Raw genomic sequence first — 143,637 nt, 5'->3', positions numbered from 1 at the left:
CCATCTTTGCCCCCCTAAACCCAGTACCTCACATAATCTCCAGCAATCCACCCCCCTTAGTTCCTGTCCGTGGGTCATGCCCATATAAGTTCTTTGGCTTCTCCATTTCCATACTGTTCTTAACATCCCCCTGTCTATTTTGTACCTACCAACATGTACTTCTTATCCCTGCATCTTTTGCCCCATTCTCCCTATTTCCACTCCCAAACTGATAACCCTCCAAATCATCTGCATATTTATAATTCTGTTTCTGTTCTGCTTGTTTGCTTAGCTGTTTTTTTTTTATTCAATTGTTTATAGTTGTGAATTTATTGCCATTTTAATGTTCATAGTATTCTCTTTTTCTTAAATAAGTCCCTTGAACATTTCATATAATAATGGCTTGGTGATGATGAACTTCTTTAGCTTTACCTTGTCTGGGAAGCACTTTATCTGCCTTTCATTTCTAAATGATAGCTTTTCTGGATAGAGTAATCGAGGTTATAGGTCTTTGCTTTTCATCACTTTGAATACTTCTTGCCAGCCCCTTCTAGCCTGCAAACCTTCTTCTGAGAAATCAGCTGACAGTCTTATGGGAACTCCTTTGTAGATAACTATCTGCTTTTCTCCTGCTGCTTTTACAATTCTTTCTTTATCTTTGAACTCTGGCGTTTTAATTATAATGTGTATTGATGTGGTCCTCCTTGTGTCCATTTTGTTTGGGATTCTCTGTGCTTCCTGGGCTTGTATATCTATTTCCTTCACCTAATTAGGGATGTTTTCTTTCATTTATTTTTCCAATAAATTTTCAGTTTCTTGCTCTTCCTCTTCTCCTTCTTGCACCCCTAGGTTTCGATCATTGGTATGTTTGAAGTTGTCCCAGAGTTTCCTTACCTTATCCTCAGTTTTTTGGGATTATTTTTTCTTCTTTTTGTTCTGATTGAGTTTTTTCTTTCTTATGTTCCAAATCACTGATTTGATTCTCAGCTTCACCCATTCCACTGTTGATTGCCTGTAAATATTTCTTTATTTCACTTAGTGTAACCTTCACTTCTGACTGGGTTTTTTAATGCTGTTGAAGTACCCAATCAGTTCTCCGAGCATCCTAATAACCAGTGTTTTGAACTCTGCATCTGACAGATTACTTATATCCATTTTGTTTAGCTCTTTTTCTGGAGTTTTGTTCTGTTCTTTCATTTGGGCCACATTTTTTTGTTTCTTCATTTTGGCAGCTTCCCTGTGTTTGTCTCTATGTATTAGGTAGAGCTGCTTTGACTCCCTGTCTTAGCAGCATGGCCTATTGTAGAAAAGTGTACCCGTAAGTTGGATGGGGCAGAGCCTTAGGTAATCACCAGGGTGGGACAACCCACGTGAACCAGGTTTATGAGGTCTCAGATATGGTGTCACCTCTTTGTGGCTCTATGTGAGGGAGGACTCAGAAAAGGGTCAATGGCCACTGTCTGGCCTCGGGAGTTTTGTCTGGGAGAAAGCTGTCCCCCAGCACTCATCCTGATGCCAGGCATTTCAATTTCACCCTGCATGCCACTGGTGCTCATCCAGCTGCTGCCCCAATGCTGGAGCCCAGAGGGAGTGAGTCTGCATAAGTCCTAAGTTTGTTGTGTGTCGTTTAAGAGGGGATGACTGAGAATCCCACGGCTTCTTCCATTGCCCCAATCTCCACTGGTCTTTGCAGCCAGAAGTTATGGGATCTTATCTGCTTGGCATTGGAACCCTGGGCTAGGTGGTCTGAGGCAGGCCTGGGATTTTTTATCCACCACACATGGGTGTGGGAATGCCTGTTCCATGTCTCCATGTCTCTGCCCCTCCTATCCATCTGGATGAATGTGACACTTTTAATTCCTTGATTGTCAAACTTCCATACAGCTCAATTTCCTGACGATTCTGGGTGATAGTTGTTTTGTAATTTTGTTGTACTTTTTGTTATAGCTACAGAGGCAAGCCGTGTTTACCTATGCCTCCATCTTAACCAGAAGTCTAAATCAGTTGTAGTGCACGAAGAACAAAAAAGATCAAACTATGACAAAAGTGTGTAATAAATACAAGACAAGAGGCCTAACATAATGTCATGATCATCAAGCGGATGATGGGCCTCGACCCCACCTTGGCTGGGAATCACTGCCTATCCATGCGGCACACTATGTCTTGTGCTTGGGCATGAGTCACCACCCCTTAAAGATAGTTTAGAACATAATAACTACAATATAGATGTGGTTTTGTTTTATTACACATTTTTAAATGCATTTAAGAAAAAATATTATCTAAATTATTTTCAGAGTTTGGCTTTGGTTGGGTTTAGGATTTTTAAGATCACCTAACAAAACAGCAATTTAGAAACATTAATTTAACCTCATTTTCACCTAGGAAAATTGAGTCCAAGAAGAGGAAAGACCTACCCAAGATGGTAGGTTCTATTTCTTTCAGTTCTCAGAAGTAAAAAATATTTGGACAAGATTCACAAGCATGCTAAGGACCTCCTGATCTCAATTCTGAGGGGGCTCACAAGACACTGGTGGGCTTCTGGGAGTCATGGGGAGAATGAGAAGAACCAGAACTATTGCTAGAATTTTCAAGATGTTAAGTATTTAAGATACAAATCTGACCCTGGAGACTTACATTCTTTTTTTTCTTTATTTTTTTTCTTTATTTTTTTTCTTGCCACCAACAGCACTGTGCAGTTTTATTAGCCATTCAAGTACAGAAGCATCTGGTAAGATAGGGACAGAATTGGGGTTTAGAGGTAAACAGATATTCATGATCTAACAATTTGAAAGAAGCCACTGAATACTGTTTTTACATACATGTTTTCGCAGAGCCAATACAGTACTAACCACTGACCCAGTACACCAAGTGTACTGAAGTACAAAAGAGGCAACAAGAAAAATAGCTACATTAGAAAGACTTCAACACTTTAGAGAAAGGGTAAAACACTTTCAGTTTCTCCCCTTTATCCCCCCAAAACAACATCATACAGTCTGGCTCTACCTATGGTCCAACATTAGCTTCTAGCATATTTGTCAGGAGGACAAAAAATAAAATGACACTGTCCAGTACAGTCTTTGGATATTTAGAAAGGGGTAGGGAGGAAAGTCAGTCCTCAGAACAATTAGTCAGCTTCAGTCTCATCAGCAGGGTCTTTGGATTCTATGTTCTTCTGCATTTCTTCAATGTGCTTGTCCTTCTCTCGCAAATGCTCCAGCCTGGCGGCCATCCGTGCCTCTCGGTTCTCTTTGTTGGCTTCTAGTTTGTGGGTCAATTTCTCTTCTGCCATTTTACTAAAGTTGTTATTCTCTTCTATTGCTTTTTGAAGCACTTCTTTCTCATGATCTCGTTTCTCAGCAAGCTGCTTCAAAACCTCAGTTTCATGGGACTTGTGCTTTTCATCTGCAGCTTCTAATTTCTTCAGAATTTCCTCCAGGGAAAGATCCTTCTTCTTTGAAGGGGAAAGGTGGAATTGTAGGAGGAATTCTTTTGATTGAGGTCTGATAATAGCTCAAAAGCCTGGCCTGAGGCACACTTCTCCAGTTCTTCCACCTGGATGTCAAAAGAAACCTGGTGAACTGAAGACAAGAGACTGGTCTGGCCACACTCTCTTATTTTCTTAATATACATAACCATCTAGAGAATTTATAAATAACTTAAGATCTAATTGGATGGGTCCAATTTATCTGTTCTTAGTCCCAGCAAGACTCCAGGAGAGGACACATTCCCACTCACTGTGACAATAATGGCAGAACCCACAATGAAATTAGATCCATTCAGCTCTGCTATGCACATTGGCATAGTTATACAGACCTCATGGGATGAACAGCTGGCTCCAAATTGCCCTGATTTCCCTTGCATTCACACCTGGAAGCTGATGAAAAGGTGCCACCTGGTTATAACCTTTCATGCATAGTCTATTTGCTCACTTCTGTTAATCTACTTGGTGTTCTTTTATTGAATGTCTTTCTGTTTAATCTGCTCCATCCTAACTTGCTCCCAGGCCATTCAGCTCCTAACTTCATGGTTCAAATCCAATTTATAGCCTGTCTTTGCACCTACCACACAGTGTCTCCAGCCACGACCTCCATTTCTCTCTTCCACTTAATGGTTGTCTCCGTCCTGCCATTCTGCTTCAGCTGTGAACAGTCCTCCCTACTCCCACTCAGCCTGACCCCAAAATAGCTATCTCTACATAGCCCTGGAAGAACCTAAAGAATTCATCCTGCCCTTAGACTCAGGCATGTCCAATGACATCAAGCTTAAGCCACAAGGTTCCAGAGGCCCCTCTTGGGCTGCCAGGAGAAGCAGGCAACACCTTTATGCTGGTGCCTGAACATTAGAATTCAGAGGAGGGCCTCACTCCGAGCCTCACAAACCGAGTGCTTGAGGCCAAGGCAGGGCCTGCCACTAAGACCCACTCTGCAGAATCTTGGAAAACTAAGGCCTTACTTGAGATGTTCTCTAGTTGCCTAGCTCACCACTCCAACCTTCTTATGATCTTATGAAGATTCATAGGCAGAGGCCAACTATCTGAGATAAGGCAAAGTATAATCAATCTGTTATTTACACAGTTATGTTCTATAAATTTGCCACTACACTGAATTAGCAATACTGAACTGTTGTTCCTAGAGGAAAACATGGAGTTAGGTTCCTGTGACCCTCTGGTCACAACATTTTTGTCAAATGATCAACACAAACTTTGGTGAATAAATAGTTTATTTACTGACCAATGAATATGTTGTGCCAGTCCCAGTAACACAGTTGTTTCATTTATTCCTCAGAACAACCCAGAAAGGCACCATTTTTGGAGAAATGAAACAAGTGACCCAAAGTTTTTTAACTTGTTCATTGGGAACTAACATGGTTATTAAGTCTTTGGACACGTTCATTTGGAACTACTTTGGTTATTAGGATGCCTGGCACATACCAGGTGCTCAGTAAATGTCACCTCTCTCCTCCATGTGTCAATGGTCTCTAAGGAATAAAGAATACAGAATCTGCCCCCATTGAGAAGCTTAAGCTCTGGTCACAAATTTCTCCTTCAGAGGAAAAGCTATTTCAATGTCTATCCTTGATCTTTTCAGTTTCCACATCAATGATGGCTCAGAAGAATCAAATTGAAAAGTCTGCCAAAAGCATCCCTAATAATAAAATAACTAACAATTGTAGAGCATCTTATAGTTCTTAACATACTGGGGAGTGTGCCCATAGTATAGAGAAGTTAACAGCAAATCTCTTCTAATAGCAGTACCTTGTGTACTCTGGCAATCCCAAAGTCAAAGTTCTAGTGTGTCCCCATCTGCCCTGTGTACTCCAGCCAGCTCACTCGCTTTCCCAAAGTTACAGAGGAAAATAATTCTGTTAAATCTTAGTGATTTACATGGACAGTCCAGCAAGAGAGGTGAGTAGGAGGGTGATTTCTTCAAGCTGAAGGAGGTAAGAAAAAAATCCATTTTAGCAATCAGATTGTCGGTCCCAAAGATACAGTGACTCAGGGCAGAGCTTTGGTAAGCAGGCATTGAGCTAGCACAGGCCCACCCTCTGGAGAATCAGAATGGCATTCTGTGACCCAAGTGGGAAGGAATGCATCCACTCAGGAAGCCAGGTGAGGCAAGGCTGTCATTATGGCAATCTGGGCAGAGCCATGATTACAGATGGACCAACCTGCCAGGATGAAAACCAAAATCCACACAGCCAGCTCCCTGACGTGTGGCCAAGCCTTTCCCATGCTGCCTGTGCTACTCCAACTAGTATATCTGGGCGGTGGCATGGCCTTAAGGCTTCATGGAAAAAGCACCTGACAGCAAAAATAATAATAATTTAAAAGTGTTGTTGTTGAGTGAGCTACAGTATTACATGAGCTGGTCTATCACTCTCTTGCTCATCAATTATAATAGAATGTTCTGATGTGAGAGGACATTTATATAACCAAGGGAAACATCTATTGGAGAAAACTTAGAAATTCCATGTAAACATTCTGAAGAAAATCATAATCATGTATAATCCCATCACCCATATGTAACAAACCGTAACATTTCATTGTGTAACTCTCCAAACTTTTTTCTATGCATTTATGCTTTTGTTTCTTAAAAAATAAAAATAAAAAACCTTGAGGTATAGAACTCTTGTTACTTGACTTCTTCACTCATTCAACTGTAACATACATTTTTCCATGTCAATAAAAAAATACTCCTGCCCTAGCTGGTGTGGCTCAGTTGGTTGGAGTGGCATCCCATAACCAAAAGGTTGTAGGTTCAATTCCTGATCAGGACACATACCTAGGTTGTTGCAGATTTGATCCCCAGTCCAGCCATGTATGGAAGGCAGCCAATAGTGTTTCTCTCTCTCTCTCTCTCTCTCTCTCTCTCTCTCTCTCCCATTGTCCCCCACCCACTTCCTCTTTCTCTAAAAGCAATGAAAAAATATCCCCAGGTGAGGATTTTAAAAAAAATTTAAATAAAAATAAAAAATACTCCTATAGCATCACTCTTTATGCCTGCAGGGTACACTATTAATATGTATGGTGCTTGTAGTAGTTATTTAATTAGTTTGCTATTGTTACACATTTAGTTGTGTCTAAATATGGACTATTACAAATGCTCTCCTAAACATCCTTGTTCATGTACTTTGCCAAACATGTCTGATTACCCCCCTAGGATCCTCCCTTAAAAGAAATTGTTGGGCTAAAGAGTTTTCATGTATTTATGGCTTTTAATACATATTGCCAAATGGCCTTGCCCTACTGATAAGTGATACCCTTAGAGCTCTACCACTATTGTATACATGTTCCTTTCTTCTCTCATTTCCATCTGCAATGGGTTTTTATCTTACTATCTAAGAACTTGAACAGTGATACAAGGAACAATGATTTTATTTTTTATATCTTAAATTTTTAGTGAAGCTAAATATTATTTCACATGTCTTAGTTTCTTAGAGCTGCTCCAAAAAAGTGCAACAAACCGGGCAGCTCAAAACAACAGAAATGTATTGTCTCACAATTCTGGAGGCCAGAAGTCCACAGTCAAGGTTTCAGTAGGACCATGGGCCATGCATGCTCCCTCTGAACGTTCTAGGGAATGTATTAGCTCCTCTGGCCATCTATCTTCTCTGGTATTTTCATTACCACACCACTCAAGATTTTCACACCCTGACTCAGCTTCTTTCTGTTCCTCTTTCCCACACTTTTCCTCTGTGCCCACCAGAATTTGTTCTGTGTATAATAAATCCCCCCATACTGTCAACCTCTCTACTAAATGTTTCCTTAATTTTCTTGTCTTAACTGAAGTCTAGATTTCTCCCCTTGGGTCTTCTCTTCTAAAATATTTTAAAATTCTACAACCCCCATTTCATTTCAGAGCATTTTTCCTCAGTTCTTCTGTTTTCCTTTTTATTTATGTACTCATCAGTCAGCTTCATTTTTGTCTCATCTTATTTTTCCATTTCCTATAAAGCACCTTTTCTTGAATTTATCTAAAGAACAATGCAGATCTTCTGAAATCTTTTGTTTCCTGCCACAAATCTCTTTTGGGGGTATTTTTTCCTCTACTTATTCTGTGTTATAGTCTCTTTCTTGCAGGGCACTGAATTTCTTATAGATCTCCTGGGGTGGGGGGAAGTTCATCAGTTTACTCATTACTAAACTGTAAGGGTTTTATCCAAGTTTGATATTTTTCCTAGAAACTGGGTGCATGGGTTCTTTGTAGCTCCCCCACTCTCCACTGGTAAGCATGATCTCTTGCACCTCAGGTTGAAGGATGCAGTGACCATTCATTGATCCAGATGTCCAAGGGAACCAAGGCCATGGGGAATCTTGATAGAGGAACTCTTTTTTCACAACTGTTTTCTACAGTTTTAGTGAGGTTGCTGTATTATGTGACACCTGGTAGCTCTCAACCCTACTCACCATCTATAACCAATCTTGCAAACACCACTGCGGCTGCTGCCGTGGCCAGACTATAGACAGACAGCTCCCTGACAGCCATCAGGTCTTTCCTTCCCCTTCTCCTCTCACATTCAGCCCTATTTTACCAGGTCAATACTTCTTGTACCCATGAAGAACTTTGCTGACGTTCTAAATGGCTCACTCCTCAAAAACCACTAAAGGCTTGCTGCCTTGTTACAGCCTCCTGAGTCTCCATGTCCCACTGCAACCACTGCCTTGAATCGCACTGGTCCACAGGGACTATAGGAACCCCTCTCCAGAAGCAGCAAGGCCTGATGGTTAAGTTTTGTGACCTTCAGAGCCAGTTAACCTGTATGTAAATCCTGGCTTTGCTATTTGCAAACACATGACCTTGCACAAGGTATTTAACTTCCCTGTTTCCTCATCTGTAAAATGGAAATAAAAATAATACTTACCCCATAGGAATAAGGATTAAATAAACAGATATTTGCAAAGTACCTAAATGATGTCTGGCATGTAGTAGGTGTTTGTGAATAAGTAAACTAAACTTTCCCCAACACCAGGCCTATTTCCTCTATGCCCCAGGTTGATCATGGAGCCCATAGTCTTCTCCATTTATTTTGCTTTTAGTTTTTTTACTTGTACTATTATAAGCACACAGGAAAAGGCTGGAAGAAACAGGAGCCAAATCTCACAGAAGGTGGGATGTCCTACCTCTCCAGAGAAGACAGGAATGGTTGAAAACTTATGAACTACATTCTCCTGTGTTCGAGTTCAAGTTGTTTGCTGCAATGTGATGCAGAACAACTTCTCCTGTGGCTTCAGACTTTTGGTCAACAAGTGACACTCATACATGCTCCGCTGTGTCCATGGTACTGAGAGGGAGTACAGGAATCGGGGCAGATTCTAGTGCAAGATGACAGGGTTCAGAAGTGGGGTAGCACACACAGGAGATGAGATGTGACACAAGGAGAGAATGCCACAGAGCAGGGAATTCCAACCAGGATTAAATGAAAGCAGTGGAAGCCCCTTACAATTCTCAGAGAAACTGTTCAATCTCCCAGCAGAAGTGGATGAGGGTTCGAGACAATTTTATTTAAATCTTAAAGGACAGATAGCCCCAGCAAGGAGGGTTTTGCAGACATTCGGCAGCCAACAGGGACATTACACACGTCTGTGTTCCTGTGCCAAAGTGGTAAGAAATTACACCATTGCCCCAATGCAGAGTCCTTCATTAGACAATGAAAGACACATTTATGGTTCCTCCTCAGTCTCTTCCCAGTGAATCTGATCATCTCAGTTTGGGCAACAGAGTCTGGCAACTGCTAGTGCGATACATTTATTACGCTCTGAATCCTTCGTACACTAACTAAACCATCTTTTTCTTACCATAAGACTACTGCTTCTCTCATGTAGTTAGACACACCTACTATGGACAGGACATGCCTTAGCTGTAAAGGAATTTAGAGCAAAAAAAAGATGTGACTTCTGCTCCCCAGATTCACAATCGGTTGGCTGTGTAAAGCTGAGTGGGATGAAGAGCAGGAAAAAACTCATTTGCACATGTGTTACAGAAATTCAAAGAAGTGGGATAGGTCTTCATGAGTGGGAGTATTCCAGGAATGCCTCCTCCGGAGAGTTGGGTCTGGGCCTGGACCTTAGAGGACAGGTGGGCTTGAGTAGGAAGAAAGGTGCTCCATGTTGACTGGTGCCACTGCCCCCTTGGCACAGCCATGCATTTGCCCAAGAGCCTCACTTCCAGTAGCAAGAGTTCAGGAATCTCATCTGAGGTCGCCAAATGTTTACAGAACAAGAACATCTTACCAATGTTGATCATGAAAGCATCGATAACACTCCTCGTCCTCTAAAAAGTTCGAATAGGGCCAGTTGGGCTTTATTTCACCATGCTCTCCTGTTCCAAGCAACCCTCCCAGGCTCCTTCTTTACACCACACAAGCTGATAACAGGAGAATGTTGCCACAGTCCCAGAAAATTCAACCACTCTGTTCTCCAAAGGGAAAGACCGACTAGGGGAAGGAGGCTGGCCCTACTTCTATCAGAATAGTTCTGAGAGACTGCACATACAAATGGACAATGGCCAGACCATACATAAAAACAGAGCTTTGACCCACAACTGTCCAGCAAACCAACCCACTTATCTACAATAAACCCAGGAAGCCAGCCTGCTTCAAGTCAGACTTGCAGGAAGCCAAATTGCTCTCTAATTGTCTCTAATGACAGTCCGGGAGGCTAAACAATAACTTCTGTAAATATCAGCCCAAAATGTCCAAGATTTGATTAACAACTTACAGCTTCTCTAATTCTTGTCCCTATTTCAAATTTAGGACCAACCAATTTAGGTCCAAATTAGGACCCCAAATTTAGGGGTGCAAGTATGCACCCCTAATCAATCATGGGATGACCAGCTTTTAGTTAGCTCTCCTACAGCTTCCCCATGCCAACAGCCTCCAAACAGGACAGACCTGAAGCCTTCCTTTTCTGCTACTATAAATCTTCCCCACTCCTCCCCCTGCCTTTGAGTCTCTGCCCAAACGCAAGTGATGGTGCCTGACTGCCTTACTATATCAAGTTCAGAATAAATAGCCTTTGCTTTCTCATCCAGTTGGTCTTCATTTATTTCCACAGTCCTAAGGGATGACCGCTCCATATGATGTCCATGCCCCCCAGGTTATAGGGAACCCAAAGTGCCATTAGGGTATGGCAGTTCCAGTGGAATAGTGAGGGGGGACAAAAAGGCATGGGAAATCCAGTGCTGAAATACACTTAAGACTCATGTACACACAGCAGGTCTGTACTCCAGGCAACTCCTTGTATACCTACTGGCTAGTTCCTTCCTTTTCTCTTGCCCATCTCACATCTCCCATACACAGCCCACCCTGTCTGTGTGTCAAAAACATCTTAGCTTTATTATTCCTGTATACAAACGATGGAAAATTTTAGCCTTGGCCACACCCCATACCTCAATCCTTTGAGGGATGCACAGTTCTGTTCTGAGTAGCCTGAGGTCCTTTTAGGCAAGCACAGGTGAGCTAAAGGTATTTGCTTTCCATTTCTTCCCCTTCATTAAGAATGTGCTCACCTGGCCCCTGCTAAGTAACTCTCCATGCTTCTATCAGGGAGGAGAGAAAGTCATGCTGATTATCTTTCCCATTATTACCAATGTTGCTTCAAGTCAGAAGAAATGCATCCCACCCCTGTGGTATTCGGATGGAGCCACCCTGCAAGTCTGCTAAGAGCTTAATTGGAACCTGATGGTCCTGCCCCCTGCCCTTGGGTTCTTGACCAGAGGGCCCTGAAGTCCAGTGGGGCCGCTGGTAGGATGACAGCCCCTCACTCCCTTCCTTCAGCACTGATCTCCTAAATGGCAACTCTCCCTTCCCTCCCCTTCCTACCAACTAAATTTGGTTGATTTCACGACAGGAGTAAACATACAAATCTTATTTTTGAAAGTTGAAGGCAACCTTTTCCTTTCTCTAGGATTAAATGACTCACGGTAATGATGGTCAGATGAGAAATGAACTGCTTGTACTTGCCTGTCAGGTCTGAGATGCCTAGACTTTATGTGAGGTTCCCCTGATATCCTAATATTACCAAGAGAAACCACATCAAGCCTGCTGGCATCACTCTGCTTGTTGAACTCAGGTATATTTTTAATACTTGTCCTGCACAGTGTTCACAATAGATAAAGTACTCAGTGTTTACAGTAGATGAAGTCAGAGTTTGTGACTCCCTTCGTGACTCTTAAGACTTCTCCCCAATTTCTGGTTTTCTCAGGAGCCCAGTGTCCTCATCCAGTCCTCTAATTGCCCACTATTTCCCCAACTCATCCTCTCAACCCCTACCACCTCTACCCAGTCTCCAAAAAAAACCTTCAGAATGGATCTCCCCTCCAAGCTAATCCTTCAAAATTTGGTGGTCAGGTATATTTTTTAATTACCAAAAGACTCTCAGTCTCCTTGGTAAAGGGTAAGATACAGAATAAAGTTGATGAGACCATAGAGATGGTCTAATCAATCCTGCTAATTTTACAGATATAGAAACTGAGTCCTAGAGAAAAAAAGGCCTAAGATGAGCACAAAGACTTCAACCAAAATTCCCCAATTGGGTCGTCACTGTGTGAGAAACAGAGCCTTCTGGGTGAAGAACATGTATGATAGGCCTCTCTTCCTCTAGGCTGAACCGAACACTACCTGACCAAAAGTCTTCTTTATGGGGGTTCCTCAGTACTGCTCCCAAAGCCTAACCCATAGCAGGCTCCACAGATTATTATTATTATCATTATCACTGTTGTTTTCAGTATAACAACCAGAGTAACAAGAGTGAGAGAGAGGGAAATACAGGATTCCCAACAACAATAATAACTATTTACCTCATACCTCAGAGACACCAACTCAGGGCCTGTCACCACACCCCTGAGAGTTAAGAGTATTTATATAAGGGAAAGGGGAACTGTCTCTGTCGGTGAATTAGCCCAAAGATAGATTGCCAGAGGTAGGTGGAGAACAAAGGGCTTGATGCTCAGACTACGATTGAATCTGTAGACCTGTGTTTATCAGAACCTAGGTCTGTTGCCTATATAATACTTCAGCACAGGACTTTCTAAACTCTTGACCATTACCAACCAACAGTAAGAAATATGATTTTACATATATCCACATAGAGAGAATGGGAAAAAAGCGTTCACAAAACAGTCCTTACCCATTACCATGCACCATGCATTCTGATATTGATATTTTCTCTTTCATTTTAGCCTATTCTATTTTGTTCTTTAAAGTGCTAGTTGCAATCCCTTAAATGTATTTCACTGCACACTAATGAGCTGTGACCCTTCTGACCCACACTTGGAAAAATATATCTTCGGAGGGAGGATGAAAGAGCAGTCCTAAAGGAGAAGGGCTGCCTGAGATTCTTCACCAAAAAAGCAGGAAGAAATTCCATTACAGGTAAAGGTAGAAGAAAATTCAAGAGATCAAGATATAATAGCCACCCTGGCTGGTGAGGCTTGGTGGTTTGAGCACCGGCCTAACCAAAAGGTTGCCAGTTCGGTTCCCAGTCAGGGCACATGCCTGGGTTTCGGGCCAGTTCCCCAGATGGGGGTGTGCAAGAGCCAACTGTTCAATGTTTCTCTTGCACATCGATACTTCTCTTCCTCCCTTCTACTCTCTCTAAAAATAAATAAACAAAATCTAATATACATATTATATATAATTTATATATTCTCTAACATATAAAATCTAATATGTATATATTTGTATATTATATATACGTGTATGTATGTATACATATATTTACATACATATATACAATAGCAGAAATATACCTGCAATAGCATCTCACCTATATAGAATTTATGCCCAAAATGTCTAACCCTAACCTAAGCATGCGGGCACAATCGACAAACCCAATTGTGGAACATTCTATAAGACATGGAAGTTTTCAAACATTTATTGTCATAAAAGAAAAGATGAGTAATTTTTCTAGATTAGGGATATGAGATATGATAACTATATATAACATGTGATCCTTAATTGCATTCTGGCTGAAGAAAGAAAAAGAAAGAACCACGGAGTACAGTGAAGGACAATGATGGAGATTTGAATATGACCTCATGTTGATGATACTACTGGGCCCTGTTACCAATACGTGCCCTGAGTGTGACCATGGTGTTACATTACGTAAAAGAAGGCCCTCGTTCTAGGAGATGCACAGTGAAGTACTTAGCGGGGAAGAGTCACGATGTTTGCAACTTATTTCAAATGGTTCAGAAAAGAGAATATGTGTCTAGAAAGAGAAAGATACTGTCAAGGAAAATTAAAATTTAGTAAATCTAGGAGAAAATTATATAGGTAGATGTTCATTGCTCTATTCTTTCAACTTATTTGTAAATTTGAAATTTTTCAAAATAAATGTTAGGGGGCAGTGAAAAAATAATATATTTTAATATAAGAATTTACTGTATTTAAATTCTAATGTTGCAGTAAACATTAAAATGGCATTTTGTAAACGTTTCTTAGAAAATATAATAGCAGTGAGCCCTGACCAGTGTGGCTCAGTTGGTTGGGCATCTTTCTGCAAAGCAAAATGTTGCTGGTTTGGTTCTCTCTCAGTCAGGGTACATGCCTGGGTTTCAGATTTGGTCCCTAGTCTGGCTGCTTATAAGAAGCAACTGATCAATGTTTCTCTCTCACATTGATGTTTCTTTCCCTCTCTTTCTCCCTCCTTTACCCTCTCTCTAGGAATGAATAAGTAAATCTTTTAAAAAAAATTTTAAAGATATAATTACAGTGAATCCACCCACTTAACCCCTACCCCCACACACAACCCTGGTAAAATGGGACAATTCAATTCAATAAGTATTTACCAGGTACACCTGCCCAGTGCACCGCTAGGTGCTGTGAGAAATGCTCCCATTGACAAAAGCCATTTATACAATTTCAGACTCGTGTCACCAGTAAAAGTGTGGGTTTGGGAGTCTATCAGATCTCATTTGAGTACCATTTCCACTGCACTCTAACTGTATCACCTTCGACAATTTATTTGATTTCTAAAACCGCTTCCTGGACAAGTACCACTTCCAAGTACAATGTTTAACCTGAGCCCAGAGATCCTAACAACAGTGAAGAGTAAGAAAGTCCCCCAGCGCTTTGTGTTCCAGAAGGCCCACGACGAGGAACCACCCTTCCCCAAGACTTTTATAAGATTCATAGACGCCTTCCTTATTTACTTACAACAAAGCCAGATATGGAGGCTCCAAATTCCCATTCTTTGCCGTATAAACGATTAGCTAAACTGTTTCTCCCTCTTGATCAATCAGTGGAACAACATGTTTGTTAACCAAACTTTTTGTGAAGATTTTCTCCTTTCTCCAGGTCCCTGAGCCAGCACACAGCAACCCCCCGCCCCCCAACAAAAGCAGCCCTCCCAAAAATAGGTTGGTCTAGGGGTAAAACAATCTCAGATCTACACCTGATTCACCATCTTTTCATCCCACTTCCACACACCTGGTTTTTACTAGCTGTGTTTACTGCTCTAAAAAAAAAAAAACAACTTCCTGCCTAACTCTCCAGAGGTCTGCTGATCTTTTGGTTGTGGCAGTTTCCTCCCCCTTTAAATTAGTCCTCGTCCCCCTATTGCAATAATCATTTTCGATTAAAGTTTCTCCTTACTAAGTCTGAATTTGTTTTCTCTTTGATGCTTTTATGTTGAAGGAGGATTACAATAAGACCCTCAATGTTATGGAGAGGATTAAAGGTCCTATCCTTAAAGCACCTGGTGTGTCTGACACACAGTACATGCTCCATAAACAGAGGCTACCGTGTTATCATTGAAAGTAACATCCCAGATGAGAAAGGTGAAGCCCCATTTGGCTCCCAACTGGGTCCAGTGCTAGGCCCTGCCCTTCTCACCACAAGGCTTCAGGGAGAGCACGGCCTAGAGGATGGGAGGGAGGGGCATTTGGACCATGTCATTTCAGAGGTGTATGGAAACACTGGGCTAAAAATCAGGAATATCTATTTCTACCCTCTTTTCTGACATTCACCTACTGTATGACCATATGAAACCCTTTTATCTTTTTAGGTCCCAGTTTCATGAAAAGGTTGACTTGGTTCAGGAGTTTTCTTTCTTTTTTTTTTTAATCTCACCCAGAGATATGTTTTTATTGATTTTAGAGAGAGGAAAGGAGGTAAGGTGCGAGGGGGAAAGAGAGAGAGAGAGAAATATCAATGTGAGAAAGAGACATCAATTGGTTACCTCCCATACACACCCCAACTGAGGATCGAACCTGCAACCTAGGTACGTGCCCTGACTGGAGATGGAATCCACAACCTTTTGGTGTATAGGACAATGCTCCAACCAACTGAGCCACTCAGCCAGGGTGGTTCAAGAGATTTCAAATTGTGCCCCACAGCACCCTAGGGCTCCACGGAGATGACTTCTGGGTTCCACAAGATGTCTAAGAATTCTAATTTATAAGATATTTTTATAAGATATTTTTAAATAATTTCTCAGCTGTCCTTCAAAAAAATACCTGCTCAAGTATTGTATATTACAGGCATAGCATTTTTTCACAGTTAAAGGCAAGATCCTATACCAGCAAAAAGATTACAGCTCACTTTATTGCAATACTCACTTAATTGTGCTGGTTTGGAACCAAACCTGCAATATCTCTGAGGTGTGCCTGGATACACCCTGGATACACCTTAGCCCACAAGACATCACTAGGGCATTATCTTTTACTGCCAGGTTAATTTGCTTTAGTCCAGGCTGAAACTAGAGCTTCTCCTGCCACTTCTGCTTAATGCAAGAATATCCTGAGATAAAAAAGGGCTGCCATGTGTAACTACTCATCTAGTAGAATTGAGGTTGTCTTATTTCTGTGTAACTAAAGCAAAACCAAGATGTACATTGGAAGTTGAGATTGCCATAGTGTTGGAATGTTCAAAACAGCCTCGTTGTTCCAGAGCAGTGCCAACCAATAGAACTTCCTGCAAAGAGGAAACATTCTATATCTCATACAGTAGCCGTGAGCCACACTTGACTAGTGAGCACCTGAAATGTGGTTGGTGTGACTAAGGAGCTGGACTTTTTATTTTATTTACTTTTAATTTAAAATCAAATAATCGCATGTGGCTATCTAATAGTCTACTAACAATTAGGAATTCTTTGAAATTTTTACTTGGAAAATTAATTAGACTTAAAGTATCTTCTTCATCTGTTCTTTAGATTGGAGTTTTCCCCAGTTTTTGTTTGAAAACATGCAAAGAATGATTCTTCTAAAAATTTTGTAAAAATAAACTAATTCTCCAGGGACCTTTTAAATTCTGATTTTTTTAAAATACATTTTATTGACTATGCTATTACAGTTGTCCCATTTCCCCCCCTTAATTCCCCTCAGCCCTGCACACCCCTTCCCACCCACATTCTGCACCCCCCACCTTAGTTCATGTCCATGGGTCGTACATATAAGTTCTTTGGCTTCTCCATTTCCTATACTATTCTTTACCTCCCCCTGTCTATTTTCTAGCTACCATTTATGCTACTTATTCCCTGTACCTTTTTCTCCATTCTCCTCCCGCCCCCTCTACACTGGTAACTCTCCATGTGATCTCCATTTCTGTGATTCTGTTCCTGTTCTAGTTGTTTGCTTAGTTTGTTTTTGTTTTTGTTTTCTTTTAGGTTCAGTTTTTAATAGTTGTGAGTTTGTTGTCATTTTACTGTTCATAACTTTGATCATCTTCTTCTTCTTAGATAAGTCCCTTTACCATTTCATGTAATAAGGGCTTGGTGATGATGAACTCCTTTAACTTGACCTTATCTGGGAAGCACTTTATCGGCCCTTCCATTCTAAATGATAGCTTTGCTGGATAGAGTAATCTTGGGTGTAGGTCCTTGCCTTTCATGACTTTGAATACTTCTTTCCAGCCCCTTCTTGCCTGTAAGGTCTCTTTGGAGAAATCAGCTGACAGTCTCATGGAAACTCCTTTGCAGGTAACTGTCTCCTTTTCTCTTTCTGCTTTTAAGATTCTATCCTGGGAATAGGAAGATGGCAGCAAGGTAGACTGGAACAGAGCCCAGTTCTCCCTGTGCCAAGCTGGAACACCTAGCAGATCTTCTGAGGAACAGAAGTGAACAGCCAACAGAATCCCAGCTTATATGAAGTTTAAATATGCAGGCCAAAAATTGTAGAGGATATTGAAAAACAGATGGTGAGGAGATTGCATTGGGATGCTAAGGTCCCTGGGATCTGCGCGGGAACCTAGGCTGCTGTGGCCCCTGGCCCAGCACCTGCCGCAGGATACTTGGGAGAGTTAGATCACCAGCTCCCTCCCCTCCTAGAGCAGGGACGGCAGCCCAGCACCAGGAGAGACCTGGATGCTTGAAGTTGCTGAGGGGAATAGAGATGAAGTGGGAGACACACAGAGGTGGTATACATCCACTGGGACTGTGGACATCAGCTAGGTCATTACCAGAGAAATTGGGGAACTGGGTGACACCTGGAGAAGGGAGAAGAGTTGGGCCATGTCAGACCCTGATCCAGATAGTCCCCAGTGTAGTTGGGCTGTGTGAAAAGCGGAGAGCTTGTTAAGAACAGTGGGCTTAAACAAGAGGCTTTTACTCAAAAAAAAAAAAAAAAGCTCTCAGCCACTTTTTAAGGAACTCTTGAGCAGCAACATGCCCTACAGCTGTATCAAGCCGCTCACCCAGAGGCTGATTCCAGCCACTAGCCCAGCAGCTGACTCTTGCTGCTAGACCAGAGGCTGACGGGCGCCACATGCCCTGTGGCTGACAGGTGCTGCTTGTCCAGTGGTGGGCTCTGGCCATGGTCGGCTTGCAAAGAGCAAGGTGAAGGCACACCGCACAGACCTCCACACAACGGGGGGGATTGAAGGCACAGGCTTGGCACAGATGGACAGTGGGGACCCAGCAACTAATGGAGGACCTGGGCTGGGGGCTGGGCAACTGTGAATATTGCTGCCCAGACCTGGTTCCCATCCTCGCAAAACCATAGGAAGGGAGAAAAGCAAAGCCCAGCCCCACTCTTCCTGTGGCATCCAGGAAGACCAGCAGGACTTGCTCAGCAGGTTTAAAGTCATTCCGAGGCTTATTTTTTTTTTCTCTCTCTTTTTTTTTTCTCTTCCCCCAAGTGAGACAATCAGACCTGGAGTTGTGAAAGGTCCAGAGACAGATCCAAAGAGAGAGCACAAGGCTAATCCCAACAACTGAAAAACTGAGACAAATTTCACTTTGCTATCCCATAGAATTTGCATTTTATTGTTTATTTGTATTATTATTGTTTTTTCATTATTTTTACTTCTTTTATTTCATTAGTATTTTTTTTCTCTTCTTTCTGTTTAGTTTTCTTCATTTTATTTCTCTGTTTAATTGCATTGTTTGACTGGTTTTCCTTATCCTCTCTTTCACATTGTATTTTAACTTTCCTTTCAGTTCACTCATGTTCCAATAACACACTACTCTTGATCGTGTACTTTCTATTCTTGTTATCCAAACCATATTTCTTGTCATATGATTGTTGCTCCATTACTATTATAAATAATTGTTGTACCATACAATTCTAAATACTGCACAGCACCCCTCCCTGATCCTAGCCCATTTCACTACATTCCTGAGCTTTATTATTGTTGTGGTTACTCTATTCTCTCACACACTATGCCTATTTTCTGTCCTTTACTCTCACTATATCTCATCATCTGACTTTGCACAAACGCTCTGTTTTCTGGATTCAGCTCACAATCATCCTCCCCTCTAACAAAAGTCTTATCCATTTTTCACCTTTTATAAAAAGTGGCTAGTTGGGAAAAATATCACTATTAACACTATACTTATCCAAAGAATCTCCTATCTCTTTTCTAGTTGTTGGTACTTTAAATCCCATAGAATACTCTCCTGCTGCCTTAATCCACTTTGCCTACTCCCTGCCACTGATCACATACAAGATTAGGTGGGAGCTGTGGACATCAGTATACCCACTGGATGAGAGAACCCACCAACAAAGGAACCACCAACAGGTAAAAACCCAAGTACAACAAGAGAGCCCACACAAACAAAAGAAACAGCAACCCTAGAGCATCCAGACAAGGAGATCAAAGAGACCACACCACTGAATCCCACAGAATTCCTACCACAGAAGTTCCCTACAAAGACAGCTAGCAAAGCAAAATATCAGGAAGCACAGAAACAAACAAAAAGAGTCACCTAAAATAGGGAGACAAAAAAAGAACCTGCAATCAAAAGGAATGGGTGACTCCCCATTAAAAGAGCTAAATGAAATGGAGGTAAGCAAACCATCAGATATAGACTTCAAACTAATGTTTATAAGGATGCTCAAGGAAATCACAGACAACTACAAGGAACTGAGTGAGAACTGCAACAGTATGAAAAAGGGAATAGAAACTATAAACCAAAACCAGGAAAAATGAACAATAAAATTTCAGAAATAAAAAAAAAAAAACCCACACTAGAAGGAATTACAAGCAGGCTGGATGAAGCAGGGGACCAAATTAGTGAGCTGGAAGACAAGGTGGAAAGAAACACCCAGGTAGAGCAGATGCATGAAAAAAGACTGAAAAAACATGAGGATAGCTTAAGGGAACTCCACGATAACATGAAACACAACATTCGAATCATAGGAATACCAGGAGAAGAAAAGGAACAAGGTATAGAAACCCTGTTTGAAAAAATAATGACAGAAAACTTTCCAACCCTGGAGAGGGAAAAAAACATGCAAATTCAGGAAGCACAGAGAGTCCAAATCAAGATGAACCCAAAGAGGCCAACTCCAAGATATATCATAATTAAAATGCCAAATATTAAAGACAAAGAGAGAATCTTAAAAGCAACAAGGGAGAAACGAGAAGTTACATACAAAGGGGCTCCGATAAGGCTAGCAGCTGACTTCTCAAAAGAAACACTCCAATCTAGGAGAGAATGGCAAGAGATAGTCCAAGTAATGAAAGCAAAGGCCTGCAACCAAGATTACTCTAGCCAGCGAGACTCTTGATTAAAATGGAAGGTGAAATAAGGATTTTCCCAGACAAAAGAAGGCTGAAAGAATACATTTCCACCAAACCAGCAGTACAAGATTTACTAAAGGGATTACTGTAAGAGGAGAAAGGAAAAGAGTGAAAGACAGAGGAACACAGGTACAAAGTGGGGGGGGGGGGGCGATGAACAAATACCTATCAATAATAACCTTAAGTGTTAATGGATTAAATGCTCCAATCAAAAAACATAGAGTAGCTGAATGGATAAGAAAACATGACCCACACATATGCTGCCCTATAAGAGACCCACCTCAGAACAAAAGACCTACAAAGACTGAAAGTGAAGGGTTGGAAAAAAATATTCTAAATAGACAGGAAAGAAAAGCCAGGGTAGCAATACTCATATCAGACAAAATAGACTTCAAAATGAGGGCCATAAAAAGAGACCCATAAAGACACTTCATAATACTCAAGGGAAGAATTCATCAAGAAGACATAAACATTATAAACATATATGCACCAACATAGGAGCACCCAAATACATAAGGAAAATCTTGGAGGACTGCAAGAAAGCTATAGACAGCAACACTAGTATAGTAGGGGATTTTAACACCCCACTGTCAAAAATGGATAGATCTTCAAAATAAAATATCAACAAAGATATTGCATCATTGAACAATGTCCTAGAACAAATGGACTTAACTGAGATATATAGAACCCTTCATCCCAAAAAAGCAAAATATACATTCTTTTCAAATGCACATGGAACATTTTCAAAGGTAGACCACATGATAGGACACAAAACAAGCCTCAAAAAATTCAAGAAAATGTAAATCATATCAAGCATTTTCACTGACCACAAGGGACTGAGACTAGAAAGCATCCTCAAGGAAAAAACTCAAAAACATTCAAATTCATATTGAATAGCATGCTATTAAACAATGAATGGGTGAAGAATGGGATCAAGGGAGAAATCAAAAACTTTCTGGAAACAAATGAAAATGAACTCACAACAGTCCAAAACTTATGCAACACAACAAAGGCAGTCCTGGGAGGGAAGTTCATAGCAATACAGGCCTACCTAAAAAAGATAGAAACATTTCAAATAAACAACCTAACCCTACGCCTACAAGAACTCGAGGAACAACAACAAAGACAGCCCAGAGCAAGCAGAAGGAAGGAAATAACCAAGATCAGAGCAGAGTTAAACAACATAGAGACTAAAAGCGCAAGCCTAAGGATCAATGAATCCAGGAGCTGGTTCTTTGAGAAGAAAAACAAAATTGACAAGCCTTTAAGCAGACTCATCAAGAAAAAAAGAGAGAGGACCCAAATAAACACAATCAGAAATGAAAGAGGAGAGATTACAACTGATACCAGAGAAATACAAAGGATTTTAAGAAATTACCATGAAGAACTACATGCCGAGAAATTTGAAAACCTAGGTGAAAAGGACAAATTTCTAGAAAAATGTAATATTCCAAAACTGAGTGAAGAAGAAGTAGAAAGCCTGAACAGGCCAATAACAGCTGACAAAATCAAAGCAATAATCAAAAAAGTCCTAGTGCACAAAATCTCTGGACTGGAATGGTTTCACTGGAGAATTTTACAAAACATTTAAGGAAGAGCTAACCCCTATCCTTCACAGATTATTCCAAAAAAAAATCCAAAAAGACAGATGACTCCCAAACTCTTTTTATGAAGTCAGCATCATCCTAATCCCAACAGGGTGTATATGGGAGGTGAATGATCGATGTTTCTCACGTTGATGTCTTTCTTTCTCTCTGAAGCCCCCTTTCTCTCCCTGAAATCAATGAAAACATATCCTTGGGTAAGGATTATTTTTTTACTGTTCATATTTTTTATCTTCTTTTTCTTAGATAAGTCCCTTTAACATTTCATATAATAAGGGCTCCTTTAACTTGACCTTATCTGAAAAGCACTTTATCTGCCCTTCCATTCTAAATGGCAGCTTTGCTGGATAGAGCAATCTTGGATGTAGGTCCTTGCCTTTCATGACTTGGAATACTTCTTGCCAGTCCCTTCTTGCCTGTAAGGTCTCTTTGGAGAAATCAGCTGACAGTCTTATGGGAGCTCCTTTGTAGGTAACTGTGTCCTTTTCTCTTGCTGCTTCTAAGATTCTCTCCTTATTTTTAATCTTGGGTAATGTAATTATGATGTGCCTTGGTGTGTTCCTCCTTGGGTCTAGCTTCTTTGGGACTCTCTGAGCTTCCTGGACTTCCTGGAAGTCTATTTCTTTTGCCAGAATAGGGAAGTTATTATTTTTCATTATTCCTTCATTATTTTTTCACATAAGTTTTCAATTTTTTGCTCTTCCTATTCTCCTTCTGTTACCCCTATGATTCGGATGTTGGAACGTTTAACATTGTCCCAGAGGTTCCTAAGCCTCTCCTCATTTTTGAATTCTTGTTTCTTCATTCTGTTCTGAATGAACATGTATTTCTTCCTTCTGCTCCAAACCGTTGATTTGAGTCCTGGTTTCTTTCCTATCACTGTTGGTTCTCTGTGCATTTTCCTTTATTTCACTTTTCACAGCCTTCACTTTTTCCTCTATTTTGTGACCATACTCAACCATTTCTGTGAGCACCCTGATTACCAGTATTTTGAACTGTGCATCTGATAGGTTGGCTATCTCTTCATTGCTTAGTTGTATTTTTTTCTGGAGCTTTGATTTGTTCTGTCATATGGCCCATTTTTTTTTTGCCTCAGCACACCTGTTACGTAGTAAGGGGCGGAGCCTTAAGTATTTGCCAGGGCGGGGCAACCCACGTTGCTGCATTGTGGTGCTGTATGTGAGAGAGGAGTCAGAGGGACGAATGCTGCTTGCTCAGCTCCCCGCTGACTTTCAGTCCCCCGCTACCCACAAGCAAATTGGGCCCTTCTGGTGCTGATTCCTGGGTGGGTGGTTTTGTGTACATTCTAGGACCCTGTGGGTCTCTCCAAGGAGCTCTCCTGTGAGACTGGGAGTTTCTCCCACTACCCCAATACCCACAGGTTTTTACAGCCAGAGGTTTTGAGGCTTTATTTCCCCACCATGAAACCCTGGGTTTTTCAATCTGTCTCACTTCCCAGTTGTTCCTCCTGGTTTATCTGCACACAACTGTGGGGCCACTGGCTTCACCAGCAGCCACACACCCTGGTGCTCCAGCCACCACTTTGCCACGAGTCCTCTCCTCCCTGGCTGCGCATTTCCGCCCCTCCTATCGGTCTGGATGAATGTTTCTTCTTTAACTCCTTGGTTGTCGGACTTCCATACAGTTCGATTTTCTGGAAGTTCTGGTTGGTTGTGTTTTTAAATTTGTTGTTGTCCTTCTTTGGGTTGTGTGAGGAGGTTCAGTGTGTCTATCTACCCCACCATCTTGGCCGGAAGTCCTAAATTCTATGATTCTTGATCAAAGATACAGTTGACAATTTATCTGGAGAAGAAAATCATCCCAGGAGACATTACTCTTCAAACATCAAGAAGTCTATTGCATGAAAAAGGACTAGACCTGTTCTGCATGGACACAGCCATCATCCAAGGGTAAAAGTCACAGAACAGCCATGCTCTAAGGTAGGCACTTTAATAACCAAACTTTACAGACATAGATTATTAAAAACTTGTCTAACGTGACATCACTGGTAAGCAGCAAAGCAGAACTCAAATCCATATCTGCCCCAAGTTCTCTAACCATTATGCTGAATTTACACTGACTTCCTCACTCACAGGTATGTTGTATAACAGATGAAAATATATGAGGGGATGTTTCAAAAAGTCACACGCTTGCCTACCTGTATTATCTCCTTGGAACTGGGCTCCAAGCCACTCCAAGAAAAATGTGCCCTCAGACCCACCAAGGTTGCTGGCAGGTGAGAACTAGGAAAGGAATTGCTTTCAGGTGAAAACTCCTAAGTCTTCCTGGCTTATCATAAGATTTCCCACATCTTACCTCATGTTCCCTCCAATGAGCAGTGGCTCATATACTCAATGATTTGATCAATAATAATTCTTTTTAATGAAAAGTAATTTTCCTCTGAGAACCTAAAAGTACTCTGTCCTGCTTACATCCCTGAAACTAGCTAATGACTATAGACTTGCCTCCGTTATTTTTTTTCCAGATTGTAAAACTGAGGACCAGAGAAAGGAAGGGCCTCAGGCAGCCTCTAGCCAGGTTGGGAACAACTTCAGCTACATCCCAACCAACCACCCACCCCTGCCAGTCTTGTCACCCTCTGTAATTCTAATTAAAGTTATTTCTCCACAACGGCCTTGATTCTGCTCCACCTTTTCCAAAAGCCCTTCCCCCAATTTACCCAAGACTATCCAGAGCAAGTGGGGGAGGCCAGAGGCCACATCACTCACAAAGTAAATTTGGAATGGGAGGACATTTACAGAAAGTTAATACATCACCTTCCTTCTCATTAATTTCTTCAGCAAGCATCTCCTGATTGTGTGTGTGTGGGGGGGGGGGGCGGGTGTCTTGTACTGTAATTAATGCTTAGGAAGCTGCAAAGAACAATAGAAACTGCATACCATCTGGGCAGTGGGGTGGGTAGTGACAAAAAAGGAAACAAATTAAGAGTCAAAGAGCCAAGTTTACCATATTTTGTCTAGGCCCGTGGTATTTAAGGGGCAAAAATGAGAAATGTTGTTCTTCAGTGGAACGCAGGAGGTTGAGCCCAGGGATCTCTCTGCTCATTAGGATAAGCTGGAAAAGCCACAAAGAGGACTGGATGGAGCAGACATAGCCTTTATTACTCGCATTACAGGGAGCACCAATGGCAGCAGGTCAGCAAAGCAGGACCACACCTCTCTGAGTCCAAGACTTGTTTTAAGGGGTCCCAGACAAAGGGGGCACGAGCGTTGCTCATGACTCTAAACTACATTACCTCAGTGTGTACATGCAGAGAGAAAAAGTCAAGAAGCAGTCACATGACAGGAAGCCACTCCCAAAAGGAGATAAGGAGGGAATTACAATCCATTTCCAAAGCAGTACACATTCCTTGTGGCCAGGGCCCCTCCAGCCAGCCTTCTGTTATGGGGGTTGGAAGAGCCATGTCCAGCAGAAGCCCACATTTAGCGCACCAGAGTTCCTGTCACTCTGCATACATAGGTACAGTACCATTTTTAAAGTGAAAAGGCAAGTCACCTCGTAGGAGAAAATATTTGTAACAGCTATAACTGGCATAGAGCTCACTACAAGGCTATAAAACATATTCTAAAAACCAATTTAAAAAAGACCACTAATAGGGAGATTTGCAAAAGGTTTAAACGGTCAATTACAATAGCCCAGACAAATAATAATAATTATTATTATAATGGTGGTCTTATCTAGGTTAATAATAGTAGGCTGGAGAGATGTGAATAGATTCAAGAGATATTTACATAATAGTAGGATGTTTATAATCATAAAGTATTTGCTTTATTTCACATTTAATAATATAAATACAATAATCAACCAAAGCTTCAAGTGTATTTTTTATGCATTGATTTGAGAGACAGAGGAAGAGAGAGAGAAAAGAACAAACAAGATCTCAGACCCTGAAACTTCATTTCCTATCCAAAGCACCAGGACACAAGTATGCAAACAGGTATCCTAACTTCCTAAAATGATATTAAAATCCGATTCTACCATAATTCCCATTTGGTTTCCAAAGTCAACTGCAGTTGGAATCATTTACCATTAATACTAAGGAATCATTCACTCCATGTACACCAATTAGCAAGGTTGCATCACTCAAAGAAATTTAAATTCATTTTAACTGGGGTCCTGCAAGTAGGACTTGTTGAAGAGATTCAGTCTGACATTAGGAATAAGGGGGGAAATGAAGAGGTTCCGATTGTGCTACAAAGAAGAAAGAAAGAAATCTCAGTGGAACATGGAGACATAAGTATAAACATTAAGTAAGTCATGATAGAGTTTTCCACCTCTAAAGTCTGGAGTCAGCTTACTCAGGTTGGAAGTCTAGCCACCCCAACTCACACTTCTAAATGTGCAATGTTTGGCAGGTGGCTCCGCCTCCCTAGGCTTCGTTTTCTTCCTAAGGGGGAGAGATGTGGATAACAAAGTACCTACTTACCTCATAGGATTATTGTGGGAATTAAGTGAGATAGTCCATGTAAAGCTCTTAAGACAATGCCTGACACATTGTAATTACAGCTAGTGTCACCCTGATTCCAGTGGCTGCTGGAGCCACCTCTGGTCTGGCTTGAAGCGGAAAGGATGTCTCAAACTCTGAACAGTGGTATCCAGGGAATTTTACCAGGACTTGGGCTAGACAGAGCCTGGTGCTTGAAGAAAGCAGCTTTCTTTTTCTTTTTTAGTTTTTATTTTCTTCAATTACAGTTGATATTCAATACTTTGTATTAGTTTCAGGTGTACTGCATAGTGGTTAAACAGAGTGTTCCCCTGATATTTCTAGTACTCACCTGGCACCATACATAGTTATTACAATAATGTTGAGTACATTTCCTATGCTGTACTTTGTTTTCTGTACCTATGAGTCTGTTTCTGTTTTGTTTGTTCATTTATATTGTTCATTAGATTCCACAGATAAGTGAAATCATACAGTATTTGTCTTTCTCTGACTGCCTTATTTCACTCAGCATAATACCCTCTAGGTCCATCCAGAAAGCAGCTTTCTTCAAAGGACTGTATGTTGAGTCAAACTTCCCTCTGCCCTCCAACCAGAGTTCTCCTTCCATCTAGTGCCCAATGTCAGCAAACACCTAATTTCCAATGTCAGGGCCCCTGTCCTTGTGTCCCCCGACTCCTTTGCTACTCCAGGATCCAAGTCAGCAGAATCACTTGGCTTCCCCAAAGCTTCAAGCTTTTTCACACTCTTTAATTCACAGCAGTGCCCTGTGCTTGGCATGGCATTCTCTTTCCCTCTTGTGTGCTAGGCAAACACCTACTCATCTCCTCTAAGAAAGCTTTCTTGAGGCACCTAAACCTCTCACCTCCTTGCTTGCCCTGGACCACCCCCTACAGCACATCTCTTCCAACATTGCCTGTGTCTGCCCCCTTCAAGTTCACTGATGCTCCCCTGTGGACCCTTACTACTACCTAGTTCATGTCTCACAACAACCCAATGTGTGGGGGTTTTTTTCAATTTATTGATTTTTTTAAAGAGATAAAGAGAAACATCAATGTTGTTGTCCCAAGTATTTATTCATTATTTGGCTGCTTCTTGTATGTGCCCTGACCAAGGATCAAATGTGCAACCTTGGTGTATGGGACCATGCTCTAACCACCTGAGCTACCCAGCCAAGGCCCAGTGTGCGTTTAATATGTGAACGCGCTACATAGTAAATTTGAGGGTGGAAGGTAAGACATTCCAGATAGAACTGATCCAGGAGCTCAGAAACAGCGCTCTGTTGCTGGCACATAAATGTTCTATGGTCAGTTGAATATCTGTAGCTTCTGCATTGCCTTTGATGCTAATAATATTTTATTAGAAATAAATGCATAAACATACTTCTACCAACGAGCCAACAATTCAACTATGGAAATTACTGTTAGGTAAATTTATGTCTACAGAAGATTTGCTAAAGAATGCTCATAGTCACCATTTTATCCATAATAGCTAATAACTGGAAAGGACCCAAAGGTCACCAGGGGAATGTAAAAACCAATTGTGCTATGTCCGTTTGAGGGACTACCATTGGACAACAAACAGCGATCAACAACACGGCTGGCTCTCAATAGCTTACGCTAGGTGATGAAGTCGGTCACAAAAGGGGTATATACTGAATTACATATACGGGTGAACAAAAGATATACATATGTAAATATGTGAAACAGAGTTTACTCTTTATTATTATTTATTAATTATTGTATTACTTTCCATACAAATGTAAACCTACTTTTGCCCACCCTGTATATAAAATTCTAGAAAGGGAAAATGTAACCTTAGTGACAGAAAGCAGAAAATCTGGGGTAAGGGGTGAGGGCATAGGCAGAGACAGGACAGAGAGACTGGGAAAGAGTAGGTTTGTTAAAATTCATCAAGCTGTACACCTGAGGTCTGAGCATTTTTCTATAGGTTAATGTATTAAAAATACGTGTTAAAAGTTAGAAGGAAGAGAAGGCAGGTAGGAAAGAAGGGAGGGGAGGAAGAGAGGATGTGGCATTGCGCGTGGTAGCTGTCCGGAGATCAGGTGAAGAAACCCTCCCCTGCCGCTAAGGTGGGTTACAAGGCCCACACCGGAAGGCGGGAGGGGACTCCAGTGGGCGGAGGGAGCGAGCGGAAGGCTGGACAACGGCGCCCGCCTGCAGTTGCTCCTCTCTGACGCCAGGCGGCGGTGGTGTGGGCAAGGGAAGAACTGGCCACGGTGACCCGGGAAGTTGCGGCGAGGGGGCGGGTCCCGGCGCAGAGTACATGTGGGCTCCGTTTCGGCGCGGTGCACCGAGGGCTCACCATGGCGGACTTGCAGCAGCTTCGGGTACAGGAGGCGGTGGACTCCATGGTGAAGACTCTGGAGAAAGAGAATATCCGGAAGATGCAGGTAGTCAGGCGGGAGCCGATTTTGCGGGACCGGCGGCCCAACATTCTCGGTCGCTTGCCACGACTCCCAACCCCTTCCTGCAGCAGCCAAGCAATGTCCTGCGCAGCCGCCCCCCTCCCCGCAGAACCTGACCCGGGCGTCCCTGGGGTAGCTGCAGCACCCTTGAAAGCAGGCCTTGCCCTCAGACAGAAACTCTGGAACTTTGACTGAGCGGATGAAGACTGTGCGTCCTCGAAATGCTCAAGGCCGTTATCACCCAGACCATCACTGGGGTGAGGGGAATCCCCGGGCCAGGGTTAGAGAGCCCCTAGTGTGAGGCTTTGGTCTCCCCCACCTTCCCTTTTTGCCCGGCCCCTTCTGCAGGTGGGCAGCCCGAGGCTGAAAGAGCACAGCCAAGCTGAAGGACCGGAAAGGTGAAAGTGCTCTGCCTCCTCAATGGCCAGGTCATTCGTGCCCAGTTCTTCGCGGTACAGAGCGTTGCTTTATATACAGTTCTGCTTTGATACCCTAAATGTTTTGTGTCTTTTAGTCTTGTCTCCCTGAAAGGATTGTGGGTTCTCCTTGTCACTGATGGGCTACCCCCTTGTGGAATATATAGATTACTAGATTGCTGAACTGTGAACCCTGTGGTATAGGCAGGCGCCTGGTTTTAAGATTTTGGCTTCATCTGACCCACCGCCACCTTCCCCGTGCACATAGCCCTGTAGGCAACAATCGCAACAGAGCTAGAAGCAAGAAAGTCATGAAACGCTCTGCGAGGCACTGAGGATAATTTTCCCATTCGTGGTCTTAAGGTCCTGATGTCTAGTCTAAGGAGAGGTGCAAACATCTAGATGCTCTTCCCAACCCCTGTAGCACTCCATGGTCATCTCTCGCTGGGGCTCTCCCTGCCTGACCTCCCTCTGCCCCCTCCCCAGGCCTTCATGTTCCGGTGCAGCGCTAGCTGTTGTGAGGACAGCAAGGCGTCCATGCAGCAGGTGCACCAGTGCATCGAGCGCTGCCACGCACCTCTGGCTCAAGCCCAGGCCCTGGTCACCAGGGAGTTGGAGAACTTCCAGGTGAGGAATATCTCAGACAGAGCACTCTGGTCCTTGATGTTGCTCTTTTGTACGTAACAAACATTTGTTACAAAATTCTGGGCTTTAATATCTTGATTCTGTTAACATTGGTGACAATGCTATAGTCAACCAGGCTTCAGAGTTTGAAATTTTGGAAAAGTCTTGGAGATTGAGTATTGCAAGTATTTCCCATAAAAACAATGAGTTACCCAGGGAGTTTATGACCAAGAGCCTTAGGCTTTTTTTTCTGTAGTTAACAGATAGAATATATATATATATATATATATATACATATATATATATATATATATATACACACACACACACACACACACACACTATATAATACAAAGCTTTGTAAAACACATATTCATTCTTACAATAGCAGAATCCCCAAAAAAGTGGAATAGATAGGTCTTAAAAAGGTACAGAGTAGAGCAAGATCCTTTCATCATTTTGTGAACTTACCCACCAGGACTGCCCCTACTTGCTATACCCGGAGGGCAGCCCCCATGTCACTAAAGAGCAGTCATTTATATGCAGCATTGTTATTGTTGACTCCCTGATGCCTGCCTCTCTAGCCCTCCTGAGGTCACTAAGAGCCCCCATGTCCACCCCCATCCCTGTCTGGAGCAAAGAGTAGCCACAACTTCATTTTACTCTCTTCCTGTGAGTAACTTTTCTGGAACTTGGAGGAAGCAGGGCCTACTTCTAAAGCAGGTTTTCATAGCCTGGGATACTGTTCACATGGAAAAATAGTACCTAATGTGATACATTTTTACATCCTGCTACACAAAATTCTTTAAAACTACTGACAGGAATAACTTCTCCAAAATCATGGAACTCCAAAAGGTTTCTTTGTATTTATTTTGACACCTGATTTTATAAATAGGGCCTTTGAAGTTTTGATTCTTGAATTGCTATAAAACTTTTCTCCTTCCATTCACTTTTCAGTCCTCTCCAATCAGACTTACTCTTATACCAGAACTGCTCTTGCCATTCCCCTCCATAGGGCTAAATCCAGCGGTCATTTCTCATTCCTCATCTTACTCAACCTGTCTGCATTATTCACGGAGTGGATCACTCTCTCCCTCCTTGAAACACTCTATTCACTTGGCTACCAGGAACTGCACTTTCCTGGTTTCCCACCTCTCTCCCTAGCCATCCTTTTATGACTTCCTTTGCTGGCTTTTCCCTTTCCAACCTCTGAACATTGGAGTGCCCAGGACTCTCCTTGAAACTGTTCTCTTTTCTGTCTAGTTCTCTAGTCTCAGTCATCATTATCATGTATATGCTGACAACTCCTACATTCATAGCTCTAGACCAACCTCACTCCTTCACTCCGAATTCATATATCCAGCTGTTTCCTCAACATCTCCACTTACTCTGCTGGTCTCTCTTCCCTTACTGGAATATAAGTTCTACGAAGGAAGAACTTTCTCTACTTCACTCATTGCTATATCCCGCATTAGAAGAGTACCTGGCACATAACCCTCCCCTGTGTAGCTCAGTTGGTTGGGCACTGTACCACAAAGTGAAAGGTCACAGGTTTAACTCCCGATCAGGGCACATGCCTAGAATGGGGGTTCGGTCCCTGGCCACAGTGCCTACAAAGGGCAACCAATCAATGTTTCGCTTATTGGTGTTTCTCTCACTCTCTTTCTCCCTCCCCCTCTCTCTAAAAATAAATAAATAAAATCTTTAAAAGAAGCCAAAGAAGAGTACCTGGCACATAGTAGATAGTCAAGTAATTAAGTTGAGTGTTTTTCTATAGCTAGGACAGACGTTAAATAATAATCAAGACATTTGTAAGTCTTCCTGTAATTGAGTCACTGGCCTTTAGTTACTTCTCACTTCCTGGAAGGGGCTTGTGTACAATTCTGTCATTCACCTGCTTTCCAGTTATGCTTTGTCTGGGCCCTCCTGGTGCCACCCTCTGTTTCAATCAGGGTAATCTTGGTTAACTTTACTAGTGGCTCTTTAATTCATCAAGATAATACATGTCAAGCCAAAACACAGCAGATCCTCATTTAACAAAATAACATCATTTTGTTACAACATTGACAAGATACCATAGGAACTTTTTTATATCAATTAGCTTATGGAAAGTTTGGTTTCATAATACATCATTTTGCCGCAGTTCCTTGACAACATTGAGACTTAACTGTATGTGGTACAGGACCTGATACATGATAGGCACTTGGTAAATAAGGGCCAGCTTCTCAGCCTTCTCTACCCTCTTCCTTCTTGCCACAGGACCGCCTGGCCCGATGCACCATGCATTGCAACGACAAAGCCAAAGATTCAATAGATGCCGGGAGTAAAGAGCTTCAGGTGAAGCAGCAGCTGGAGGGTTGTGTGACCAAGTGTGTGGATGACCATATGAACCTCATTCCATCCATGACTAAGAAGATGAAGGAATCTCTCTCATCCATTCAGAAATAGAAGCCTTTGCCATTGGCCATTGTGGCTGAGGGCAGGAATCTATGTAAAATGAAGAATGAGAATTTTGGTCTTTTAAGCAAAGTTTGTGAATGAAGAAATTAAGGGTGGCTGCAAGGTTAAGGCATGTGTCACTTGCCTCTGGACACTGATTCTTTTATATTTTAAACCTAGAAAGTGCAATGGCAAAAACTGGTGCTAAAATTTGGGTCAGAGAGTTTCTGAGAGCCTAAATTTTATGTGGCAAATGCTTACTCTGGCAGCAGGTATTTCCCTCAAACCAAGACAGAGCCCTCTGAGGTACCAACGAGCTGACAGGCTCCTCTCCCCTGCCAGTGATCTGGTGGAATGTGAAGAGGTGTTTCTCTTTGTTGCCGACGTCCTGTTTACCGCACCGTTTTTGATAAGGTATAAAACAAAATCCATGAGGTCACTAACTTAGAAGGGGAAAAACAGTTTATGGGTATTTGTTTTCCTTGGTTTTGTTGTATATACAAGGGCATGAAGTTGAGATGTGGAGTTGGAAGAGGTATTTTGGATAAGATCTTTGAAAGCTTCCTTTGGATAGCTGTTTCTGTCCATCAAGATGTAGATGTGCACTTCTTAAATTCTCATGTTCACACGTGACATCTTTCAGCTTGGAGATCCTCCAGAAACGTAAGAGGCAATGTCACGCTGAGTATGGGAAGCAGACCTTCCTTCTCATTGGCTGCCGTGATGGGCCCTACGCCTGTCTGCAGCAGAGTGACAGGACAATCTTGCAGTGGTACTCTACCTTGAAGGGAGAGGGGGTTTTGATTGTGCTCTATACCAATATCCAGGAATGAACAATGAAAGAGGAACTGTTGACTGCTGAATTAAGAGAATTATGAAGTACTGGGTTTGGAAAAAACCTGGTTTTCAGGAATGAAACCTAAACCCAGTATTGCTTACTTAGCACCCTAAAATAACAGAGCCCTACTGAGACAATCCTTTGGCAACAGGAAGGTCAAGTTAGAAAAACTAAGCAACTCAGGTGAGCTGTGGCTCCTTTAGAGCAAAAGAGGAGCTGCCCCTCCCCCCCACCCCTCCACTACCAAATACCGCTTTTGCCTAGGGGCTTTGCAGTGTGTGGTGTTCCAACCCCAGCTCTGGCACCTTACCATTTTGATAGGGATCTTGTTGTCTTTTTACCAACTTATTACTTGAAATAGTAATATAGCCTTTCTGTTTGCTGTTTCAGGACTATGATACATTTTCCTAGTGGTCTGGTTTTAAAAAATAAATAAAGTTTAATTTTCTTCCACTATTGTATTTCTTATATTTGGGCAATGAATACATAACTCTCTAAGGATACTTTTCTTTGTAATGTGAAGTCAGTTTCTTAAGAGGTCCAAAAGAATGAAAGGTAGTTATACAAGATGGTTTGGATGCAGGACCTGTTCATTGTAAATTTCGAAGAGAAATTTCGGGAGAAATTTCGAGGGCAAACTGGAGCACAATTACTTGAAGTCCATTAATGTAAAAAGATGAAAACTGTCTATGTCAAAAAATAAATTCAATATCTATGTCAGGTTTCTAGCTTCAGCTAAACACAAACAGCAAGAGGTAGAAAAGATACAACTATGACCCCTCTAGAGCATGTGCAATGTCTAGGATTTTGAGTACCACGAAAATACAAAATATATTAAAATAAGTCTTAACTATCATTGGTATTTCAATACAGGGGTGAGCCAAAGTAGTTCACAGTTGTTCGTCAGGAAAATAATAATAATAATAATACAAAAATAAAATCTATTTTGCGTACTCAAAACTGTAAATCTAATTTTGCCCACCCCTGTGGAGCCATTCCTGAACATCAGGAATGAATTCAATTTGGAGAACCATCCAGTACTTAAAAGTCACCAAGGCTTTTCTATTTGGGCCCAAACCTCCTGTAATCCCTATTGTATTTTATTTGTAAATGTGGATTCCCCTGTTTTGGGTAACTTAACTGGGAACAAGTCAGAAAGCACTTTTTACACTTAACGCTCTTGACTTCAAAATCAGTACCTCGTATTACGGAGTGCGTGTGCTGCACATAATTTTTTTGTATGGGATCAAAGTACCTTTTACATTTAAGTGGGGATCTGGAGGCAATGTTAACAATAGCAAGACCGTCAGCTGGAAATGTACTTTCGGGCTCTGGATTCAAAATCTTGTAAACTGAGGCCCTGTCACCCCGCTCTTGGTGCAGCAGTCAGTAACTGAATTGTTATTGAAACCCTATGTTTTGCATGACAATATGCTATGGAAACATTCCAAAGAACTACTGGAGTCCCACTTCTCCAGGGCTTATTTTAATTTACTATATATGAATAAGACACGAGTCGATCCACTGAGGTTAGGGGTTGACCGGTGTCGTTAAGAAACTGGAGTCTGGACATTTACCGGTATCTCAACGTTATAGAAAAGAAAATGGACTTAGGAACGCCAAAAAACCCAACCCTTCCATCCGGGCCAATCGCTGGCGACGCAACCGGAAGTTCCGGACTCACGGCACGCTCAGCTTCCGTAAGTATCGCGAGTTGAAATGTGAAAGCTGCTGACAATCGATTGGCTAACGAGACCGGTGACGTCAGACGCAAAACCCCGGGCCTACCACGGAGCGTTAGAGGAGAAGAACGCGTTTTGGAGGTATCTTTGAGCTGGCTGAAGAGACACCATGAGCAAAGCTCACCCCCCCGAGCTAAAAAAGTAAGTGTGTGGGAAGGCCGTGGGAGCTTCTTCGTAAGTGTTGCCAGGTTGTTTGTATGCTTAAAGTTCCTTAGATTCTCCTCCATGTCCAGTCAGTGCGCCTGGCGTGCGTATTCGGGTACGAGGCCGCGGAGCACCCAGCTTGGGTTCCGCGCTTTCGGGCCTGAAACCCGCGCAGACGTAGCTGTCCTACTTGGTTGGCATGGTTACCCGAGGCCGCGGTGGCTCGGGTATTGAGCCCAGTTAATCTAGCTGAAGCCGCCGGCTGCACGTCTCTCCCGTTACTTGAAGATCTCGAGTGCCCCTCTTTGTTGACCATCTTACATAGCATCCTGTTCTACATCAGGCAGCTGGAGACTATCTCCGTAAGGAACTAATGGGGGTGAAATGGAAGTGTTTGATAATATATGAGATAGAAATCAAAAGCCACCTTAATCTTTTAAGAGTGTGTTTTTAGCTGTTTCTTTGAACTTTAACTTGGAAATTCCATTCCGTTTTCTTGCTTTCTTGAATTATACCTGAATGTCGTGTGATGTCTTGCTCTGTTAACAGTGCTGTGTGAGAACTTCTTTCCCTCATCAACGCAAAGTAAGACATGCCTACTTTAGATAGGGCCCACTATTTCCATGCCTCTTAAGTACGTACTCCTCCATCTTGTTTGTACCGTGCCGTGCCAGAATTCTGCGTGCAGCAGTCGGATAGAACAAAGGATGCAAAATCCATCCAGGGACCAACTTGTGAGGCAGCCATCTGGTCTACTTTGCCTATAGTTAATTTATTACCACCCCATAAAGAAGTTGGACTTAAGGAAAAGTTCACATTTAATAACTTTGTACTAAAGTGCACATTAGTGTGAAAGCCACCGTTTGTGCAAAAACTGTATATTTTAGTTGGATCTGTTAAAGACTTAATTATTAAATCATAAGCGTTACATTAAAAAGAATAGAAATTATTATCATGAAAATGTTTATCTGGAAGTTATTCTTTTATTGGTGAGCCAGTAAAATCTTGTAAATATCCTCTGGAGTCCTCAGAAACTGATGAAATGACAATAAATCTAACAAAAGGACCACCATTCATTACTTGTAATCTTAGATTTTCTTTTGAATTCTTAACAGATATTATTTGAGAATTTCAAAAGATGAAACTAGTTTTAACACCTTTCTCTTTTCATCTTTAGAATTCATGAATTTTGAAATCGTTTCATTTCTGCCGCCAAAATGACTTTCAAATTTTTTTATTCCTTTACTTTCTCACAAATTTCATCCTTTTTTACACGTTTATACCCACCTCCTGGTTTAGCATAACTCAGTGGTTCTTACCTGAGGGGTAGGGAGTCTGGCTCTACCAGCGTCTAGTGGGTAGAAGCCAGGGATGCTGCTAAATATTCTCCAGTGCCCTGGACATCCCTTAACAACAAAGAATTCTCTAGCCCCAAATGTCAGTATGCTGAGGTTGATATTCCCTGGCCTAACCAAATTCTCCCTCCCAGCATTTAAAAATTGTTGCTATGGTAGTCTTGCCAATAACTGACTTCTTTAATAACTTATTACTGTCTGCTTAATATAGTCTGGACTTGGCCCAGCATTCAAGCTCATCCGTATCAACTCCAAGCACCAAATATTACACACACTAATATTTGAGTGCTCTCCTCTCCGGCCAGATGGGACCATTTGTGTTTGCTAAAACCTTCTCACCTGCCGTGTAACTTTGGACAAGTTACTTGACTTTTCTAAGCCTCAGTTCCCCGTCTATAAAATGGTGGTAACACTAGTAGTAACTTACAAAGGTGTCATAAGGATTAAATAAGCTCATGTGTGTTACATTTGCAGTTTTCTGTAATACATCGTACTAAAATAGCTTATTTCATACTTTCTACATATTTTATTTCTAAATGTATCTTGCCATACCTTCTGTCAGGCCCCAAGTCTTAATAATCTCTGAATTCTCCCATGCTATCTTACACATTAAAATTGATGAAGTTTCTTATTTTCCAGCCTGTAACCGGAAGTGGTAAAAACTTGATTTGACTACACAGCTTAATATTTTCATAGTGCTCTGCTGAGATAGGACTGACTTGTTTAAAGCTTCAAAAATATGCACTTATTTTGCTAAAATACACTTATGTGTTGAAGAATAAAGCTTAATATTAAAACAATATTGTCTCAAATATAAAACAAAACACCTGTTGAATTGGATGTGGTTTGGTTACAACTTCTGATTTCTTCACAATTTTGTTTGGTTTAGAAATAACCAAAATATAATCAAATCTTTGTTTTTCTGTTAAAATCCAACCACTGAAAATTAGGTCAGTATTGAACAAGAATGCTTTTGTCATTTACCTGGGAAAACACTCAATTTAATATTGTTCATTAATATATTATAAACCCATTCCACTTTTACCGATTATCTTGCCCCTTCCCAAAATACATTGCTTTGTATAAGTACAAACTGAGGTGGCATACCACTCCCTCTTCCTTTATAGCAGTACGAGGTTTTTACTATTTTAAATTTCATTATTCCTATTGTGTAAATACAATTTTAGTAAATTATATTGGCTAGTGAATTACTATATAATTGAGTATATACCTAGTTTTGTGCATATTTATGCTTAAATTTGTTGTCAGTTATATATAATCTTTATCCCTTTGCTTTTTCAGATTTATGGACAAGAAGTTATCATGTAAGTTTTATTTAATTCAGTTCCTTTTTACATTTATAGTGTTTGTATACAGTGTTTTGAGCAACTCTATAAAGATTCAAAGCATACAGAGCCTCTAATTCACATTCATTCATTAAGCAGATTTAGCAAAATCCTAACTAGACAGTTTTATTTACATAATGTTTGAAATTTAATAAATTTCACAGTACTTCAGATACTTCATAATTCCATATAAGCCTACCTTCATTGTCACAAAATTAACAGAATTTTCCTATTTTGTGATGTTTGAAAATTTGTCCTTTTTTAAAAACAAAGGACATAGACAAGACTAAAAGTCTGACCCACACAGTTCTTGAAGTTTGTATGGGTTAAGATCATGGCTTCAGAGATAGGTAAGTAACCTTCAGTTTTGAATCCCTGCCCTGCCACACAGTAGCTGTATAACCTTGAACCAGTTACTCAAAAGCCTTTTGTACATTCCAGTTCCCTCATAAAAAGGATAATTCTGCTTTATAGGATTCTTGTAAGCTTAAATGTGGAAGTAAATATAAAGTAACCCCAGTGCTTGGCATATAGTAAGGATAGTGGATTATACATCTCATATACCTGGGTTTTACTCCACGTAATTTTTAGTGAATACTTGATAGTTAGTGGCCAGTTTTATTAAAACTTATTTTTCCCTTTTCCGTAGTGAAATTAAATGGTGGCAGACATGTCCAAGGAATCTTGCGGGGATTTGACCCCTTTATGAATCTTGTGATAGATGAATGTGTGGAGATGGCAACTAGTGGACAGCAGAACAATATTGGAATGGTGGTAAGTGAAGATGTGAGATTTCCTTTTTCATTTGGAATAGGCATTAACTTCCGTTCTGTCAAAGTCTTGAATTAAACTGAAGTTAGGCAAATTACAGGCAAGATTAGACTTTCCATTTTCGAGTTTAACATCGACAGTCACTTTATGGTGATATCCCAGTTACCTTTAAGTTAGATCTGAATCTCATATAGAATTCTCTGAGGTCATTGGGCTTGGAATAACTGTTGGAAATCATTTTTTAGCTTTATTCTATAATAGAATCTCATAGGCTTTATTAGAGCACTAGTTCTCCATCTTAATTGCATCTTAGAATCAAATTAGTTTGGGATGTAGCATAAAGGTTTTTTCAAGTTCCCCAGAGGATTCTAGTGGAAGGCAAAGATTAACCACTGGTATAGAGCATTTACAATCATCTGTTTACCCAAAAAACGAAAACTAGATTCTACCCCAAGCAATTGAATCTCTCTAGTGGTGTTTTGTTGTTGTTGTTAAATTAGTAATGTGTATGAAGATTCAGCATATGCTTATGAATTCTCCTCAGATGACCTTGTAAAAATGCAGGTCCTAATTGAGTAGGAATGGGGTGCAACCTGATATTTCTGCATTTCTAACAAGTGTCCATTGATGCAGATCTGCCCATCCACAGATCACACTTTTATTTTTAATTGTGTATATAATTAAATAGGGTTCTGGTATATCGCACCCAAATTTAAATTGGTGAAGAAAAGCCCTAGCGGATAGCTCAGTTGGTTAGAGTATTGTCCTGATACACCAAGGTTGTGGGTTTGATCCCTGGTCAGGTCAGAGCGCGTGAAAGAATCAATCAATGAATGCATAACTAAAAGTAGTCCAGGTAACAGTTACCAGGACGGTCATGATAATAGCCATTCATGTTGGAAGAAAACAGAAATACGGAGTTCTTAGTTATAGGAGCAAGCATTTCTACATTCATTCGTCCATAGTGGAATGACTGCTGAAGAATTTTTGATGTTTGCCAGCAAGACCCAGACATTAAATCCCTCTCTTTGCCCAGCACAGGACAATATACCCATACCCAGTAAGTACTAAGGCCAGGTTTCTTGGAAAAGGTGGATCAAAAAGGACAACTTAGCTCTGATTGGTGTGGCTCAGTAGTTTGGGGATCATCCTATCCTACAAACTGAAAGGTTGCTGTTTTGATTCCCGGTCATGGCACATACCTGGTTTGAGGGCCAGGTCCCCAGTTGGAGGCATGTGAGAGGCAGCAGATGGATGTTTCTCACACAGTGTTGATGTTTCTCTCCCTTCCCCTCTCTCTCAAAGTAAATGAATAAAATCTTGGTTTTTTTAAAGGACAGCTTAACTTTGGCAAATCATAGAGCATAAAGACTTCTCCAAGGTTATGAAAGTCCTAATTGTTAAATTTGATTTTTTGCCTTACTACTTTTTTTAAGTTTGAGCAGTAGAGGGGTGCGATTTTATTTTTAATGATTAGTTCCAATACTTGTGTTACTGTTTATTTCAAATATATTTTTATTAACTGCATTTTGAAAAGTAAGTCCATGGTCAGGACTGGAAAGAGCTTAGAGTATCTAGATATAAGACTTTCCTCCAAGTTTCATGTAAATCAACTTTCTTTCAAAGTACATTCTCCTTGAGCTTCTATTTGGCCTGGTCTGTGATTACATTATGATCTGTAGTACACCGGGGGCTTTTTATACAGGGTGGGGCAAATGTGGGTTTACAGTTCATATGGAAAGTAATATAATTAATAATAATACAAAGATAAATTCTGTGTTTTGTGTACTCACAACTGTAAACATACTTTTGCCAAACCCTGTATTCACAGACCCCTGGTCTTCCAGTTTGACTTAATGTTTCTGTCCCTCTTCACCTCAATTACCAGCCATATCGGCTGTGCTCTCAAGTATCCTGGCTTATCTTCATTTGTAGAATGGCTGTGTCAGACACTGTGCTAGTCCTGGGGCCTGTAAGCTCTCTACCAGTCTCTTTTCTTGAACAACATGGGCTTAAACTGTGCAGGTCCACCTACATGGGGTTTACTTCAATAAATACCCGGTATCCCTGGGTTTCACATCCACTTGTTCGACCATGGGTGGAAAACTATTTTCTGTCTGTGGTTGGGAATCCTTGGGTGTGGAGGGCCCGCTGTATGCATTATTACATGAGGGACTTGAGCATCCATGGATTTTGATACCTGAAGGGGGTCCTGGAACCAGTGCCCCTCAAGGAATGACTGGGAAGTCAAAAGCGTGGTGAAGGTGGGGGGGCCAGCGCCCTTAAGTCCTGTTTTGTTCAAAGGTTGACTACACTGGTGCCAGAACAGTGGTCATTCCCACTCTGAAACTTTCACTGGCTCATTGTTGGTTCCATGATCCCCTCCACTTTTACGGTTTGTGTTGAAGGTCTTCTAAGATTGGGTGCAAACTATCTTTGTTTCTTCTTCCCTTCATAACCTTTTACTGCAAATTAGATTCTTTTTTATTCCCCAGATAATTTCCCTGTCAATATTCTACCCAATTTTCAAACCCATCTAAATGCCGTCTTCATAGAGCCTACTTTTTGGAACTTCCATTCTGGTTTGTTCCCTAAATAAGCTTACCCCCATAAACTAATGTGCATATTCTGTTGTACCTATTTTTCCCATTAATTTATGGATCCCTTAGGGGCAGTAATGGTCATGTTATTTGAGTCCTGCAGTTACGGCAGTGAAATGAGTCATTGGAGACTTGGTATGTCAAAAGGGTAGTTGTCAGCCTTTGAGACTTCTTATTTGGCTTGAACTGACATGTTTTGTTTTGTTTTTTAAGATTATATCTATCTAAGAGGGGAAGAGGGGAGCAAAGAGAGGGAGAGAAACATCAGTCAGTTGCCTCTCACCCCCCTATCCCCACCCCCAACCAGGGACCTGGCTGGCAACCCAGGTGTGTATCCTGGGAATGGAACTAGCAACCTTTAGGTTTTCAGGACAATGCCCAACCCACTAAGTGGTAGTTTAGGGGGGGGTGAAAATTCTTAATCATAATTTATAAGTGTGTTAAGTGATGTGTGGTCTTTTTAAGTTACTTTTCTCTTTCTTAGGTAATACGAGGCAATAGTATCATCATGTTAGAAGCCTTGGAACGAGTATAAAGAATGGCCGTGTTCACCAGAGAAACCAACTGCTTCCACGCCCCCTCTCCACATTTCTTGTTTTACAGCAATATAAAAATTGAGTCTTGTACATTTTCATGTTGAACTTTTGTTAAATAAATTTTTGTATTGGTCAAAAAATGCTCTCTCAGATGTGCTGAACTTAAAAAATAGGATATTAGCTCTAATTTTTTTCTTATGTGAGCTATTCCTGGTTAGGACTGATTTTTTATAAAGGTTTTTATGCATTAGTATAGAAAAATCTATTAAATGTAAAACATTTGAACAGAGATAAAGAATCTGCAGACCTGAGCGGGTTTCTTTTGTAACATCAACTCTGATTTTCAAAACTCTTATAGTAATTTTGATACCTGGCTTTTCCAAGTACATCTGCATTCCAAATAGAGTACAGCAGAAAACAGGAAGCAGGGACGTTGCTGTTTGTTTTGAACGTAAGTGGGAAAATATTTTGAATACAAGAGTAGAAATAAAATCCAGAGAAAATATTCCAGTGTATTGTTCCTTTGAGCTGGAGAGTAGTAATAATGCTGCCCCTCACACTTAAATCTAGTTCATAAGTTTTAGGGTACAAAAACTGATGAAATACACTTTACATATGCTTATCATAAACCTAACCTTAAGAAACCTACCAAGCAAATGCTTAGGCCTGCAGTTTTTGTAATCATAGTGAAAAGCCTACAAATCCTACAAAGTGATTTGAATTGCTTTAAAACTAGAGAATGGGGCACACACGAGTGTGTAAGGCAGTTAAAAAACACGGTGGCTTGTATGTATCTAAAATGTGTACGGCAAAAAAACAGAGCGATCAAACCAACTTAAACATAAGAGTGTGAAATCCAGTACATTTTTATTATCCCAACTTTCATTTTTTCCATTTTTATTACTCCAATACATTTTAAATCCAGTGAACTTGATAGGCTTGATTTTTTGCAACCACGTAGAGCCGAGTTGTAGAAATGGTCTCCAGTGTGGTTCCTAGACCAGCAATATCACCTAGGACCTTAACAGAAATGCAGGCTTTGATACACCATTCCACACTTACTGAGAGTTCGGGGATGAGGCCCAGCAATGTTTTAGGCCCTCCAGGTGAGTCCGAAGCATACGCAAGTTATAGAACTGCGGCCTTGCATTCTGCCCCTGCATCATTTTTACCACTCTTGTGTAAAAAGATGAATAAGCAAGCTCTGACAGTATTTCTTCATCCAATTTTTTAAAAACTTTAGTGCTGTTAATTGTATTGAAACTAACATGCTTCATATATTGATAACCTGTTTTGCTCTCTGAGGAAGCAATTTCAGATGCCCTGTTGGAAAACAGTAGGTTTGATACAATGACAACACTTTAAATTGGTGTTCTTACAAGTAAAAATATATCCCATTGCAAACTTAAGTTTACAGGTGATAGAAATTAAACTATTTCATTAGTATTTACCAGTCTAGCACATACATCGTCTACATGTTGTCTTCATTAAAACCACAAAAGGAGAGCATTTTTAAAAATAAAATTAGAAAAAAGCTGACCATTTGACAAACTAGTTTTTAACAATACATGTTAACTTGGTTGCAGTTACATTCACAAGCTCTTGTTCTGTCTTGTGGACATTCATGATTTTCATACAGTAGATGTAGAACTGGTTTTCAAGTTTGGCTGCATATTAGAATCATTTGGGTAGCTTTGAAGGCCTACAGGTGACTTCAAAGTCCAGCCAAGGTGGACAACTACCATCTTAAGATTTCAGCAGTTTCTCACTCGAAATGGTACAGTAGTAGCTTAAGTATTTAACGGTTTGTGTATATGCTGGGTTTGATGAAGTACCGTGTCATTCTGAGTACCTTATGTCAACTACTCTGGAATCTAGGTTGCCTCTGCTGTTCACACTATCAGTGCTTCTTACTATCAAGGTTACTACTAGAGTTCTCATTGAGAAGTGATTCTTCACAAAATGAATCTTGGATAATGGGTTGGATTTCTTGGGGCCTTTAAGGCACTAAAAACCCTTGGGAGACATTTTAGACACCCAAATCAGTGATTCTCAATGTAGGTTACACATTAGGAATTTAAAAAATCTGATGGTGAGGCCCTATCCTCAATCCACTAAATCAGAATCTCTGATGGGGATTTGGGGGGAGTCCATCCATATTTTTAAAAGCTTCATACATGAGAATTTGATAACAATGCCAATTTCTTGATCAATAGCCTATACTTGCTTTTCATTTTACTGGTGATTGTTGTATGACATCTTAAGGTTGTACTACTCAGCCTTATGAATTTCACCCCTAAAAAACAGCAATCAAAAGAACATTCTAAAAGTCAAGGCTTCAGTCATGGGCACATTTACTTTGAAAGTGCTATGAGTTACTAAGGCCAGGCATAAGATACCAGCTCCCACAGTAGATCTCACTATGTGACTAAAGATCAAATCCAGCTGTGAAGCACAAATGAGCTCTTCCCCAACTAAAAGGTATGTCTTTTAAGTTCAAGTGTTCCGCTTAAAAAAGTTTTGTTCAAAATCCAGGGCCTATAACCTCTAGACCTACTGAATCAAAATCTCCAGAGGAGCTAGGGAATTTTGTTTTACAAATTCCAGGTGATTCTTACAATCAGACAGGTTTGGGAAATACTGTTGATTATTTAGAGTTAAAATTTGGAGCAGGCTTTCTGGAGCATGCCAATGCCTTTTCCCTCTCAGGCGTGCATCTTTACTTTTCTCTCCTAAAGTCTAAAGGTCCCCAAGAAACTTGCAGCCAAGGGAGCAGTGGGCAGCAGCAGCTGATCCCAGGCTAACCCACTGAACCCATTTCCAAGGACCCTTGTCTCTGACTTTTTCATGAGCTAAGAGCCGCCCCACTTTGGCTCACTCCTGTCATTGTCAGTTATTTCTCGGTGAGCTAACAGCAGCTCTGCTGGGGCTCACTTCTTTCCTATAACATTTCCAGGGGCCAAAACAGAGCACCTCCTCTTTTATACTTCTACTCTAAGCCCTTTGTTTCACTGTCCCCAATTTTAATAAACATACTCTCAAAGACAAAAATAATTTTTGTACGTGGCATAAATGCAATAGTTACACCTTCACACTTAATTAGACCTTGTATTTTCTCATGACTCAATGGGGTTGCTCTCATTAAACAATGATAATGGCAAAATATTTGATTCAAAATGTCTCTGCTCAGATTGTGTTTTTTTGCCAGTGATATTCCATCTGGAACTAGGAGGGAGGTTGGGGGAGAATGGAAGTGTTATCTCATAGTTCGGTTTTCAGTTTCTCATATAAGTCCTCTTGGTCAATCATGTCTGTGTGCCCGTTCCAGCGGTGATAGGCAAGGAGAGCAGCATTGTGGGCTGCAATGGCACTCATTTCCATGGCACTTGCTGCGCGCTCTATGCCATTCAGGTAGTAAAGTCGATCATGGAGTATGATGGGGGGGCTTTTCTCTGGAGGCTTATAGTAGGGATATGCAAGCCATTGCTGCTTTACAGTGTACTCATGGGACAAAAAGAGCTTTAAAATTTGCTCTTTGGTAAGAGTTTTCTGGGAAAAGGTCTTCCACACGTATGCTCCATCTGTTGATGGTTGAGGATCATTATCTTTTACAGAGGACACAATTCTAATGCTGTTAATAAACAAATCTGAACTACCAGTGATTAAGACCGTACGGAGATTAAATTTGTCTAAGGCTCTAGAGCTAAAAGCAGTTGAATTCAATTTTCCCTTAATAAAAGTTGTCACTATATGTTGGTAGTATTGATGGAATTCCTCAATTGGAGGATCAAAGTTGAGAAAACTTATATTGGATATTTTTTGACTCAATGGAGTGGCCACCATGATGATGTCATAGAAGTCTGAATGGGTCTCGGATCCACTTTGGTAGACAATTTCATACATCTTTGTGGGGTTTCCTAGAGGAAATAAGGAAGCATACACTTCTTTAGTGTTTCTAACATACTATATTTTATACCTCCTAAAAATAACTCTATACTTTTTTAATAATTTATAACCCTAAGGAATTAAAGACTTTAAGCTCTGACTGGGTAGCTCAGTTGGTCAGAGCATCAGCCTGATGCACCAAGGTTGTGAGTTTGATCCCCAGTCAGGGTACATACTAGAAGCAAACAATAAATATATAAATAAGTGGAACAATCGACATTTCTCTCTCTCTTAAAAACAAAAAAAAAAAGACGTGATTTACCTTTTAAGATAACTGTCCCAAATTGAGGCCAATTTCCTACTTAAAAATAATACCTTGTTAATAAGTACAAAATAAGGAAAATTTTTACTTTTGAGAATGAGATTTTTTAAATCCAAGTAGTCATGTCACTGTACTTGAGTACATTTCAGAGTATTTCTACATGGCACAAAACATACAATTTAAAATTCCATCAGTTGGAGTGAGAAATGGCAGAAGAGAGGTTTTTCTCTGTGAGCAATTATTTCCAACAGGGAAAATCAGGAACAATAAAATAGAAATTCAAGCTCACCTGTCTGCTTGGTCCTTGTTTTCTCCTCTATGGACATTACTGAGCCAGATATAAGGTTGCTTTTGGAAGCCTGAAGGAGGCCTGAGCAAACAAGTTTATTGCCACCTTCTACTGCCCAAAGGCCAGAATCGGTACAAGCTAGTGACACTGCCCCTGTAAGCAGCAGGAAAAAAAAATGTGTTTTAATTCTAATTCTGTAAGAGACCCTCCAACCACTCTCCCTCCCCAACTGGGTGAGTTCTGCTCCAAATGTCTCCACACACTTGAGAACCATTCAACCAATGAAAGCTAAGGGCTCTCTCCCCATAAAAAGGCGCATTTACATTTACATTTACACAATTTTACCAAAAATGCCTGAGGTTTCACAGAGAAAGGTAGTCTTCTCCAACCCATGGCTGAAGTCAGGAGTCACCATAACATCAGGTAAGCCCCTCTGTGAACCAATTCTAAAGCTGTTCCAAGCCTCAGCTTACCTACAAAGCCATTGAGGTCTGTGCCTTGGCCATAATTGAGCCTATTGATGGGAGCGACCATTTCATTGAGGAATTTCTCAGAGAAGCCTGCTTTCTGCAAGGTTTCAAGAAGTGTTTGGTTAAACATTCCAAGGAAGTCGTCCCCTCCTAGAGAGTGTAGTAAGTTTTCTACACTACTGAAGGCATAGTCATGAGACTGGTAGCGGTAGATCCTTTTGAAAAAAAGAAATGGCCATTAAAAACCAAACAGGATAGGGGTAAGGGGATGCATAAAGAAGGGAAATAGCATCCTATGACTCAAACTGACTTTCATGTGTCTTTCTGATGAGTTCTTACTTATCTTGGGACACACCTCAGCCACCATCTTCCCCAGGTACCCCAAAAGCTCTTGGCCCTCACTCTCCCTCCGCACATAAACTTCCACTGGAAGTTTACTGTCTTTTGTATACACTCTTCTGTATTAATATGGTCATGACGAAACCTTTAAAGACTTGGGTACATCTTGTTCACATTCACCTTTTCATCTACCAGTAACACAGACATGTCTAAAATTGTAACTGTTTAAAAAAGATTTTATTTATTTTTTAAAGAGAAGGGAAGGGACGGAAAAAGAGAGGGGGAGAAACATCAATGTGTGAGACAAACATCGATCGCTTGCCTCTTAGAGGCACCCCGATCAGGGACCAAACCTGCAATCCAGGTATGCGCCCTGACCAGGAATTACCAGCAACTTTTTGGTTCACAGGCCAGCACTCAACCCACTGAACCATACCAGCCAGGACTAAAATTATAACTTTATCTTTTCATCAGGCTTGACCCTCTCCACCCACTCTCTATCCCAAATGAAAATAACAAGTCACACCTAACATCCTATACATCATCCTCAGTTCATTCAAACAAATATTTTCACTTCTCCTTTCTGTTTCTCCCACCCAAGAAGGAAACCTTAGCAATCTTTCTAATGTGTCTCTGGTTACTTCATTCTCATTTTCCTGATCTTGAGTCAGGATTTATACTCAAACTACTAAAATGAGTAACTGATCTACCAGCTTCTAGTTCCTTTTAATCAATCCCCCAGAAACCTTATCTCTTTTATTCAAAAAACATCTTGCTTACTGCTGCTTACTAAATAAAGTCCTGAAATTTTTTTCTGACATTTTTTTAAAATCACACATTTTAGCCCCAGCCAGTGTGGCTCAGTTGGTTGGAGCATTGTCCCGTATACCAAAAGGTTGTAGGTTCAATACCCTGTAAGGGCACATATAAGAATCAACCAACAAACAACCAATGAAGGCATAAAATAAGTGGAAAAACAAAAATCAATCTCTCTCTCCCCCCTTTCCTCTCTCTCTTCAAATCAATAATTTTTAAAAATTTAAAAATTGTTACTATAGACAAAACAGGACGTTTTATAATAAGGATTAGTCCACCAGGAAGACATACATTTGGGAATTGTTTTTTAAAATAAAAATAGTATAATATAGCCCTGAGCAGTGTGGCTCAGATGGTTGGGCATCGTCCAGCAAATCGAAAGATCGCTTGTTCAATTCCTGGTCAAGGTACATGCCTGGGTTGCACGTTCAGTCCCTGGACGGGACATGGCCAAGAGGCAAGCGATCGATGTTTCTCCCTCACATCAATGTTTCTGTCCCTCTCTTTCTCCCTTTCTTCCCCTCTCTCTAAAAATATATAAATAAAATAATTTTTTAAATAGTATAATCTATATGTCCCCTCACTGGGTCTTTTTGACAGTTCTGCAATACCCTAAATTCACTTCAAAAGTGATTTTTTAATTTTTCAAAGGGCAATTCTCTACATGGCAAACAAGACACAGATAAGAAAATGAGACATGGCCCCAGCCAGGTAGCAAAAAAAAATGATGCATACAGATGGCACTGCGTCTGATGCCACTGGAACTGGATTTTCCTGCTGAGTGGGCAGCAACATGCCACCTACCTTCCTTAAAAACTGACTGATCATCTCTATACAAATTCTATATATTCTTTTCTTTTTTAATCCTCACCTAAGGATATGTTTATTGATTTTAGAGAGGAAGGTGGGGAGAGGGAGACAGAAGGAGAGGGAGAGAGAGACAGCAAAACAGAGAGAGGGACAGACACATCAATGGGTTGCTTCCCACTCTTACCTCAACCAGAGATCAAACCCAGGGATCAAAGCCACAACCTAGGTATGTGCCCCGACCAGAAATCAAACCCACAACCTTGTGGTGTACAAGGATAACACTCCAACCAACTGAGCTACCCAGCCAGGGATCTTCTTCTTCTTTTTTTTTTTTTCCCCCTTTCCTTTAAATGTTAGAAGTTTTGCTGTGGGCAGGTAGCTCAGTTGGTTTAGAGGACTGTCAGGATACGCCAGTGCTGCTGTTCGATCCAGGTCAGAGCACATACAAGAAGCAACCGATGAAGCATAAATGCATGGAACAACAAATCAATGTCTGTCTGTCTCTCTAATATCAAGAAATAAAAAATGTGTTAGAAATTTTACTGGAGTTAACATTTCACAAAGTTATATTCATACAAACAAAAAAATTTCAGGCATACAGACTCTCATCTGTTAACATGCCATCTTTCATCTCCAAATGTCAAAAATACTTCTTTTAATGATACACAAGGTCTTTAGAAAGTCACTTTTACTGTCCATTTGTTAGGTAAGAAACCTATTGTCTTCATTCATTTCATAAAATCCATGTTAAAAGAACTCTGTCTTGCCCTGATCGGTATAGCACAGTTGGTTGCGCCTCAACTGAAAGGTTCAGGGTTTGATTCCTGTTCAGGGACCATGCCCAAGTTCCAGGTTCAGTCCTGGTGAGGTCATGTAGGAGAAGCAACTGATGGATGTTTCTCCCCGTCTCTTTCTCCTTCCCTTGCCCTCTCTCTCAAAATAAATAAATAAAACCTTTTTAAAAAATATGTTATTGATTATGCTATTACAGTTGTCCCAATTTTCCCCCTTTGCTCCCTCCACTCAGTACCTCCAGCTATACCCTGCTTAGTTCATGCCCATGGGTCATTCATGTAAGTTCTTTGGCTACTTCATTTCCTATACTGTTCTTAACACCCCCGTCCATCTTATACCTACTAATTTGTACTTCTTATTCCCTGCACCTTTTCCCCATTTCCCCCCCAACCAATAATCCTCCAAATGATCTCCTTATCTATGATTCTGTTTCTGTTCTGCTTTTGTCCTTAGTTTGTTTTTTTAGATTCAATTGTTGATAGTTGTGAGTTTATTGCCATTTTAATTGTTCATAGTTTTGATCTTCTTCTTTTTCTTAGATAAGTCCCTTTGACATTTCATAGAATAATGGCTTGGTGATGATGAATTTCTTTAACTTGACTTTATCTGGGAAGCACTTTATCTGCCCTTCAATTCTAAATGATAGCTTTGCAGGATACAGTAATCTAGGTTGTAGGTCCCTGCTTTTCATCACTTTAAATACTTCTTGTCAGCCCTTCTAGCCTGCAAACCTTCTTTTGAGAAATCAGCTGAGAGTCTTATGGGAACTCCTCAGTAGGTAACTATCTGCATCTCCCTTGCTGCTTTTTAAGATTCTCACTTTATCTTTAAGCTTTGGCATTTTAATCATGATGTGTCTTAAGTGGGCCTCTTTGTGTCCACCTTGGTTGGGACTCTCTGTGCTTCCTGGACTTGTATGTCTATTTCCTTCATCAAATTAAGGATGTTTTCTTTCATTATTTTTTCAAATAAATTTCAATTTCTTGCTCTTCCTCTTTTCCCTCTGGCACCCCTAAGATTCAAATGTTCGTAAGTTTGAAGATGTCCCAGAGGCTCCTTATTCTGTCCTCATTTTTTAAATTCTTTTTTCTTCTTGCCGTTCTGATTGAATGCTTTTTTCTTCCTTACGTTTCAAATCATTGATTTGAGTCTCAGCTTCATCTATTCACTGTTGGTTTCCTGTAGATTTTTCTTTTAATTTCACTTAGTGTAACCTTCATTTCTGACTGGGTTTTTTTTTAATGCTGTTAAAGTACCCAATTAGTTCTTTGAGCATCCTGATAACCAATGTTTTGAACTCTGCATGTGATAGGTTGCTCGTCTCCATTTTGTTTAGCTCTTTTTCTGGAGTTTTGTTCTGTTCTTTCATTTGGACCATATTTCTTTGTCTCTTCATTTTGGCAGCCTCCCTGTGTTTATTTCTGTGTATTAGGTACAGCTGCTTTGACTCCTTGTCTTAGTAGTGTGGCCTATTGTAGAAAAGCGCACCTGTAAGTTGGATGGAGCAGAGCCTTAGGTAATCATCAGGGCAGGGTAACCCATGTTCCTGCTCTGTTACTCTGATTGGGGGAGGGCTCAGAAAGGGTACAATGCCACTGCTTAACCTCTGGACTTTTTCCCAGGAGGAAGCTGTCTCCCAGCACTCGCCCTGATGCCTCTCACTTCAATTTCTCCCCATGTGCCACTGGTGCCCTTCCAGCTGTTGTCCTGGTGCTGAATCCCCGAGGGACTGAAAGTCCTAAAGGCACCAGTGGCATAAGATAAGTTCTTTAAGAGGAGTCTCCTAAGAATCCCACACAGTTTCTTCCACCATCCCAACCCCCACTGGTTTTTATAGCCAGAAGTTATGGGGACTTATCTTCCTGGCACTGGAACCCTGGACTAGGTGGTCTGGCCTGGGGTTGGGATCCCTCACTCTCGAGGTATCCTTCCTGATTTTTATCCACCACATGTGGATGGAAAGGACCACCCTTTCTGCATCCCCTTGTCTCTCCACCTCTTTGTGCCTCTCTGCACATCTCTGCACATCTCTGCATCTCCACCCCTCCTACCCATCTGGATGAATGTGGCTTCTTTAAATCCTTGGTTGTCGGATTTCCATACAGCTTGATTTTCTGATTATTTTGGATGAAGTTTGTTTTGTAGTCATAATTTTTCCTGTAGTTGTTCAAGGAGGCAAGGTGTGTTTACCTATGCCTCCATCTTAACTAGAAGTCAAATAAATAAAATCTTTAAAAAAAAAAAAAAAGAACCCTGTCTTGGTTGTACTTTATCACAGCACTCTGGTATTAGTCCATTTTCCTCCATTCCTCCTGGTGCACTGCCATCTTGATTTGTCAGAGGTAGGGTCCATGTGAGACTCTTTAAGCTGACTGGGTGTAAATGCTTCCACCAACATCCATTACCTTACACAGGCCCTTTAGAAATTCAGTCTAAGGATTCACATTTTTGCTATATAAAATACAGACTCTCGCAAAGATTTTCTTTATCCTCAAATATAGAACTCCAGAGTCTCAGTCTTCAAAATGGTTTATCTCAAATAAAAGGCTGTATTTGTTCGGAAACATCATCAATCAAATTTAATTTTAAGCTTGTAAGTTACCGGGTCCAAACTCGGCTGCCAGAGCCTCGAGGTCACCCTGACACAATTCCATGCCACTTGCAAGCATGCATGGGGTCAGGTCGAGCAGCGAGGGTCCGCTTCAGGAGCTTCTAACACAGGATCCCACCCCAGCAAGCCAGCTGATCTTGCTCAGCTGTAGCAGCTTTGCCCCCACGGGCCTATGGGCTTGTGGACCACCCAGGCACAGCTCCCACCAGCCAGTGGGCCCCGTCATATCTGTAGAATGCCTGACAGCTCGGGGTGCTACTGCCTCTCTGGGCATCTTGTCCCATGCATGCGCGCCCATGTGATATCTCTCTCTCTCTCCTCCTCCTCCCCCTGCCCCACACACTGTGGCATTCCTGCCCCATCCCGTCCTCCACCCTCCCACCTCCCCTCTGCAGCCCCAGGTCTCTGCATCTCTATATATTTTCTTAGTTATTGGTTTATTGTTCTAGGTTACACATCCTCAGGACCTAGAATAGTGCCTAGCACATAACAGGCACATATGACATGTAATTTTACCTTTATGTTCGAACAATCATAGTAACAAAATAATAGCATTTACAAGTTGAATTATCTGCAGCATCTAAAATAATAAACCAGTCCTGGCCAGGTAGCTGTTAGAACATCATCCCCATATGCCAAGGTTGCAGTTCCATCCCTAGTCAGAGCACATACAAGAAGCAACTGATGAATGCATAAATAAGTGGAACAAATCGATGTCTGTTCGTCTGTCTCCCTCTCGCCCCCTCCAAAATCAGTAAGTAAAAATTAAAAATAAATAAAAAACAGGTGTGGCTCAGTGGATTAGGTGGAAGTCTGTGAACCGAAAGGTCACTGGTTCAATCCCCAGTCAGGGCACACGCCTAGATTGCAGGCCAGGTCCCTCAGGTCCCTCTCGGGGGCGTGTGAGAGGCAACCAACTGATGTTTCTCTCACACATCGATGTTTCTCTCCCTCTCTTTGGAAATAAATAAAATCTTTTTTAAAAGCAGGTTGCATTTTTCAAATTAAGATGGGTTATTTTATGTGATTGTTCCTAATTACCAAAGCAATGCACATTCATACACATAGTCAATTTTGAAAAACATAAAGAAAAAGAGGTACCTGTATTGTCACTGCCCAGGACAACGCCGGAGTTTACTATCTTAATTTAAATTCTTAGGGCATAGCCCTCTGGCTGGTATAGCTCAGTGGATTGAGCGCGGGCTTGCGAACCAAGGGGTCGCCTGTTTGATTCCCAGTCAGGGCACATGCCTGTGTTGTGGTCCAGGTCCCCAGTAGGGGACGTGTGAGAGGCAACCACAAATTGATGTTTCTCTCCCCTTCTTTCTCCTTCCCTTCCTTTCTCTAAAAATAAATAAAATCCTTAAAAAATATTCTTAGGGCATAGAACTAATACTGTACCTCAGGTTACTGGCTCACTGAAACATAATGTCACAATTAAAGCTCATTTTTCTTATCCTGTCTGCAAGCTCTTGTGCACATGACCTCACTCCTCTGATACACAATACCAGCACAGTGCAGAGATTAACAGTAAGGACTCTAGACTCAGCCTGCCTGGGTAGGAACTCTGGCTATGCCACTTAATAGGTGAGTATACTTGCACACTTGAAACTTCTCCATGCCTCCACCTTACACATCTGCAAAAAGAAGCTAATAAATAGTACCTACCTAGAGAGCCATCATGAGAATTCAAGAAGTTAATATTTGTAAGTCATTTAAGAGTAGCTAGCAACACTAAACAAGCATTTGCAAAATACATTTTCAGAAGCAAAATATAAACTACTTTTTCAGTTTCCAACGGGCTAAATGGTCTGCATATTTTATACAGGACGTTTTGCCTAACAAATACACCTTGTAGTTAGGTAGAGAATTGTTCCAAGAAACTATAAGTCTTAAAGATCATCTACCTAAAAGGTCTTAGGTTAAATAGAAGGAGAAAAAAATTACCTCATAAACTTGTCAAATATATCCTCTACCCACATGTGCAATCGAAGGGGCTGAAATCCATACTGCCAAATTAGTTTAATTATGTTCATTATAAGCCAGCTGCTCTCCTCAAATACCAGAGTCTCTCCATTAGAGACCCCCACTAGGCCTCCAGAACTCTGAACAGTAGATAGACCTACAAAAACAGAGAAAGGTAGCTAAGTCAGTGATTCCTGCGCTGACCAAATGAAAGAAAGTAACCTAAAGCTATCGGGGACACTCTAAAGTGAGTGAACTCCAGGCTTCCCCCAGTTCTCAGGAGACATATTAAAGAAGCTCTATTTTTAGGATAGTGATACAATACACTAGACACTCACTACATTGTACAAAAGCAGATTCTCTAAAAGATGGGTCAGATGATCATGCAGATATATCAAAATTAGACAAGCTATGTTTAGTCTGAAGTGACTAAAAAGTCAAAGGCAAAAGCAGAGTAGGTACTAAATTCAACTTAAAAGGAGAAATGTCAGAGATGATTCTTTGCAGCATAAACCACTCCTGACATACACTTGCCCTCGTGGGGAAAACAGAGGCTCAGGAAGCATCCACAGGAAGTATGGAAGGCAGCTAAGGGAAAGGAGACACCCTACTCCTGTGCAAATACTGTTTTACATAACTGGATATTTCAGATAACTGGAAGGAGGCCTATATTACCCAATATTCCTTGAGAAAAGGGCCTGCACAGGCCTGCCAGATTTCCCTCACAAGCTGCCCAGCTCCTATGCTGGTAGGGAAGTAGTCAGATGTCCCAGCTTCTAAACACATGCTGTACCCATAGTGGTGTAAGTAACTTTAAGCCAAATACTTCAAGCCTCTGGGCCTTATTTCCCCAGCTAAAAAATGAGCACACGAGGTTTCTGCTAATTCAAACCATTCTTTGGTTCAACAGAAACCCACAGGCTGAAGAACCGAGGACAGCAGTCATCCCCACCCCACCCCACCCCACCCCCATGGCTGAAATTCCAGATAACTGAAGATACTGATAACTAGTGTCCCATTACAGGACAGTGCCTCCTAACGAAGACAGTACCAACTTCTAGAAGGAAAGTAAGGAAACTAGTTTTACCAACTTGTCTTTAAAAGACAATTAAGAGTTCCAAATAAGGAAGTTTCAGTTCCTTATATGATGAAAATATTTATGGATGGTCACACAGAAAGCTGCATAGCTCTAAGACCAAATTACATACCCAGGTCCTTCACAAAACGCTTCATGTGCAGATTTAAAGGATGGATGACAGAACCTCCTGCTTCATATTCTTGCCCCTGCACAGTCAAGGTGGCCAGACGGCCCCCCACCTCTCCTCTTTCGTAAACGTCAATCTTGACATCTTTCCCAAACTTCTGCCGCAGATAATAGGCTGCTGAAGTGCCACCAATTCCAGCTCCAATTATCGCTATGGAGGGGGGAAAAAGGAACAGTTTCTGTCCGTCTTACCAGCTTTGTGGGTTTTACTGTTTTTGAAAAGCCATTAAGCAATAGCAAATGTTACTTAAGGCTATTATCCACAATTCAGGGACACCTCCATGGGGTAGGCCAGTGACAGTAGCTGTGAAGACAGAACTCTGAATCTGGACACAAACATTGCCCCCAGACAAAAAGTGGCAGTCAATTAACTGACAAATTGACATTAATTAGGGTTTTTTGGGGGTTTTGCCAGATGCCCAAAGATCCTCACAGTTCTTTGTGGAGGCATCAATGAGCCTGCACAACCTTCTTTGTGCCCAACTCCTGGGAACAGAGGAGGTGAGTCTTTCCAGCAGCATTTTAAATGAAGTGGCCGCCATTTTTGCCAAGATTTGTTGTTTCATTCATGTAGACAGGTTAATGATCCCAAAGAACAGTTTTAAAGGGAATAAGAAACAAAGCAAAACAAAACAAACAGGAAGGGGGGGGAGCCTGAAACTAGGAAGAGAGTGGATTATTTCAGCTGTGTAGTAATCTTAGGCAGGCAAACTGCAAGCCAGGGGCCTCTGAGGGCAGGCCAACCGCAGCAAAGCGGAGAGGGGAAGGTGGGTTCCACCCCATCGAAGGAAGCAAATGGGGTCAGCTTGTTCTCAACTGCTGGATGTGCAGAGCCCGCGTGCGTCTGTCATCTGCAGGGAGTAAGCGGCCCGTCGCTTCAGGACAAACCAGAAGACTGGTCTCCCAAAGGTGCAGCAAAGGAAGGCGGCGAGAGGGGCTCGGTCTCCCCCTACCACCAGCCTTCCGAGACCGGGGCTGCAGGGACGCTTGGAAGCCGCCGCCTGGGTCCCCCTTCCACGGCCCATTCCTCAAGTGGGCACATCTCCACGCCCAGGAAGGCACGGTCTCTGGAGCACCGAAAGCTGCACTGAGACGCAAACCGGGAAGATCGAAACCTGCGCAAAGGGCTCGGCCCGCGCGGCTTGTCCCCCGTCGAGGCTGCAGGGCCTGATGCCCTACGCAGCGGCAGCCAGGAGCGGGGCGCGCTCCTGCACCTCCCTCCGCGCTGCTCCACCGTTCACCTACCGATTTTATCCGGCGGGGCCCGCAGTTCCGTGCTCCCGGGGCACACCCAGCCACACAGCAGCAGCCACAGGACCAGAAGCGAAGAGACGAGCTCCCCGACAGCGCGACTCATAGCTCCTAGAACGCAGCACACGGGAGACCTGGCGTGCCCCACGGCCCCTCACGCCCGCTACCGCGCGACTGCGTGCTCCGCCCGCCCCGCCCCCTACCGGCCAAGCCCCCTGCCGGCCTCGCCACCTCTGGGCGCCGCCCAGGACCGCCCCCTGCCAGCTCCCGCTTCTGACACCCTAGGTCCACGCACCCCTCCAGAAGCGCAGAACTTTGACCCACTTGATACGCCAAGCCTGCCTGCCCTCTCCAAACTTACCCTGCTTCAGGGAGACACCAAAGGCACCAAAGGAAGCTCACCCAGCTCTCTTCTTTCCTATCTGTTCGATGAAACCCCTTACTTCTTCACTAGGATTCTGTTGTGTCCCTTTGTTTCCTCTCAAAGAATGCACCCAGCTAATCGCTGTCTAAAACAGTGGAGCTCCAAATACCTATTGAGTGATCATTATGTTCTGGGGATTGTTGGGTACGAGATGAATGGGTAAATGACGCTACGTGAAAGGAAAAATTAGGGCGACGTAGAATGGTCTGGTCTAAGGTGAAGGGATTGAAAAAGTAGTGTAACCGTACAGACGGTGGAACATTATTCAAGCATTAAAGAGAATGTAGGACCTGTAACTATTGTCCTAGTACTGTTAGGTGAGAAAATGGTTGGCTGAGTAGGGGTATTATATGATCCCATTTCCAGAATTAAAATACCCTACCCACCCAGCCAAAAAGAAAATAAAAATTAGTATATGGCCCTGACCGGTGGGGCTCAGTTGGTTGGGCATTTTACCACAAAGTGAAAGGTCACTGGTTCCCCTCCAGGTCAGGGAACATGCCTGGGCTGCAGGTTTCATCCCCAGTCAGGGCCTGTGCAAGAGGCAACCCCTCGATGTTTCTCTCTCACATTGATGTTTCTCTCCCTCTCTTATTTCCTCCTTTCCCCTCTCTCTAAAAATAAATAATATATTTTTTAAAAATCAGTATATGCCCTGGCTGGTGTGACTCAGTGGATTGAGTGCTGGCCTGTGAACCAAAAGGTCGCTGGTTCAATTCCCAGTCAGGGCGCATGCCTGGGTTGCGGTCCATGTCCCCAGTTGAGGGTGTGAGAGAGGCAACCAATCAATGTATCTCTTGCACATTGATGTTTCTCTCCCTCTCTTTCTCTCTCCCTCCCCCTCTCTCTAGAGACAAATAAAATGTTTTTTAAAAATTAGTATATGAACATGATGAACAGTATAGGTGGAAGGACAATAAGTTGGATAAAAGAAATGTTGAAACCTTTTTGCAACAGGTTTGCCACCAGAACATAGGTGTGGTGAAAACCACCGCTAAATCAAAGCCAAAATGGGAAAGGAAAAGATTCACATCAACATAGTCATCATTGGGCACATCGATTCCAGCAAATCTACCACTACTGGCCATCTGATCTACAAATGGGGTGGGATTGACAAAAGAATCATCAAAAAATTTGAGGAGGCTGCTAAGATAGGGAAGGGCTCCTTCTTTATCCTTGACACTCTTGGATAAACTGAAAGCTAAACATGAGCTCCAGGGGTATCACCATTCATATCTCCCTGTGGAAAATTAAGACCAGCAAGTATTATGTGGCCATCATTGATGCCCCAGGACACAGAGACTATCAAAAACATGACTACAAGCACATCTCAGGCTCTGTGCTGTCCTGATTGTTGCTGCTAGTGTTAGCAAATTTGAAGCACGGATCTCCAAGAATGGGCAGACCCATGAGCATGCCCTTCCGGCTTACACACTGGGTGTGAAACGTTAATTATTGGTGTTAACAAAATGGATCCCACTGAACTGCTCTACAGCCAGAAGAGATCTGAGGAGATTGTTAAAGAAGTCAGCACCTGCTTTAAGAAAATTGGCTACCAGCCTGACTTCAGCAGCAGCTGTGCCAATTTATGGCTTGAATGGTAACAACATGCTGGAGCCGAGGGATGGAAAGTCACCCATAAAAATGACAATACCAGTGGAACCCCACTGCTTGACACTCTGGATTGCATCCTACCACCAACTTGTCCAACTGGCAAGCCCCCGTGTCTACCCCTCCAGGCTGTCTACAAAATTGGTGGTATGAGCACTGTCCCTGTGAGCTGAGTGGAGACTGGTGTTCTCAGACCAGACATGGTGGTGACCTTTGCTCTAGTCAACATTACAGCTGAAACAAAGTCTATTGAAATGCACCACAAAGCTTAGAGTGAAGCTCTTCCTGGGGACAATGCAGTGTCAGTGTCAAGAACATGTCTGACAAACGTGTTTGTCCTGGCAGTGTGGCTACTGACAGCAAAAATTACCCACCAATGGAAGCAGCAAGCTTCACAGCTCAGGTGATTTTCCTGATCCATCAGTGCTGGATGTGCACCTGTACTGGACTGTCACACAGCTCATATTGCTTCCAAATTTGCTGAACTGAAGGAGAAGGTTGATCATCATTCTGGGAAAAAGCTAGGAGATGACTCAAAGTTTTTGAAATCTGGTGATGCTACCATCGTTGATATGGTTCCTGGCAAGCCCGTGTGTGTTGCTGTTTTGCTGTTCATGATGTGAGACAGACAGTTACTGTGGGTTCCATCAAAGCAGTGGACAAGAAGGCAGCTGGAGCTGGCAAAGTCATCAGGTCTGCCCAGAAACCTCAAAAGGCTAAATGAATATTATCCCCAATACAGGCGGCCCCAGTCTTAGTGGGTGAGAACTGTTTGTCAAAACTGTTTGTCTCAATAGTAAAAGACTGGATAATTATTACAAAGCATCATAAAACCTTCATAAGGAAAAGAGAATATTTTGTGGACCATTCGTTTTTGTATGTGTGTGTGTGTGACAGTTTTTAAGTTACTAGTTTTTAAAATCAGTACTTTTTAATGGAAACAACTGGACTGAAAATCTGTCACAGAATTTTGAGACCCATTAAAACAAAGTTTAATAAGAAACCTGTGTGTTTTTTTAAATTTATTGATTGTAGAAAGAGAGAGGAAGGAAAAGAGAGAAACATCGATTTGTCTTTCCACTTACTTATCCATTCATTTGTTGACCCTTGTATGTGCCCTGACCAGTGACTGAACCCACAACCCTGAACCTGTGTGTTCTCTCCATTAACACTGTAACTTTCTATTGTACTTAGGTAAAAGTAACCCATTTCTGGTGTTATATCTGCTAATACTTTAGAACTGGATAATTATGTTAACATTTTTTTTCTGGGGGAGAATTTTGTGGGTCTTTTTCACCTCAGGGGAGGAAACTGTTTACATGGTAAAAACTACGAGAGGGGATCTATTGTGTAACACTGAATAGGTTAGGACAGAGAAGCAACTTTGTTTATGTGTAAGCTAGTTTATAAAGGCCAAATTCTGTTAAAGTCCACATGTTACATATAAAATTCTATAGTTACATTAATACTGGGTAAATTTGTTGGTATGTCAAATTTTAGTCTTCCAGTTGCACTGGAATGTGAGTTCATGTTTACAAATACCGAGGTGATTTAAAGAACCTAAAATGAGGCTTAAATAGTGTTAAGCACCATATTGTTACAGTTAATTGTATCCAGATTCTAGGAAAAATAAATTATACAAAACAAAAAGAAGAAAGCTGGTTAAACTTGGAGAAAGGAAGTAGAAAATTCAGTGCAAAAAGCATTCATTCATTGGACAAATATTTATTGAGTTCCTTCTAAGTGGCAGGCAATGTTCTATGTGAATGAGAAAAATCAGTGAACAGAACAGATTTTTAAAAATATTTACTCTAATAAAGCTGACATTGTAGTAAAGGCAGACAGATAATAATTAGAATAAATAAGTAAATTATGTAATATATAGAGTAGGGTATGAGGAATGGGAATGGGTTGCAATTTTATTTTATTTCATTTTATTTTTATCCTCAGCAGAGGATTGCTTTTAGAGAGAGAAAAAAAGGTAGAGAGGTAGGAAGAGAAACATGGATGGGAAGAGTAGCATCAACTGCTTGCTTTCCATACATGCCCACAACCCAGCTATGTGTCCTGCCCAGGAATCAAACCTGCAATCTTTTGGTTATAGGACAACGCTCCAACCAATTGAGCCACACCAGCCAGAGCTGGGTTTCAGTTTTAAATATGATGGTCAAGGTAGGCCTCATTGAGTAGGATGGCATTTGAACAAAGCTTGGAGGAAGTGAGGGGAGTCGACCAGGCAAAAATATCTTGGGAAAGAGCTTTCCAGGCAAAAAGATGCTTTGTGTATTTAAGGAAAAGCAAGGAGGTCAGAGGAACAGAGTAAGAAAAGGGAACTGGGAGTGTTAATTGAATAAGATGCAAATTGTACAAGAAATAAACACTTCTACTTAAGAATATAAAAATATGGAGATTAACTCCCTTTTTTTTTATCCTCACCCAAGGACGTATTTTTTTTTCATTGCTTTTAGAGGGAGAGGAAGGGAGAGAGGAAGAGTGAAACAGAGACACCTGAACTGGGGGTCACATGCCCACCAACCTAGGTATGTGCCCTGACTGGGAATTGAACCTATAACCTTTCAGTTATGGGATGATGCTCCAACCAACTGAGCCACACTGGCCAGATAAGATTAAATCCCCTTTTCCATTACATCTAGAAATTACAAAGAAAGAACTAAACTATATGTGTCTTTTACTTTCCTATTTCCAAATCACATTATGCCCACAATAGCTCAGTGCATTAAGCTCCTAGGCCCTCAGTAAATTTCTGTTGTTATTTTAGAATTGATCATGTAAATCACCTTACCACAAATGTTGTATTTGGAAATTTTCATTTCTTCTACTGAAACCTTGGGAGAGAGTTCACTGAAAGGACACAGTGAAGGGACAGTGTAAAATAGTTGCAAAGTGGAAGAAGTGGGAAGTGGATCAAAGACAGTCTTAATTCCACACTCTTGCCCTTTTAAAGTAATACTGCCAAGAAACTCAAAAAGGTTTTTTAAAAATCATAGGGAAAAAAATATCACCTCATATTCTAAGGGTAATAATGAGATAATATAACAAACATTTATTCAAGAGTGTTGTTCAAAAGCAGTCTCCCTAGGAAGCAAAACACTAAGATTCTCTCCTTGCCCAAACTCTAGCCAGGCTCTTCTGAGCCCTCTTCTTGACTAGGCCTCAGCTTTGGACTTTAAAGACTTGAACGAAACACTAACATAGTTTGTAACTGCTCCAAGACACCTCCTTGGGATAATCCTAGCTCCCCTTAAAGTGCCCATCTGAGATAACTCAAGGTTCCCACAATAATTTTGTTTGTTCCATTCAACGCATAAAGATGGAGCCCTGTGTCCCAGCATTGTGGGATGGTAGGAGCCTACCTGATAAGCACAAATCCCGACCCCCCGCCATTCCCTTTTTAATGTTTCACTTCACTGACTTTACTGGGCCCCTGCTCATCCCCTTTCTGATTTCTTCATTCTCCCTTTAAAAGGCCCAGTCACCTCTATACAAATTGAAGTTCAGTTCAGGCTCCACTCTTTCCCCCACTGGAATAGTATATTATGATTAAAATGTAAACTTTAGTATCTGGTTTTGTTTATCTTTGACAACACTCAAATCTGTAGTTCTATCACTGTTTCATGTCTTTTTTCTTCTTTGAAACTACTTTGAGGAAATTCATTTTATACCATCTTACTTCCTCACATCTCATTCCTTTCTTATTCTAAATAGGGTAAATGATATTATGTTTACATTAGACAAGACAGAAAATTCAGAAGTGATATAAGAAAATATAAATATTTGACTACATAAAACAAACTTTTCAGATTGCTAAAGAGAATTTAAAAAGTTTTTTAACAAGTTTTTAAAAATAATGCACATGAAAAATATTTGCCACTAATATAACAGATAAGATTGTGGTGTATGCCACAATCATGCAAAGAACTCCACAAATTCATAAAAACAAGTGAACAACTCAATATAAATCTGGACCAAGTCCATGAATATGCAATTCATAAAAGAGAAAGCAATTACCAATGGCCAAAAAGTACACATGAATAAATGCTCAACTATAGTAGTAGTTTAGACAAACTATCTTCGAGTGTATTGGCAAAAATTAAAAAGATTAATAACATCTTACTACAGGAGAAAACGAGGTAGAGTGGATTGAGATCTCAGGAATGACTTTCAAATATTGTTGGTGGGGGTATGCATGACTAAAACCTTTTAACAACAATTATTTAAGTCAGAAATCCTAGCTTTGGGAATCTATTCTACAGAAAGAATCAGTTCCAAGGATACACCTATGTACGTAACCTGAATGTCCATCAATACCACTTATGGTTATTTATATAATTTACTATTTAATAAATTGTAGCACATTCATTCTATGGACTATTTTGCAATTATTAAAAAATTAATTAGCTCTGTTATAAGTTGAACTGGAGAACATCTAAAATGTAAGTTTAAGTTAGAAAAGAAACTTGCAAAGTAATATCCATAGCATAACCACATTCTTTTAAGTAACAAAAAACCCCAAGTACTTATATACATGTGCATCTGTATGCATATAAAGTAAGATGGGGAAGTTTATAGACCGGTCTGTTAACATTAATTACCTCATAAGGGAATTATTAATCTTTTCCTTATGTACCTATATTGTTTCATTTGCCACAGTATGTATTAACTGTTAGAACTTTAAAACTTTAACAAGTTTTCAACAAAACTTTATTAATATAGTATATAATAAATATAATAATAAAGATGTAATAAAGTTTTTAAAGCTTAAAAAATACTTCTGCTATATCCATACAATGGAATTTTATATGGTTTAAAAAGGAGTGAAGTATTGATACACGCTATGACATGTATGAATCAAAAAAGCATAATGCTACATTAAAGAAGCCAGTAACAAATGACCATTTACATTATTATTGTATGATTCCATTTATTTGAATTGTCTAAAATATGCAAATCTATAGAAATAAAAGATTAGTGGGCTGGAGATTGGGCTGGGATGGGGAATAGGGAATAACTGCTCATTGGTAAGGGTTTCCTTTTAGGGGTGATGAAAATGTTCTAAAATTGATTATAATGAGGGCTGCATATCTCCGTGAATACACTAAAACCACTGAAGTGTACTCTAAATGAACAAATTGTAAGTTATGTGAATTATACAAAAAAGCTGTTAGAAAATACAATGTTATTCACCACTAACATGTCTTATTCATCCTCAAAAGACTAATATTATATTTTTAAATAAAATCCAAAGAATGTGCCACAGATTCCAAAGACAATTCCAAAAATGAAAATCCAAAAGCATCATAGTCTAAACTACTTTGAAGAGGACATCTCATTTTTTAACGCGCACATTCTCCTATGTTTAAAAAATATTTCACATAACTTATGAAATGCTATAGTGCATAACGACATTTCAGAGCCCTAATTATTCTGCTTCCCCTCAGAGTACTGAAATTTATAAATCTTCTGACTCATTTGGTTTTAAAATTCTTGTGATCGATTTGCATTAAATAATTATACAAATTTTTTTCCAATGTACATTGAGTATACCAAAAAATGCAGATAAAAATAAAAATTCGGCAAAGATGTAGAAATATTCTCTTGGCTCTCAAAAATTTGCTTAACACAAACAAGATAAACTCTTAATGAAGCTCTTACTTTTTAAAGTAGTTACATAATACTTAAAAAAAATTAAATTTATTGGGGTGACTTTGGTTAATAAAATTATATAGGTTTCCAGTGTACAATTCTGATACATCATCTGTATATTGCACTGTGTGCCCACCACTCAAAGTCAAGTCTTCTTGGGTCACCATATGTATTTCACCCCCTTTTCCCTTCAACTTCCCCCTTCCTTCTGGTAACCACCACACTGTTGTCTATGAGTTTTTGTTTGTTTGGAAGTCTTTTTTTAAAGGATTTTTTCTTCTTTTTTTTATGGGTTAGAGAGAGGAAGGGAGAGAAAAAAAGTGAATGCATAAATCAAATTCATGCATTCATTTGACTGATTTCTATATGTGCCCTCACCTATATAAGATCAAGCCGACAACCTTGGTGCATCCCGACACTGCTCTAACAAACTGAGCTACCAGGCCAGGACTAGAAACTTACTTTTATAAATAAAAAAAATGTAATTGAAATTTCTCTGTACAGAAAAAATAGGAACATCCATTCAATTATATTTGGATGAGAGAAGATAAATTATCTCTTACACCAGTGAGAAACAGATTATAAACTGATACTTTTAATTTTTAAACGAACAAATCATTCTCTTATGAACGCGAACATTCACTCGTAGCACCCTTACAAGCCAACAGCGCCGCTGGTGTAGTGGTATCATGCAAGATTCCCATTCTTGCGACCCGGGTTCGATTCCCGGGCGGCGCACGCTCCGCTTTCTTATTCCCTCCCATTTTAAGGGAGGGTTTAACAAATCCTTTACCTCTAGAAACATTTACAACTTTTAACTTTTATGAAGATTTCTATTTCATAATTCATTGTGAAAATATTCGAATCTGGAGAGGGAAGACAATTTCAAAAGACAAAAAAGCAAGCCCTGAAATAGTTAACCCTTACGTCTGCCCAGTCGGAGACATTCCTGACGTTGGTGGAAGAGCGCCTGCGCATCTAATCAACCTATAGATTGAGGTGCAGCTTGGCGCCGGAAGGTTGAAAGTGCACGATTATTCTGCGCCTGCGCGGTCCTGGGCACTTCGCTGGCTGCTCGTAGGCCCCCGGCTCGCCGCCATCTTGTATTGGGGCTTCATTGTTCGCGCTGGGCCGGGCGCTTTAGTATAATTGCCGCGCAAGAAGGAGGTGGAGTAACCTCCAGTTAGCCGAGAAACCCCGCTATTCTGCAGCCAGAGCCGCTCAGGCGTTTTGGGAGGTAGTAAAGAGTAGGGAGCTGGACCCAGAGGCGCCGCCGCGACAGCAGCAGCCATGGAGGACGAGATGCCCAAGACTCTGTGAGTCTGAGGCAACGATATGGGGGCGGGATGGTGGTCGTCCAGGAGGGAGGTCTCGTCCATTCGCCGCTCCCCAGCCTATTGTCCTCAGTAGACGCCACGATATCATGATTCTTCTCCTTAGCGCACACCTGGATGCTTAGGGACCGAGACTCTGGCTGTGAGAGGACTCGATGGAGCGAGTAGGGGCTCAGCCCTCGGAATCAGTCCCTTCGCTTTACACCACATTATGGCCTTTGGCCTCGCCACCAGCCCTCTGGGGCCTCAGGCCTGGAGAAAAGACTTTTTCATTCAAACCTGTTTTGGAACTCTGCGATCCTTCTTTTTGTCCCATGCTTTCCTTCTCTTTTCCCTTCCCCCGTTCTTGATTAACCTCTTTTGATCTATACAGTCGACTTTAATTTTACTTTTACTTCTTGCTGAAATTTTTCCTTTATTTTTTTCCTCGTCAAGAGGAATTTTTCTTTTGAAGCTGCTTGTACTTATTTCCAGTGAGGTGAACTTTATTGTCGCGGTTGCTCACTGGAAAAAAAGCCAAGTATTTTGCTGTAAGCTCTCTTTGGCTTTCGTTCTGCAGCACTCTCCCCCACCAAAAAGTCTAAAACTGCACATCCGAAGGATTTTGAAACTGCTTTTGAAAAATGGGAATCTCACCCGGAGGTATATATCAACTGAGAGGAAGGAGATAAATGCAGTTTTATCACCGCTTGCTACTGCCGTGGTTGACATGTTGCTGACCGGGCGAGCGGGCAGCTTTTAGGAAGCAACAGTTGATAAATGCCTTAACATATTTAGTCACCTCTGAGAAGCCTTACGGTTAGCGTTAAATGATGTCAGCTCGGGGTATCTTCTTTGTTGCCTAGTTTCTCCCACAGCGTCCTCTCTTTTTCAGAGCATCATCGGATGAGTTGATTCTCTCATTGTTGCTTTTCTGGAAAAGAAAGAACAAAAAGCTTGATGAGTTGCAACTCTCCAGATATTACAGTTGTTATGAAGTACAATGTAATCCAATATTTTTTTACCACCAAAAAGTTTCCATTTTGTAATCTACATGAGAAATAGTCGCGCTTGTATTCTTAATAGATTAAACTTTTTGCTAGTTTATCTGATAGCGTTAGTTAACTTCAGTATCTTTTTAATAGGATGCAGCAATTAGGACATGACTTTTGTTTTTTGAACGATTATATCTGTAGGTGAATACTCCCTAGAAAACTGTTAGCCCCATAAAGCTTATGGAAATCTTTTTTTTACTCTTGCCTCTTTGCTAGAAGAATGATAGCAGCATATTTGGTTTAAAAATGCACATCTTTTATAATGTCTTCAGACTTAAGATTCTTATATTACTTTGTACTTTTTAATTTTAGAAACTCCCAGGAATGTCTGGAGTCTTAACCTTTTTAGCATGTTGATAATGAAGACAACTTCAGCTTTCTTGGGCCAGTGTACAAAACCACTTAAATAGCTTCAGGGCAGGAGACCAACCATTGCAGGAGAAATAATGGAGTTTTGTTCAACAAATACGTCAGCGTGTTTGTGATTTGTCAGGTTCTGTGTGAAGTGCTGTACGTGCTTGTTTAGTCCGCATCAGAACTCTGCAGTAAATGGGTCCATTTTGCTCCTGAGGAAAAGCTTAGAGTTAAGTCACCCAACACTTTTTTTGTTCAGCTTCCTGCAACTTTTCTGCCCTCAGCTCTGAGCTCTTAGGACTAATTTTGCCGTGTGTACTTCACTGGAAGACCCCATCCAAGAATCTTTTTCCCAAAGTAGTCCAAGCTCTAACATGTCTATCTCCTCCATTGTTTCTACAGCCTTCAACCAAAGCTACCATTTTCCAGTCAGACCAGTCTTGATTAAATGAGTAGGTGTGGCTCAGCGGGTTGGGTGTCAGTCCACAAAGCGAAAGGTGGTTGGTTCGATTCCCCATCAGGGCACATGTCTGGGGTTGCGGGTTTGGTGCCCCGTTGGGCAACCAATAGGCAACCCATAATTGCTTCTCTCCCTCTCTTTCCTCCCTCCCTTCCCCTCTCTCTAAAAATAAGTAAATAAAATCTTTTAAAAAATAAATGAATAGGTGTTGATCCCTAAGTTTTCCTAGCAGTATTTTTATTTGTACTATAAAATGTATGTTTTAATGACCCTGGAAGTCAGGCGCTTTTAATATGTTCTTAGCACAGTATCTGGTTTGTGGTAAGTGATCAATAAATTTGTTTTAAAAACTGGTACAATTCCAAGCAGTGAATTCAGATTCTACTCTTTCTTGATGGTAAGATATAGTTTGAGTCACAGTATCACCTATGGTACCTAAAATGGCTCAGAGAGAATGCCATCATCTGCCACAAATGAGTGTTCAGCATCACCTTTTTAAGTTACAGGTTGCCAATATTCAGTTTCTTGTCAGCAGTACTTTGGAAATATATTGTGAGAAGTGGTTTGATTCTGGAAATATTTTGAAAGTAGAGCAACAGCAATTACCAGTGGATTAGATGTGGGATGTGAGAATTAAGTCCATAAGTAGGTTTATTTATGAATGTGTAATTTCAGTCATTTAAAATGATAGCATGTTGCTAAGTTGATAAATAAAAATGGAAACTGGCTTAAGAGCATGAGTGTCTTCAGTCTAAGTGTTAGATTCATTCATTCAGGTTGGTTTATATATTGTGTGTGGTCTAGTCTCCAAGTGAAGGTGGTGCTAGCTAATAACATAAGAGGGTTTCAGCTATCATGCAACAGACTGTCCTTTGTTAAGAATAGACAGTTGTTCAATAGTAAAGTTATGATACTGGTGTATATAGTGTGTATATATAAGTGTATATATATGTGTTTGTATAGTATGCATATGGGTGGTCAAAAGGAGGCTTACAGTTCATATGGAAATAAGTACTCAAAACTGCAAACCTACTTTTGCCTATATATGCTTATATGCATATATAAGCATTTACTGTTCTACATAATTTTGTAATTAGTAGAAGTAAGTCAGGCAGAATGGGATAATTTCCCAGCAATGTGAAATACTCAAAAGTAATTCTGTGAGTACAGTTATCTCCTAAGTAGATATTTATAGAACATTTACAGTGTTCCAGGCAGTGTTCCAATAGATATATAGTATTAATAAAAATCTCTTTCTCAGCCTGGCTGGGTAGTTCAGTTGGTTGGAGCAGTGTCTGGATATGCCAAGGTTTCAGGTTTGATCCTGGGTCAGGGTACATACAAGAAATAACCACTGCATAAATTAGTGGAACAGTAGAATGTTGTTTCTCTCTCTCTCTCTCTCTTTCTCACTCTCCTCCCTCCCTTCTTGTTCCTCCCTTCTTCTCTCTAAAATCAATCAATTAAAAAAATCTCTTCATCAGATTTATCATTACCCAAAAAACCTATTTTATTCATGATGTTCATTCAGAGTTTCGCAGAGGCCTCATATCAAATTCTGCATTTTTATACAATGATTGTGGCTCAAAACAATCTAGTACAGCATTCTGCTTTGTAAATGTTTTTAGGTTAAATTTTCTAGAACTGTACTAATATGAATTAATATTTTAAATGTTTTAAATTATAATTTTACAACTATCTGAACTTAGTTATCAGCTTCAAAAATATGTGCTAAATTGATATAAAATCCTATCCCTGGCAGAATGTCATGTTTTCATTGTAACATTGGTGACTTCTTCGTTGAATCTTCACAGGTAGCTTTTTACTTTGAAAAAATTAAAAACCTACAGAAAAGTAACAAAAATAGTACATTGAAGAGTCAGGTAACTTTCATGTGGATTTACCAGTTGCTAATGGTTAGCCAAATAGTCAAAAGTAATTCTGTGAGAATATAGTTATCTTTTTTTTCCTGAACCATTTGAAAAGACATTGTAATATGTTAGGCCTAACTACTTTACTATGTATTTTCTAAGAACAAGGGCATTCTCTTATATAACCAATATACAATTTCCATATTAAGGAGACTGTACCAATACAATACCTTTAATTAATATACAGTTCATATTCATTTATCCAGTTGTCCAGGGAAGACACTTTTTAGTTCACTGAAGTCTATTTGCCTTAACAGTTAATTCTCTTCTACTCTTTATTTCCCATTCTATGTAAGATTGGTACATGATCTCATAGGTGTTATAACATGGGATACTTAAGTCCATGCTGTTAACAAGAAGTCCATTGGACAATTAAAAATATACTGCAGCCCTGGCTGGTGTGGCTCAGTGGATTGAGCGCTGGCCTTTGAACCTTGAGGTCACCAGTGTAATTCCTGTCAGGGCACATGCCTGGGTTGCAGGCCGGGTCCCCAGTGGGGGATGTGCAAGAAGCAACCAGTTCATGTGTCTCTTGCACATCCATGTTTCTCTTCCTCTCTTTCTCCCTCCCTCCCCCTGTCTCTGAAAATAAATAAATAAAATCTGTTTTAAATATGGATATTTCAATGTTATTCCCCCAAAAAAAACATTTTTAAAAAACAAAAACTAATGTAAGAAAATTACAGTTTTGTTTAGGAGTCCAATAGACATCATGATGGGGACCTTGGCTTGCCACTGCCCTGAGTGTCAATTTTTATATCAGTCAGGATTTTCTTAAATGCAAGCAGCAAAAATAATTAACCATAAAAGGAATTGATTAAAAAGATATTGGACACTACCAAAATGTCAGGAGGGTTATGGAACCTAGCTTAGAAAATGTTCAGGAAAGAGAGGGAACTGTCAGGCCACAATCCCTACTCAAGCTACAGACCATCCTAGAAAAGGTAATAGTACCAAATCTATTGAGGACCAAATTTGTTGGGCATGGGACTTCATTGCTATTTGACACCAAAATGGAGTCTCTTCAGTCTCTGCTATATGCCCTATCTTCGGGACTGGTATCTCTAATTGACTTTGCCTAGATTGAATGCAAAATAGACTACAAAACCATATCTAGGGGTTTCAGCTTCTATAGAGGAGTCAGGCTTTGCCTTAAGATGAGGAATTTTCTAAAAATAAGAGAGAAGGTGGTGGCCAAAAAGAAAAAATTCTCTGAGTTCATACTGTTAATATGAAATCCTTTGGCTTCAGAAACAGAATAATATGTGACAGGGAATGAAACAACTAAAGAAACATATAAAAATGAGAATTAACTTTGTAAAGTATAGAGCATTCTACAAACTAAAAAGCTTATTTTCCATTGGAAGTATTTTGAATATAACAAGGATCTGTAGATTTCAAATTTCAAACTTCTATGTATTTAGCAAATAGAGTTGGAAAGTAATAACATCATCAAGTTGTTTCTAAAAATTTGAGATCGGTATCAGTGATTAACTTATTGGTAAAAAGAAAAGACTAGCCCTGGACAGGTAGCTCAGTTGGTTAGAGCTCTGTCCACAATATGCCAAGATTGCAGGTTCAGTCCCCAGTCAGGGCATATACAAGAATCAACCAATGAATGCATCAATAAGTAGAACAGCAAATCAGTGTTTTTCTCTTCTCTCTCTTCTCTCTGTTCCCTCTCTCCCTCCCTCTTCCTCCCTCCTTTCCTCTCTTTCTCTAAAATCAATTTAAAAATTTAAACAACAAAAATGTATTGTGAAAAATAATTTGTAGCCCTGGCTGGTGTATCCCAGTGTATTGAGCGCAAGCTGTGAACCAAAAGGTTGCCGGTTGATTCCCAGTCGGGGCACATGCCTGGGTTGCAGGCCAGGTCCCCAGTGGGGGCCATGTGAGAGGCAACCACACATTGATGTTTCTCTCTTTCTCTCCCCCATCCCCTCTCTCTGAAAATAAATAAATAAAATCTTTTAAAAAGACCTAATTTGTAATGGGTTATTTTTATTAGCACAAGGAAGAGAAAGAGATGTCTGTCCTTTGATTAATGTGAAAATGTTATATATGTTACTTATAGTTTATAGTAATGGTGTCTAAGGCTGGGAGCATGTTGTTTCTGTAACTTCCTCTGAATTGATAGAGCTTACATCAAATAAACAAATGTAAAGGCAGTACAAACCATAGTGCCTTTTTTTTTAATCCTCAATGGAGAACATACTCACTGATTTTAGAGGGAGGGGAAGGAGGAGAGGGAGAGAAACATCCATGGGCTGCCCGTACCTCAACCCGAGCTGCTACCCAGTCATGTGCAATACTCTCCCTGTCCTGCTCTCCATCTACGGAGATGACACTCCCAACCAATCAAACCATACCTGCTACGGCACCCGTAGTACTCTTTAAATTAGCTTATTTTTTTTTAATCACATGTATTCAAACTCAGAAAATATTTCTCAGAAAATCTTAGACAGTTTTGCAAAGAGTAAATAATAGAATTCGGGTTCTCTAAATACTGTGCACTTGTCACTAGGTTATCTTTAAAGTACACAGATACTGGAATTAAATTTTCAGAAGAACCATTTTTTTCATTGACATTGCAATCCTGAGAATTTCTTATAGGGACAAGAGTCAAGTGAGAATATACACATAAGAGTTATAGAGAAGATACAGTTCTCACATAACCTTCATCCAGCTTCCCTCAAAGTTAACAACTTACATAATTGAGGTATCCTTATCAAAACTAAGACATTAGCATGATACAGTACAAACTTTATTCCAGTTTCCCAAGTCTTTCCACTCATGTCTTTTTTGTATTCCAGGAGCCATTTAAAGATACCACTGTATTTACCTATTTGTTTTTATTGATTTGAGAGAAACAAAACATCATTTTGTCATTCTACTTATTTACGCATTCATTGGTTGATTTTTGTATGTGCCCTGACCTGGGGTGGAACCTACAATCTTGGTGTATGGGGACAATGCTCCAACCAACTGTGCTACCCTACCAGGGCCAAGACACCACTCTATTTAGTCATGTCTCTGTACTCTCCTTTAATATGAGAGGATATCTTTTATGACCCTGGCATTTTTGAAGGGTACTGTTTCTCCACTATACAGTGACTACTTTTTCTCAACATATTCTGTTAATTAGAATTGAGTCACTAAGACTAACCCACACTAAAGGAGAGAGAAATTAAGCTCCACTTCATAGAGTCTGCATATCAGAGAATTTGTGGGCATATGTAAAAACAACAAATTCATTGGTTGAAATGAGTAATTAATACATATTTTATAGGTGATACCTGAGGCTTTACACATACCCTATTTCTCCTTAAAGTTATATCATCTATAAAACATCCATGGGTGGATTTTGCCCATTGCAATTATTACTGTGGTATTTTTATGGTGATTTCCCTCATTTCTTCTACATTTATTTGAGTTCTGCAAGAAAAAGCTATCCTCTCCCTCCTCCCAATCCAGGATCCAGTCAAGTATTATTTATTATATTTGGTTGTCAGTGTCTTTTAAGTCCTTTTAAATCAAGGACAGTCCTCCCTTTTTTTTTTTTTAACTTTTTTTAGGACAATATTATTTTGAAGAGATCATATAAGTTACCTTATACAAAATTCCGTATCTGGATATGTATAATTGTTTTATTATGTGTCCAATATTTTGTAAACTTGTATCTAAATTTAAGCTTGACTAGATTTAAGTTAGACCTTTTTGATTTGACTACTTCATAGGTGATGCTGTATAATTTATACTGTTCACACAATGACTCATTGTTCACCTACAAAATTATTTGATCACTGGGTCTGAGTGGTAAAACAGCCAAAGCTCTCACTTTTAAGGTAAGGTTTTTCCCTTTGGAGTTGTTAAATGATCTATGTGATAACTTTGACACCCTTCAAATAATCATAGTGTAATACCCATAAGTCTTACACATAGTTAATTTAATGTGGTCTGTCTAAATTTATTGGCTAGCATTTTTCTGTAAAGAAGAGCTTTTCCTTCATCCACTAGAGCTGTTAGATTACACTATACTGGAGTTTCTACTGCAAAGGCAAGAAAAATGCTTAATTCTATCCATTTAATTACTGATTTTCAGAACAAGAGCTTGGTATAATAATAACCTCCAATATTGGAAAAATTGCTGTTGGGTAGATGTTGCTTTTATGCTTTCTTATCATTATTTCACTGATCTTTGAATGCTATTCATTGTTTTTTAAGATTCAGCACTTCTCCCTTTACCATTTTAACCTATTCTAGTGCCTTTATAGTAATCATTCAATATATGTTTATTGAATGAGTAAATGGAAGGAAGGAATTGACATGTATCGATGTTTATTTTTCTGGGGGAAAGAGTCCATATCTTTCATCACATGTTTTCTGAAGGATTCTTTGAAGAAGAATGAAAAACTATGGTTGTTGGGAGACAGAATTATCTGATTTTAGAAGCGATAAACTTCTAATATGTTTAGAGGTAATCTTTCAAAATCCCATTTTGAAAATTTATTTATAAAACCTTTAAAGATTATCCCACTCATGTGGTCTTATAACACTGCATTATTTAACTTTGCTAGTCAGCAATTCATATTATCTGTTAAAGGTCTCTCCTGTAATCTTTCTACTCCCTCTTCCCATCCACTAATCAGTGATACTCATTTATAAGTTTTCCATCCCTTGCCCCAGCCACTGTGGCTCAGTCAGATGGTCATTGCCTTGTAAACCGAAAAGTCACGGGTTCGATTCCCAGTCAGGGCACATGCCTGGGTTGAGAGCCAGGTCCTGGGTTGGGGGAGTGCAAGAGGAAGTCAATTGATGTTTTTCTCCCTCTCTCTCGCCTTTCCCCTCTCTAAAAGTAAGTGGGTAAAATCTTTCTTTTTTATAAAGCATATCTGCCTGAGGTAAACCTAGGAACTTAGAAATACACAACAGGTTTAATTTACAATACCTAGACTAAAGACACACACTAGGTGCCCCTCCACTAGCAGTGTCTAATGTACTTGCAAGTTACATTATAGTACATCTTTTCTTCAGAGAGATTTCAAAGTTTTGGCAAACTATTATAAGCTATTTCCAAGTAGTGTAGTTTCAGGTAAAGATCTACCTTTTCCTAAATTCATTTTTCAGTAAGCAACTTTAGAAACTGGTCCAAAGAAGCAAATTTAAAATGGTAAGTTGATTTTCTTTGTGTTTCAGATACGTTGGTAACCTTTCCAGAGATGTGACAGAAGCTCTAATTCTCCAGCTCTTTAGCCAGATTGGACCTTGTAAAAACTGCAAAATGATTATGGATGTAAGGGTATTTTAACTTAACTTTCTTTTTCATGTGCATTACTTAAATCCATTACTTACAAATCTCTTAAAGTGGTTTATATAGTCTGAATTCATAGGGATTTTAGTGAATTTGTATTGAATCTGTTTTGGCCACTGAGTTTAATGTGTTTTATTAAATAAATGAAGAAGAATAGAATGAATCATTTCTAGAGCAGATGAGAACTATATGTAGGCTCTTTTGCATTGAAGCATCAGAATTGTTTATATATATATCAGTTGATAAGCTAATCTAGAGATTCAGTTATTAAAATTAGATTGGGAAATTGAGTCAAAAATAAGACATTTGATACTGGGATATATTTTTAACTTTACTTTCAAAGGACATGATTCAAGTTTTTCTTGCATATGACAGTCGCCATTCATCAGATCTTAATGTATAGAAAAAACCTTGAATTAATTCCTCTAATTGGTATTAATCCTGAATCATAATATGTATAAAAAGACATCTAAAAAATGTTTTTGATAGGGAAGATAGCTAAAGAGAAATCCTTTTATCCCATGGACTCTTTTTGGTTTTCTTTGCCCCAGGAAAGAAAATCATGTGTGTATATGTGTATCTGCTACTTTCTTTTCTGTTTTTTTCCAGCTTATCTCTTTTTTACTTGGTAATTAAAAAAGTAATTGTTTAGCCAGTTGGCTTTTGTTTGTTGTCTAAGATTTTAAAATGTCAGACCTTTCTCCTAAAGTGTCAGAGTCACCTGCATGTAATAAAGATGGATACAACTAATGTTTTTGATCTTTATACTCTTCTTAAGTGTTTTTGTGTCACATTCAATATTTACATGCCCTTGGATAAAGCAGAAAAGATCCCTCTGTACCCATAGAGAAAGATAAGAAGGAGAAATTGGAAAATGATGGAAATTTTTAAATCTTTAATTGATGTGGACCTCCTTCCTTATCCCAGTAATAGCATTTATGGAATGCTTGCCTTTTATTTAATGCTGATGCATTATTATAAGTGTTCAACAGAAATAGTGTAAAGCACATGTTATTCCCATTTAATATATGCAGAAACGAGGCAAAGCAAGAATGTAAACCCAGATTGAACTATCTAAATACAAATCTTCTCTGTTGGTTTGTAGGCTGCCAGTCTCTCCCTTAGTCATTCTAGATAATTGACTCTAAAGATCACTAGGCAAAATGTTACTGACTGCCCTGGCAGGGTGGCTCAGTTGGTTGGAGTGTTATGCCATACGCTAAAAGATGGCAGATTCAATCCCTGGTCAGGGCGAGTATGGGAGGCAACCAATAGATGTTTCTTTCTCATATCTGTCTATCTCTATCTTTCTCCCCCCCACCTTTTCTCTCTATGAATCAATTTTAAAAACATGTCCTCAGGTGAGAGTTTAAAAAAAAAAGGTTAGCCCTGGCTGGTGTGGTTCAGTGGATTGAGCACCAGCCTGCCAACCAACGGGTTGCTGGTTTGATTCCCAGTCAGGGCATGTGCCTAGGTTGTGGGCCAGGTCCCCAGTAGGGGGCGCACAAGGGGCAACCACCCATTGATGTTTCTCTCCCTCTCTTCCTCCCCCTCTTCCCCTCTGTCTAAAAATAAAATAAATAAAATCTTTAAAAAATAAAAATAAAATGTTAATGACTGCCTGACTTACTGAAAAGACTAGCTAGGTTAGCCTTTGCCACTTTATATAAATTTTGGGTTTTTATCACTCAGAGGTGTAGATTAACATTCTGTTTTTATTATTAAAGTCTAAATTCCAGTCTCTTCATATGATGTCCATATTTATGAACTTTCCACATCGTGGAATATTAAGGTTGATAGTGTCTATGCTTAGATTCTTTTTGTCTTAAAAAGTGCAGTTTTTTCTGGGTACAGATCAACTAATTGAAGTGAACATTCTTTTATAATTTGCTACTCTTAAGTATAAGCTACTTTTTCTAACCACCTTTTGGTTCCTGTCAACATTGATTTGTATACTAAAATTCTCATTTATCAAGTGTAGTATTTGAATTAGATAACTTGAAAAACATGTTTATATTCCCTAATGTTTTTAAAATAAAGTAACGGGTAGTCTTAATATCAACTTGTGGTCACTTCTTTGCTCTAAAATACTTAAGAATCATTGTCAGTGACTTTTAAACTATTAATTGTGCTTTAAACAAAATGATATTTTTATTCTAGCATTCCAGTCTTTTAGTTTCTTATTTTAACAAGAGATTATAGGAGACTATAGCAAGAATTTTAAAATGGTCTATGATATCATTTGGTATTTTGCATTGATAGGTATAAAATAGTGGATGTTTTTTCTGCTTTAATTTACACTAAAACAACCAAGCTTCACATATCATCAAATGTCAACTTCTTGGGACACCAGCAGAAAAGAGGAGGGAATTTTTTAAAAGACTACAAAGCAGCTAAAAAATGATGTCGGAAAGTCCAAATTCTAAAGCCTATTCTAAAACTTTCCTTACCAGAATACCTCTTCTATTTATTTACATTGTAGAAACAAGTTTAAGATGGTTGGATAAGATTTTCTGCTACTCAGTAAGTTAGAGGCAGCAAGAATATATGTACATTTATAGCAGTAGAAAAGGAACATATCACAGGGAAGAGACAGAAAAGTTATTAAAAGCCAGTACCACCCTGACTGGTGTGGCTGAGTGGGCTGAGCGTCATCCTGCTAACCAAAAGCTCTCCAGTTCCATTTCCCAGTCGGGGCACATGCCTGAGTTGCAGGCCAGGCTCCTGACTGGAGGTGTGCTAAAGGCAACCAATTGATGCTTCTCTCTCACATCGATGTCTCCCTTTCTTCCTCCCTCTCTTCCCCTCTGAAAAATAAATAAAAATTTAAAAAATAAAAGCCAATACCAACACTTGATAATAGGATTCTAGTCAAACATAACCTCTGTAGCTTAAAGAAAAGGTTGTATTTTATGATAATGGTGAGAATGTAGCTATATATTAATTTATCCATAATTAGGATACTTAGTCATTAATATTAAATTATACATAATAGTATAATACAACCTGATGAAGATAGCTTTCTATAAAAATAGCTCATTTTTTTTGCCCTGGCTGGGTGACTGGGTTGGAGCATTGTCCAGTGCACCAAAGGGTTGCAGGTTCAATCCCTGGTTGAGGCACATACAGGAGGTAACCAAAAGATGTTTCTCTCTCTGTCTCTTCCTCCCTGGCCCCCGCTTTCTAAAATCAATAAACATATCATCGGGTGAGGACTTAAAAAAAAAAAGCTCAGTTTAAGTGTTGACTTCCTTATTTAAAGATTTACTTGTGGCTGAGTAGGTCATTTGGTTTGAGCATCACCCTCATATGCCAAGTTTGTGGGTTTGATCCCTAGTCAGGGCACATACAAGAATCAATCTCTCTGTCTCTCACTGCCCTCAAATTAATAAATAAAAAATTTAAAAAATAAAGATTTACTTGTGGAATGGACCTTCCATTCTTTATGGCCTGGTAACGGATGTTATAAATTTTAAGATAATAGGAGTATAAAACTTAAAATTGGCTGTTGTGTCGTTTGTTCAACAGACAGCTGGTAATGATCCATATTGTTTTGTGGAGTTTTATGAGCATCGTCACGCAGCTGCAGCACTAGCTGCTATGAATGGGCGGAAGATAATGGGTAAGGTAAGCTGTCATAATGAAAGGTGACTTGCACTAGATATTTTAAGTCGCATAGTTTTGTTTCCTTTTTAGAAACATTACATTCACTTTATGGAAAATGATCGTGTTTATTATTAAAAAGGTAGGATAAAAGCTATTGGAGGGCATGTTTATGTTCATATTCTTCATGGTGCCTTGCACATGGTAGATACTAAAATATTTTTTTAATTATTCAAGCTCGGGTGAAACATCTAGGAACATTGGATACTAATGGGAAGAATAAAAGGCAAGATTCATTGGTACTTTAGATAAGAAAGGGAATTGGTTGAATGTTAACAGAAGTATGGGGTCTATCCAGAAAGTATCCAGCCATGTACTATGAAAAATAGAGATGTTTATTGAAGAAGATAAAGGTACAAGAAACATTGTACATAGAACCGTGATGCCTCAGTCCCCTTCAAAGTAGGCACCTTAGGACCTCACACTGTTCTCCCAGTGTCTCTTCCACTGTTAAAACACTCTGCAAAATCCTTCGTTGGAATTTCCATGAGCTGCCCCATCATATTTTCCTGAATCTCATCAATAGTCTGAAATCTCATCCCTTTCAAAGGTGGTTTTAGTTTTGGGAAAAGCCAAAAGTTGTAGGATGCCAAATCTGGACAATAGTGGGGCTGAGATACCTGGGTGATTTGATGTTTCACAAAAAAACTCTGCACAAGACATGATGCATGAGTGGGCGCATTGTCATGATGAAGCTGCCAGTCACCAGTTGCCCGTAGCTGCAGACTTCTGAATTATCCAAATAGTTTCCAAGGAGAAATGTTCAAGCTTAATGCAAAATGTGATGCAGATTTGTTGCTCTACTTGCTCATTTTGAATGCGACAGCCACACAGTACACATGCTCACTCAATGTTGTCTACCATCCCCACTGACTAGTAGAGTGAAGTCATCATTGTTCACATATGAGCATTTCAATTCACTCTCCTTGGCTGCCCGGTTATATTGCTGTCATGTCGTGTACCATTCTTGTTATATTAACAGTGGTTGGAGTTTTTCTGGACAGACCTCATATGTAAGATTAAGATTTGACAACATTTTTTGTGTAAATGTAGGTTAAAAGATAAACTGATCAGAACTAGTATTCATTTCATCTCAGACGTACACCTTCCTATGTATTTATAGATGCAAATCTTGTAATACCTGATTTTGAACTTTTTTTTATGGAGTGTAAATGTAGAAAAATTTTTTTAGGAAGTCAAAGTGAATTGGGCAACAACCCCCAGCAGTCAAAAGAAAGATACAAGCAGTAAGTATATTTTATACTCTTTGAACATTTGTTTTTATTGTACACAGTAGTTTTATTGTAAAGCATTAAACATCATACGTGTTTGCAGTAATGTTTTGATCGTTATCCTTAGATATGATTGAATGTGTTTGTGTTAATAAATTTAAGAACAAATCTAATCTTTGTCATCAGGTAGTACCGTTGTCAGCACACAGCGTTCACAAGGTAATTGTATCTTCTTAAACATAAAATGAAATCTCTTGAAAGGGTATTCACTAACCACCTGAAATTTTTTTGTTTGATGTTGGGGGGAGCGGGGAGGGAGGAGGTCGTGTTTCTATTTGTCTCTCTGGCAATATTTTTCCCCCTTCTTCCCAGTGTTGACCAAGTGTGGCTTTTCCACTACTTTGGTGCTATTTCAAGCTCTCTGACCCTCTTGGAGGCAGCTGATGCCTTAGAAATACTTTCACCAGCTAAAGGGCAAGATACCCTGCTTCCTTGAGGTCACGATCTGTGCTCCATATCCACATCTCCTGATTGCTTGAGTTGCTTCTGAAACTGTGTTTCCCAAATGACAACCCAATATGTTGCTTAAGGCCTGCCAAGTAGGAGTAACTTTTCTTTCCAAATATACTTTTGTCAAAATTGATATATATGTCTATTTTAAGTGTTGATCCAACTATTTTGTATTTTTTACATGTTTTTCTTGAGCATTGTCTTCCTTTTTTTTTAAACTTCACGTGGGATGGTTATTTCTCTTCCAATGCTTTGTTAATGGTTATAATATAAAGTGAAGGGATTACTGTTTTCATTCTGTTGCCTTCAGTCTTAGTTCACATGCACATGGATTCACATAAACTGAATGGTGTAATGTCTGGGCAACCAAAACTGTTGGCTTTTGAGAAAACTGTCAAATACTTTAACATCAAACTGTTGCAATGCAAGGTATTTCTTTGCTTGTTCTTCACAAACTATGGTTAAACCAAGTATATCATGTAGCTAGCTTCAGTGAATTGTCTTAACTGAGGCAAATCTAGTCTACATAAGTCACAGTGCCACTATTTTATTTTAATTTGTAAAGCTTTAATAGAGTGGTAAACTGATTAATGTAAATAATTACTATTAAAACGGTAATAAATCATTAATTTTTTCAACACTTGTTAATCTATCATATTAGTAGTTTATTTTCTTAAACCAGTATAGTAATTGGTTATAAGCAGAAATATAACTGTCAGTTTCCAGTTAGATATATCAGTCATTAGGAGAGTCTTTCCTGTATTGTTACCTTGATTTATTTTGTTTAAAATTGATAGGATTTGTATAGATACAGGATAGTGTTTTGCTTATATGTTACCATATATCCATAAATTATTTTAAGAAAACTGTATTGAAGAAATTTTAGCACTTTTTAAATTCTAAAATTTTATTTTTCTTTTCACTTCCCCTTCCTTCCTCTTATAAGATCATTTCCATGTCTTTGTTGGTGATCTCAGTCCAGAAATTACAACTGAAGATATAAAAGCTGCATTTGCACCATTTGGAAGGATATCGTAAGTAACAGAAGATAAAAGTAAAATACTTTTAATTAGAAACAATCTTAATTTAGATGTACTTGGAAATTTTTGTGAATTTTGGACATTAATTTTAACACTTGAATATAATGTATTACATTGTTTAGCAACTATTCAAGCAGTTAAGAGTCAAAAATTGTTTTCCTACTGATAGATAAATCTTTTGTCTTCAGTTACCTTAAAATATTTTTTTCAATTGGCATTAGCTTTTGAGACAAATTGACTATTGTACATCTTGTTTCATATATAAGTGTCTTGCTAGCTTGGTCATAATCTTTAGTAAACTTGTCCCGTGATTGAGGAATTTAGACCTTTTGGGCACTTCTGTGATACCATGCATTTTGTGTTAATCTATTTTAACAAAAAGAAACCTCATTTTAACCCCAAAAGCAGTCACTAAATGTTAATTCCAAGGTATTTACCCTCTTCTTGTTGTTACTGTCGACAGCAATAACAATAATGCCTTTTAGCTTTTTGTGAAGCTCTGTCTTGCTTGCATTTGTTTTTAATCAGCTTAAGCCCTTTGTAAATAGCTCACGCAAGGCATTATTCATCATAAAAGAACTTCACTATTTTGAAAAACATGCCATAATAGAGTAAGAATAATAATTTCATTGTAGTACTTTCTTACACATAATTATTGAATTTAGAAAAGAGAATTTTGTTAGGGTTTCTGGTTGCTTTATTATTGTTGTTCCAGCTAAAAGAGAGTAAATTGTCTTAACTGAAGCCAAAAGGAAACACTAGCTTTGGTTTGGTTTGATGAACAGACCAGCAGCAAATAGAGGTGAGGAGGAAAGTAAATGCCAATAGTTTGGTGATGAATTTTGGGAGAGTTTTCATTTGAAGAATTGTACTTCGTTGGTAGGATGATGAGCATGCATAATAAGGGACCAACTTTAAAGGCAGTTGGCGAGATTAGCGTTTATAAATAGACTCTTTCCTGGTAGGTGACTTTTTTTTTAATCCTCACCCAAGGACATGCTTATTGATTTCAGAGAGAGGAGGAGGAGAGGGAAAGAAACATCACAATCAGTTGCCTTTCACATGGGTCCTGACTGGAGACTGAACCTGCAACCTTCTGTTTAGGGGAAGATGCTCCAACCAACTGAGCCACACTGGCCAGGGCTGATATTTTTCTTTATGAGAACTGTTTAGGAAAATAAGTTCTAATTTCTCGATTGTTCCTTTTAGTCTGTCTTAGGATCTTGATGATCTTTAGCTTGCTTTCAAATATATAGACTGGACGGTCTTAACTGTTGGCCTTTTAAAGGCTGCATAAATTTGTGTATATAAAACATTGTGTTTGTTTTCTTTTTGGTATGGAGTATCTTTGTAAGTTGTATCATATTTTCAGAGTAGTCATAGGACCATAAAAGGATTAAAGAAGGGTTAAAGAACCCTGGTCTAGATATTTGCTGCTGCTGCTTCCTTAGAGAATCCTTTCAAAAATAAGTAAGAATTAAATATATTTCAAGGCTAACGTTTACTGAAACTTAACCCTAAGAAGAAAATTTTCTAACATTTTAACAGATTAAATAGCTATTTTATTAAATGTTTTGCTTTTTCTTGAAGTAACTTTTCTGAAAACATGGGACTTATAGTTTGGGATTAGATAAAGATTATTTAACAATCAGTGAGGTTAAGTTAAAGGATGTTCAAATTTTGGTAATTTCTTGACTTTTTAATCATGGATCAGTAATTTTTTTGTTAAAGATATTGGTATCATAATTATAGTCTGTAGATTTTATTATGGCCAACCATGATTATTTATGTATATATTAGTTTTTCTAGGGTAAGGCTTTTCCTTAAGTTTTATAATTTTTAGTTGAGGTAATATATAAATAATGTTTAAGCTTTGGGCTACCCAAAGAGTGTGTTCCTAAATTTAAAAGAATCATTTTCAGTAGAATAGCATCATTTCCTGATTATATTTTTTGTTAAAGGAAATAAGTTGGTAACCATATATTGAAAAGTTCTTATGATAGTCTCGGTAGAGATCCTACAACAGTGAGTTATAGAAAATACACAGTAAATGATGACCAATAAAATATTTAGTATAAAAAACATAGTTCTTTCCCTAATTAACATAGTAAACTCTTCCTGTTCCTTGAGTTTAGGGTAATCTAACAAGGTTTGGTATAGACGTGGATCAGCTACCAAATTAATGCGTGTGTACCATTCAGATAATTTTAATAAGTATTTTCACATAAGAAGAAGTGACTTGCATTAGTTTTCCCTTTTTACCACTACATCTTTGTCATTTTGACCCTAAACACTTCATAAATCACTCCTAAATTGATCAAAATATGCTTATGTATACTTAATATAAAATTATATTGCATGGCTTTCTGACTTGGGTTTTTGTTGTGAAAGTGCCTGTTTTGTTCATGTGTCCTGAGAGAACAAGCATTGTGACATACCTGGCTAACTTAAAAGCAGATTTCCTGTGAAGCACAATTTGAGTCCAATTTTTTGAGGTATGGAGTTTTAGCTATCATGACTGGGTTTTTTACTCAATCTCAAATAATAGGGCTCTGGTTATTTTGCAGAGTATCTCTGAAGAATGGACAGAATTGCCCTGGCTAACTACAAGCTACGGTTCACAATGGATAAATGTTGGCGTGCTTTTTTACTTTCTGACTTTTTAAAATTTTGCTCTTATATCTTGTAGTTTCCAATCAATCTTATATGATTGCTATTTTAAAATTCAGTTTAAAATCCTTTCATATATAGTTTAAAACTAAAGTGTGTGTATAGTATTTTTCTTCAGTTATTTAGTATTTCTGAAAATGTCAAGTTATCAAAATTTACAAATAGTCCATAAGGAGGGGGGATATGAATTAATCTGAGAAAATAATTTACTTGATTTAGGGAATATACAACTTTTTCATTTTCTTAGTTTCCAGTTTTCTATTTTAATTTTTTAATAATTAGGTAGTATGTGGTATCAAATAGCAAAGTATAAATTGCATGGTTAAACAAAGCCATTCATCTAATGTGCCTGTGAACCCTATAAGTGGTTAAGTAATTTGTCTGAATAGCTGTCTTCACCATGCTTAGTATTTAAAAGTTTAAAACTTTTGAAATGGGAGGCAGTTTCTGTACAATGTATACATACATATTTAAGAAGTTATTGATTTGCATGTTATAAAATTAAGCCTCATTTGCTAATACATGATAAATTTTATAGAATAAAAGGTGAATTTGCCTTAAAGGTTCATTTTAATGAAGATGAAACCTGAAAATGAGTTGTGTGTGAAATTCTCACTTGGTATCCACAGGAGAGTTTGCAAACCTGAACTTCTGATTGTTTCTGATTTCAGAGACGCCCGAGTGGTAAAAGACATGGCAACGGGAAAGTCTAAGGGATACGGCTTTGTCTCCTTTTTCAACAAATGGGTGAGCTCAATGAAAAGTGCATGTGCAGTGCTTCAAGAGTAAAGAATGAAAATACTCATTTTATTTTAGTTATTAATCTTTTCTTTCATATGCCATTTGTTCATTTCACTGAAAATTAATACCTTCACTAAAGGATATGTTCTTTCTCCTGTTTGGCCATTTATTCAACTTCTGTTTAGTACCTATGAATGCAAAGTACTGATAAAATGTTTTCAGAATATAGAAAATGGATATGTTTAAATTATCAGCCAAAGATATTGAAAATCTCATTTTATCAACCTGTTTTATATTCCCCTGAAAATTTAAAAGTAGCTAATGAAATGGTCCAGGGGGCGGGGACTTTTTAAATTGTTTATTAATGTATTTGAAATGTTTCATCATTTCTTTCACCCAACAAACATTTACTGAATACTAATTCACATGGATTTGAAATTTCTGGTTTTTGCAGAGAAAAGGAAGGACAGTGCAATTTCTCAAATGAGAGGTGACAGTAGGGTATATAAAGAAGGAAAAGGCTCATTTCATGTGACAGCTGGAAATATCTTTGGTGTGTCCTATGTAATAGTGTGCTGTAGGTATTTAAAAAAAAAGGCCTTGACTGGCGTGGCTCAGTGGATTGGGCGCTTGTGATTCCCCATCAGGGTACATGCCTGGGTTGCAGGCCAGGTCCCTGTTGGAGGTGCATGGGAGGCTCTCACATGGGGATGTTTCTTTCCCTCTCTCCTTCCTTCCCCTCTCTCTAAAAATAAGTAAAATCTTTTTTATAAATATATTTTTTAAAAAGAATAAGGAAGCTTTGTAAGCACAGATTATGGAAAGATTTCCATGGTATATTGTTAGGTGAGAAAGCTTATTTAGGTGTAAAAGGGAAGGAAACATGTTTGTGTGGTGTACGTGCCCGTGTGTTTTCTTTTGCTCATAAACAACCTTGTTGCAGTGTTTCCTGTTTGTGGGTAGGTAATAAGAGTTAGGTAGATGGGGGACAAAGAGGGAAGTTTCTCACTATATTGTATGGTTTGAGGTTTGAACCTTGTAAATGTATTACAAATTCAAATAAAGTAATTAATGTTTTAGTGTGGTAACTCAAGGTTTAAAACAGTTAAATGCAGAGATATCACGCTTCCAAAAATATAGGAGTGGAAAATTTGATAGGCACTAATCTTGGAGTATACACAAAGGTTTCATTAACCTTGGGTTTTCTTGTATTGCCTCTATGTTATGACTTTTTTGTCAATGATAAGTACAGATTTACTGTACTTTCTGTGTAAGAGTGCCTTAGAATGAACCATTGAAAGTTTTTGATAGTATAAAATGTGTTTTATTAAAGACTTTTCTTAGTTTAGTAAAGGGAATATTTGAAATAGATACATAATTTATTGATGGCTTCAGGTTGAATATGTCAGCATCAGTTATTGTGCCAGTTCCTTCTTGGTTTTTGCAGTTATGCCAAATAGTGTCAGACTATTTTGTTTTTTCTAGTTTCTGTGTCTACTTAAATTGGAACTAATGTCTGGTTATCCCTCACCATGAGTTCTTGGTGAGTAATATTTGCTATTGCATGCAACCATTTTGCCCAACATTTACTTTCCAAGTAAAAAAATCTGCCCTAAAAATGTTTACATGGACCACAAAATCACGCAAGGGAATGTAGAATGCAGTAGCATTGCCGCAGTTCACACAGGAACATTGTGTCTTGTGATCGAATTATTTAAGTGTATAATGCAGTATAGCTGTCATCTTCTCATGAAGTGGAAATGTCTTCCAAGAAAGTGGAAAAACCTGTGAAGAAAATGGGTAAACCTAAGAGGTCAGGAAGAACCCACATATTAGAAGAAAAATTGTAAATGGTAAAGCATATTGAGAAGTGAAAACTCAAAATTCCACCGTGTATTGTCCCATCTACCAATTATAAAATTTTTTTCTGTGAGATGAGAAAATAAAAACTGTGAGAATGTAGTTGGTTCTGAAAGCTTTACTGTTAAACATAATAGGAAAATACCTCATATATTGGCCTGATACTACAAATAGTGTGAGTTCCTTGGAGGGCTGATATATATAGGATTTTTAGTGTGTTGTTTGAGAAAGTAGGTTGGGGGCTTTGGGTAGAATAGGAATTTGCTTTTTCCATTTGAGATAATGGAATAGAGGCTCCTGCTATATATATAAAACATATATATAATGTATTTATATATTTATTTATATGTTTATATATTTATATATATTTAAAGATTTTATTGATTAATTTTTGGAGAGAGGAAGGGAGACAGAAAGAAAGGGAGAGAAACATTGATGTGCAAGAGAAACATCAATTGTTGCCTCTTGCATGCCTCCAGCTAGGGACCTGGCCTGCAACCCAGGCATGTGCCCTGACCTGGAATCAAATTGGCAACCCTTTGGTTTGCAGGCCAGTACTCTAGCTAGGGCAAGGCCCCTGCTATATAAAAATTACTATTAAATGCATATTTAGTATGAAATAGAATCAGATAGCAAAGGATGTCTGTGGGTGGCCTCTGGAGTTAGCCAGAGATGAATTTGAACCCTGACAACCATCATAAGATAGATACAACTTTGAGTAAGTGGTTTAATTTAATCTTCTTGAGTTTACATTTCAGATTTTATGAAATTTATGATATGTGATCACTAGACACGGGTGTTGTGAAGTGCCACAGTCCAGATTGCAGTTACCCTAATCCCTTTGCCTCTACCCATGTTGTGCACGCTAGGCAAACCCCAGTATTGATTGAACATAGCTTTTTTTTGCCTACTCTGCCATGACCGAATGTTGCTAGAGAAAAACTGGTTTCACTTCTAATTTAATGGTCACACACATTAGATGAGCACATGGTGCTATGTTTGCAAACCTGTTTCTCTAGTAAAGTTGATGTCCTGTTCTTTTTTTTTTTTCTATTTATTGATTTTAGAGAGAGGGAGAGACATCGATTTGTTATTCCACTTACTTATGCAATCATTGGTTATTTATGGTATATGTCCTGACCAGGGATCCAACCCACCACTTTGGTACATCAGACAGCGCTCTAACCAACTGAGCTACCCAGCCAGGGCTGCATTCTTTGTTAACTATTTCATGTCCCCTCCTATCTCCTCAAATATTGTTTACTCTTTTCTCCATCATCACCCTGAGTTGCCTACCTTATGCTTCACTGAGAAAATAAAAGTTGCCACACAGGAATTCCTCAGATTTTTTTTAAAGATTTTTTTTTTACTTTTAGAGAGGGGCAGGGAGGGAGAGGGGGAGAGAAACACCAGTGTGTGGTTGCCTCTCCCACGCCCCCCACCAGGGACCTGGCCTGCAACCCAGGCATGTGCCCTGAGTGGGAATCGAACCCATGACCCTGTGGTTTGCAGGCTGGCATTCAATCCACATGTCGTTGTGGCTCTATCTCTCACACATTGATGTTTCTCTCCCTCTCTTTCTCCCTTCCTTCTCCTCTCTAAATATAAATAACACCTTAAGTTGTCTGTAATCCCTGGTATCCTTACCTAGTAGCTGCATCACTTGGATCTTTGTCTTCATCTTTACATGGTCCCCTTCCCTCTGTGTGTATCCACATGAGCTTCTCCTCTTCTTATAAGGACATCAGTCTTACTAGATTTAGGGCCAGCCTACGTCCAATATGACCTCATCTTAACAAATACATCTGCAAAGACTCTATTTCCAAGCAAGGTCACATTCACAGTTACAGGGATGTGGTGTTAGTTAGGGCTTCATATTAATTTAAGGGACACATTTCAACCCATAACGGTAGATAAAGATCTTACGGAGTTCAACAAACTGGTTAGTGTGGTGAACAATGTTTCTTTAAAAGAATACAATAGCACCCCTTATCTGCACTTCACTTTCTTTAGTTTCAGTTACCCAAAGGCAACCACTGTCTGAAAATACTAAATGGCCAATTCCAGAAATAAACAACTAATACATTTTAAATTTAATGCCATTCTGGGTAGTGTGATAAAATCTCACTCCATCCCACTTAGGACATTAATCATCTCTTTGTTCAATGTTATCCACACAGTATACACTACCTGCCCATTTGTGGGTTAGCTGTCTATTATCAGATCAGCTGTAGCAGTATTGCAGTGCTTGTGTTCAAGTAACCCTGTTTTCCTTAATTATGGACCCAAAGCATAAGAGTAGTGATGCTAGCAATTCATCTGTGTCAAAGAGAAGCCATAAGTGCTTTCTTTAAGTGAAAGGTTAGTACAGTACACTAAGATATTTTGAGAGAGAGAGACCACATTCACATAACTTTTATTATGGTATATTGTTCCATTTGTTCCATTTTATTAGTTATTGTTAGTAATCTCTTACTATGCCTGATTTATAAATTAAACTATATCATAGGTATATATGTATGTATGTATATATGTGTATATATGTAGGGAAAAACATAGCATATATAGGGTTTGGTACTATCTGCATTTTCAGGCGTAAACTGAGGGTTCTGGAACATATTCCTTACGTATAAGGAGAGGCTACAGTATGTGTTTCCTTTTTGTGGGTCTCAAGATGGTTTTTATCATTGACTTTGCCTGTTCTTTTGCTAAGTTAAGTCCACATTTGACAACATGCAGACCAAAGCTGCACCCCAGTTACTTTTCAGTTCCCTCTAAACTGGCTCTTTTTTTCTCTCTGGTATCTCTCTACCGTTGTCCACCAACACTTCTGTTTTAAAGTTCACCTCCTGGCTCTGTGACAGTACACTTTTGTGGATTTCTTGCTTAATCACTAGCTACTCCTTAGTCACCTTAGCTGGCAACTTTTCCTTTACCCAATATCCAGGTTTGCTCCTTTTCAGGGGCTCTGTCCCAGGATGCTTCTTTTCTCTCATTTTTCTTCGTGACTCTAATTTTATATCTCCAGTTTAGTTTATTTCTTTGTGCTCCATGCATATAAATAAATGATCTTCATGTAAGTGTCTTATGGGCATCTCGAACTTAACGGGTCTTCAGTGGAGCTCCTTATTTGTTCCTCAAACTTGTTCTGCTCCTCCCTCCCAGGTTTCTTATTTCAGTAAATGCTAGTAGTACTGTCCTCCTCTACCGCCCAAGTAGGAATTAGGAATTATCTTTGATTCCTCTCCTTTTACTTACTATGTACCCCCTAGTTCTGTGGACTTCCTTTAGATTACATTCACTGCTACTGTACTAGTCCTGACTGCAAACATTTTTAAAATCTGGATATTATAAAAGTCTTATAAAGTATCTTTTTCCTTTACTACCCATCTCCTTAAACCATTCTCCTCCTAGCACTAAGAATGGCCTTCTTAAAACATGAACTAGAGCATGATGATCTCTTACTTAAAATCTTTCCAGTTTTTCTTCTGGCGCCCTTCCTTCTTGCTCACTAGATTCCACTGAAATTTAATCATCTTTCACATTCTTCTTTCAGGTGCATACGGATCTCTTTACTGCCTTTACACGCTTTACAATGCTTTTCCCTCTACCTGGGCTTTCTTCCCTGGTATCATGACTTGGCTAGCTCCTGTTCCTCTCAATTTCTGCTTAACTATCACTTCAAAGAGACCTTTCCTAATCATGCTACCAAAAGTAGATCCCCATGTCCATAACCTCTATCTCACCCTTTTGTTTTGTCATGGCATATACAGTTTGTAATTATTTGTTCCCCAAAAGATGTAAGCAGCATGGCAGCGGAGACCACGTCTGCCTCATTCACCAATATATCCCTAGCACTTAACCTGCTGCCTAAAACGTGATAGCTGTTTGATGTTTACTTGTTGAATGAAATGGGAAATGAAAAACAGTGGTACCTCAGTACTTGTTGGCTTCAGAACTTGTCAAACCTGGTACTTGACACGTTTTGACGAGAAAAAAATGTTTCAGATTTTGAAATTTGCTCACCACTTGTTGTACCTGCTAGAACTTGTATAAGTCATGATGCCACCCCCAAGAGAAAATGCTTCATCAGTCATCAATTCCTCGCCACTCATTGGAATGAATTAATGACGAGTACTGAGGTATCACTGTGCTGTTGTTAGTAAAATTCTATAAAGTTGAGACTTTTGTCCATAATAGTCCAATTGGTTACATGAACTTTTAAAATAGCTACCGCAGAAGGGTTTTTGGGCTTTGGTTTTTTTCCGGTGATTAACATTACCAAAGTCTGATATCTAAATAAAAGAAAGATAATTTATTTTTTTACATTCTTTTTTTTACTGTTGTTCAGTTACAGTTGTCCTAATTTCCCTCCCACCACCCCCCATTGCTCTCACCTGCCCTGTCCTTCTCCCCCCCTCCCCACCCCCCTCCTACAGTCAGTCCCCACCCCATTGTCCTTGTCCTTGGGTCCTTTATGCAAGGTCCTTGACTTGACCATTCCCCTTCTTTCCTCCGTTATCCCCTTCCCACCTCCCCTCTGGTCACTGTCAGTCTGTTCTGTATTTCCATGTCTAAATAAAGATAAAAGCACCATTGCATTTGAGATGAGCTATCATATATTGTGTATTTCAAAAAGCAGTTTCATTCAAAAATATTTGTGAAAAGCATATGCAAGTTTTCTCTATTGCTAACAGTTTTTTAACATTAACTAATAGTGGGTTCTTTGTTATTTCTAATGTTGTGTGGAACAGGATGCAGAAAACGCCATTCAACAGATGGGTGGCCAGTGGCTTGGTGGAAGACAAATCAGAACTAACTGGGCAACCCGAAAGCCTCCAGCTCCAAAGAGTACATATGAGTGTAGGTGTATTGGAGAAGAAAAGGAAATGTGGAATTTTGGAGGAAAATACACTAGATTTTAAATGTTAGAACTGTTCCCGGAGACTTATTGCAGAACTAGATGAGAAGCAAATCAAGACTACTATTCTAAAATGTACTTAGTTTTCATTTTTGTAATTAGAAATAATAAATATTATCTGTTATGTCAAGTCTCCTGTTAAATAGACAATATTGGGTAATATTTTAGACATTCTTGGGGGAGGTTTAATCTTCATTCAAATGTAATATGTATTATATAAGTATTTTGGTCAAGGTAAATATTACCATTACAGTAGTATAGTTAATGCTGCATTTCTCTTTCTGAATATTTTATTTAATGAATTAAAAATATAAAACTTCCGTCCCCAGCAAACACCAAACAGCTCTCATATGATGAGGTCGTAAATCAGTCTAGTCCAAGCAACTGTACTGTGTACTGTGGAGGTGTCACTTCTGGGCTAACAGGTACCGGAGCTTTACTTGTGTGGCATTTTGAGATTAATTTTTAAACTGAAAAGCTTAATACTTCTAGGATTTTAATTTAATTTAATGGGTTTAAAAAAAATTTTTTTGTCTTAACAGAACAACTAATGCGTCAGACTTTTTCACCATTTGGACAAATAATGGAAATTCGAGTCTTTCCAGATAAAGGATATTCATTTGTTCGGTAGGGGTAGTTTGTTTGGTTTTTTTTTAATCTTTTCCCCCCAAAACTATTTTTAAATATTTAACTTAGTGGTTTTCTTAAAAATTTACCTTGGTTATAAAAATAAAAATTTCTCTTAGTGTTTAGTGTGTTTGCCAGGTTTTTGTTTGTTTGTTTGTTTATAGCTCCCTTCTTCCAACATAAAGCCAGTAAAACATCCTATATTAAAAGAAGTTTCTCCAAGCCCTGGCCTCGTGGCTCAGTTGGTTGGAGCATCATCCCGTACACCAAAATGTTGCGGGTTCAGTCCTTTGTGGGGACACATACAGGAAGCAGACAGTCAACGCTTTCTCTCTCTCTCTCTCTGTCTCTCTCTCTGTCTCTGTGTCTCTGTCTATCTCTCTCTCTCTCTGTCTCTCCCTCTCCCTCTCTCCTCCCCATTCCCTCCCTCCTTCCCTTACTCCCCCTACCCGCCCCCCACACACACTCCCTCCCTGACTCTTACTAACATCAGTGACCATATTCTCTGGTGAGGATTTTTTTTTTTAAATGTTTCTCCAGAATTACAAGATCTTTGGTGTGGGTGGGAGGGGGTTTGCAAAGAAAATATGCCATTTTATTGATTCTTGTATTGAACTGCCTGGCTCAACCTGATTTTTAAAAATAAGATTTTATTCTTAAGTATTTTAAACAATTTATGTTAAATGATTGTTAATATTATTTTCAATAGATTCAACTCCCATGAAAGTGCAGCACATGCAATTGTTTCTGTTAATGGAACTACCATTGAAGGTCATGTTGTCAAGTGCTATTGGGGCAAAGAAACTCTTGATATGATAAACCCGGTGCAACAGGTGAGAGGGTTCTTGACTTTGCAAAGTAATACTAATAATAAGGTTATTTGAAAATGAAATTGCTGATAATCCATGTTAATAAGTTTCTAGTTCATACGAAAATGACAGTATATAAGGGCTCTTCCTACATGTATTATAGTTCCAGAGTGGTGGCTCATGGATTGCAGTTGTGACATGATGAATGTGACCGCCTCAATTGACTCATACACAGTGGATTTTAAAATGCTCCGACAAACCTAACAGGGTATTAAATTTTTTCTTAATACTTGGTAGATTTATTCACATACTATTTGGAGAACTGACATGCATTGTTGACGCAATTGAAAAAAAAAATGTAGTTATATTTATGTTTAGGGCCTTGTCATTTTGCTGCTTTTCTTTTTTCCAGGCAGCTTTAGTGGTTAACTTGATCCCACAAAGATTTCTATGAGGGAATTGTAAATGGAGCATCACTATAAATAGGAGTAAGAAAATCCTAAACTATAAGTTCTTTAAGTACACTGAATATAGAAATAAATAATCTTTGTATTTTCCTTATCTAAAGGAAACAGTCATGAATGGTGTACAGAACACTTGAACATTATACCGAGTTTAATATTTATTACTAGAACATCACCCACTGCCTTACAAAGAATATGCCATTCAGAGCATCAGGTCAAGTTACAGCAATATAACCTCACTTTTTTTTTTTTTTAAAGCAGTCACTTGCTAAACTTTTATTGATTCTTTCACTTTAAATGTAATGATGGCCCTATGTGTTATGGCTGTGCACATTAGTTATTTGTGGTATTTTAGGACCTAACTTCAAATAATACTAATAATCTGGTATAATTTTACTTAATAGCCAAATCAAATCGGATACCCACAAGCATATGGCCAATGGGGCCAGTGGTATGGAAATGCACAACAAATTGGCCAGTATATGCCTAATGGTTGGCAAGTACCTGCATATGGAATGTACGGCCAGGCATGGAACCAGCAAGGATTTAAGTAAGCATATTTGCTCTTTTCCGTTGTTATTAGCCTTTGAAAAGGTCAAGAACTTTGGAAGAGATTTTAAGTAATTAGTAGGTAATGTGGCCCTCTTTCTAAAGCATAGCTTTAGCCTTTGAAGGACTATTTAGAGTGGTTTTTAATTTACAGTTTTAGGTATATCTCTTTAAAATTTTGCCTGGAAAAATGTTGTCTTGAAGTTAAAACCAGCATTACAAGAATTTGGGTAATGAAGCAACTAATATTTAAGTAAGAAAATAAGAGCTTGCTCTGGCTGGTGTGGTTCAGTGGGTTAAGTAGCAGCCTGCAGACTGAAAGGCTACCAGTTCAATTCCCAGTCAGGGCACATGCCTGGGTTGCGGGCCAGGTCCCCTGTTGGGGGCAGCCAATTGATGTTTCTCTCCCACATCAATGTTTCTCTCCCTCTCTTTCTCTCTCCCTTCCCCTCTCTCAAAAAATAAATAAATAAAATCTTAAAGAAAAAGGAAATAAGGGCTTAATAGTTATTAAGCTTTCTTGTGACTAATGGTCACTTGGCAATTCTTTCATACAATTTTGCTGCTGATTGTTTTATTTATTTTGTTTTTTCTGTGCAAAAGGGTTTATTGTCCCATGGAAGTTTCTTGATACACCCTGAATTATGTAATTTTGCTTAAATTTCTGAGAAACAAACTAGAAATTAAAATACTTCACAATTTTTATTTTAAAAATAATCTTATATTTATAATGTTCAAAAACTTTATGAACTTACATACGCTAATAATTGTTTTACTTTCTTCTTTGAGTAATATAAATGTCATATTAAATGGTCAGGTTTATTTTAGGAAATGACTTGCTCAATATTTGTCCAACCCAGTTGGACAATATTCCTTCCTGAGATGAAAGATGAGTTTTCTCTGAGGTCAAAGGGGATAAATGTTTTCAGGTTAAGGGTATTTTCTTAGCTGTAATTAAACTGCACAAATTAACCCCATGAAGATGCTTGTTTTTAGGAAGAGAAAACTTTTCTTTTGCTTTCCTTGCATAGCAATTCTTATATTTGGGCTTCAGAAAAAGTATATTTCCTTTGTGTATGTTATTTATTCTTTTTATTATATTTTGTTTTAATCATTGGATTTCCCTCCCCTCTGCTTCTTTCACATGCTCTATCAGTCAGACACAGTCTTCTGCACCGTGGATGGGACCAAATTATGGAGTGCAGCCTCCTCCAGGACAGAATGGCAGCATGTTGCCCAATCAGCCTGCAGGGTATCGAGTGGCAGGGTATGAAACCCAGTGAAAAAGGACTCCAGAATCTAAAGCCAGTGGCTTGAGGCTACAGGGAGTGTAGTAAAGCTGTTGTTTACTTAAAGATTTATCAAATCAGTCCGTGCAAATGTCAGATACAATGTATTTATTTAAAAGGTCCATTTTTTAATCATGAATTTACTTAACCATCCATATTGTTTTAAAAAGAAACAAGATGCTGGATGTCTGCCAATTTTTGCCTTCATCAACTTTTGTAATAAAGTTTCTCAGATCCTTGTTTCAAATACAAATGCAGGGATTGCTGCCACTTTTTTTAAAATTAAGAGGCAGAAAATTGCACAATGTTGAACTTTTTTCCACTAAAGTAGTGTGCAGTTTTAGTTTGCATTCCTAATATGATTTCAAACATGTAATATAAAGATGTTTAAAAAAAAAAACCAAAACTGTGCAAAGCCTGGAAGTTCTTTATAATCTTCAGCTGTGCACAATTCTGTTTTAGGTCTGTTTTTTTTTTTTAAAGGTATTGTTTGAACGATCTCATCTCTACCGTTTTCCCTCTGGGGTTTTTAAATATAAATTATTAGTTTACATCATTTTTGTATCTACATTTTTTCACAAATTTGTCTTGCCTTATTAAAGTTCTGTAAAATATACTTAAATGGGGAAAAAATGTTCACTTAGGTTGAAAACTTTTCTCAGATGGATTGTTAATTGCATTCATCTTACATTTTATATGAGAAGGTGCCTCAAGAACTCCCTGTTGACCTTGTTTAAAAGAATTTTTATCTTCTGATAAATTTTGCTGTGTACCAGGAAATATAAAAACAAAACTTGTTACTAAAAAAAATCTCTGAAATGTGATGAGTTATTTTGAACCTGTGCTAATTTCATGTGTCAACTTCTACATTTACATGTATTATTTCATTATGTAAAATGTTTGACCAGTTTAGTATTTTGCACAGTTAGGAGACTTTGTATGTCATTCCCTCCTTAAAGGTATCATGCAGAGTTGACAGGGGATTTATAAGGTTTTAAGTTGTTTGCATGTGAATATCAAATACACTTTGGTAGTCTTTGAATGCAAAGTCATCTGCTCTTGTTTTTTGAGAATTTTGAAACAAAGTTGTATGTAAAGAAATACATTAATTTGCCATTTTCTAGTGTATAGTACTCAAAAAGAGTAAATCAACTTAATTTTAATTTGTACAAATGATAGCTGTGAAACTGTAGAAAATCCTTATGTCAGGCTTGGGGTTCGTTGTGAACACCAAAATTAGCCTGAAGGACCAGCTGGGCAAAGCATTTTTTAAATGTTCAGAGGCCAAAAGATAAACAAACAAAAAACCCCTTAAAATCCTACCTCTTTAAACAGCCTTCAAAGAGGAGAATCCTCAGTGCAATCATTATTTTGATTCTTTTGGTATCTGCTTTCCTGGAGTTCCCAATTTTATTATTTTGGGGTGGCTCCGAGCATTAAGAGGTTTAATCTTTGATGGCATTGTTCTAGTTTTGAAATTTCTAGTACATTTCAGAGTCTCTTAGAATAGTTATTGGAGATTTTGTTTTGTTTCATTTTCAGTGAAACTCACAAACTCCCTTCTTCCTTGACTCTCAAACTGCCCCAGTATACATATTTGGATGGTCAGTTGTTTTTAAGACCTTCAGAGAGCTCCTAGCATTTTATTTAGGAACAGAAAAGGCCTGTGAAATTTTAGTGTTTTCCTGGCTAGTAGTATCCTCCAAGTAGGAGCAAATGACTCTAAGCTGGTCTCTAAGCCAATACTCTCGTAAACCAGAGCCCAGGAAAGACAACTAGTAGGTATATAATTCTCTGGAGCTCAATTCTATGCAGTTGTACTGATGTTTCATTAAGTCACTGTGTATTTTTAAGTGTTGTTACATTAAAAGTTGCTTTATGAAAGATGAGTAGATTTTTTAAAAATACCTGGAAACTTTATTTCCTTGTTAACTTCTACAGATCAGGGCATGCAACCAAAAGCAGCTTAAGCGAAATACTCAAAAAATAAAATATCAGGAGCTATTTTTAAACTCTTCTGGCTTATGTTTCTATTTTAGGACCCTTATTTTTCTCTGTTTCAGAAATATTTTACTACACATCTGTGGAATGCAGGGTAAATTATTTGAGCATAGATAATTTAAGCAAAAGTATAGTTTCTCTTTCATTTTGACTATCTCAAGTAATAACACTTTTCATTAGCCAGTATATTTTTTTATTGCACAAATCTTAAAATGTACATTGACTACTTTTTGAAAAGAAAGTGGTATTATTCATGATGAAAAGGTTACTACTGAACAAATTCATATTTCAGGAACATTGCTAACTTTGGTTTAAATCTTACTCTTAGTGTTAAATCATTCAGAGATTTTTTGGTCTAAGCCTACTGTCATTAGTATCAGGTAAGGAAATGAAAAGTTTTTAAAATGGTTTTATTCTCTGCAATATGCTTTCAGATTTTAGTTTAAAATACATCTGGTACTGTAAACAACCTAAAGTGATTCACACTTAATGAATGGGTCATTAATCTAGTATTTTTTGCCCTGTTTGGATATTAAAGTTCCTTTATGTTTTCTATAACCTGTGGGATCTTCTTGCAGTGATTATTGTGTGATTTTTTTTTGTTTTTGGTCTAGCTATATTGTTACATTTGTTCAAATATTTGTTTGATTTTTTAAAAAATCTTATTCCAGAAACAATGGTTTGCATTGTGTCACTATTTGATACCACAAAGAATTGGAATTCTCTAGATTCAACTCCTTATGGGAACCAAGATCTCATTTTCCTTGTTGTAATTATCTCCCTGTTGAAAACAAGATCCCATCGTAGTTTTATTCTTCTCTTTTGTCCCTGTGCTTCTTCCTCTTCCTTTTGTATATGTATGTGTTGGAGTTATATTACATTTGAGAAGGCAGCTGATACGACTAGATTGCATATACAAAGAGAGTTAGAATAAAATAAATAAATTTTTAAAAAGAGAGTTAGGTGTACTAAGTGCTATAGGGTATTCTTGAGGTCAGAGTGAGTTTGAAAAATAAAATGTGTTTATAGGAAATAAAAAGCATACCATTTCCATGAAAGAGTGATTTCTAAAAACAATCATTTTTTGTACGGGGATAGTTATATTTTTTCCAGTCATTGCATTTTACTGTTGTGTTTAGAACTTGAAGAACATACCTCTAAAACAAGAAATTTTCATTTAAGAGCCATAATAAAATGTATGTGAATGTGTCTCAATGGAATAGTATTTTATATTACAGCTTCTAAAGTTGGAGGCTAAAGTTGTTCTAATAGTAATTCAACTAAAAAGGAAAAAAGTAGACATCTGACTCAGTATTACTAAGCTAGGGTGAGGTGCTGCACAGAAAATAGGATTTAAGCACAGTTTTACATACTAGATAGATGAGACCCCTAGCTCCTTGTTGAGCTCTAGAATATAAACTGCCACACCTGCACACACTGGGCAGGATTTGGGGGATCGTTCTTTGGAAAAACTGTAAACTGGTTTTTTTTTTAAGATTTTCTATTTATTTATTTTTAGAGAGAGGGGAAGAGAGGGAGAAAGAAAGGAATGGAAACATTGATGTACCAGAGATGTATCAATCGGTTGCCTCTTTCATGCCATCAACTGGGGACCTGGCCTGCAACTCAGGCATGTGCCCAGACTGAGAATCGAACCAGTGTCCTTTCACTTCACAGTCCACACCAGCCAGGGCAAAAAACTCGAGATTAGAGACAGATGCTGACATTTGAGGGTCTTCACCAAAAAGCCAAATGGTCACCAATCCCCCTACAGTGATTCTGGTGCTTGGAGTATGCCAATCATTAAGCGCTTCTCATGAACACAAATCTTCCAAACAGGTTTTTAGTGTTTCTCTTTTAAATAAAGACAACCAAAGACCAGAAATTGAGGGAAACTTTGATTGTAATTGGTAGATCTAAACAAAAAGCAACTATGGAAGAATCAGAAAACTTTCAAGAACTATAATATCCTGAGATGAAAGAAGATACTGTATTCAAGAAATTAGAACAGGATACTAGTAAAACGTCAGAACAAAAAACTAAAATAGGAGTAAATTCAGTGAGACTATTAAAAGAAAAATATTCTAGAATAGAAATCAAAAGTAGAGGGAAAAAATAGGGATCTATTCAGGAGGTTTAATATACAACCAATAGGCATTCCAGGAAAGGAACTGAGAAAATAGGGGAATGGGTGGGCTTAATTAGAAAATTAAAAAATTTTCCTGATGAAATGATTCTCAAAATTGAAAGAAGGCTACTGAATGAGCACAATAAATAAAAAGACCCTTACAAGGGCATACCACCGTGCAATTTTAGGATACCAGACATGACATAAAGAGAATATTCTAAAATTTACCCGGTAGCAAAAGGGTTGAGAAAATACTCAACCAAAACATTGGAAACTGAGGATCAGTGGGGTATTGTCTTCAAAAGCTTGAATTACCTATCCAATTATTTCATCGTAGTAAAAGAATAATGGCATTGTTAGACATACAAGTTCTCAAAAGATTTTCTTCCCATTAACTGCTTCTCAACTACTGGATATACTGTTGAAACAAAATAAGTGAAGAAAAAATATGTAGTGTCTAAAAACAGGATCCAACACAGGAGTGAAATAAAGGGATGTCCCAGGATAACTGGTGTGAAGTAAATTGGCACCCAGTCCAGATAGAGGGCTCTCTCAGAGGGCTAGATTTGATGATCAGACAGGCGGGGCTGTGCAAGTAATTATAAAGTATGGAGGATGTGAGAAGACTTAAATACTGGAAGAAAATCAGGAAGAAATTCTCAGAAAAAACACTGTACAAGAAAGGAAACCATTCCTTCCTGAGCCAAATAAATGCACTAAAATAATATTTTAGAAGTTTTCTGGAATTTTACATTTTTGTACTATTCTACTGCTTTGGTTTTCTTTGAAATTCCAATTGTATGTTGGATATCCTGTCTGATACATTTTTATCAGTTGTTCTTAATTCTTTTTATCTTTTTGTTTGCTTTCCTCATTTCTAAACTCTGTTCCTTAACACGTTTCCTATGATATCCAGACTTGCTTGTGTTGGTCCTCATTTCTGAAATGGTTTTGTCTTTCTCTTTCCTAAGTTCTACTGGTTTCTGTTTCACTTTAGGGACATCTCTTCACTGAAGTTTTGTATTTTTAAGCTGCAATTACTTCGTTAGATTTTTTTTTTTAATCGACATTGAAATGTTGGTGTATTATTTTCAACTGCATTGTGGAAATATTTTTCCTGTGAGTTTTCTCCAGGGAAACTAGTGAAGTTTTGCTACTCTTTCATACTTTTAATTAGAGTATCTTTGTATAAATTCTGTGCTATTCCTTCATTCATAGTTGAAACAGTTGAGGTTTCCTAGACCAAGTACCCATAGGAAAATGTCTAGGTTGTCTCTGACAGTGTAGCCATGTGTCCTCTCTTGGGATGTGACCTTGATCAGTTCTGTGCCAGCTCTGAGCTCCCCTGGTTCCTTCATCTGCTACTTTAAGGGACCTAAGTCCAATCCCTTAACTTGCTTTCTGAAACCATCTCTAGACCCCCTAGGCTCTTCACACACTTCTCTTCTTCTCCCAGCTCTCACACACTTGTTCAGTCATCAGAGCAGGTTCCCTTCTCAGAGTGAATATTTGCTAGTGATTTCTGAGATCTGCCACCACCAGCCCCCTCCTCACTCCCTGTTCTTTCCCCACTGCACTCTCTTGGCCTCCCATCCAGTAGTACACTTCAACTCAATGTGGAATTTGTAAGTTTTTCTCTGCCTCCCTAGTTTCACATAAATACTGTTTATGGGGATCAATGGTCATGTTTTCCTCACTCTCTCCGACTTCCAGAAGGAAAGATCCAGAACTAGGCTGCTAATAACATTTTTCTACCAAAAATCATAAGCCCAAATCTCTTCAACAAACTCTTAAACATGTACATCTGATCATGACACTCCCCTGCTTCAAAGTTTTTGTTTGCTTCAAATTGCATTTAGGATGTAATGTAAAATCTTTAAAGTGCAATCTATATTTACCAACTTTACAGCAAGCAATTCTCTACTCTCCCATAAGCCCTACCCATGCCATGCTCATCTTTGAGTTCTTTGTTTCTTTTTTTAAGAAAGAGAAGGAGAGAGCCTCTTGCATGTGACCCTGCTCGGAACCGAACCTGCAGTCTAGGCATATGCCCTGACCAGGTCAAATTCATGACCTTCTGGTTTACAGGATGATGTTCCAACCAACTGAACAACACCAGCCAGGGCCATCTTTTAGTTTTTCAAATAAGGAAACGCTTTATGTCAGGATCCAGTCAGAAGACACACCAACACTAAATTTTTTTTTAAGATTTTATTTATTTTTAGAAAGGGGTAAGGGAGGGAAGAAGAGCGAGAGAAACATCAATCAGTTGCTTCTCAGGCATGTGCCCTGATTGGGAATCAGACTGGCAACCTTTCACTTTGTGGGATGATGCCCAACCAATTGAGCCACACTGCTTAGGGCCCAACACTAAAGTTTGAAAAGGAAATTTTAATGTAAGTAGCTGTTAATGACTAAGTGGTTAACTACTAAGAGGTGTCCATAAGTTGCAGAGCTAAAAAAAGCAGCTACTACTTATAGACCAAGTGAGGCGATGAAGGAATGAGTTGGGAGAGCCCTAAGATTCTGACCTCTTCAAAGAGGGCTTGATTACCACAGGAATGTGGAGCCTGGTGAAGAAGCATGCCAGAGGGCACGGGCCAGAGCTGGTCTATAGTATAGAAATATAGTAGTTGACCAGGTAGTGAATCAGCTGCGGTTCCCAGATTTAGCAAGTAAAAATAATTCTAAATGTTGCATGGAAAATATTTACACTAAAAATGAGTTTTTTGACTGAAATTCAAATGTAACTGGGTTTCCTGTATTATATATTCCCGTTTTTACAGTGTAACTTTTAAATCCTCAATTCTCCAATTAAGTAAAAGCTTATGTTAAGTAAAAGCACTGATGTTATCTTCAATGCTATATATATTCAGTATGTGGCAAACAAATAATAGGTGCTCTATACATGTTTGTTGAATCAGTCGATTAAATTTAGTTAAACAATCAGGTATTGATCAAATGTCTTTCTACCATGTGCTGATAGTACTACTGGATAGAGTACTGGATGTCAGGTGATGACAATTAAAAGCACTAAGTCAGGGCCGATTCTTTATGCCATACAAGTGACTTGAACTTTTATTATCTTAAAGGTCCTAGGGAGCCATTGATCTAACCCGTGTTTAGTCAGGATGTCTTCAGCGTTTCTGGCTGGACCAGTTGGATGGTAGAGCTAGTTACTGGGGTGGGAAAAGGAAGAGGAGCAGTTTGTAAGGCAAGTAAGGATAAAAGCTAGAAGGCAACAGATGAGAGCTAATGAGTTCCATCCTTTAAAATGTGGAGCTTGGACATGTGTGACATTCAGATAGAAATATCCAGTAGGTAATGATAGAGAATTTAGAAGGCAGATGGAGCTCTGGCCAGGTAGCTCAGTTGGTTAAGTGACTACCCTATATACCAAGGTTTGCAGATTAGATCTCAGGTCAGGAAACATACAAGAATCAACCACAGTATAGTTAGAATGTCGTCATCCCGATGATCCAGGATATGCTGATGCTCATTTAAAAAAAACAAAACAACTTATAATAGAAATGGAGAGACAGAACTGGAAAAAAGTTTCCGGAAAAAGTGTGCCCTTCTCCCCATACCTCCAGTTTAGGAAACAACAAACAGTCCTGGAAAGGCCCGTTTTCCCAGGCAACCTTCCTACAGCACCACCACTAGTAAGTAGCGGGAATAGAGCCAAAGTTTCAGGAAATCAACACACACAGGCCTCAGGAGCTACGTATCTTTTCCAATCACGAACAAAACATTTAGATTTATTCTGTGTAATTCCAAGGACCAGAACTAGGACATAGAAGGCTGATTTCAACTCATTATAAGAGAAAACCTTACAGTAATATGTGCGAATGTAGTTAAGGGAGAAAAAGATAACGATATAAACACGTAAGTGATAGAAACAATGTATACTTTAGTGAATAAGGCCTCCTTTGAGAAAACATTGTCTCAGCCGACATCTGCTAAGAGTGTAGAAGTTCTAAGGCGATTTTTTCATCATTACCGATGGAACTCTACTCAGAAACAGGACTCTCTCAGGCCTGAAACAGCCATGAGCAGCCCTACAGAACTGAGTCAGCGCCTCCCACCAGCAGGGCAAGCCAGAAACACCGCGGCCCCGGGGACGAACCTGAACGGAATTTCCCAGGTAAGCGCGGGTTCTACTACCGGATTCTCAGCAGCCTCTAGGAGGCAGAAACTTCAACTCCCATCAGACAACGCGAGCTGAGGTGGGCGGGCACTCGCTGCGCGTGGGCGGCCCTGACCAATAACGACTTTTGTTACAGCGAAGAGTTTGGCCGTGTTTGTAAAAGACCGCGGCAGGCGAAGAGAGAGGAGGTGAGGGCGGTCATCAGCGTGAGGCTCTGGGGCCGCTGGGTGGGGGTTGGGGGCGCAGGGCAGGTAAGGGGGCCGTGTTGACAGAAGGCGGGGGCGACGGTGGAACAGGGTGTAGAGCCTGGAATCCCGACAGAGAGCGTGTCCAAGCAGCAGGGTGCTGGCCAGGCGATGCTTCTGCTTGGGCCTACTTAGAACCGGAAGTGAGCCATGGCTCGGGGTGGATGCCGGGAAACAGGTCCCGGGTGGTGCGACCTGGGGTGGGCTGGGTCCCGCAAACCCGGCGGGAGGTACGCGTCCTATAGGTCCTTTTTCTCGAATACAGTTCTGCATTTCTCCAGAAGCCTTTCTGCGTTATTCCGAGGCTGTGCAGGTCTAATGGAAGCACCCTGGACCAGGAGTCCAGAGTTCTGGCTTCTAGCCCAACCCCTTCCTCTCACTTGTGGTTTGACAAGGAATCCCGCAGATTCCAGACGCACTTTAGAATATCTGGTGGCTGGCTGTGAGACAATCACATCACTGCTTTCTCTGAGCCAATTTCTTCAACTCTAAAGATGAGTACAGTAGTACCTACTTCACAGGATCATGGTGTCATGTAAGAACCGTCTAAATCTGTAAGAATTTTTGAGTTTATTTGAGCCAAACTGACAATTGCTGGGAAGCAAAATCTCAACGGATTCCGAAAACGCTCCAAATAATGGTAGTTTTGCACCTTGTTTTATTTGTAAGAATCAAAGACTAAGGCATAAGAGAATTATATAAAATCCATGCGTGACAGATTAGAGAGGTAAGAGAAAGCAAAGCAGGGAAATATCTGTGATTGGATAAAAGGTAAACCAAATAGATACAAAAAGACAGTAGGCAGGCTCACTTAAGGTAAAGATTGACCTTTGTCAAGAAAAATATTAGCCTAGGACATGACTACCCACCATTACTTGATTTTAGTTAGGAAGTTTTAATTTCAGATCATCCTATGTTACTTTAGGGTTCTGAGTTTGTAAGGCCCACCATGCACACCTCCCCTGAGCTTGTCAGGATTAGTGAGGGGCCCCTTTTTCATCCACAGTGGTAAATAATACATGAGTAAAATGCATGCGAAGGACTAACTTGTACTCAGTAAACCTGAGTAAATTGCATTTGTTCTCTTCACTTACTGTGCTTTACAAACATTAAACAGCACCCACCAAGCTTTATAGCTCTACAGCCAAATAGTAACTGGATGAAAACCCACCTTCCAGGGAACGTTTGTGGGTTAGCTCTTCCAGCACCACTCCTTTTACACCATGTTGCTGAGGACACCTTTTGTAGGCAGGATTCAAATACAGGTTCTTTATAAGTTATGTTAACTTGTTTGTATATGCTTTCTTTTTTTTTCCTTTTTTTTTTTTTTCTGTTTTTTCTGTTCAATATATAATCTGTAAGCCCTGGCCTCTGTGGCTCGGTTGGTTGGAGTGTCATCCCGTAAGCAGAAGGTCACTGGTTTGATTCCCGGTCAGGACACATGCCCAAGTTGCAGCTCAGTTCTCTGTTGGGGCACGTGGGGGAGGCCCCTGGTCTGTATTTCTCTCTAACATCGATGTTTCTCTCCCTTTCCCTCTCTTGAATGAGAATAAAATAAACCTCTAAAAAGTATCTACAGTCTGTAATAAGTAATACTAATATATGTTTAAAATCCAAATATTAGAAAACAGTGAGATGTAACTGCCCCTCCAATGTTCTGTTCCTAAGCCCCAAGTCACTTCTTGTGAGGCAGTGGAAATTATCCTATGTGTGCATTTGTGTGTATCTCCTATCTTCTTTGTAAAACAAGAGTATCATATTATCCCTGGCCAGCTGGCTCAATTGGTTGGAGCATTGTTCCAAAAGTTTGCGAGTTTGATCCCTGGTCACGGCACATACCAAGGTTGCAGGTCAATCTCCGGTCGGGCGTATGCGAGAGGCAACTGATTGATGTTTCCATTTCTCTCCCCAAAATCAGTAAACAAATGTTCAGGTAAGGATATTTTTTTAAAAAGGTATCATATTATTCATGAAGTACTACACATTTTTTCACTCCACAGTATATCTTGATACTTGTTCCTTATCAATATATATACATAGTCCTGTCTGTTTTTAGTGGCTTTATATTGGCATATTGTATGATTACACCATAACTTATAAGGGGGACCCAAAAAATGGAATTTATTTAAAAATTGTGTATTTATTCTTACATATTTAAACTTTAGTCACCTTCAAAAGACTACATTTGATACAATATACTTAGACTTTCCACTGCTCAAAACAGTTTTTGAACTCATCAATTTTTATGCCTTTTAGTGTTTCTGCTGTTTTTGTGTTTTATCTCTTCCACACTAGTAAAACACTTCTATTTGAGGACTTTTGTTCATCTGGGGAAATGGAAAAAATCTCTTAGGGCAAGATCCAGTCAATAAGGAGGATGGGGCATGGGGGTCATGCTGTTTTTGGTCAAAAACTGTTGACCACTCCGTGTGGTATGAGCAGGTACGCTGGTAAATTACTCATCATGAAATGGGCAAAAGTATTTAAAGAGCCTTAAAGAAAAAATTTCACCAAAGCCAAACACAGCCTCTCACAACAGTGCCAGTTGGTACACTGGTACAGATGGGTTCCTAGAACACTCACCTAGCAGGGGAAGCCTGTACTATAAGGGGCCTGCCCACCAGAAGATAATTCTGGTTTTTTGTTGGGGCAGGGGGTCCTACCTCATATTTAGTCAGCTTTTAGACTGTTTTTATTCTTGTGCAAATATGGGCAACCCTGCATGGAGTACCCCTCTCCATTCTTGGTGTACATGTGACACTAACTACTGAAATTGTAAAAGTGGAATTGCTAAGTCAGAGTGTGTGTTTTACATTTATTTTATTTGCATGCCTTTTTAGAGGATGTTCACTCTACACTCCTACCAACAATGTACAGAACCTGTTTTTCCACATCATCATGAACACAGTGTTGACATTTACGTTTGGTCACTGTGCCACAGTACTACCTTGCTTTATTACTTATTTATTTATAATCCTCAGGATATGTTTATTGATTTGAGAGAAAGAAAGATGGATCGGTTGCCTCCTGCACACGCCCAGGCTGGGGAATCAAACCCAAAACCTAGGCTTGTGCCCTGACTGGGAATCAAATCCACGACCTTTTTGGTGTATAGGGACAAAGCTCCAACCAGCTGAGCCATCCCACCAGGGAAGTCCTGTCTTGTTTTAATTTTCCTCTTATTCTAAGGTTGAATTTGGGTGTTTAAAATCATTTTTATTTTTTCTTTTCCATAAGCTGTCTTTTCATGCACTTTGCTTATTTTTCTAGTGAGCTTGTTCTTTTTCTTACTGATTTGTAAAACCTCTTATATTTGGAAATCAGCCCTTTGGCATTTGCATTCCAAATATTTTCCATCTATTTTCTATTCCTTCATGGAAATGTGATTCACATAACGTAAAATTCACCCTTGTAAAGTGTTACAATTCAGTGATTTTAGTAGATTCAGAGTTGTGTAACCTTTCATTACCCCGAAAAAAAAGCCAATATTCATTAGCAGTCACTCCCAATTTCCCCTTTGCCTCCAGCCCCTGACAACCACTAATCTATTTTTTGATTCTATGCATTTGCCTATTCTGGATATTACATTTAAACAATCATAGAATATGTGGCTTTTTGTGTCTGGCTTCCTTCACTTAGCATAATATTTCAAGGTTCATTCACACATGTTGTAGCATGTATTAGAACTTCATTCATTTTTAAGGCCAAATAACATTCCATTGTATGGATATACCACATTTTGTGATATTCATCAGTTGATAGACATATAAATTGATTCTACTTTCTTGATATCATGAATAATACTACTATGAACATTCAGGTACAGATTTTTGTTTCAGTTCTCTTCGGTGTGTATTCTCTTGGAGTTATGTGGTAACTCTCTTTAACATTTTGAGGAGCCATTAATTTTCCAAAGTGGCTGTGCCATTTTACAATACCATCAACAATAAATCAGGGTTTTCAGTTTTTCTAGATCCACGTCAACACTTATTATTACCTGTCTTTTTTAGTCATATTAGTGCCTGTCAAGTGGCATCTCATTATGGTTTTGATATGCATTTCCCTAATAGCATGATGTTGAATTTCTTTTCATGTGTTTATCAGCTATTTGTGTATCTTCTGTGGAGAACTATCCATTCAGATTCTTGGCCCATTTTTAAATTGGGTTTTTTGTCTTTTTATTGTTGACTTGTAAGTGTTCTTTGTGTATTCTGAATACAAGTCCCTTATATATGACTTGCAAATATTTTCTCCCATTCTTTTTTTTTTTAAATTTTCTCCTATTCTATGGACTGTGCTTTTCACTTTGTTTTCTTTTCAAAGATTTTACCAAGAAGGGAGGAAGAAAGAGAGGGAGAGAAACATCAATGTGTGGTTGCCTCTCATGTGCCCCCTACTGGGGACCTGGCCTGCAACCCAGGCATGTGCCCTGACTGGGAATCAAACCAGTGATCCTTTGCTTTACAGTCCTGCACTCAGTCCACTGAGCCACACCAGATGGGGCCTTTTCACTTTCTTTATGGTGTCCTTTGAAGCACAGATTTTTAAATTTCGATAAAGGCCAATTGTTATATATTTTTCTTTTGTTACATATGCTTTTGGTATCATAGCCAAGAAACCATTGCCTAATCCAAGGTCATGAAGATTTGCTCCTGTTTTTTTCTAAGAATATTATAGTTTAACTCATATTTATGTCTGTGATCCATTTTGAGCTAATTTTATATACAGTGTGAGGTGTGGGGTCCAACCTCATTCTTTTGCAAGTATATACCCAGTTGTCCCAGCACTGTTTGTTGACAGGACTATTCTTTCTCCATTAAGTTCTCTTAGCATCCTTGTCAAAAATCAATGAATTAATCATGAATGTGAGGGTTTATTTTTGAATTCTCCAGTCTGTTCCATTGTTCTGTATGTCTCTCCTTATACCTGTACCACATTGTCCTTTTACCTCCAGCTTTATTGAGATATAATTGACACATAACATTGTGTAAGTTTAAGGTGTACAACAAGTTGATCTGATACACTTTTTTAAAAAGGTTTTATTTATTTTTAGACAGAAAGTAAAGGAGGGAGAGAGACATCAATGTATGAGAGAAATATCAATTGATTGCCTCTCTCACACCCCCAAATGGGGGCCTGGCCCTGAATCCAGGCATGTACCCTGACTGGGAATCGAATCGGCGACCTTGCAGTCCACAGGCCAGCACTCAGTCCTCTGAGCCACACCAGCCGGGACATGATTTGATACAATTTTATGTCGCAAACTGATGATCACCATAGTCTTAGCTAAAACCTCCATCAGTTCACATAATTACCATTTCTTTTTTGTGGTGAGGACATTTAAGATCTACTCTCTCAACAACTTTCAAGTATATAAAACAGTATTATTAACTATAACCACCATGCTGTACATTATATCCCCAGAACTTACTCATCCTATACCTGAAGTTTTTACCCTTTGACTGATATCTCCCTATTTCTCCCACTCTCAAGCCCCTGGAAACCACCTTTTCATTCTCTCTTTCTGGGAGTTCAGCTTTTTAAGATTTTACATAGAAGTGAAATCATACAGTATTTATTCATCTTTGTCCAAATTGTCCCCATTTGCTTTGTCGTAAGTTTTGAAATCAGGAAGTGTGAGCCCTTCTCCTTTGTTCTTCCTTCTGGAGATTGTTCTGGCCCTAGCTGTGTGGCTCAGTTGGTTGGGTGTCATCCCACAGACTGAAGTGTCGGGGTTTGATTTCTGGTCAGGGCACATGCCTGGATTGTGGATTCCATCCCCAATTGGAGCATGTGTGAGAGGCAACTGATCGATGTTTCTCTCTCACATCCATGTTTCTCTTCCTCCTTTCTACTGTTCTTCCCCCATGTCTAAAATCAATAAGCATGTCCTTGGGTCAGGATAAAAATAATTATAATAATAATAAAATTAAAAAACCTTAAAAATAGATTTTTCCGGCTCTTCCAGGTCCCTTGCATTTCCATTTCAATTTTAGGATTATCTTGATAACTTCTGCCAAAAAAGGGGGGGGGGGGACATGGGATTTTGATAGGGATTACATTTTATCTGTAGATCAGATGGGAGTGTAGTGCTATCTTAACAACATTACTATATTCTGCCATGTGTAATGTGCTGTCATGTATAATGCGCACCCACATTTTTGGCCCAGACTTTCGGGAAAAAAATCTTTCGTTTTAGTTTTTTAATACAATTTTTATTCATTTATATTTAGATACTTTTTTGTATCTAAATAGGAATTTTATCATTTATTTTTGAATATATGGTACAAGAAATTTTATGTAACAAATAATTATAAGACACAAGAACAGATAAAAGGCATTTCAGGTACTACCCGTGTAATGCACATCCTTATTTTCCCCTCAAAAATTTGGGCAAAAAGTGTACATTACACATGGCAAAATATGGTAAGTCTTCCGGGTAATGAACATGAAATGCCTTTCCATTTTTTAGGTCTTTAATTTCTTTCAGTGATGTTTTGTAGTTTTCAGTGTACAAGTCTTGCACTGCTTCTGTTGCTCAGTTTGTTTTCATCTTTGGACTTAGTTTATAGTACTTTTTGACATGCATAAAATTTTTGTTTTTATGTAATCAAATATCAGTTTTAGTTTAAAATGGACAAAATATTTGAATAGCTGTTTACTCAGAGAGATAGATACATGGCAAAATAAGCATATGAAATGTTCCTTAACATGATTATTCATTACAGAAATGCAAGTTAAAACCATAATGAGATGCCACTTCACACCCATTATAATCAACTCATCAAGAAACATGAGTTAGCCAGGAAGTGGAGAACTAGGAACTCTCTTATGTTGCTGGTGTGGATGGAAAAATGATATAGCCAATTTGGCAATTTCTTAAAAAGTTAAACAGAAATTTGTCATACGACCCAGCAATTCACTTCTCGGTATCTGCCCAAGAGAAATTAAGACATTTATCTTCACAAAGACTTGCATGTTTATTTTCTCAGCAGCATAATAGCCAAAAATTGGAAAGCATCCAAATATCTGTCAAGCTGGTGAATGGATAAACACAGTGATGTATCTATATGATGGAATACTCTTCAGCAATATAAAGGAATAAAGTATGGATTCGTGCTACAATGTGGTTGAATCTTGAAAACGTTATATTGAGTGAAGGAAGCCAGACAAAAAAGGCCACATATTATATGATTCCATCTAAATGAAATGTCCAGAAAAGGTAAATCTATAGAGACAGCAGATTAGTGACTTCCTGGGGGTGGGAATGCTGATTGACTGCATGTAGCAAGAGGAATCTTTTTGGGGTGATGGAAGTGTTCTAAAACTGAATTGTAGCGAAGGGTGTCCAACTCTATACATTTAATAAATATCATTGATTTCTGCATTTAAATGGGTGAATGTTCTGGTATATAAAATACATCTCAATAAAGAGGTGTTTTTAAAAAACACTGGTAAAGTCAGGAAAATTTTTAATTAGTATTTTTTGTATTCTGGGTGTTGTATCATTTAGGCCATCCTCATTCTGATATCCTTAGAGAATATTTTTAAATCCTCCCTCTTTTTTTTTTATTCTACTATCTTAAGAGTTCTACCTTTTGTACTTATCTGCCTGGATATTTAAGTATAGAAAGTGAAACAGAATGAATACAATATTTTCATGATAATTTTTGCACTTTTTATATTGTATAATTAAAAAATAGTTTTTTGAATAAAATTATTTGGATCTCCTCCCGTTGTTGATGTTTAAAATCTCTAATGTGTTTTTCAAACATTTTTAGAAGTAAATCTTTTTCTCCCAATAAAACCTTTAAGAAAAGTAGAAACAATCTATTCTACTGAAATACTTTCATCCATGTACTAAGATAAATGTTTAGGATGTTGATTGCAGCATTGCCTGGAGCTGAAAAACCTGTTGGTAGAACTGGTTAAACTATGGTATATTCACAATGCAGATTCCCATACAGCCGTTAATCATGTGCAGAGCCATTTGTGCTGACATGGAAAGAAATCTGATAAAATGTTAAGGAAACATCTCACAGCAATGTGTATAATTCCACTTTTCTAAAAAGTAAAACCTACATTTGTATATGTATATTCATTTAGTTATAAACATAAAATAATGTGGTGGATATATGCCAGTGTTAACTGTAGTTACTATTTAGGAGTGGGAACTTTGGGGGGGGGTGGAGTTTAGGATATGTGGGAAGACTGGTACTTAGCTTTTTGATTTTTAATTTTTTTAAATTGATTTTAGAGGCAGAGGGAGAAACAGAAACATCGATGACAGAGGGAAACATCGAACCGGCAACTTAGGTATGTGCCCTGAGAGAGAATTCATCACTGTTTGGTGTAGTAGGGAGGGTGCATCAACCAACTGAGGCACTCAACCAGGGTGGGCCTTCAGCATTTTAGTCTGCTTTTGCATTTTGTAAGGTGGCTCTGTTATCTATAAAATTTTTAAATTTACATTTCTAAAAAGATCATAGTGCCCTGGCTGGTGTGGCTTGGTAGACTGAGTGCCAGCCTGCAAACCAAAGGGTCACCAGTTCCATTCCCAGTCAGGGCACATGCCTGGGTTGCGGGACAGGCCCCCAGTGCGGGGTGCTTGAGAGGCAACCATACATTTATGTATCTCTCTATTTATTTTTAGAGAGGGGAAGGGAGATAAATAAAATCTTTAAAAAAATAAAAAGATCATAGATTTACATGGTTCAAAATGTGAAAATTAATAAACTTCTTTTGTCCTGACTGATGTGGTTCAATTGGTTGGGCCCCTGTTGTCCAGCAAAGTGACAAAGTGAAAGGTCACCAGTTTCATTCCTGGTCAGGGCATGTGCTTGGTTGCATGTTTCTCTCAGATGGAGGTGTATATGAAAGGCAAGCCATGAGTGTTTCTCATATTTTGTTCCTCTCCCTCTCTTTAAAAAATAAATAAAATCTGTAAAAATAAATAAGTAAACCACTTTTAAAATGGAGTCAGGAAGCTGGAAGAGAAAACTCTCATGCAGGGTCACTTAATGCACACTACTGATCCCAACAAGAAGCAACTACCTTGCATCTCCCATAGGAAATATACCTTTATACTTTAGCAGGAGGGAAAAAAGTTTCCTCCTTGCCTGGCAACAGCTTAGCCAATAGGAAACTGCCATAACAGCCAATGAAAAGTCACTGTAATTCCAACATTCAGTGCCCTCCAGTGGACTCTTTATTTGCAACAGCTCCTGTGGAGTCCATAAAAGAGCATTTATCTCTCTTTCTCTGGACTTGCTGGTGGTTCCCTATGAGGTTGCATGTCTCAAATTGTAATTCTTTGTTCTGGAATAAATGCATCTTGCTGGAGAAATATCTGGCTATTTGTTTAAGGTCAGCAAAAATAAATTATAAAACATATGTAGTAAAACATTTCTCTGCCATACTGGTCCCTATTCGCCAATAAGGTAACCATACCATTAGTCTATCCTTTTAGAGAGTTTTATTTATTTTCCTTTTTTTTAAGATTTTATTTATTTTTAGAGGGGAAGGGAGGGAGAAAGACAGGGACAGAAACATTAGTGTGTGGTTGCCTCTTGCATGCCCCCTACTGGGGGCCTGGCCCAAAACCCAGGCATGTGCCCTGACTGGGAATCAAACCAGCGACCCTTTGGTTCACAGGCCAGCACTCAATCTACTGAGCCACACTAACAGGGCCTTACAGAGTTTTAAACATTTGTACTTCATTTACGAGCTAATGCAAATATACATCAATTTTCCCCTTTTATACACAGTTGACAGCATATTATCAATGCTGTTCTGTATCTTGCCTTTCCACTTAACATTTCTTAAAGATCTGAACTTCCTCAGTCTGTTTTTTAAAAACAGCTGTAGAAGTATTTTAGTTTTTGGAATATGTTCCATTATATGGATATACCACAATGAATTTAACCAATTCCTTCCTGATGGACATCAGCTTATTTCTAATGTTTTGCTATTATAGAAATGCTTCCGTGAGTAGCCTCGTATGTTATTCACTTCACATGTGGAAATATGTCTGTAAGATAAATTCTTATTAGTGAAACTACTGGGTCAAAAGGAATATGCAGACAAAACATCAGATGAGTCAAAATCGAAAGATACTCTTTGTAAAGTACCTGACTCTTCAAAATTGTCGAGATTATGGAAAATAAGAAAAGACAAACTCACAGATCTGAGAAGACTAAGGAGACATGATGGCTAAATGCAATGTGGTGTCTTGAATTGGATCCTAGAACAGAAAAAAGGACAAAGTTTAGAGTTTAGTTAATAATGTACCAGTGTTGGCTTCTTAGTTTTGACAAATGCCCCATGGTAATACTTCATGTATTCTATCTTTGCAACTTTTCTGAAAATGTGAAATTATTCTAAAAAAGGTTATTTTTTAATTAACCTTATATATTACCTATTATAAATAAACGAATTAAAGGATTCTTGTTGTCTCTCCTGAAAATGCTATAGCAGGATTTCTTAAAAATACTATTTAAAAATTTTTTCAATTGTTATTCTATTACAGTTGTCCCATTTTCCCCCCCTTTGCCCTCCTCCCCCCAGCCCACCCCCTGCTCCCACAGTCAGTCTTCACACCATTGTTCATGTCCATGGGTCATTCGTACATGTTCTTTGACTAGTTCCTTCTCCTTTCCACCATTATTCCCTTCCCCCCTCCTTTCTGGCTGCTGTCAGTCTGTTCCATGTTTCCATGCCTCTGGTTCTATTTTTTTTTTTTTCATTAGATTCCTTTATAAGCAAGATTTAAAAAAGAAAAGTTTATTCTTTATTTTTTTAATATATTTTGTTGACTATGCTATTACAGTTGTCCCATTTTTTTCTCCCTTTATTCCCCTCCACCTGGCACACCCCCTCCCACCCGCATTCCCCCCCTTTAGTTCATGTCCATGGGTTGTACATATAAGTTCTTTGGCTTCTACATTTCCTATACTATTCTTAACCTCCCCCTGTCTACTTTCTACCTATCATTTATGATTCTTATTCCCTGTACCTTTTCCCTCTTTCTCCCCCTCCCACTCACCCACTGAAAACCCTCCATGTGGTCTCCATTTCTGTGGTTCTGTTCCTGTTCTAGTTGTTTGCTTAGTTTGTTTTTGTTTTTTGTGTTTTAGGTTTGGTTGTTAATAGCTATGAGTTTGTTGTCATTTTACTGTTCATATTTTTGATCTTGTTTTTCTTAGTTAAGTCCCTTTAACATTTCATATATAGTAAGGGCTTGGTGATGATGAACTCCTTTAACTTGACCTTATCTGGGAAGCACTTTCTCTGCCCTTCCATTGTAAATGATAGCTTTGCTGGATAAAGTAATTTTGGGTGTAGGTCCTTGCCTTTTGTGACTTTGAAAACTTCTTTCCAGCCCCTTCTTGCCTGTAAGGTTTCTTTTGAGAAATCAGCTGATAGTCTTATGGGAACTCCTTTGTAGGTAACTCTCTCCTTTTCTCTTGCTGCTTTTAAGATTCTCTCCTTATATTTAATCTTGGCTAATGTGCCTCCTCGCACAACCAAAAGAAGGACAACAAATTTAAAAACAAAAAACAACCAGAACTGACAAAAAATTGAAGTGTATGGAAGTCTGACGACCAAGGAGTTAAAGAAAAAACATTCATCCAGACTGGTAGGAGTGGTGGAGATAGGCAGCCAGGCAGAGAGGACTCACAGCAAGGCAGTGGCTTGCGGACTGGGCGGTCCCACATTCATGTGCAGATAAACCGGGAGGAACAACTGGGCAAATGAGACAGACAATGCAACCCAGGGCTCCAGCACAGGGGAAATAAAACTTCAAAGCCTCTGACTGAAAACTCTTGTAGGGGTTGAGGCAGCAGTGGGAGATACTCCCAGGCTCACTGGAGATTTCATTGGGGAGACCCACAGGGTCCTAGAAAGTACACAAACCCATCCACCTGGGAATCAGCACCATAAAGGCCCAATTTGTGGGTAGCAGAGGAAGTGACTGAAAACCGACAGAGCAGAGCAAGCAGCATTGTTCCCTCTTGGACCCCTCCCCTGTCACAACACAGCATCGTGGGTTGCCCCGCCCTGGTGAACACCTAAGGCTCTGCCCCTTACTACACAACAGGAGCATCGACACACAAAAAATGGCCCAAATGAAAGAACAGTTCAAAGCTCCAGAAAAAGTATAGCTAAGTGACAAAGAGATAGCCAACCTATCAGATGCACAGTTCAAAACACTGGTTATCAAGATGCTTCAGGAACTCATTGGGTACTCCAACAGCATAAAAGAGACCCAGGCAACAATGAAGGTTGCATTTTGCAAAATAAAGAAAAATCTGCAGGGAACCAATAGTGACAGGAAGGCAACCAGGACTCAAATCAACAGTTTGGAGCTGAAAGAAGAAACAAGCATTCAACCAGGACAGAATGAAGAAACAATTCAAAAAAATGAGAGGCTTAGGAACCTCCAGGACATCTTTAAACATTCCAACATCCAAATCATAGGGGTGCCAGAAGGAGAAAAGGAAGAACAAGAAATTGAAAACTTATTTGAACAAATAATGAAGGAGAACTTCCCCAGTCTGGCCAAGGAAATAGACTTCCAGGAAGTCCAGGAAGCTCAGAGTCCCAAAGAAGTCGGACCCAAGGAGGAACACACCAAGGCACATCATCATTACATTAGCCAAGATTAAAGAAAAGTTTATTCTTTAAAAAAGGGCATTAATGGGGTCCACTGGTGTGGCTAAGTGGGTTGGGTGTCACTCCATGGACCAAAAGGTCACCAGTTCAATCCCTGGTCAGGGCACATGCCTGGGTTGCCGGCCAGGTTCCCAGTTGTGGGCATGCAAGAGACAACCAATTGGTGTTTCTCTTGCACATCATCGGTGTTTCTTTCCCTCTCTTCTCTAAAAATATCCTTTCAAACTTTTTTCTATCTACATGTGTATATATATGTTTTGTTTTGTTTTGTTTTAATAAAAATTGAACCACGCCATGTAAAAAAGGAGGGGCGGCATTAGTGGAAAAACTGCTTAAATCCAAATAAAGTCTATAGTAGACTGAATAGTATTGTACCAATGTTAAAATCTTAGTTTTGACAAATGTCCATGGTTATTTTTTTTAATATTTATTTATTTTTAGAGAGAGGGGAAGGGAGTGAGAAAAAGAGGGAGAGCAACATCAATGTGTTGTTGCCTCTTGTGCACCCCCTACCGGGGACCTGGCCTGTAACCCAGGCATGTGCCCTGACTGGGAACCAAACTGGTTACCCTTTGGTTTGCAGGCTGGCACTCAGTCCACTGAGCCACACCAGCCAGGGCATATCAGTGGAGTTTTCAGTTAAGCTCTTTCATTCATATATAATGTTTTTTCTTATTTTGCAAATGAGAAACAACCTGAAGCTCAAAAGTTACAAGTCTTAGTCACAGAAATAATTGGTGGTAAAGGGCCAACTAAATCCTCCATGTTTTGACTTTAGAACAACATTCTTTCCTGAGAACCCATGTTTGGCTGAATGAGAATATTTACTAAAGAAATGTATTGACCTGGGAAGGAAATGCTCTGTAAACAGGCTAATGCCTCTAGGTTAGTGATTTTTAAATGGGTGATTTTTGCCCACCAGAGGACATTTAGCAATATCTGGAGACATTTTTGGTTTTTTAGAACTTGGGGAGGGGTTGTGGATTGTTACTGGCATCTAGTGGGTAGAGATTAGGGTTACTGCTGAACATCCTGCAATGCATAGGATTCCCTTCTAACAACCAAGAATTATTACCCACACCTAAATGTCAGTAGTGTCACGGTGGAGAAGCCCTCATGTAGACCATGTTTCACAAAGCTCTGCTCGCTGGGTGGATACTCAGCAAGCAAATAGGACAGTTGAGGGATTAATTCATAGCACCAGTGAAAAATGGGCATCCTTAGACTTTTCTGATTTGTACTTTTCAGTTTGTTAATCAGTGGACTATAGAAGATGTGAAGGAAAAAGGGAGGAAACAATGTAAATAGACTATTTCAAAATTACAAGCAGATTGTCTTTTTAAAAAAGCATTAAAAATATTGAACTTTAGTTAATAATATGCATGCTGAACTGATGTCTGCAGCTTTCTCTGAAATGCATCAAAGTAAAAGAGATTGATGGATGGAGAAGAGGGTGGAAAAATAGATATGTAATAAAGCAAATACAGTAAAATGTTAATTGTAGAATCAAGTGGGTGAGTATATAGAGGTTCACTGTATAATTCTATTTTTCATATGTTTGAAAATTTTCATAATGGGGAGAAATCAAAAGCAGAGTTTTATGCTGTTCTTAATAGACACTGGATTTGTAGGAACTACATATCTAATTTTTCTGGTGAACTCAAGCAAATAACTTGAATGTTCATGTGAAGAATGGTTGTTGTTTGGCCCAAAGAAGACACTAATATTGTTAGGTTCAAATGAAATTAGGAATGTGAATGCACTTGGAAAAGCATAAAGTGCCCTGAAAATGTGAGGCGTTACTACTAGGAAGGGTGAGTGACCGATTATAAACCGTGGCTCTAGGTGTTCTTGACGATTCCCCATGCAGTGCCATTAGCACTGTTTTTATCTTCTTGCTATTGGAAATAAAACAACCATTTTCATAACAATTTCTGCCAAATATTTGTGAAAGACTTAGATTACTATTCTGAGAAGAAAGAATCTTTCTGTCTTTGTATAACTTTAATAATTTTTCTTGTTTCATTTATAGACTGCAAAGATCTCCATGCAGGGCAGCAGGAATCTGCTTGGACTGAAACACTGGGCAGGAGCTTTGCCAGTGAGTGGCCAAGAAAGAGGCTGCATTGTTACACTATGGAGTTCAAACTTCAGAAGACTTTGGGTTAAGCAGTAACATTCACTCTGTGAATGATTATGTCTTCACCTGTCCTCTATGATCATCGCAAACTAATGAAACACCCTTTTAGGTCTTACAAGTTTAGGTTACACCATTTTCCATATGCTCTGGCAGCTGAAACAGGTAGGATTGGACTGGGTGTTGCAAGGAAGGGTGGAAGGGAAAGAACTGACTTTTCCCATTCTCTGGTCCTTGCTCAAGTTAAACATCTGTGCATGTAAAGATTAGGTTAACTAATCTAGCCTGTTGTATAGAACAAGATTGAACCTAGAGTAATGCTTTAATTGTTACATTAGCATTTAAAAAATATATAGGCCTATGAAAGGCAGTGTTTCCTTCATTTTTATTTTGTTTGAGGGTTTAAATCAATGTTGTGTTTGAGGGTACAATTTGGCATTAATGGGTAGTTTCTTTACATTTCACTTTCTGTACTAAATATCATACATGATTTTAACTCTGTGTGTGTATGTCTATATATACTCATGCTGATGGGCTTATTGCTTTTTCTAGGGGCCTATAAAAAATGGAACCAAACTCTCTGAGGACTAAAGTCCCAGCTTTCTTATCTGATTTGGGGAAAGCCACATTGAGGGGAATCAGAAAGTGTCCCCGATGCGGTACATACAATGGAACCCGCGGACTGAGCTGTAAGAACAAGACATGTGGAACCATATTCCGCTATGGTGCACGGAAGCAGCCAAGTGTTGAAGCTGTCAAAATCATAACAGGCTCTGATCTGCAGGTCTACTCAGTGCGACAAAGAGACCGAGGCCCCGATTACCGATGCTTTGTGGAGCTAGGTGTTTCAGAGACGACAATCCAGACAGTAGATGGGACAATCATCACTCAGCTGAGCTCTGGACGGTGTTATGTCCCCTCCTGCCTGAAAGCTTCCACCCAGGGTGTTGTGGAAAACCAGTGCCAGCACATCAAGTTGGCAGTGAACTGTCAGGCAGAGGCCACCCCTCTGACTCTAAAGAGCTCAGTTCTGAATGCAATGCAGGCTTCCTCGGAAACCAAGCAGACCATCTGGCAGTTGGCCACGGAACCCACTGGTCCACTTGTACAGAGAATTACTAAAAACATACTGGTGGTGAAATGCAAGGCAAGCCAGAAGCATAGTTTGGGGTATTTGCATACATCCTTTGTGCAGAAAATCAGTGCCAAAAGCTTGCCTGAGCGCCGTTTCTTCTGCTCCTGCCAGACTCTGAAATCGCACAAGTCGAATGCCTCCAAGGATGAGGCAGCACAGAGATGCATTCATTTCTTTGCTTGCATCTGTGCCTTTGCCAGTGACGAGACATTGGCTCAGGAATTCTCAGACTTCCTAAATTTTGATTCCAGCGGTAGGTGGTATGGTTGACACACTATGTTTTTCTAAAATGGCAATGAAAGAATTCCACTGATGGCATTTGGAGATTGTCCTAGCAACCGTCAGAAGCAGTTGCTAGATAATTCAAATGAAAAGCATTCCTTCTTTTAATCCCAGGCAGCACTTGCATAAAGGTTGGTTGGTTGGTTGAAATTAATGATCAAGACACTCCAACATTTTCACTGAGACAATGAATTTAGTAAAGTTAGCTTTGCTTTGATTTTTTTACTCTTCCACAGATGCCCTATGTTGATAAAAACAAAAAAAGAAATCCTTTTTATTTTGGCTTTTTTGCTTGCTTCTTATCTTTGAAGCTAAGGAAAACAAGTACCTTGCTCAAAAGAAAACCTTTAAAGTTTGTAAATCAAGTCTTTTGTTTATATATATACATATATTTTTTTAATCTTGTAAATGCTTTTTACTTTCATTTTTAAATAATCTTTCATTGGCAGCAGCTCCCAACTTTTTAGTTTTACATCTCTATGTAGAGCCTTCTATCAAATTAATGTGTTATGAACAAGAACATGTTTTGGGATGTCCTTTAAAGGAACTTTTTTTTTTGCAGGTTCATAATCTTTTTTTTATTATTAAATTTATTTGGATGACATTGTTTAATAACATTGAGATTCAAATATACAATTTTACAATACATCATCTGTATATTGCATTGTGTGCTCACCACCCGTAGTCCAGTCTCCCACATATGTAACCCCCTTTACCCTGTTCATCCTCCTCCTTCCCCTTTCCCTTCTGGTGATCTTCAGACTGTTGTCTGTGTCTCTGAATTTGTTTTGTTTTTCTGTTTGTTGCTTTCTGTTTTATATCCCACACATGAGTGAAATCATATACTTTTTGTCCTTTTCCATCTGACTTATTTTGTTTAGCACAATACTCTCAAGAGCCATCCACGTTGTCACAAATGTCAGTATTTCAGTCTGTCTTACGCTGAGTAGTATTCCGTTGTGTATATGCACCACACCTTCTTGATCCAGTCGTTCACTGAAGGACAGTTATGTTGTTTCTATGTCTTGGCTACTGTGAATAACGCTACAGTGAGCATAGGAATACATATACCTTTATGAACAAGTATTTCAAATTATTTGGGTATCTATACCCAGAAGAGGGATTGCTGGGTCATATGGTAGCTCTCTTCTTATTTTTTAAAGATTTTATTTATTTATTTTTGGAGAAAGGGAGGGAGAAAGAGAGACAGAGACATCAATGTGTGGTTGGCTCTCATGTACCCCCAACTGGGGACCTGGCCTGCAACCCAGGCCTGTGCCCTGACTGGGAATCGAGCCAGTGACCCTTTGGCTCACAAGCTGGCACTCAGTCACTGAGCCACAACAGCCAGGACTATTATTTTTTTGAGGAACCTACGTACTGTTTTCCATAGTTACTGTACCGGTTTACACTCCCCACTCCCACCAGCAGTATATGAGGGGTTCCTTTTTTTCCACATCTTCTTCAGTACTTATTTCTTGTTTTTTCATAATAGCCATTCTAATAGGTGTGAAGTGGTACGTCATTGTTTTGATTTGTATTTCGAAGGAACTTATTTTAATGCAGGTAATCACTCCATTATTTGGGAGTTTGGATTTTTATAAATTAATTTTTCTTTTTTTTATATCCTTACCCAAGGATATGTTTTATTGATTTGAAAGAAAAGAGTGAGAGAGAAAAACATCGATCAGTTGCCCCTCATGCACGCCCTGCACCCACAACCTAGGTATGTGCTCTGACGAGGGATTGAGCCTGGCATCTTTTGGTGCACAGGACAATGCTCTAATCAACTGAGCCACCTGGCCAGGGCTAAATTAATTTTTCTATAAGCAGAGTCCGTACTTCCCCTTCGATAGTATTAGTAATTCAGACATCTGTTATATTTTAGGTCTTAAAGAGATTATTGTGCCCCAGATGGGTTGCCATTCAGAATCAACAATATCAGCTTGTGAGTCTACTCCATCTAAGGCAAAGAAGAGGAAAAAGGATGAAGTATCTGGTGAGAAGATGTTTGATTTATTTGTTTGATGGTGTTATCTTTAGAGATTGTTATGTGTTTTACTGAATTTCAGCAATTATAAGAAACAGTTTTTATGGGTTTTTTCCTGAAAATATTTTATCCTCCATTGATGATTCTTTGTCCAGTCAAGCTAAGATTGGTTTCACTGGCTAAATATAAGATCAAACCAAACTCAGCTTTTATTATTGAGTATGTTTTTCCATTCCTTAAACATTCAGACTAGTCTTACACCTTCACTTACCTTAGGACAGTGTTATGAGGTTTTCATACACAGAATGTTTTTAAAAACGTGTTACAATAGTTCATTATTTTTCCATACTATTGTAGGAATATAGTTTATTACTTGATTTTTCATATATATGTATATTTTTAAAGATTTTATTTATTCTTAGAGGGGAAGGGAGGAGGAAAAAGAGGGAGAGAAACATCGATGTGAGGGGGCGGGGGGCGGGGACAGTGGGAAGAGGGGATTACAGGAACTACTATAGAGGACACATGGACAAAACCAAGGGGGAGGGTGGAGGTGGGGGAGGGAGGTGGGTTCACATGGGGTGGGGTGGAGGGATGGGGAGAAAAGGCATACATCTGTAATTGAATAACAATTAAAAAAAAAAAAGCGTATAGAAAACAAAAAGTAAAATAACAGAAGTACCCCTTTATCAGTAGTTACTTTACATGTAAATAGATTAAACTCTCCAAATAAAACACAGAGATTGGTGGAATGAATAAAAAAAAAAAAAAAGAAACATCGATGTGAGAGAGACAGGTCCCCTGCACACCCCCAGCTGGGGACCTGGCTGCAACCCAGGCATGCCCCCTGACCAGGAATCAAACTGGCAGCCTTTTGGTTTGCCAGCCCCGGGCTCAGTCCACTGAGCCACACCAGCCAGGGCTATATATATTTTAAATTCAAATAATACCACTGTCATTTAAGGGCTCTTATAAATCAATATGAAAATGGTGAACTACTCCACTAGATATATGTCAAAAGACACAGACTCTGAACAAAAGGAAAATATTACCTGGTCCACAAACATGGACCAAACTCCAGACTCACTAGTGAACAGTGAAATGCAAAAATTGTAGACATACAAAATTAAAATAAGATATATTTTGCTATCGAATTAGCAAAGATTTCTAAAATGATGAGACACAGGTAAAGGTGAAATTCAGTTTCTCTGGCATGACTGGTGTAGTGTAAATTGTCATAATAATACGTAACAGTAGTTTACAATACCTGTTAAGAACCTGAAAAGTGCTCCTATTCATAGGGATTATTGCTGGAGGTGAGTCAGGTGGTCATACGCAGGAGTTTGGGTTCTGAGAAGTTGGAGAAGGTAGAGAGACAAAGTGACAGGGTCCTTTTCATGTTTGTAAGAGGTAGTTCAGGCAGCAGTGTGGAGCAGACATTGTTGTTAAGTGTTTACTTACTGGTCTTTCCCAGGAAAACTGGAAATTCAAAAATGAAGTGTTTACCCTTTGATGCAGTAATCTACTGCTAAATAATCTTTTTTAAGGAAATAATCCTTGGTGCAGGAAAAGCATTTTGCCCAGAGATGCTCATTTTATGGCTATTTATAATATTAAAAAATTAGAAACAACTAAGGGCCAACCACTGGGGATAGTTAAATGAGCCATGATAAAACCACTTGATAGAATATCAGGCAACCAATAAAAATGATTATAAAGAATTTGGAGGATATATAACCCGCGTAGAGTACCTAGGCACATAGTTTACAGGCTCTGCCTGACGTGAGGGTGCCATGTCAGTTTGGGGAGGACCACCACGGTGCCACTGGGAAGGAAAAAACGGGGCCTTTTCTGTGTGCTAAGGAAGGATGAAGCATCTGGTTGGGGAAAAGTCACTGGCTCGAGCTTGTACTGTGCTGAGCAGCCCAGCCGACCTTGCGTGTGGCTTTGAGGAACTGCCTGTCCTGGTGGGTCAGCTTGTCACGGGAACCACTGCAGTACAGAGCAACCCCTCCACTCCCTCGAACACCTTGCTCCACAAAATGGTCAGCACAGAAGACCCTCTCCCTCGACATCAAGCAGTCCTTTCTCTTTTGAAATATTCTTAAAATGCATGCTTGGCCCCTGCAGCCAACCGAGGACAGTCACATGCGCCGGGGAGACTAATCAGCAAACCTCCCCTTTTCCACAAATGCTGCCGTCACAGAATGTTTGCCAACAACAGGCTCCTGGTGTTTGTTCTTTTTACACCATAAAACTCACTCTCCTACCAACACCCTGGAAGCCCCAATGGATCAAAAATGAGGGCAGAGCTGGGTTCCCTGGCTGCACGATTGTGAATAAAAAGACAAAATTGTTAAAAAAAAAAAAAAAAAGAATTTGGAGAAATGTTTAGGTCACTCAGGTAGTCAGATAAAGTACAGAATGCTCCAACTTGGTTTTCAGATAAGCAATGAATACATTTTTACTATAAATACCTCCCATGCAACATTTGGAACATACTTATGCTAAAAATGTATTTCAAATGTAAAAAAATAGTAAATTAATTATTTTGAGGGGGGAGGAGGGAGAGAGAAAGAGAGGGAGAGAAACATTGATATGAGAGAGAGAGACGTTGATTGGGTGCCTCTCATATGCACCCCAACTGGAAACCAAACCCACAACCCAGGCGTGTACCCTGACCAGGAATCAAACCAGTGACCTGTCACTTTGCAGGATGATGGCCAGCGAACTGAGCCACACCAGCCAGGGCTGAAATGTAAAAGATTTTTTGGCCGAATCTAGCAGTCCTGGTAAAATCACAGCTACTTAAAATCACAAAAGCAGGAAAATTATCTATTCATAGAAAAAATAGAAGATAGTTCACCAGAAAATTAATAGTGGTTGTCTGAGAGGTGGGAGCAATGGGTGAATTTTTTTTTTTCTTCCTTTCACTTCTGGTTCCCCCCCAGTTTCCTATAAGGAGCTTTGGAAACTTAAAGTGTTATGTATAAAGGCTAATGCTAATTCCTTCTAGAAATGGCAGCTAACTTAGAAATTACCAAAGACTTTTTATGTTTTAGAAGCTTCAGAAATTAATATAGAATCTATTTATATTCTACAGACATGTTATTAAACACTATCATGATTTATGGTTTAGGTGCACAGACGAACAGTTCACTCTTGCCTCAAGATGCAGTTAGCAGTAATCTAAGGAAAAGTGGCCTGAAAAAGCCTGTTGTTGCTTCTTCATTAAAAAGGCAGGGTAAGTTTCCCTGCCCCAGAACAGGTGGAAATCATCTGAAAGAAGGTAAAAACAGTAAATCCAAAGAAACATTGGAAAGAAACATACCCCAAGGAATGCTAAGATAAACACTAATAGGCACTGGGACTGAAGACCTGTCCCACTGGTCTCAAATCAGACTTCAAACCAAAATGTGTCTTTTAAATAAAAATGCAACAAAAATTACTGACATGTTTTGGCAGAAGGTATTTTGTAGGATTTTTCCTTCTTGTTGTTTATTACCCGCATGCAGTTGACACGGAGATTTAAATTGGAAGAAGAAACATGTTTTATAATTACTCAGTGATAAATATTTGTTAAGAAAGACAAGTGTAGTCTGTTTTCCACAGTTAGTGAAGTTTGAAAACGTATCTAAAGGCAATGATGTGGCTATCATTCTGAATTTAGGAAGACAGAATGACTTAATTCAAATATAATGTATATTTATATGTTATATATCACTTTTCAACTGAGAATAATTAAGCTTAGACTTGTGGGGATCAGTCTTTTTTAAAACTCTCCTTATACATTGTATAAAATAGTTCAGTTCGATTTTGGTGGTATTTATTGAATACTTCCTGTGCTATGGTCAGCCATGTAATATGGCTGGGTGATTAAAAACTAAACATCATCCCTGGCCTCATACTCTGATTTTGAAGACCAATACATAAGTATAAAATAATACAAGACCAAATCTTAATTAACTAATTGAGAACTTATACATTGCAGGAATAAATGTTTTTGGAAGGTTAGGAAATAAACAGATCAACTGTATCAAGTAGAAGATTTTCAACAAATTTTCATCAGTTCCTTTGGCACAAAGAAGAAAGAATATAGCTTTTATTCTGAATTATCACTATATGCATTTACCTATGAGGATTTTAATTTCAAATAGTAGTTAGGACATTGGTATTTCTCTGTAAAAGGGAATATACTTCAGACATGTGACGACATTTCAGGAGAAGAAATGGAATGGAATGGAATGGAATGGAATGGAATGGAATAGAATAGAATAGAATAGAATAGAAGGTCCCTGTGCATAGAGACATATTAATCAGAAATAGGACCAATTCATAGACCCCTAAATAGCCATTATATAAGGCTGTTCTTCAATTTGCAGTTTAGTGTTTGTTGAAAGGCTGCAGACTTTCTGTGGTTACTAATCTTGAACCTATTATTCCCTCAAAACTTTTCATTTCTTTTTTTCTAAATGGATTCTTTAAAACAATTCTAGAATATTCCATTTTACTTAATTTCTTTGAATTTCAGCTCATTGTTCTTTTTTTAAAAAATCTGTATAAACTTCTTTCCTTTTAAAAACCTCAGTTAACCGTTTATTTTGTAAGAAAAATGTTACTAAAGCTTTGTTCTTTTGTTTTTTCTAGCCTGTGGTCAGTCGTTAGATGAGGCACAAGTGACCTTATCCTTCCAGGACTGGCTGGCCAGTGTCACGGAACGCATCCATCAGACCATGCACTATCAGTTTGATGGTAAGTGTTGGTCAACCGACTGGGCTGTTGATGAGAATAGGAGAAATGAAAGTAACTGTGCTAGAGTTCTTTCTTTTTTTAATTGATTTGAGAGAGAGAGAGAAACATCGATTTGATGTTCCACTTAATTATGCATTCGATGGTCAATTCTTCTCTGGCCTGGCCAGGAATCTAACCTGTAACCTTGGTGTATCATGACAACGCTCTTAACCAACTGAGCTACCCAGCCAGGGCTAGAGTTCTGTTTTAATAGGAAAAGTGACTGGCTTTGACTCCAGAATACATAGGACCACAAAAAATAGAAATATAAGTGAAAGAAATGAATAATCATGTAATTTAAATGCAGGACCAGCAAAATGAATTTAGAAATGGAAGAGGAAAAACACAACAAATAATAAGTAAAGGTAGATAGCTTTGATCTTGAGGGGGATGTGTTTGATGAGGGAGATATTGCAGTCTTAGAAGATCCTCCTGCCCTGGCCAGGTAACTCAGTTGGTTAGAGCATCATCCCAATACACCGACGTTGCAGGTTCCATCCCCAGTCACGACACATACAAGAATCAACCAATGAATGTATAAATAAGTGGAACAACAAATGTCTGTCTCTCTCAAATCAGTACATTTTTTTAAAAGACAAAGTTCATTCTAATTCTCAAACTTAAAATTAAAGCAAGCAGGGAGAAAGTTTAGAGAAAATCTAAACACGTGAGACTAAAATAGTTATATAATATTACATAGAAATGTTAAGGAAGATTGGAGAATGCAGGCTGGGTGTGATTATGATGGCCTCATGGAACCTCAACAGTTTCAGAGTGGACCATCCAGCCAGTCCTTGCCCATTGCCTTAAAACATGGGTGATGGATGGTTTTCCAGGCTTTGTCCAGTGATGAGGAGCTCACTGCTTTGTGATGCAGATCATAACATTGTTGAACAGTGACAGCTGTGAGAAAGTCCTTCCTCGTGCTAAGTGGACATGTTTGCTTATACTACTTCCTTTTGGTTCTGGTTCTGTACTCTAGCCATATGAAATAGGTCTGTTCCGTTTTCAATACAGTCCTGCTACTGCACACACATCCATTGCCCTGCTTGACAGTGTTATATCTTGGGTTTTCAGACACTATTGGTATATTTACAGACCTCATATCATTTTGATGTTCTTTGCCGATTATGTTACAGTTTATGAATACCATTTTTTAAAAACAAGTATCCTCAACTGAATAGTGGCCTGATGGCAGATACTCAGTAAATGAAGATAAGTGTTGAAGGATTAGAACAGTTACGACTTTTTGGTAAGGAAAGGGACAAGAATGGAGGTCTTGAAATACATGCTTAGTTTCATTTATATTAATTCAGAAGTTACTTTTTAGAAAATAAAATAAGCTAAGGAGAGTTAAAAAGAGAATCTATATTTTTCTTTTCTTTAAAAATGTTATCTGTTGCCCTGGCTGGTGTGGATCAGTGAATTGACTGCTGGCCTGGGAACTGAAGGATGGCCGGTTCTATTCCCAGTCAGGGCACAGGCCTGGGTTGTGGGACAGGTCCCCGGTGGGGGGCGCTCAAGAGGCAACCACACCTTGATGTTTCTCTCCTTTTCTTTCTCCCTCCCTTCCCCTCCCTAAAAATAAATGAATGAAATCTTTAAAAATAGATTAATTTGTAAACCTAGGCACTAGCGTCACATCCTCTGAGTTCTAGTGAATTAGCACTTCTTTAAGAGCTGCTATGATCTAATAGATAGCCCATAATCTAATTTCAACATGAAAGATTTTAAAATTCATTTGTGTGTTGACTTCTCTAAACTGTCCTGGTATTAATATTTTAGTGCCTTAAAAGCAGTGACAGTCTGTCATTGACATTGTGCATTCAATGAAGTAGGCAAAATCAATTGAAAGAACACAAAGTCTCTTTCTTTGAAATTCCAGAAGACCTTTCATTTTAATTTTCCTTGGCTTGACCTTTCAGATGTTTCAAAAAGCATCTGAACTGTCTTTAAAAGTCTTTCTTTTTAAAAAATTTTTTAAAGATTTTATTTATTTTTTAGAGAGAGGGGAAAGGAAGGAGAAAGAGGGGGAGAGAAACATCAATGTGTGGTTGCCTCTTGCTCGCTGTCCACTGGGGACCTGGCCCACAACCCAGGCATGTGCCCTGACTGGGCATCAGACCAGTGACCCTTTGGTTCACAGGCTGGTACTCAACCACTGAGCCACACCAGCCAGGGCTAATTTCCTTCCTTCCTTCCTTTCTTCCTTCCTTCCTTCCTTCCCTCCTTCCTTCCTTCCTACCTTCCTACCTTCCTTCCTTCCTTCCTTCCTTCCTTCCTTCCTTCCTTCCTTTCCTTCCTTCCTTCCTTCCTTTTTCTTTCTTTCTTTTCCTTTCTTTCTCTTTCTCTCTTTCTTTTTTTTATTTATTGTTTAATTACAGTTGTCCCCATTTCCCCCCATTACTGTCCCCTGCCCTACCCATCCCCCACCTCCCACTTTCAGTCTTTGCCCCCCACCACCCCTCACCATTGTCTTTGTCCATGGGTCCCTTATACATGTTCCTTGCCTTGACCCTTCTTTAAACCAGGATAAACATATAAATTCTTTCAGGCATATGTTTATCCACATGGCTCTGGATGTTTCCTCTGTGCTGGGGCTAGGTAGCCCCTTGGACAGAGTTTCTTAAGAAAAACTAAGAATTCTTTTGACCCCTCCCTTTAACACTCTTTCTGTTAACTTTTGTTGACCTAGTGTCTTGTTTCTTTGAAAGATTTGTTAAGTGTTTCTAGCCCTGGCTGGTGTGGCTCAGTGGATTGAGTGCTGGTCTGTGAACCGAAGGGTAGCTGGTTCGATTCCCCATCAGGGCACATGCCTGGGTTGGTTGGGGGGTGCATTAGAGGCAACCACACATTGATGTTTCTCTCCCTGTCTTTTTCTGTCCCTTCCCCTCTGTCTAAAAATAAATAAATAAAATCTTTTTTTAAAAATTAGGGACTTGAAAAGTTACCCTTGGTGAATGACAAGTGTCTGCTATATTTTTATGATTTCAAGGGATCAAGCGTAGGGCTAGTGACAGTGCTTGACTCATACAGGTCAATCAGTTCTTTTTGCCTCTCTATAAAGAAATCTCTATAAAGTGGTATTTTGAGTTATTACTGCCCTTCATTTCCATTTCTTCCACTTCTTCCACTTCTCTACATATCAGAAAGTCCAATAAGTTTCTCTCTATATTTTCCTTTGTTGTTCTGTATGTGAATTTCTTTAAGAGTTTCTTCTTATTTCCTAAAGGCAAACCAGAGCCACTGGTGTTCCACATCCCTCAGTCCTTTTTCGATGCCCTGCAACAGAGAATATCTATAGGAAGTACAAAAAAAAGGCTTCCCAACTCCACCACAGGTATGGAATTTTTTTCTCAAGAGTGGCAACAAATATCTTGACCTTAGAGAATTGTGTTTGGGAAAGTCATGTGGAATTTTCAGGATTATGAAAATTCTTTCAGGATTATGATTTATAGCCGCATGCTGAATGCACCAGGCCTTAGCCAGTCAGCTCTTGGAATAATGATCACACTTCAGTGGCCTCATACTTACTCCAGCGCAAGTTAATGGAATAATTCTGAAAGTGCAGACTTGGTAAAAGAACAATAATGAAGTTCAGTGAAGGTGCCCCCCAAGAAGTTTGATATTCTCTAGACAGAAACCAGTTTCAACAAAAGCATTGCAGGCTCCAGTCATTATTTGGGCTGGCTTCTTGGAAGCATTTTACAGTATGTATCAAAAACTAAAATTTATTTTTTGTGACTCAATTTTTGATGAAAGAAGATTTTATTTTTAGAGTAATTCTTGGCTTGGAATACTTTACGTTATTCTGGTACTTATTTCTTGGTTGCATATATAACATCTTTCTACTAGACATGTTGACATACTTATTGGGTGGTATAAGGTAGTAAGTGAGAGAAAAGGAAGAAGAAAGGATTGCTCAGGGCAGATTGGCCAAGAGTAACTACAGCTAGAAATCAATGCTATTTCTTAAGCAGATTTTTATTTGATGATATTATAGGGACTGTGGGACTGTTTGAGGTTTAATTCTGTTTTTGAATAATGCAAGCTTTGAATCACTATGTTTGGGCCATGAAAATCTTTGTCTTCATAGCTTATGTACCTGATTTTTGAAGCAGTGTTGATACTTTCTTCCAGTTTAAACTTTAGGCCTCAGCTAGTTTTGCAGACTTTTGGTAGAACCCCTTTATAATCCTGCAGGCTGGGCAATGGATTGGCAACCATCTTAACAGGCTTAAACTCCATACAATAATTTTAAGGACTATGATTTGACTGCTGATATATCTAAAGTTATAAGAGGTTGTAAGGAGCTGCTTTATAATGGAGTCCTGTGCATGTAGCTTCACCAAACAAAGAAACAATTTTCTAAGGTACCAAAAATAAGCAGCATCTCAAAGATGCATCAGAGACTTTATATAGCAGAAATTTTTACCACTTGATTATTATATGTATGTCAAATGCTATTATATATTTGCCTCTAGATTTTCTTTTATAAATGTGCTGAAATTCTATAAGGAAAGAATGGCACTGCACTGAAATCTCTAGAAACTGGGTGACAAATGGTGAAGAGAATGTTATTTTCTGGTAGGCTAATTTTATTCCCTTTTCACATTGAAGCTTTTGTTCGAAAAGATGCCTTGCCACTGGGAACCTTTTCCAAGTATACCTGGCATATCACTAATATCCTGCAAGTTAAACAAATCTTAGATACCCCTGAGGTAAGAGTTTATTTCTACAATAGTGGGAGGGCAGAGAGGGAGGAAGGAAGGGAAGCAAATGTGGGAAGTATGTGTGTACCAGTTCCTTGAGTTATAGATACCTAAGAGAATTCTTTTTTATATTAAGAGCTTCTTTAGAAATATTCATGGCTTTATAGTGCTAACTGTGATTTTAATGGATATTCCCTAGAGCTTCAAAAAGTATCTGAAATTGGAGTATTCTTTTTCTTTGCCTTTGAGATCAGAAAACAGGAATGATTTTTCTTGTAAATTAAATAATGATCTTCTGTTACCTATGGTGAGTCCTAGATTAACTGGCAGGTAGCTAAAAAAAAATATAATTTTAAATTATATACTCTTTGTGAAATTAGTAGGCCTGACACAATTAAATGTTCTCCCCAAACTGCAGTTTAGTTTCCATTAGAGAAATGGCCCTTAATTTGTGTTCTTTTTCACAAGGGAGATATTAGATATTTCAAATATTTTTTTCAAGCAGAACCTGAAAAGTAGAGAATTGTTCTGTTCTTACAGTAATGGAATATTGTAGAAAATTCAGTATGTGATTTGATGTATTAAGAGTACCTTAATTTTAAGGCATTGTTATGTTCAGAAAAAGAATAAATTGCTCGGTAGCTATAGAACTTACATGTGAATCCTAGAGAAAGCCTATGTTAGCACTGAAGACATTTGAGGCAAGATGCGAGCAAGATATCACAGAGGCAGCTTCTTGCCTGGAACAAGTGGTATTTTGGGAGGCAACAAGCAACCAAGAGCAAAGTCAAGTGAGGAAAGAGCTAATAATCATTGAGCTTCTGTCTGCTGGGCGTTATTTACCTGTATCACCTCATTCATGTATTTTGCAGATGAGAAACAGGCTATGAGAAGCTCACCCTGCTGTTTAGTGGCAAAGACAAAATTCAGTTCAAGTTCTGTCTGGCTCAGTCCCAAGGATGGTGTGAAGCACACAGGATGGTGAGGTCAGCTGTAGGTGCTATCAATAGAGTTTTTAGGAGAATGCTCTAGCAGAGAAGTAGGGGAAGGAATAAAAACCGATTTCAGAGCAGGTCTGTGCCAGTAGTGGTCATGCAGATGGACGTTAGGGGCTCAGTGCAGTAGGGTTTGGCTGGGGTTCAAACTAAAGGTACAGAGAGAAGATGAAAGCCAAGCCATGAATGATGTAAGGGAAAAAAGGCAGCTTTGTTGACAGAATTTACTTGAAAATACAAGGGGGTAAAAACAAGAAAATACAAGGGGAAGTTTTAATTAATTCGAATGTGCTTAATAAGGAAGAATGAATACGTAAAAGATCTGTTCTCATCCAAGTGTTTGTCTACTTTGAAAGTTTTTCTTTCTCACCTTTCTTGATATTGTCTCCATGTGCAGATGCCCTTGGAAATTACCCGTAGTTTTATCCAGAACCGGGATGGGACTTATGAGCTGTTTAAATGCCCTAAAGTGGAAGTAGAGAGCATAGCAGAAACCTATGGTCGTATAGAAAAGCAACCAGTGCTGCGACCTTTGGAACTAAAAACTTTTCTCAAAGTTGGTAAGTGATTGGTGGTTTCAGTGCGTCTTCCTCTGAAGGTCACCTATGTGCAATGCATTGTCCTACACTTTGGATTTTGACCTTAAACAAAGAAGGCACATTTATTCATCTTGTAAAGGTAATCATGGCATACGGTATTTTGTTTCATTTGAGCCAGGGCCTTAAAAGTAATTATAAAACGAATACATATCCATTATAGAGAAATCATAGATTTTATAATGAAGAAAAATAAAAACCACCTGTAAGCCCACCCACTGTAGACCTCACCACCACTAAGATTTTCGTGTAAACCTTTCCAGATTCTTTTCTGTGCCTGAGGAGTCTCTAAAACATGGGATCAGCTACCTTTTCATTTACAAATATGTAATGAATAGCGAGCTTTCCGTGTCTACCTTCAACTTTATTTTTGAACTTTTTTTTTTGTGCTAAAACATACATAATGTAAAATTTACTATTTTAACCATTTTTAAGTTCTCTGACATTAAGTACATTCACATAGGTGTGCAACGATCACCACCATCCATCTCCAGAACTTTTTCATCTTTCTCAGCTACAGCTGCTCCCATGAAACACTTAACTCCCCTCCTCCGAGCCCCTGGCAAACACCATTCTACTCTCTGTCTCTTTGAATTTGACTATTCTAGGTACCCCATGTAAATAGAATCATATAATGTATGTCCTTTTGTAACTGGCTTATTTCAGTTACCGTAATGTTGTCAACATCCATGTTGTAGCAAGGGTCTAAATTTATTTCCTTTTTAAGGCTGAATAATATTCTATTATATGTACATACCGCCATTGTGTTTATCCGTTCATCTGTCAAGGGACAGTTGCGTTGCTTCATCCTGTTGGCTGTTGTGAATACATTTTTAACAACTGCAAAACTTTCATATATTAAAGTACCTCGCTCTAATCAATCCTCTAAGTTGTTTCAAACATTTTGCTGTTACAAATAGTGCTTCTTTTTAGATTTAACTTTTTTTAGATAAAACTTTTATCTACTTAATTATTTACTAACTTCTTTAGGATATTCTTTGGGATAAATTCCTAAAAGTGAAATTGAAGGGTCAAAGGTTATGTGCATTTTTAGGGCTTTGATTGTTTCTGTCACACTGCTCTCCATAAAGATTGTAATATTTATATAATTTACTCCAGCCATCTGTGTATGGAAGAATTTTTTTAAATCTTTGTTGATTTGATAGGCAAAAAAATGTTATGTCACTCTTTTAATTTGCATTATCCTCAATATTAATGAGAGTAAATTTTTTATATTAGTCTTTTGCATTTAATGAATTGCTCTTTTTTAAATGTATTGATTTGAGAAAGAAAAACGTCAATTTGTTTTTCCACTTATCTGTTTTTAAAGATTTTATTTATTTATTTTTAGAGGGTGGGGGAGGGATGGAGAGAGGGAGAGAAACATCGATATGTGAAACATCAATCTGTTGCCTCTCACACGCCCCCAGCTGGGGACCTGGCCCACAACTCAGGCATGTGCCCTGACCAAGAATTGAACCAGTGACCTTTTGGTTTGCAGTATGACACCCAAACCACTGACCCGAACCAGTCAGGACTGTCGTTCCACTTATTTATGCATTCATTGATTGATTCTTGTATGTGCCCTGATTGGCGATGGAATCCCCGACCTTGGGGTATAGGGATGATGCCCAAACCAACTGAGCTACTTAGCCAGGGTGAATTGCTTTTTCTTTGTCTATTTTTAATAAATAATATATTTTATTTATATACTATACTAAATAAAATATATTATTTTATAGTATTATACAAATACTTGAATATAAATATTTGTATAAAAATTTAATAATAATGACAACTATAACAAGTATAACAAATTTAATAATGACAACTATAACAATTTGTATCTGCTGTGCCAGATAGTAATCTTAAGTGATTTCCAGTGCATTAATTAATTTAATGCTTATTCACTTACTGAGAGGTAGATTCTGTGATCTCTGTTTACAGGTGAATAAGCTGAGGCGAAGACAGGTGCAGTCTTCCTGCGCAGTTACATAGCTAGTGAGTGGGGGGGGCTGGACTTCAGCATCAGGCAGTTTCGGACCCCAGAGCTTGCACTTCTAGCCATCTACTTATCTCTCTTTCCCTGACTAGACTATAAGCTCTTCCAGGACAGTGAACTATGTCTCTTTTGTTCATCACTGTACCCCAAGATAGCATAGTGTCTGGTTCACAATAAGCATGCAATAAAGACTTACTGATTGAAGAATGAATGAGTGAATGCCAGCCATAATTTTAATGACCTGAGCATTGCCATCTATCTAGCGAGCCTCATTCATTTCTCTAATTGTGTACTTATTATTTTAGGAGAATTATTTTGTCAAATTCTTGTGACTATGTTCCTATAAATACATTTTCCTGCTCTTATAAATAGGATGGTTATCATTTTTCTAACTTGTTACTGCCTTTGTAGAGAATGCTCTTGATTTAGTATACTACCAAATTGGCCCCTTTAACCTTGCGAAGGTTGTAGTCAAAATAATTACAGCGTAGGTCGCACATATCTGATACATTCATTACTAGTATGTGCTGAAATGCAAAAAAAATGAAAACACTGCAAGTTCGTGTTTATTATATTTACATAATAAATTATACAGTTTTTTACTTATTTTCAGTTATAACCTAGAAATTAATAAAGAAATATAAAAACATAAAGAATAAAAAATGTTGTTTTCTAATAATGGAAACATGGATATTGCTAAAAAATACAACGAAGAAATGTCTTTAACACCCCTGGCTGGTGTGGCTCAGCGACTTGAGTGCTGCCCTGCGAACCAAAGGGCCACTGGTTGATTCCCAGTCAGGGCACATGCCTGGGTTGCGGGCCAGGTCCCCAGTTGGGGGCGGTGCATGAGAGGCAACCACACATTGATATTTCTCTCCCTCTCTGTCTCCCTCCCTTCCTTCTCTCTAAAAATAAATAAATAAAATCTTTAAAAAATATATCTTTAACATTAATTAATCAGAATCTTCAATAGTTGGGGGGAGTGGAGGGGGGCAAATGCAGACGATTGTACTTGAACAACAATAAAATAATTTAAAGAAAAAGAATCTTCAATAGTTGGCTTTGCAAAATGTAACAGTCATCGCAAACAATATTACTATGCTCAAAGCATGAATGCTTTTCAAGATATTTATTTTCATAAGCAACTTGTTTTGGATACATAGCACCTAATACATGTTATGACCAAAAAATGGCTTAAACATTATGACTTAACATTAGTCACATACAAACACACAGCTAGTCATGACCTTGAACCCATGCACCCAGTATATGTAACAATATCTAAGAAAAGAGTTAGTTTGTATCTCTCAGATCAGCTGTGACCTCCACAGGGTTAATGAACTCCTAGTGATGATATAGCTGTTTCTCAGTTTTCTGGGGAATCAATTATATTCACCCAGAAATAATCGTAATTTTGTTTACTATCAGATGTTTGTGTATCTTTTTTTTTCTTGTTAAATTAGCTGGGATTTCAAAAGCAACAATGAATAATAGTAAAGCTAGCAGCCATAATTATCATTTTAGATATACAAAAACTCCTCCAGTGTAGTATTTTCCAACTCTCTCTTGAAGAAGACGTGGTGGTAAATATTCTATGAAAAAAAGCATTCCATGGTCAAATATTGGGTTGGCCAAAAAGTTCATTTAGTATTTTCCCTAAGATGGCTCCAGTAGCGCTTAGTTGTCTTTAACTTTATTCAAAACAATTTTGTTAGATTGTATTGTAACAGCTGTCATATCAATGTGCATTTTTTAAAAAACTTACAAAATTGGTGATTTTTATGTAACCATTTTATATTGAAGGTGGAAGAAACGAAGTGTTTTTGGCATACTATGCTTTATTATTTCAAGAAAGGTAAAAAGAGACTGAGACACACACAAAATAGATTTGTGCAGTACATGGAGGTATTGTGCTTAATCAAATGTGTCAGAAGTGGTTTGCAAAGTTTCATGCTGGAGATCTCTCACTGAACGATGCCCCACAATCAGGTAGACCAGTTGAAGTTGATAGAGCTCAAGTTGAGACATTAATTGAGAACCATCAGTGCTATACCACGTAGGAGAGAGCCAATATACTCAACATATCCAAATCAATGAAGTTATTGGTGAAAATGAAAAATGTGTCTTTATGGAAAACTGTATGGGCTTTTTGGCCAATCTAATAGGTTTGAGAAATGCTACATACTGTATTTCTTTAATTGTAAGATGCTCAGTCAGTGTAGCAGTAACTTTTTTGGTGGGAAAGACACTTTGCCATATGAAAGCTACTCTTTTTATTAAAGATTTTTATTTATTTATTTATTTATAGACAGAAGGGAAGGGAGAGAGAAATGGAGGGAGAGAAACATCAGTGTGTGGTTGCCTCTCATACACCCCCTACTGGGGACCTGGCCCACAACCCAGGCATGTGTCCCCACTGGGAATTGAACCAGCAACCCTCTGATTCTCAGGCCAATGTTCAATCCACTGTGCCACAGCAGCCAGGGCACTACTCTGGTTTTTAAGATATACTCAGATCTCAGAAAATGTTGGAGTAGGGAGTAGTGTCTTAGAATATAATTTATCTCTCTTAGAAATTTAATTTTTTGTAAGGGATAAGTTAAGAGGTGATTAATTGAATTGAACTAGCAGTACCAGTAAGCCAGTAGAGTGAAGACTGCCTTGTCAGGGACTGTAGCACAGACGGAGCGTGCGGGAGGGCCTGTGCTTTCCACTTGGGGGGTTCTTCCTTCCTTTGTTCACGTGTAATTTCATGAGAAAGCTCCATACTTTTTTTTCTTTTCCTTGTCCTATTTGATTACAAAACTTTTGCAAATATTAACAAAAGATGAAAAAACAAATGAAAACTCAATTGCTCTAGTTTTTCTTCTGTTACAATAAAAAATGATGGTTTAAGAAGCAGCACAGAGTATGTCATAACTTTGTTTAATATATTGAAATATCAAATCCTAACCTGGTAAAACATTGTCAAATTATTAAAATGAAAATATTTTTTATCTCAGATTATCATCAATTCCGCTGTGAAATTTAGATTGGTTTCTGAAACCCATTGTTTCTTACAAAGTCCCAGCAGTATCTGTTGGTTAGTCATTTGGTCAGTTGTCTATCTTTACACCTTACAAAACCAATAGTACACAGAAAACCCAAAGTCTTCCAGAAAAAAAAGGGCAAAGTAAGCATTTACAATGTATATTTGAGTTTTGTAATGTATAGTTATATTGTAAGTTATATACATGGTAATTGTTCAATAAACATTTAATGAGTGAAAAAAATTTAATTTTTAAAATTTTTTATAGTACATATGGTTTCTCTCTGCTTTTTTTAATTTAATTTTTATTGTTATTCAATTACAGTTGTCTGCATTTTCTCCCCATCCCTCCACCCCACCCCTATTTTTTTTTAATTGATTGATTTCAGAGAGAAAGGAAAGGAGAGACAGAGAAACATCAGTTTGTTGTTCCACTTACTGATGCATTCATTGGTTGCTTCTATATGTGTCCTGACTGGGGATCAGACCCGAAACCTTAGTGTATCAGTACCAGGCTCTCACCAACTGAGCTACCCTGCCAGGGCTAGAGATTCATTTAATAAATTTGCATATTAAAAAGATCCTGAAGTAAAAACATCTGTTAAACTTTATTACTCTAAGTTTTTCCAAATTTATTTGACCAATGAAGACTTTTCAGGGGAATACCATTAGCATTTCAGAAAATATTTTTTCTGGGAAAAGCTACTCTATGTGTCACTATTAAATAGTGGACTTTTGGTTATTGTTTTCAAATGTTTTTTCATTATTGTAACAGCATTGTATTCTTAGTTTATTAAGCATTTTTATTAGGAATTAATACTAAATTTTATGAAATGCCTTTTTATAGTTTTTTTGAGGTTTGTATTTTGACCCATGTGCAATTAATTTTAAATAAATTACTAATATCAAAATAATCTTGTATTTCTGGTATTTAAAAAATCCTAGTTGGCATTTGATTTTTGAGAAATAATGTATATTCTATTTGCTAATGTTTTATTTAGGATTTTTGATTATCTATTCCTAGTGATAGCTGCCTACAGTTTCTTTTTTGATGGCTGTCATTTTGGGGGTTTTGGTAAAAGTTATATAGAAAATTATTTTGGAAAGCTTTAGAACAAATTATATAACTTAGGAAATTTCCATTACGTGAATGTTTAAAAGAATTATTCTCTGGACCTATCCCTTTCTTGCAGGTAATTCTCTAAAATCTGTTCAGTTTCTTCTGATTTACACTTTATTCATGGTTTATATCTTTTCTTGAGTCAATTTTGATAATTTATATTTTTCCCAAAATTCATCTATTTTCATCCCAAATTTAAACTATGTTTTGAAAATTATTAAACAGTGACTTCATTTAAAATGGAGTTAGGAGGCTAGAGAGAGCACACTCGTCTCCCAGTGCACACTACCCACCCCAACAGGAAGAGAGGTGCTTTGCATCTCCAATAGACCGGAAGTGAAACTACTGCCTAAGCAAGAGGAAGAAGAAATTCCTCCTTGCCCAGTAGCAGCAGCATAGCCAATGGGAGATTGAAAGCCAGCCAATAGAAAGTCATTAAACTTTGAACTTTCAGTTTCCTCCAATGGACTCTTCATTTACAATAGCCCCCTCTTAAGTCTTCAAAAGAGCAGTCCTCTCCTTTGTTTCTCTGGGTTTACTGTGGTTCACTATCTGACCACTGTCTCAAATTGCATTTCTTTGTTATTCCTTAATAAACCCATTTTACTGGCTATTTGTTTAAAGCTAACAGTGTACATTTTACTAATTTTTGGTATAGATGATCATTACGTAACTTTAATTTTTTTTATTGTTTTTAGAGAGAAAGGGGTGGGGAGAGAGAGAAACATCAATTTGTTATTCCACTTATTTATGTATTTATTCGTTGATTCTGTATATGCCCTGACTGGAGATCGGACCATAATCTTGGCTTACCAGGAGGACACTCTAACCAACTGAGCTCCCCGGACAGGGCCAATCATCACACAACTTGTAAAATCTGTTCTAACTCTGAAGTTATATACCCTATCAGAATTTTGTCTGTTTCATGGTCTTTTTCAAAGAATTGGCTTTTGTATTTATCTAGTTGTTCTAAATTTGTTTTAATTATTTTCTACTTTTGTCTGTGTGATGTTTCCTAGCTTCTTAAGTCTTACATTTTCTTGGAATTATTTTATTTATATAACTTTTAAAATGGTATTCTCAGTTAATTCTTTTATATTCATATTTGATAAAAGAACATTTATGGTTCTTATTGTTAGTATCTAAATAATCTGTAATTATAGTTTAGTTTCTCTATGTCTTCAACACTTTTTATTTAAAATTTCCAGTTCATTGAGGCTTTTGATTTTTATATTATCAATTTCTATTATTATTTTGAGGTCAGGACATATGCCTTTTCAATTTCTATTTTTTTAGGAATTTAGAAGTATTTCCTCACTAACCTTATACATGAATTTGTACTAGCAAATATTTAATCTATTATAAAGTCCTACATAGCTTTAAAACGAGTCATTAGTTTATTATTCAACTCTTCTTCATCTTCATTTATTATCTCTTTGACCTGCCAAAGACCAAAGGGTCATGATACAATTTCCTATTATAATTATGTTTCTCTAAATGTCTTATATTTCTTTCTTTTTTTAAAAAAGATTTTGTTTATTTACTTTACGAGGGAAGGGAGGAAGAAAGGGCAGGAGAGAAACAGCAATGTGCAAGAGATACATCAACTGATATAGCCTGTTGCACACCCCCAACTGGGGACCTGGCCCACAACCCAGGCATGTGCCAACACATGGCCCTGCCTGGGAATGGAACGGGTGACCTTTCAGTTCACAGGCCAGTGCTCAATCCACTGAGCCACACCCCCAGGGCTGTTTTATATTTCTAAAAGTCTTTCTTTTAAGTATTGGAACAGTGTTTTTTGGCACAACAAAGTTATTGACAGATGTTGTATTGACCTTAAACAAAGTCAGGTATTTCTCCAGCAAAATGGGTTTATTTGGAAACAACAAGGAATTGCAGTTCAGGACCTGCAGCTGAACGGTGAACCGTGTGCAAATCCAGAGAACAAAGGGGAGGAAATGTTCTTTTAGACTGTTCACAAAGAGGATTTTTGTAAATATTGAGTCCATTGGAGGAAACTTGGAGTTTGAAGTGTAGTGGCTTTTCACTGGCTGAGTTGTAACAGTCATCTTTCATTGCCTGCGTGGTTGCAGGTTAGATCTTTAGTCTGTCTGCCTGCCGTAGTAGTAGAATAGAAACGCATCTTCCTGTTGGAGGTGGAAAGTAGCCTTTTCCTGTTTGAGGTAATTGACAATGAGTGGTAGAACGGTGAGAGAGCTCCCCTTTTAGGTTCTTCCAACTCCAATTTAAATGAGGGTTCTGTTTATTAATCTTAATATCATCAATGTAAATTATATACTTGTCTGAGTCCATGCAAGCTGCTATAACAGAATACCATAAACTGGGTATCTTTTAAACAGAAATTTATTTCTTATAGATCTGGAGCCTGAGAAGTCCAAAAGCAAGGCATTGGCCAGTTTGATGCCTGGTGAGGGCTGGCTTCCTGATTCACAGATGGCAGTCTTTTCACTGTGTCCTCACCTGACAGAAGGAGTGAAGGCTCTCTGTAGGGTCTCTTTTATAGGTGCACTCATTTGTCAGGGCTCCACCCTCATGCCCCAACCACCTCCCAAAGGCCCCACTTTCAAGTACCATCACATTGGTGATTAGGTTTCCTTTTTTAAAATGTATTTATTGATTTGAGAGAAAGAGAGAAACATCAATTTGCTGTTCCATTATTTATACATTCATTGGTTGATTCTTGTATGTGCCCTGACTGGGGATCTTGCAACCTTTCGGTGTATGGGGTGACACTCCAACCAACTGAGCCACCTGGCCAGGGCTGGAATTTATCTTGAGCTAAGGTACAGGATAAGATTCTGCCAGCTTTTATTTTCTTCTAGATATCTGCTTGATGCACAGCACTTACTATAAGAAACACTTCTATTTCTTTTACTAATTGAAAATGCTGCCTTGACCCTAATGCTATTCTGTTTGTGTCCATTTTGGATCTCTTTGATTTGTTCTTTTAATCTCTATAGATTTATGCCAGTACCACACTTTTTTTGTTTTTTTAAGGATTCGTGATATGTTTTAGAACCACATTGATTTTAATTCTGTTTCTCTCTGGTTTTCTTGAAATGACCTTTTCTTCCTAGTCTCCCTTTTAATCTCATTCAGCTGTCCTTTCCTTTCAGTCTGGGCTCTTTATGATTCTTCTGGCCCTGTTTTCATAAAGTCTCGATCTTATTTTATTCAAGGATGCCAGACAGCTCCCTGAGATTTTCTTTTGCATAGATACAGCAGTAAGTGCTTTTACATCCCCTCGGTTCTTCTTGTTTTTTCTTGTTTGTTTTTCCTCATTCAGTTTTTTTTTTTTTTAACTTTTTTCTTTTTTTATTCCTGAACGGAGTAAAGTCTGTCCAGACTCAAATTTTGGAACTGTACTAATCAGTGTTCCTTTTTTGTCTTTAGGCAACACTTCCCCAGATCAAAAGGAACCAACCCCTTTCATCATCGAGTGGATCCCAGATATCCTTCCGCAATCCAAGATTGGCGAGCTGCGGATCAAGTTTGAGTACGGTCACCACCGGAATGGACATGTGGCAGAGTACCAAGACCAACGGCCGCCCCTGGACCAGCCCTTGGAACTAGCCCCTCTGACCACCATCGCTTTCCCTTGAGGCAAAACAAAAGAGTCTTTTGCTGCTAAATTTGCACATTCTCACCCCTTAACAACTTTAAAGACTAGTTAGGTACTTAGATGGCCCTGTTCCTCAGTGGACTGCTTTTAGCTAAGATACAATTTCTTAATGCATCCAGGTGGATTCTCTTGAAGAAAAACGCCTCTTATAAATAGCCTTTTTGGTGCTGCTGTGTATAGTCTTCATTATAAATGGGGTGGTATTTCTGGCTAGAGTTTTTAAAGGAAAAGAGTATCAACTCACATTCCTTCTTAAAGGATTCACCTTTGAAGTAGTTGCAACACTCCACTGTACACTAACAATGTTGGATAGTCAATAATAACCTGGTTAAGAATAACGTTAAGGACCATCCTGTTAGAGTTCCAGTCATGCCCTTTTATTCTATTACCAAATAAAGCACAGTGTCACTAGTTTTTCCAAATTATACCTTGTGTTGGCCTGATAAAAATTTTGAACCTTTTGGGGGGTTTAGGTGATAGTGAAATAGGAAAAAGAGGTCCAGGTATCAAGGGAATGTTGAAAAGTCAAACTAATGCTTGTAATTGCTTATTCACTTGATAATTTATTTCCTTCTTTATTCTCTAAAAAATTTAACATCTGGTAAAATTCAGTTCCTACTTCTGAGTTCATTGACCACAGAATGGAGATATGAGAGACATGGAAATGGAAGTTTGTTTTCAAGGAGAAAAGGGAATGAACATTTCCTTTATGCCTACTATGTGCCAGGTATTTTTATTTGCATACCTGCTTAATTATTTTTTTCCTTTATTCTTCATACTTCTTTGAGTTTCAGGTATTAATCCCTTCTTTTATAAAGTAAAAGGAACAGCCTCTCTGAGGTTAAGTATCTTGCTGGAAACAGCATTAAAAATGTTTCATTTTACTCCAAAGTGCATATTCTTTCCACTTTATCACACTGCTTTGTATAAATTTATAGTTCATTG

The 143,637-nt window shown here is 38.8% G+C and overlaps 5 protein-coding genes, 1 non-coding gene and 1 pseudogene across 20 annotated transcripts; 5 read left to right on the top strand and 2 right to left on the bottom strand.

Annotated features, from left to right (window-relative positions):
* Positions 1-3,103: 3,103 nt before the first annotated feature.
* LOC112303017 (stathmin-like) lies at positions 3,104-3,615 on the bottom strand (annotated as a pseudogene).
* A 25,152-nt stretch (positions 3,616-28,767) lies between these two features.
* Positions 28,768-33,703, top strand: FAM136A (family with sequence similarity 136 member A). Of its 2 annotated transcripts, none has more exons than XM_024558547.3 (3): positions 28,768-28,918; positions 29,836-29,976; positions 32,233-33,703. In XM_024558547.3, exons 1-3 carry the CDS (start codon positions 28,832-28,834, stop codon positions 32,419-32,421), a joined length of 417 nt encoding a protein of 138 aa, XP_024414315.1. In that variant the 5' UTR covers positions 28,768-28,831; the 3' UTR covers positions 32,422-33,703. The 2 variants fall into 2 exon arrangements, with proteins under 2 accessions (XP_024414315.1, XP_053781743.1); XM_053925768.1 differs by lacking the exon at positions 28,768-28,918 and adding an exon at positions 28,929-29,385.
* A 1,316-nt stretch (positions 33,704-35,019) lies between these two features.
* On the top strand, positions 35,020-41,884 carry SNRPG (small nuclear ribonucleoprotein polypeptide G). The gene is made up of 4 exons (XM_024558522.4): positions 35,020-35,133; positions 37,794-37,816; positions 38,487-38,611; positions 41,693-41,884. The coding sequence occupies exons 1-4, from the start codon at positions 35,102-35,104 to the stop codon at positions 41,741-41,743; spliced, it is 231 nt and encodes a 76-aa protein (XP_024414290.1). The 5' UTR covers positions 35,020-35,101; the 3' UTR covers positions 41,744-41,884.
* A 702-nt stretch (positions 41,885-42,586) lies between these two features.
* On the bottom strand, positions 42,587-56,762 carry PCYOX1 (prenylcysteine oxidase 1). The gene is made up of 6 exons (XM_024558553.4): positions 56,556-56,762; positions 55,255-55,461; positions 54,029-54,203; positions 46,714-46,925; positions 46,241-46,393; positions 42,587-45,661 (listed from the first exon to the last, which is right to left on the bottom strand). The coding sequence occupies exons 1-6, from the start codon at positions 56,665-56,667 to the stop codon at positions 45,006-45,008; spliced, it is 1,515 nt and encodes a 504-aa protein (XP_024414321.1). The 5' UTR covers positions 56,668-56,762; the 3' UTR covers positions 42,587-45,005.
* Positions 56,763-64,927: 8,165 nt separating this feature from the next.
* On the top strand, positions 64,928-64,998 carry TRNAG-CCC (transfer RNA glycine (anticodon CCC)). Its single transcript has one exon. It is a non-coding gene; the product is annotated as a tRNA-Gly (tRNA).
* Positions 64,999-65,322: 324 nt separating this feature from the next.
* TIA1 (TIA1 cytotoxic granule associated RNA binding protein) lies at positions 65,323-96,943 on the top strand. 9 transcript variants are annotated; one of them, XR_006655176.3, is made up of 13 exons: positions 65,323-65,576; positions 74,570-74,672; positions 78,213-78,311; positions 79,540-79,594; positions 79,766-79,798; positions 81,036-81,123; positions 84,471-84,546; positions 91,155-91,263; positions 91,651-91,746; positions 91,864-91,948; positions 92,658-92,781; positions 92,921-93,025; positions 93,626-93,764. XR_006655176.3 is itself a non-coding variant. In XM_024558452.4 (13 exons), exons 1-13 carry the CDS (start codon positions 65,551-65,553, stop codon positions 95,051-95,053), a joined length of 1,161 nt encoding a protein of 386 aa, XP_024414220.1. In that variant the 5' UTR covers positions 65,323-65,550; the 3' UTR covers positions 95,054-96,943. The 9 variants fall into 9 exon arrangements, 6 of the variants coding, with proteins under 6 accessions (XP_024414220.1, XP_045049737.1, XP_024414221.1 ...); XM_024558452.4 differs by lacking the exon at positions 92,921-93,025 and adding an exon at positions 94,927-96,943 and having other exon boundaries at positions 74,570-74,666; positions 93,626-93,771; XM_045193802.3 differs by lacking the exon at positions 92,921-93,025 and adding an exon at positions 94,927-96,943 and having other exon boundaries at positions 93,626-93,771.
* Positions 96,944-103,474: 6,531 nt separating this feature from the next.
* On the top strand, positions 103,475-143,117 carry C5H2orf42 (chromosome 5 C2orf42 homolog). 6 transcript variants are annotated; one of them, XM_045193856.2, is made up of 12 exons: positions 103,475-103,523; positions 110,573-110,802; positions 111,838-111,896; positions 118,288-118,557; positions 118,945-119,780; positions 121,698-121,808; positions 124,939-125,043; positions 126,447-126,551; positions 129,823-129,930; positions 131,211-131,311; positions 132,695-132,857; positions 142,464-143,117. In XM_045193856.2, the coding sequence occupies exons 5-12, from the start codon at positions 118,958-118,960 to the stop codon at positions 142,670-142,672; spliced, it is 1,725 nt and encodes a 574-aa protein (XP_045049791.1). In that variant the 5' UTR covers positions 103,475-103,523; positions 110,573-110,802; positions 111,838-111,896; positions 118,288-118,557; positions 118,945-118,957; the 3' UTR covers positions 142,673-143,117. The 6 variants fall into 6 exon arrangements, with proteins under 6 accessions (XP_045049791.1, XP_071077640.1, XP_045049792.1 ...); XM_045193857.2 differs by having other exon boundaries at positions 103,476-103,523; positions 110,576-110,802; XM_045193858.2 differs by lacking the exon at positions 103,475-103,523 and adding an exon at positions 103,602-103,723 and having other exon boundaries at positions 110,576-110,802.
* The last annotated feature ends 520 nt before the right edge of the window (positions 143,118-143,637 follow it).

This window comes from Desmodus rotundus, chromosome 5, assembly GCF_022682495.2.
Source record: "Desmodus rotundus isolate HL8 chromosome 5, HLdesRot8A.1, whole genome shotgun sequence".
Taxonomy (NCBI): domain Eukaryota; kingdom Metazoa; phylum Chordata; class Mammalia; order Chiroptera; family Phyllostomidae; genus Desmodus; species Desmodus rotundus.
This window is presented reverse-complemented; position numbering and strand designations above follow the sequence as displayed.

What these genes read in the sequence shown, in the direction of transcription:
- TIA1 (XM_045193802.3), top strand. Translation starts at nt 65,551, where the DNA reads ATGGAGGACGAGATGCCCAAGACTCT. An exon ending in GACGAGATGCCCAAGACTCT is followed by an intron (nt 65,577 to 74,569) that starts GTGAGTCTGAGG and finishes TTTGTGTTTCAG; the next exon opens with ATACGTTGGTAACCTTTCCA. An exon ending in GGCGGAAGATAATGGGTAAG is followed by an intron (nt 78,312 to 79,539) that starts GTAAGCTGTCAT and finishes AAATTTTTTTAG; the next exon opens with GAAGTCAAAGTGAATTGGGC.
- PCYOX1 (XM_024558553.4), bottom strand. Translation starts at nt 56,667, where the DNA reads ATGAGTCGCGCTGTCGGGGAGCTCGTCTCTTCGCTTCTGGTCCTGTGG. An exon ending in GCGTTTTGTGAAGGACCTGG is followed by an intron (nt 54,204 to 55,254) that starts GTATGTAATTTG and finishes CTGTTTTTGTAG; the next exon opens with GTCTATCTACTGTTCAGAGT. An exon ending in ATATTTGACAAGTTTATGAG is followed by an intron (nt 46,926 to 54,028) that starts GTAATTTTTTTC and finishes TTTTTTCAAAAG; the next exon opens with GATCTACCGCTACCAGTCTC.
- FAM136A (XM_024558547.3), top strand. Translation starts at nt 28,832, where the DNA reads ATGGCGGACTTGCAGCAGCTTCGGGTACAGGAGGCGGTGGACTCCATG. An exon ending in AGAATATCCGGAAGATGCAG is followed by an intron (nt 28,919 to 29,835) that starts GTAGTCAGGCGG and finishes CCCCCTCCCCAG; the next exon opens with GCCTTCATGTTCCGGTGCAG. An exon ending in GGGAGTTGGAGAACTTCCAG is followed by an intron (nt 29,977 to 32,232) that starts GTGAGGAATATC and finishes TTCTTGCCACAG; the next exon opens with GACCGCCTGGCCCGATGCAC.
- SNRPG (XM_024558522.4), top strand. Translation starts at nt 35,102, where the DNA reads ATGAGCAAAGCTCACCCCCCCGAGCTAAAAAA. An exon ending in CACCCCCCCGAGCTAAAAAA is followed by an intron (nt 35,134 to 37,793) that starts GTAAGTGTGTGG and finishes TTGCTTTTTCAG; the next exon opens with ATTTATGGACAAGAAGTTAT. An exon ending in AGAACAATATTGGAATGGTG is followed by an intron (nt 38,612 to 41,692) that starts GTAAGTGAAGAT and finishes TCTCTTTCTTAG; the next exon opens with GTAATACGAGGCAATAGTAT.
- C5H2orf42 (XM_045193856.2), top strand. Translation starts at nt 118,958, where the DNA reads ATGGAACCAAACTCTCTGAGGACTAAAGTCCCAGCTTTCTTATCTGAT. An exon ending in CCTAAATTTTGATTCCAGCG is followed by an intron (nt 119,781 to 121,697) that starts GTAGGTGGTATG and finishes GTTATATTTTAG; the next exon opens with GTCTTAAAGAGATTATTGTG. An exon ending in CATGCACTATCAGTTTGATG is followed by an intron (nt 126,552 to 129,822) that starts GTAAGTGTTGGT and finishes TATTTCCTAAAG; the next exon opens with GCAAACCAGAGCCACTGGTG.